General features: G+C 43.6%; 1 protein-coding gene across 1 annotated transcript; it reads left to right on the top strand.

Annotated features, from left to right (window-relative positions):
- The first annotated feature begins 34,267 nt into the window (after positions 1-34,267).
- Positions 34,268-121,008, top strand: LOC148039824 (vesicle-associated membrane protein 721-like). The gene is made up of 7 exons (XM_087694364.1): positions 34,268-34,425; positions 34,511-34,685; positions 34,797-35,032; positions 70,702-70,843; positions 70,930-71,050; positions 84,396-84,458; positions 120,447-121,008. Exons 3-7 carry the CDS (start codon positions 34,843-34,845, stop codon positions 120,591-120,593), a joined length of 663 nt encoding a protein of 220 aa, XP_087550490.1. The 5' UTR covers positions 34,268-34,425; positions 34,511-34,685; positions 34,797-34,842; the 3' UTR covers positions 120,594-121,008.
- Positions 121,009-144,179: the final 23,171 nt, after the last annotated feature.

Here is a 144,179-nt window from a genome sequence, read left to right as displayed (position 1 = left end):
AGTCCAATGGTCATGATTTAAGACATTAAAGTCAGCTCCTCATCGATCAATGCATTGAAGGTGTGTGTTTGCTTGGCGGTGACCATTATTCTCAGGTAGGCTGGTTCTACTGCTTCATCATCCTCATCATCAATCTCTGTGATAGTGGCCACTTGCACATTGACAAGGGATTCTAGCATTGGCGGCTCATGCAGTGGGTGCGTGAGAGGGTAGTACTTCTTTATGCGGCTATCATTAAAGAAGCCTATGCCCTCACCCTCTAGGGTTTTGAGTTCTACATTGCCAATTCAACAAATGGTGCAAACTCGAAAAGGCCCTAGCCCTCTAAACTTCGTTTTCTACTTATGTCCCTTGACTAAGTACAGGAGTACCAAGTCTCTCTATTCGAAATTGTGTTGCTTGACGTGCTTGTCAAACTAGCTTTTGCATCTTACCTTCTCACATATTAGCACGTGGGTGGCTAGAAGTCGCATTTTCAATAGGCATTCTAGCTCAACTAGGTGCTCAGTCCTTGCCTCCTTTCCATCCATCTCTCTTGATGAGTGACTCTCAAGCTGGGAACAAAGAACTCTACAGGTAGAATTGCTTCAATCTCGTAGGTCAACCTGAAGGGGGTCTGTCGTCCCACAGTCATTTTATAAGCTATGCAATAGGCCCATAAGGCTGCCATGAGTTTGTTATCCCAGTCGTCGCTACGTGAAGCAAAGACTACCTTAGCCAATATGTTTACTAGAATTTTATTCTTAGACTCAACCTAGCCACCATTAGCATTTTCGATGGATGATTAGAAAGGTGCATAGGAGATGAGCGATCACTTCACTGATGAAGTGTGTGCCTTGGTTGCTTTAGCGAGTTTGATGGATTAGTAAAATCTTGAGATCACCTACTCCCAAAGAAACTTGGTAGTGGTTTTAGCGTCATTCTTTCTCGTAGCTCATGCTTCCACCCACTTTGTGAGATAATTTGTGGCAACAATGATGTATTTCTCTTGTGAGTATTGTGTTGCAGGATTGATTGGCCCAATGAAGTCAATTTTCCATTTCTTGAATGATTGCCTTGCAATGATTGGAATCAACTCCATTTTGTCCTTGTGAACTGGTACCTTTGGTCCTTTGGCACTCATCACAGTGCTTTACAAATCGTGTTGCATCCCAAAAAAGTGTAGGCCACCATACTTGAGAGTGCAACATGACTATTGTGCCTCCATTGAAATGCCCTCCTGCTATTTCGTCGTGTGCATCGCAAGTATATTGTGCATTTCATGCTCGCACACATATCTATGCAACAATCTGTCTTACCCTGGCCAATAGAGTTGGCATGCTATCAACTAATAAGGTTGGACTTTGAGAATGAGTCGCCTAAGTCGAGCTTTTTCTATTGGTCGTTCAAGGAGTCTGTGCTCAAGTACTTAAACTATGTCATCTGCCCAATAAGGCATCAAATTAGCTCTAAACAAATCTTGTTTGTTGGATAGACTAAATAGATGGGTGTCAAGTAGTTTGTCTACGATACCTTGTCGAGCAACTTTTCCCATGGGGATGCAAGACATGTGGTCAACCATATAATGTTGCTTTCCTTTACAACAACCATGAAGAAGTTGAATTTCTAAAAGCAAAAGTAACTATCAAGCTATGCGTCTTGTAGCACACGGTTTATTAACAAGGTAAAGCAAGGCTTGATGGTCAACAAAGAAGGTAAAGGGCATAGCCAAAAGATAATGTCGAAACTTCTTTATAGTAAACACCATGGCTAAACCCTCTCTCTTCATTTTTAAGTAATTCATTTCCATATCTGTGAGCTATTTGCTAGCAAAGCTCATAGGAAAGTCTAAGTTGTGTTCACCAGACTGGCACAACACAGCTCCTATAGCAAATTTAGAAGCGTCAATGTGAATATGAAAAGTGATTGTCCAGTCTGGGGCTAGTAAAATTGGTGCAGTGGCTAGAGCCTCTTTCAACTCCTCATATGTGTGTTGGCATTTCTCGTTCCACTCAAATATAATCAGGAGCTTGTACAGAGGTCTAGCAATCAATACATAGTTCAACACAAATTGTTGATAATACCCTGTATGGTCTAGCAAGCACTGAACTCCCTTATAATCAATTGGTGGTGCAAGATACTCGACAATGACCCTGACTTTTGAGAAGTCAGTGGCAATGCCATTCTTTGACACCACATGTCCTAGGATGCATCCGTGCTTCACCCAAAACTGTCACTTTAAGGGGTTTAATGAGAGACAATATAATCGACACCATTCAAAGACAACTCGGAGTTTGTCTAAGTGTTCCTTAGAGTGAAAACATAGATCATTGATGAAAACCTCTAACTCTTTCCTAATCATATCCTTGAATATAGTAAATGAGCCTTTGGAATGTAGCTGGCACATTAGTCAACCCGAAGGGAATGAGTATGTAGGCAAAGACTCCCCACTCAATGAGGCAAAGGCAATCTTGTGCCAATCTTCAGGGTGCACTTGCACCTGATTGTACCCCCAGAAGCTGTTAAGAAAACTATAGGCCTCTTTATCAGCCACTCTCTTGAGCATGTGCTCAGTGTACAGAAATGGATAATTATCTCTCTTCATAGTGGCATTTATCTTTTGTAGTTGACGCACACACCGATCTTCCCATTCTTCTTCAATACAATGACTATGAGTGAAACCCAGTCCGTGTGCTCAATCTCATAGATGAATCCTACTCTCATTATCTTATCAATTTCTTCCTTGACAACATGAGCATGCTTTGGATTCATGGGATACAGTCGCTACTTGACTAGCATTGCATCAGGTATCATGGGTATATTGTGAGTTACTACACTCGAATCTACCCCTTTGAGTTCCTCAATGGACCAAGAAAATACGTCTATATACTCTCACAAGAGAGCAATGAGACTTGCTTCCTCTTTCCCACTTAGGTCATCAGCTATAAAGACAAGTCGGGTTGTCTCCCCCTCCTTGACTAAATTGACCTCCTTGACCTTGACGGTTCCTTCTATTGGTTTGTTTGCTTGCCCTTTGCATTTGGCTCCTAGCAAAATCACTACCCTATCAACTTTTTTGAGCTTAGTGAATCTCTTTGGTAGGTCTTGTAGTATTCTTTGTTCCTTTGCCTGTGCATCCTTAGGTTGTTTCCTTCTTTCCTCCTTTAACCTTCAGCGCCTTAGGTGAGCGAGTAAGTCCCCTTTTCGGAATTGAACTCTCTGTCTTCGCTGGAAGAGGGAGTCTCTCTCGGTGGTCATAGCTTTGATGGTGAATCCATCCTAAGCAATGCCGTGGCACTTGGTTGGGCTAGCCCTGCTCGCTCAAAGTCTATTGTACCTATGTCCTCCAACCAAGTGCAATCACAACCCATGCGCATGACTCCTCTTTAGAATTGAAAGGCATTTTCCTTATGTGGTTTGGAGTCTACTCATATTTTCTCTATCATCTATCCCTCAATGTCTTATTTTATCATGTTAATTTCCCCTTCACTCTCGTCATTGAAGGGACAACAATCCTCATATTCGTTCTTAGAGCTATCTTCATCTGACTACTCGTCATCTCCTAAGTTGTGATATGTCTTGTCCTTCTCATCGGTAATTAAGGCCCAATTGTACATCAAGTTTAAGTCATGCACTTTGGTCCATCGCCACTTAGGTTTATTCAAGAGATCTTTGAGTGGTTTAAGGTTTGCTTATAGGTTACCAGCTAACTTGTCAGTCAAGTGCCCCAAGATCTTATGGAGCTCTCACTTGTTGTTAGGTACTTGGAATAGGACTGGATCGGGTCTGTGCACTCCTAACCATCATGCAGATTGTTACTGAGAGCTCCCCTCTTGCCAGCAGACTTAGCAGCTTGCTCGTATTCATCATTGTTTGAGAATGACAGGTCGATTGTAGCAAGGACATATATCCAATCTCACTCGTCCTCAAGGCAAGGGATATACTTGGTCATTGGCTTGTAATATTTTGTATTGTGGCTATCACCCTTCAACATAGTGGAGATGGCATCTAGACTAGTGTGGTCTTCCAAGTGTCCATCTCTACTCTTATGTCTTCCATTTGATTGCCTAGGAAGATCATACCATTTCCCCAATCTTCTATGACTCGCGCATTATGCATTTAGGGTCGGCCTAGCAAGATATCATAGTCCACTCCCTTCATGACTATAAAATCAACCAAGAATTGGACTCCTGCGATCTTGACTGGCCAATTCTTTAATACGCCAAATGGCTTCACTTTCATCCCGTTAGACAGTGTAACGTTAAACCTGGCCGTCTCGACCGGTGGGTTATCCAGGTTTGGATCATTGCATGGCTCCAACACACTGACTCCCGCTCCCGTGTCTACAATTCCTTTCCTTGTGGTATTGCCTAGAGCTAAGACTAGCAAGACAACATGCATTTCAGTGCCCTCCCAAAAAGCATTAATGTGTAAGGATTTTGGCATTGAGTGTAGTGTCAGACTTGGTATCTGTGTCTCTGCATCATGTTCATGCAAGTAAGTGGTAGCTTGCACCATTGACCCTTCACCCACTGCTTCAACTCTTGCCACAGTGTTGGATAGTGCCTAAGCAGTTCTCCTAGGCTTAATGTCATGAGGTTGGTCAATAGTGTATTGAGGAGGTTGTTAACTGCTCGTCACTCTCCTATCCCTATGTTTCCTGGCCAATGGCCTTGACTGATTTGCTGGCCCATAGCGTTTAGACTTTGCCTAAGCAGCACTGCTTGTGGTATAGTTATGTCTCTCAATTTTGGTCGTGGAGGCGACACTGCTCATGCTTGAGAGATCATCGATCTCATCTTCTAATATGGGCTAAGTGACTTTTAGGTGTTCCTAGGCTTCTTTCACCCACTCCTTTACCTTTTTGATGGCTTCGATTTGGTGCTTTGGGTTGGGGTACTCCACGACCTTTGCACTTCCCTTCTCAGTCGTCCTTGGAGCTGCCATTTTTGCTTCTACGTCTGTCACTTTCTTTCCAGTAGACAGCATTGTAGCACTCTCTATTTTCAACGTGACCTTTGTGTTTGGTTTCTTCTTTCTTCTCATGCGACTCTTCTTTTCGATTGAGGCTGCATCTAAGTTGATGGGCCCTGGCATTGATATGCCAGCCTGCTTTGTCTGTGTGTGGGTCGTTGTTGGGGGTAAAGACACCTCTGCCTAGCCGCCCGTGTATTACTACACTGACACTACCCACCACTGCACATTGCAGGTGGCGAGCGCATGTCACCATCACTTTATTCTTTATTCTTTTAGTGAGAGTTTGAATAAAGGAAGGCTCGGTCACACATTGTGACTGTTGGAGTCCCCATTTGTGTCTATCTCTCTTCTTGCCCTTGCTCTTCGCCATAGCTCACTTCCAAGCAAGCTGCGATCCTTCTCACCTTTCAACTGGTATTAGAGTGAGGCTTTCTGACTTCCCGAGCTTGGTTCGTGGCATTCTTAGCTTCCATTCAAATACCTACAGCATTGGGTCTCCTTCCCCGCAGCCATAGCCGACCTTCTCGAGCTCTCGTCACTCCTCGGTTTCCCTAGCACCTTCCCCGCCTATTGAGGCACCCTCAGGGCATTGCTACAAAGGTATTGAATTGTTATTTTAGTGCTTTTATTTAGTTCTCAGGTTGCAGTCAATCAGGGCAGTCATAGCTCAAACCCTTGGAGCTTGTATCTTGCTCCCTCTTGCATTTCAACACTTAAGGCTTGTTGTGTGCCTCCCTAGGCACCCCCTGGAGCCTCTAACCACTACCATTGAGGCCACGTGGATGCACATTAGCAGAAGCCAATATCAAAAAATTTGTGCCATTTTTTTTGCTAATTTGGACAGCATACTATAGCAGCTTACCTACTCCTCAATGATGGCTATGTCATGCTTCTTCGAGCTTGGCAATGCACTTGGCAATGATCTCTAACATGTGTTGAAGCCTCCTTGATCATTAGCATCAGATTTGGGTCTGATCTATACATTCATTAGGACTGTTTACAATAGTCCCACAGTCATGTTATGTAGAAGTAACATTGACATCTAATGTTATGCTTGTTTGGGCACTTCTACTTAACCGATTTGATACCTATTAATGCACGATTGTTTGGGGGATGCAAGGCACATGTTATGCCATCATTTTGGATTGATTTTCTTGCTAAAAATGCTTAGTTTTGAACCCAGGGGTCCACTGGGGTTTACCGTATGGTACCACGTGAGTGTAATGGAGGGGGGTTATTTAAGGGAATGAAGGTACATTTTATAAGGTAAGGTCCCATAAATAGGGGGTAGATAAGGGGTATTTTCATATATTTCTTGCACACAGGTGATGTCTCCTTATTACTATTAGTGAATCCCCCGTGGTTTTGAATAGTAAATCACTATTGTACAACAGTGGATTGAAGCCTACTACTTCATGTTTGGTTATGCCTATTGATTTCGAGCTATGTCTTTGGGATATGCAATGAAGTATTGTCCTTCGGGGTATGACATCGAGCTTGTCTTTGATTTCAGATCTTCATTTGATCTTGAGATCAGCTTTGGAATGCATTTGATGCTCCGTCTTGGATGTACATATGGCATATATGTTACCTATGTCTGATCCATGTCAACATGCTTGGCCTATGCCACTACTGCATGCTAGTTACATTGTTTGGAGCCGATTGCTACTAGTGCCTCGTCTTGCCTTGCATCTAGCTTCCTGGAACTTACTTGGGATATTTCTTGGCTTGCCAAAGTTGTATTTGGGATATAATTGATGTCTATGGATGCTCTTTTTGGAGGCTACAGAGCCTATATGCTCATAATTTCTTATTGATGTCTGGTCTTGGATCTTTCATCATTGGTGCTCTCATATGCCTTTCTTGAGCTTCTTGTCTTGGTCCATACGGCTTTTGTGCCAGTGGGAGCATCGTTGGATATTTGACAGACATTGAGCAAGTGGTTTATGCTATTGAGCTTTAAGTCTTTAAAGATTAGGATCTTCTTCACTTGGATGTTGCATGGTTGATATGCCATGGTCCGCATACATGTACTTGGGCTGATTTGGGCTTCGCACTCCCTAAGCATATACCTCTTTGTGTCAGGTCTTGCTAGTGTTGTGTACACTTTGCCCTATTACACAGGGGGTGTGCTGGCTTACTAACAAATTTGTTTGACCTACTTGGGTGTTTGCTTGATGTCCGTATGACTATCATATGTGTTGATTTATGCCCGCTTGATACTAGTTATGCTTTGATAGTTAGTGGTTGACTTGCTGCATTGATTTTGCCTGTAGTTTGCTCTCATTGTACCTGGCTGTAATTTATTATAGCAAGTAGTTATGTATGGAATGATGTGGAATTTTCATGCTAAATCATCCTAATTTTATATACTTTTGATGGGACGACTAGGGCTACTTCAATGTTGCCTCTTGGTTTGCCTTCGTGCCATGGGCTCAAGGTGGCCATTCCTCTGGAACCGTAGTCCTCCTCTACAAATCTATGCATGGCCTCCATCATGCGTTCATCTTCCTTTCTTTTTAGCTCTTCTTCCTCCCTCTCGACTCTTCTCTTTCTCTCATCTTCAGCCCTCTTGGACTCTTTTTGGGCCTTCATCAAGTCAACCCATTTCTCCCTTGTTATCGTTTCTTTTGTCTCCTTCTGCAACTTTGATGGGGTTCCCTTTATCTGTGCCTTCGACTCCCTTTGGTCGGACTACGTCTCCTACTCTTCCTTATCACTTATAGTCCTTTCGCTTGACTACACCTGCTCACAGTGAGGCAGTCGGTGATTAGGGATTTCCCCTACTCCCTCTCCGCCTTCCTATGTGTCCTTCAAGGCCTCCTGGATGATGACCGTTAGGATCCCACCAAACCTAATGGTGGATGCTTTGGAGGAGGTCTTCTTTTGAGCTAATCTTGCTATGGAGGTTAGGGATTCTCCTCCTACTACCGTTCTACCAGTGGTCAAAGCTTTTGCTGAGCTTTCAATAGTTTTGCGCATGAAGGCGTTCCAATTTATTTCATTTGGGGATCCTGCTGTGATGCTCTCCAATAAAGGCACCCCGATTCTGTTCATAAGTGACTAGAGAAGAGAGTATGAACCATCTTTGCCTACATCTTGATCTCAGGATTTGGAATATTCACTAAACTTATCCCATCCACTGTGCATATAATAGCCTTGTTCATCACTAGCATGTTGTACACGTCCCTCTTTGGGCATCGCTTAGTCATGCTAGTTAAGACTAGGGCCTCCTCCACCACCTCAAGGCTCAATTCCACTCTACTTGGTGGGCTTCTTCCCCTTTCCTGATTGTCACCATGCCACAGTTCCTTTCGGCATTGAAGCTCCTAAGAAACTCTGCACATTTTTTGTAGTTGACCGACCTTTTCTACATACTTCTGTAGGCTGCACTAGTCCACGAGTCGTTTTATGGGTGGCTCTTTCATGATGACATCCTCTAGGTTCATGGCATGCTTAAATGTGAACTGGCTATAGCCCCTCGTTTCTACTACCAAGCCATACTTAGCTTGCTCTTCCTCCGTGAATGAAAGCTTGCTGCCTTTATCTTGCCCTGCCATTTTAGGTTCTTATCATATATCATGGTTCACCATTAGTATTCCCAATACATTTTCTTGCTAGAAAATAAACAGGAATTGATCATGATTTTTTGGCAAAAAGAACATGCTTTAAGCAACAAAAAGAATTTCTCCTTGAGCTGTTCTATTCATTTCCCAGATCCTATGACACTTTTCCTTGATTTAACCTTTCTTCACCTTTACCCCCTCCCCCCTTGGGAATGAGAAGAATCCTTCCTAGGATTGGACAGTGGAGAGGCAAGACAGTTGAGCACCATAGGGTGCTATTTACTTGGGCATCAGCCAATTATAGAAATCAAGGTTGTATTCCAATTGGGCATGACATTTGAGATTACGAGGGCTAATGCATACTTGGGTAATGTAAGTCAGGACATCGCTTAGAAAGTCACCCGGATTGATGCGGCTAGCCACATGTAGCTCTTCCTCGTAAGAATACGATCAATGTAAGGATGGGCCAAGACCTGGTCGTGTAGGTGTTTGGATCGAGTGGTGGCCAAGACACCAAATGAGGTTGGTGCTACGTAAGTCGAGTCATGCTCGGTTGTTTTGCTGGCATGTCGTTGCAGCATTAGTCATTATTTGGTAACCCCATTTCTCCCATTGGAGACGTAGGTTACCCCATTTTTGTAGGAATGAGGAGTTAGAGTCAGCGAGGCAAGTAAGTTCCTCAATCTCAATGGTTGACACAGGCCCTTGGGGCTTGTGGTAGGATGTCATTAATAGTCTGATGAATGCGTGCTCTTTTGAGATTTTACCATTATTGATCAACTCTTTTGAGACTTTAGGGGATGTTACGGTTATAAACTTGTATTCTTCCTAGGTGCAGGATAAGGAATGAACCTCAGCGGCAAGGGGTTCATCAAGTAAGACGAGGTCAAGTCTTTCGTAGTTCCTAGCGAATAAGGTGAAGGTGGTATCCAAGAGCTTGATGCAAGTTACCAAGTCATCTCCATATTCTCAGCAAGGTCCTTAGCGATTTATAGAAATGAACGTTGCTCATAGGAAGGCCTAAGGCATGTTGATGGTTGAGGTGGAAGGGATCTAGACACTAATGGTTCAAGGGGGGAATGACGTAACACTGGTGTGTCTACATGTAGTTCCTTAGCCTAGTCAGTGGGACCAGTGCTGCTTTGGGGTACTGAGGGTGGTGCTAGGGGCACGGATGGTGCTTTGCCCGCCCCATATGTAGCCATTGGAGTGCCAAGCTCTCCAACCTTAGATGATTCCGGGGTGTCACATGCCTATGTGGTTTGATAGGTTGGTTGGGGTTTTCTGACCGTAGCCATCGTGGGTTTTGTAGTCTTGGCCGCTCGGATTTTTTGGGTGTTCACTACATTAGTAGGAGCGTGGCTTCCTGAAGATAGGGGGACAAGTGATGGGCATGGTTGGATCGTGCTCCTAGCATGTTTCTTGTTGGGCACCCATTTCCAAGTGTTGCCTTCATAGTATCCTTGAGCTTGCAATAGATCTTTGGGGATCCACTGCGGCTTGACTCTACGCCTATGTCAATAGCATCGGGCCGTGTTTGCTGGCTATGGGGAGGTCGTTTTTGGTGCTTCGGTACCCATTTAAGCACAGGCTCTAGGACTTTGAGGATGGCCTTAGTTGGCGGCAGTTTTGTAGTCTGGGTGGGTTGTGGTGGCTCATGATCCTCCTCCCTAGGCTTGGTCCTAGGTAGTTTTATCAGGGGCATGATGGGCTTGAGTGGAGCCTCAGTGCCCTTGTTGAAAGTTGTCACGATTCGAACATTGCCAATGGCCACGTGAATACGATGCGGATAATAATCTATGGTGCACTGCGCCTATTTCTTAAAGGTGCATCCTGATAACGATTCTTGACGTGCATCCTTTGTGTTTGGCAATACGTGGAAGATGACGAATAGGCTCTCAGACTTGATAGATACTGTGATCTTGCATTTCCCTAGGAGTGCATATGACCTGCCTCCAAATGGGCTAAGTTTAGAGTTGGTGGGATGTAACTGTGGCTAACCAATGAGGGTCCAATGCATGTGAGTTAGGACGTTACAATCAGCTCCCTCATCAATCAAGACATCAAAAGTATGTGTGTGCCGAGCACTGACCGTGATGCATAAGTATGCTAGTGCTACTACCTCTTTATCCTCGTTCTCTAGTTCGGTGATGGTAGCTACACAGATATTGACAGGGGCATCCAGCATGGGGGGATCATGCAATTCTGGCTTGTTGCTAGGAACATGGGGAGGGATAGGTCTAGGTCGGCTGCTTGAGCTCCTGGCCATAATATAGAGTGGCAATACGTGCTCCCTCCTTGAGACACTTACGGTTTTTGTAGTCTGTTTGTATGTCTCCTCCTCGTCTGAGAATGGGAGATCGATGGTTGGTAGTACGTGTATCCAATCTCGCTCTTCGTCAGAACAAGGGATGTATTTGGTCGAGGGTCCATGAGACTTCCTTATTGGTGTGTCACCCCTGTGCATGGCAGAGACGGTATCGAGGTCGATAGGGGTTGTCTTCCAGGTTTCCATCTCAACCTTTACCGCTTCCATTCGGTTCCCTAGGAACATTAGACCATTGCCCCAATCTTCAATGACTCCAGTATTCCTCATCCAGGGTCATCCTAGCATAATGTCATAGTCTACTCCCTTCATGACAATAAAGTTCACATAGAGCTGGACACCCACGATCTTCACTGGCCAATTTTTTAAGACTCCAAATGGCCTTACTTTCATTCCGTTAGCTAGAGTGACGTTGAACTTAATGGTTTCGACGGGTGGGTTTCCCCAAGCTTGGAGCACAATATGGCTCAACACACTCACACCCTAGTATCTATGATTCCTTTTCGTATGACATCTCCTAGGGCTAAGATAGACAAGACTGTGTATGTTTTAGTGCCTTCCCAAAAGGCATTAACATGTAGTGACTTCGGCACTGAGTGCAGTGTCAAGCTGGGCATTTGCATGACTGCATCATGATCCTGCAAGTCAGCAGCAGCATGCTCCATTGGTTCTTCCATCCAGTGTTTCAATTCTTGCCATAGCGTGGGGTGTTGTCTGAGGAGGTCTCCTAAACTCAGGGTCATTGGCGTGGTCACTAATGTTGCGAGGAGGTTGTTGGTTCCTTGTCTCTCTCCTAGGTTTGTGCTCCTTGGCCACGGGTCTTGACTAACCGGCTAGCCCGTGGAGTCTAAACTTAGCTTAGGTGGCACTTCTCTGTGGCATGGGTGCATCTCTTGACCTTGGTCATGCAGGTGAGACTGGCATGCTTACACTAGAGAGGTCCTTGATCTCATCCTTTAAGACAGGTTCAGCATCCTTAAGGTGCTCCTGGGCTTTTTTTACCTACTCCTTGACTTTGACTATTGCCTTGAGTTGGTGCCTAGGATTGGGATACTTCTCTACCTTGGCACTCCCTTTCTCTTCCGTCTTTGGAGCAATAGTTTCTACCTCTACATCCATGACCTTCTTGCCGGTCACTAGCATTGTCACACCCTCAGTCTTAAGAGTGACCTTTGCGTCAATTTTTTTCCTCATTCTCGGTGGCTCTTTTTTCCTATTGAGGTTGCATCTACATTGTTGGGTCCTTGCAGTGATATTCCCGCATGCTTTATCTATGCTCTGGTCATGACATGTAGTGGGATGGGTGTGTCCTCGCTGTCAAATGTCTCAACTCTTAATAGCCCCAAGGGCACTGAGGGCACATTTGCTGGGTTAGGGGATGGCTTCCATCTAGGGCAATCAGCAAAGAGGTGAGTGATGCCACACTCGACACATCTGAGGTCGGCTTGTTCTCTCTTTGGACAACATGATGATATGTGGCATGGGTAACCGCAAGTCCAACAGCCCTGTGAATCCCCTTCCCCTACCTCTACCTAACGCCATCACTGGTACTGATCGATAGTCCATCAAAACTGGGTTGCCCTCTTCGTTGTACGAGACATGAGGGCTTACATAGGCTTCATCTTCGTTAGGCTCCTCCACGCAATGGATTGGAGCATCACTCGGTGGATGGGTCACATAGGGTCCTGGTAGCCAGGGTATGCCTATCGGGTTGATCTCTATCTTAGGGATGACGGGCTTTGCATCATTTGGTGCTGGATGCGCCAGTTGGGCTCCTCTTCCAAGAAAATTTGGTGGCATGTTCCCCAAGTACGACGGGTTGTACTGTTGGACATAGGGGAATCTCCTAGGCAACCTACAATGTATGGCATCATGGTCGAATCTACCACAGTTTGCGCAAGGCCTAGACCTAGGATCCTGGCACTCGACTAGGAGGTGGTTGCCGCCACAATGCATGCATTGGACGTGTGGTCGCATTGGTTTACGACGGGTTGTACTGTTGGACATAGGGGAATCTCCTAGGCAACCTACAGTGTATGGCATCATGGTCGAATCTACCACAGTTTGCGCAAGGCCTAGACCTAGGATCCTGGCACTCGACTAGGAGGTGGTTGCCGCCACAATGCATGCATTGGACGTGTGGTCGCATTGGTTTACTCACCAATTCTTGCAATCATGCTAACTCCATCCTTGCCTCAGCTAGCTCTTGGCCTTGGTCTGCACTTTTCCCCTTGTCCTGCATGCTAGGAGTTGATTTGTTGCTGGAGGAGGTGGTCCCCTCTGAGGTCCTCTAGCTGGAGTTATCGTAGTTTGAATTTCAAGAGCTCCTCTCTCTTAGTTGTTCATCCACCCTAATTGCTTCATCGAAGACCCTTGCCAGCACGTCTCACTACAGGCTAGAGTTACTTGCCAAAGCCTTGTACAATTCCTCACTACAAATTCCGTTCATGAACATGGTGGAGACTGCTCTTTCATTTGGTCACTCATTCGTGGGGATTCTCTTGGACATATTCTCTCATGTCCTCCTTGTCCCTTTGACTAACATTCATCAAGTCGGCCCGGACTATGAGGTTATCAGAGTATCCCACTTTCGAGAATCTCTTAATGAAGAGATCTTTTAGTCAAGCAAAGTTTGCCCACTCTGCCATGTCTAAGCTAGTGTACCATGTCCTACCCTTATCGCATAAGCAAAGTCCAAAATCTTGGGAGTGTTGTGCAAGGTTCGTGAGACTGTTGGCCTCGCAAACTTGCTCAAACTACTCAACAAAACTGTACGGATCACTACTAGACTGGTACTTATCCAGCTGCTTAGCTATCGCAGGGATTTCTTATTGGCTCTTTGCCCCCTGAGTAATTCCTAGGCCTGAGAGTAGTGAGGTCACCAATGCTGCCGCACTCTATTCAGTAGCTGTGTTGTCGATGAGGCGCTTGGTCACAAGCTCGCTCACAACATGAGGTCTGCCTCTAGTGCTTTATCTTTCTCTGCAATTGGTGGTCCTGCCTTGTCTTTGCCAGCTAAGGCTAGCACGTGTCAAGCCTCGTGCACTTCTATGTCTTGTTGCAGCTTCCTAGTTCTTTGCTCGTGGTTGTAGAGGCAACTATGCCTTGCAGTGCTCTCCCAACCGCTTTTCTCTCTTCCTCCATGCTTTCCATCACCTCCTCTACTAGCCTACCGTGGACCATTGTCCTGGTTAGCATGTTATATTCGTTAACCATGTCTTGGACTGCGACTCGGAATTCACCCAGGTCCAGCTGGTCCTCTCCCAGGTCTGTGTTTACTCCTGACATCATTCATACTTCCTGCTCCACGAGGTTGTCAATCAGTCCTAGCAGCTCTGGTAGCATTTTGCCCTCAATCTTGCTGTCATTTTGGTCCCACTGCCATTTTCCAAGGTCTTATTGATGGGGCTCCAAAGCATCCAACTATGTTATGGGGTCTCCTCTTATTGGTATGTTCCTTGAGTTATTAAGCCTGACTACATTCTTTGTTATTGAAAAGGGTCCGCAACTTATGTTTACTCAATGTTGGGTGTTCCATTGTGGACGGTGCAAAATCAGGCTTTCTGTCCTTTTCCAATACACTTTTGTGAAAGAATTCACTGTGTGGGGTGCATCGATGAAAAAATTATGCAATTCTAGCTATCCCCCCTTTGTGTTTACAACCTAGTATGGCCCTACATGCGGTCTCTAGTCGCTCCTAAGGATAGTACGGGAACTATGTTGCTCCTTCTACAATCAAGAGGTCAATCCTTGGGCTACAAACCTAGTTGGCTATGTGACTAGGCTCCTAGAGTCTACCTCTACGTGGGGTAGTCACTGTTTCTTCTAGTTCCTGGCTTTGGCGAGCTAGGCCCGATTTCCTAAGGTGTTCGGGAATGTGTCCCAATAGGTCCTGCCCTGGGAGTGGATGGTCCAACTCCTAGTTCATCTGCAACTAGTTCGATTTTCAAAATCAAACAGTCCAATGATTCTGACTTTCAAAGTCAAACAGACTGACTGGATTGGGTCCAATTCCAAAGAGTGATCCGATTGGTAGTTGGGTCCAAGTCTTATGGTTGGTCCAATTATAAAATGATCCGATTGTTGTGCTTGTTCAACTGGACAGATGGGGTGTTCGATTGGACGATTGGTCCGATTGACCCGAGGTGGAAGTCCGACTCGTGGATCCAAATGCTCCGATGCTCCCAATCAGATGATCTGACTGTCTGACTCTAGGAGTCATAGACTAGGACACAGTGGTCTGACTACAAACCCGACAGCGCAACGCGATGATTTTTGGCTGATTTCTCCTAACGCTCATCACGGCCCCTTGTCATACCTTCCAGATCACATCAATGGCATATAAAGAAGATCCTTACGTACCTGGATCAGTCGAAAACACCAAAATCAAAGCGTGTGATCTCCTCTATGATTAGTAGGTCTCTCTCTCTCTCTCTAATACGAAATGAGGTCTTCCTTGCCACTCCTAGCCTCTTATTGCCCTGCCCAAGTCTGCATTCACCTTAGCCTTGCTCCTCTTACTAGTATTTATTCCAAGGTTTCGTTTTTTGCCCTTCTTTTCCCTGTTTCAAACTATTATACAGCAGCAAAACCCTACTCTGTGCTCACACTGTTTTAATCCTATCCTACCTAATGCAATCAAAAAATCACCAGATAGCATTCATGCTTCTTTAGCCTACTCATCTACACATCCAAACCCAAAAATACTTACTTGTTTCTGACAATTAACACGCCTAAATCTCCTATCTACCTCAAGCTCTGGTTTGAGGCTAAAACCCTTACCTTGATGCTCGATTTGAAGCACACAAGTGTTCAAGCTTGAATCCGTTGGTCCTGGCAATGGAACCAAAATGTAGAGGCAAGCTCAAGCTCAACCGCCAAGACCCACGAACAGCTTATTATTCAAATGTTTTAAGTGAGTACGAATGGCTACCTCTCACATAGCCGGCACGTTGTCCCTCTGTACGAGTGTAGTGAGCTTACCTTGATGCCTGATTGAGTTGCTTCCTCTCTTAAGCACTCCAAATAGTTCCACGATTCTTGATGCAATCTCAAACATCCTCAAACCTCCACCTCCAAGATCCATCCTCCATAGCCACACATGAGACAAGAGAAGAGAAGGGAAGAGAAGAGAAGAAGAAGAGAGGAGATAGTGGAGAGCTTCAGCTCCTTGATCCCTAACCCTCACACACTCACTCCCTCACAATGTCACACTCCCTCCCTTAAGCACACACAAGCAAGCAAAGAGAAGAAAAGGAGAGAAGAAGAAGAGTCCACTTTGCCACACACCAAAGAATGATCTCTCATTCATCTTTTGAACTTTATATACAAAGCCCTAAATCCCATTTGGGTGGTCATCCCCTTTTTGCATGGCCTAGGCTCTTTTTTTCCATTCTCCTTGATTTAGGACTTTTTTGCACTTCTCGTGTTTCTATATTTTTCTTGGTGTGCCTTCGCCTTTCATTTTACTTTTGCCTTGGCCTTGTCCTCTGCTTTAGAGTTTCCTGATATTCCCCCTTGTTCGTTTGAGGATTAACAGTGCAGGGTCCGATTCTGGAAATTAGACGTTTGATTTACCAATGGTCTGATTTGGTCTAGTCCAATTCAGGTATGTTCAATTATCACAATTGGACAGGTGTTCGATTGGACAGTGTGGCTGGTTCGATTTGGGTATGTCCAATTTCTGGGATCGGACGGGTCAAGCATCCAATCGGCTAGGCAGTGAGTTGAATTCTCACCTGTTCGATTCTTGGAATCGAACAGGTTGAGGTGGTCCGAGTGGTGAGGTGGTAACATTCGATTCTAGTAGTTTGATTTTGAAAATCGGACAAGGCCTTTGGTTCGAGCATCCGATTCTGCAGAATTGGACACTAGTAAACCTGTCCAATTCCAATAGCCAGAACGCATATTTTTCGACTACGATTTGATCAAAATCTAAAAGTTCAAGCTATGATAGCTAGCAAGACTTTCCAAAAATCAAATATGAGTGTAGGACAAGTGCCTCATATACCTGTATCTCGCAAAAAACTCCAATACGCTCCAATCAATCCGGCATAATCTTGTGGCCTCTAAGTTCTCTCTCTCTCTCTCTCTCTCTCTCTCTCTCTCTCTCTCTCTCTCTCTCTCTCTCTCTCTCTCTCTCTCTCTCTCTCTCTCTCTCTCTCTCTCTCTCTCTCTCTCAAAGCTAAGATTTCGAATGAGGCTTTTGCTTGTCTCCCGGGGTCTTAAACCCTTTTTGGGCACAACCTTAATCTTCCCGATCACTCCCCTTGCGATTCTAACACATCTAAGCACTCATTTTTGGCAATTTTTCCCTATTTATACCTTGTTTGGGTCTATTTTACAGCAGCAAACCTTAAGCTTTCCACTTTGATTTCTCAATCCTAAGCTACTCTAAATGCAACAAAAATCAAAGGCAAAGTACTGAAATGATTTCTCCCATTCAATTAATCATCAAAAACCAAAAATACTTACTTGTAGCACAGATTAAAAACCCAAAATCTCCTATCTAAGTCAAGCTCTAGTTTGGGGATGAAACCCTTACTTTGATGCTTGATTTGAGGTGTGCAAGCACTCAAGCTTGAATCTGTTGGTCCCCACAACGGAACCAAAATGTAGAGGGAGCTCATGCTCAACCGCCAAGACCCATGGACTACTTATTCCTTCAAGCATTTCAAGCGAGCACCTATGGCTATCTCTCACCTAGTTGACGCACCTTCGATCCTACTGGGGTGTAGTAAGCTTACCTTGATGCCCAAATGAGTTTTCTCCTCTCTCAAGCACTTCGTAGCTCCACGATTCATGATGCAAGCTCTATCATCCTCAAGCCTCCTCCTCCAAGCTCCATTCTCCAAAGCCACACATGAGATGAAAGAAGAGAAGAGAAAAGAAGAAGAAAAGAGGAGATGATGGAGAGCTTCACCTCCAAGATCCCTCACCCTCACACACTCCCTCCCTCACTTACACTCCCTCCCTCAAGCACTCACAAGCAAGCAAAGAGAAGAGAAGGAGAGAAGAAGATGAATTCACTTTTGCCACACACCAAAGAATGAGCTCTCATTCACTTTTTGGAGTTTATATACATGCCCTAAAATCCCTTGGGTACCCATCCCTTTTTTATATGATTGGCCATTGTGGCAAGGTCCTCTTTTCCATTTCCATTCTACTTGCCCTATTCTCTAGCCTGTGCTTGCCTACCTTTTACATTTTGCATAGGAGGGAGCCTAATGCTCTTTTACAACAGTTTTTAGGGAACCTTGCATTTAAAAGTGTGATTTTTGCCTTTGACTCGAGTTTTGAGTTTGCCCTTGTGCCTTGCTTCTTCTTCATCCTGCTTCTTCCATTGCACCCATATTTTACTTGTTTTTTCTTCTATCTCGACCTGGGGTTAACATGGAGAAAAATGTGAAGTTGAGTATTGATGCTAGGGATGAGATAGAAGACCCTACTATGTTCAAGAGAATAGTAGGAAGTTTGATTTACATAACTATTAGAAGGCCAAACTTGAGCTATGTTGTTGGCCTTATTAGTTGATTTATGTAGATACCTTGAAAGCCTCACTTGGATGCAATTAGATGCATATTGAGGTATGTGAAGTTCACTTTATATTATGAACTTTTTTATGAGGTAGGTAAGAATCTATTAGTGTTTGGATACACTGATGCAAATTGGGCTAGTAGCATGTCTGATAAAAGATCTACCAATGGATTCATATTCTCCCTTGGTAGTGTAGCAGTTACATGGAGTAGCAAAAAGCAACCTATAGTTGCTTTATCTAGTACAAAGGCTGATTATAGAGTATGGTTGCAAAAGTGATTGGGTGATTTCGATATGCAGGGAGATGGTTCAATTGTTATTCACTATGACAACATGCACAACATACAACTAGCTAGGAACCTAGCGTTCCATGCTAGAACAAAACATATTGAGATGCATTACCACTTTGTGAAAGAGAAGGTACTTGCAGGAGAGATTGACTTGGTATATATCAGCACACAACATTAGATACTTGACATTTTCACAAAGGAATTGGGTGCAGAGAAGCTTCGAAAGTTTTGAAGATTACTTGGAGTTACAAAGATACAATTGAGCTTGAGAGGAAGTGTTGAGATGGCAAGCTCAACACGTGCAAACGTTGATGATAGACCACTTGGCTAGATGGGTCTGCACATCTATACTTAGCATGTCAGTGGTCATTATGATCCTCACATGGCCATTGATTTATCACTTATTATATTTAGCTTGTTGCATCTACCTATAGTTGGCATAGTTATGGCGCCCAGTCGATTAGTATAGTTAGCTATGCATTGTTTGACTTAGCGTTATATCTTATCTATACTTTGTGCACACTATATTATGTGTGGAAGGAAAAGAAAAAACCAACAAAAAAACTTTTGTTCTCCATCTCTCTTCTTGTATTCTTGAGTAAGCTTTCTTTGTGTGTATGGTTTGTGTTTGGCGTAGCAACTCAAGCAAGTCTCCCACAACAATTCTTGACACTTTCAATTAGCAAAGAGTTTAGAAAATTCTACCCTTGGGCTAGTTTGTACACCCCTTCGGAGTATTAAATAGTAAGAGATGGTCACGTCTCTATTGTCTTACTATCTCATTTGGCATCTGTCTTTTTCCTTGACTAGAATATGATATGGCAAGTTCGTACTACTCTAAGCAAACAAGTATGTAGTGAATTGAGAGTCTTTATAATTATTGGAAAAGGAATTGGAATGATAGAATGAACTTGCAAATGAAATGGGTTGAAATGAAAGTAAGTGGAATTGGGTTTTACCTCAAAGTACTTCAATGAATCATTGATAATACTTGTTGATTTACCCTTTTAAGACTTTTCCAATCAATTTAAGAAGGCATAAGAGGTAAAGATTAGATGAGATCCCATTCAAAGGCAATGAATTTGAAGATGTAGATGAATGATAGTAACTAAAGTTTAATAACTATGTGATTCAAGTTGGAACTCTACCAATATTTTTTCATGGCAACCAATACAAAATCTTGGAAAAGGAATGAATGGGAATTCTAAAAATCTCTTTCAATAATGAGTCCTAGTTCAACAAAAGGATTATAGAGAGATTTAATAGGATTTTATCAAACATACCTCAAAGAGAGTGAGCGATTGATGCTTAAGTACAATGAAACTCTATAGCTTGATCTTTTGAAGATGAAACTTATTAGAGTGCTTCTTTATGAACTTCAAGTGCTCCTCAAGAAGTATAAGTTCCTTAATAAACAAGTACAAGCTTAAATGGTAATTTCCCCCAAATTTCAACTCTCTTAATCCAACCTTGCAACAACAATCTTCATTCTTACAAAATTGATAAAATATCCATCAACATTTACTCTAAAATAATCCATAGAACCAATGTGAAAGCATGTAGAAGAATCTTTAAGCATACAAAATCTTCAATGGCTACCCTACTTTTAATAGGGGTTTTGAAGAAGAAGATGGCTCAAAATAAGAGGGAAAATGCTCAAATATAGCTCCAATGTCCAGCCATTTTATGATACAATGCCATGGGAGTGATATTAATGATGAAGAAGACTCCAATGAATTCCATGCATGCTTCCCTATTTGATATCCTACTATCTTATGAAGCTTAGGGTTTTAAAAATGATTAAAGGTATAGAAGGGATAGCTCCAACTTTACCAAAATATGCGAATGAGTAGAGTAGCGTAACCATGCCTCAATAGATTGGACTTGAATGACCATGCACTAATTTAGGAGACAAAAAATGCAATTTGTATTGAATATCTTGGCTTGAAGCACTACAAGGAAACAAAGCAATAGTGACACTGATTAGTGACGCAGAATAGCGGCGTCGCTATTAGCGTTGCAAATGCGACACAAATAGTGACGCGACGATTTGCAACGCTAATAGCGACGTCCCACAAAGAAAAAAAAGCGGGCCGAAACCCAAGCGCGTTTCATTTCGCGCATTCGTGAAACTTTTCGAGAGGGAGAGTAAGAGAGAGAGCGACCGTTTTGCATAGAGGGTAAGAGAGGGAGAGGAAGAAGGCTTGTCACCATCCCCACCGCCACCGTCGTTTGCGAAGGAGAAGAGGAGCCGCCATCGCAAAGAGGAGCCGCCAAACCCTCTTGCAAATCTTTACAATGAGTCCATTCTCTCTCTCTCTTACTTGTTTAGGGTTTAATTTGTGTATATTGAGAGAGAGAGAGAGAGAGGAAATGAGAGAGAAAGAGAAAGAGAGGGAGAGGGAGAGGGAGGAAATGAGAGAGGGAGAGGGAGGGAGAGTGCATTCTCTCTCTCTTTTACTTTTTTTTATATAATTTGTGTATATTGAGAGAGAGAGAGAGGAAATGAGAGAGAAAGAGAGGGAGAGGGAGAGGGAGGGGGAGGGAGGGAGAGAGAGAGAGAAAGAGAGGGAGAGGGAGGAAATGAGAGAGGGAGAGGGAGGAAATGGAAGAGGGAGGGGGAGGGGGAGGGGGATGAAATGAGAGAATGAGAGGGAGGGAGAGTGCATTCTCTCTCTTTTTTTTTTGTATAATTTGTGTATATTGAGAGAGGGAGAGGGAGGAAATGAGAGAGAAGGAGAGGGAGAGAGAGAAAGAGAGGGAGAGGGAGGGGGAGGAAATGAGAGAGGGAGAGGAAGAGAGAAAATGAAATGAGAGAGAGAGAGAGAGAGAGGAGAGAGAAAAATAGAGAAAAATCATTAAACCTAATGGGGAAAGAGAGAAAGAGAGGGTCAGGGTGAGGGAGGAAGAGGAAATGAGAGAGGGAGAGAAAGAGAGAAAAGGAAATGAGAGAGGGAGAGGAGAGAGAAAAAGAGAAAAAATCATTAAACCTAATAGAGAAAGAGAGGGTGAGGGTGAGAGAGGGAGAGGAAATGAGAGAGGGAAAGAAAGAGAGAAAAGGAAATGAGAGAGGGAGAGGAGAGAGAAAAAGAGAAAAAAATCTTTAAACCTAATAGAGAAAGACAGAAAGAGAGGGTGAGGGTGAGAGAGGGAGAGGAAATGAGAGATGGAGAGGAGAGAGAAAAACAAATGAGAGAGGGAGAGGAGAGAGAAAAAGAGAGAAAAATCATTAAACCTAATAGGGAAAGAGAGAAAGAGAGGGTCAAGGTGAGGGAGGGAGAGGAAATGAGAGAGGGAGAGAAAGAGAGAAAAGTAAATAGGACCTTACAATAAGCTCATCCTAGGCTCATAGGGGTTAGGCCAATCCTCAACAAACCTAAGGGATATATGGCTAGAGAGCCCTAGCATACTTGTGCCTCCTAGCATAATGTTATTCTTGCAAAGGGTCTTCTCATACATGGGGCTTGTCCTAGCCTCCACCTCGCAAATAAACAACGAAGGAAATCAGCCTATCAGTATGAAAAGCATTCATTTTTCATAATGTAATCCCAAAAATAACTTTGGATATTCCATAAAAATCAATCTCTTCTTAAAAATACAAATACAGAAAACTAAAACAGTATCATTCATATGCTTCGCAAAACTAAAACAACATCACCACAAGATCTCTTAGGAAACTCATCTTCAACTATCAATTTTAATCAATAAATATAATATAAAATCACTTGCAAGGAATGACACTCTTTTATCATTAACCCTCTTTCTTCCTTAGAATAGTCTTAGAAACAAATTTCTGCTCTAACAAGAATATATTTGAGCATAATAACTATTTTAAGGCTTATTCCATGAGTAGTAGTAGTATATATGTAACCATCAAGCTAGAGATCATGCTTTGGTATCTGTGGAGATCCCAATCTTATGCCCTCATAGAGATTGTAGTGTGCAATAGTGTGGAGAGAAGATGGGTAAGTTGTAAATAGTAAAGGAGAATTCTATTGATGATCGAGAGAAGATGAGGTGAATCGCCAATCCTATTCTTAGTGAGTGCAACCTACCCATAGTCATGATCGTCGTGGTCATGGTCGTGGTCGTGGTCGTGGTCGTGGTTGTAGTCGTAGTCATGGTCGTAGTCGTGGTCGTGGTCGTGGTCGTGGTCGTGGTCGTCATAGTCGTAGTCGTAGTCATGGTCGTGGTCGTGGTCGTGGTCGTAGTCATAGTCGTATTCGTAGTCATGGTCATGATGGTCATGGTCCTAGTCATCGTCATGGTCGTAGTCGTGGTCCTGGTTGTCGTAGTCGTAGTCGTGGTCATGGGTCGTAGTTGTGGTCGTCGTAGTCATAGTCGTGGTCGTGGTCGTGGCCGTGGTCATAGTCGTGGTCGTAGTTATAGTCGTAGTCGTAGTCGTAGTCGTGGTCATGGTGGTGGTGGCGGCAGTGGTGGTGGTGGTCGTAGTCGTAGCCGTGGTTGTGGTTGTGGTCATGGTCGTGGTCGTGGTCATGGTCGTAGTCATAGTCATGGTCGTGGTTGTGGTCGTGGTTGTAGTCGTCGTCATGGTCGTCATGGTTGTGGTGGTCGTGGTCGTAGTCGTAACGTAGAAAAAGAGAGAGAGATGGAAGGAGAGGATAACAATTTAAGAAAGAAAAGAAAAAGAGAGAGATGAAAGGAGAGGATAACAATTTAAGAAAAAAAAAGAATGATAACAAAAACAAATTGTTTGTTGTAACATAGACAAAATGGAAAACGATGAAAGTCATGTTGTTCAAGATCGCGAGGCATATCTTAATCAGCGTGTCCCATGTCCTTGCTCTCAATGCAAGCTGGCAATTAGACGAAAACGTCGATTGTCTATAGAACACGTACGAAAATTTGGCAAGTTTCAATCTGAGATCATTGATCAAGCGATTGCGGATTTTCAGCAAACGGTAAGAAAAGTTAATATCGATCATGCATTGTACTCGCAAGCTAATTGAATACCATATACAATAAGATTGGGTCTAGCTTGCAAATTTTCTATCCATGGAGGTGATGTCTCGTCCCAAGGAGGAGTGCACCCTTTGCGACCAATTAGAAGAGTTCATGGGAGTGCGATGGATGGAGTGCATGAGCCAATCCACCACTTGCAAGGCCAATCTATACCGTCAATGCCAGAGGAGACGTGCAACCTTCCAAACCTACCTATAATCTTGGAGCCCAAGATGGAGGCAATGATCGATGCATTGATTCCCATGGATGTCGAGACTTCTGATCCACTTAGAGAGGAAGTCTCCATACCATTATATGATGGGTGCGAGTATCTTGCCTAAAGACACTACTTGCACTCTTAAGTGTACAAGCAAAATACGGGTGAAGTGATGCGAGTGTGACCGAGTTGTTCATGTACCTTGTACATACGCTTCGTTGATTTTTTTTCGGCACTATTATTAAAAATATTTGTGCTTTTTCAAGGTGTTTATGATTTTTTTCAGGTTATTGAAATATCATATATTACCACTTACAAATACCATGCCTGAGTCTCGTGATGATGCATGATATGTTTTACAAAAGCTTGGCATAAACTACAACAACATCCATGCATGTATCAACGATTGCATACTGTTTCAAGGAGAATACGAGACTATGGAGACATTCCAAAGTGTGGTGCTCACAAGTATCGACAGGACTTGCGAGGGCAAACCATCCCTCAAAAAGTTCTCAAACACTTTCCGCTTATCCCCCGCATAAACCACATGTTTCGTACATCCGGCATGGCAAGCTTGACAACGTGGCATGTGCAGAATAGGTCCACGGATGGAGTTCAACGAATATCAGCAGATTCACACGCATGGAGCCACATTGACTCTACCTTCCCAGGCTTTGCCCGAGAGCTAAGGAATCTTCAACTCGGTCTTGCAATGGATGGAGTGAACCCATTCGGTCTGCACTCAACTTCTTACAGTGGGTGGCCTATAGTCCTTGTCAACTACAATATCCCTCCATGGCTTTCTACGAAGAAAGACATCTCATCCTTAGCTTACTCGTCCCCGACTGCTACAAAGTCAAAAATATGGATGTGTATCTTCGTCCATTAGTCGATGAGCTTAAGATTTTGTGGGAGAAGGGGGTCACTGTGCAAGATATGAGCAAGCGCAATGGTCGGCGGTCTGCCAATATTCGAGCCATTCTCATGTGGATGATGCATGACTTTTCGGGATTCAGAGAGTGCTCAGGTGAACAGGCCTCCATTCTCGTTGGTAAAATCTATATTTTATCTCGTTCAAGCTTATATTCACTGGGTCGTGGTGTTGGAACAGGTCTGGTTACCTCAGGTTATCATGCATGTCCATTGTGCGGGCCACAATTAGACTCCCGAAGGTCACGAACCATGAAGAAAATGGTATATCAAGGACACGCCGCTTTCTTGCCATAAGATCATGAACTCAGGGAAGGTTTTCTTGGACGACCTCCAACACGTATGAATGTTGCAAGCTAGTACGAGCTGAAAATGGTCCATGCAGAGTCACATCCAAACGGAATGCGGCGGTTCTCAGTTTTCCACGAGTTGCCATATTGGATCCACTTACAGGTCAACCACTTGTTGGATCCCATGCATATTTTCAAGAATGTGGGCAGCTTACTATGGGACCACATCACAGGAAAGAGAGACACTATAGGGGTACGAATGGATTTGAAGGAGATAGGTAAGATGGAGGCGCTTTGGCTGCAGTTGAGTGATGATGGTCGCGTGCAGCTACCTTGCGCTCCTTGGGTTTTGTCCACTAAAGAAGAGCGCATTGTGAAGCAAGTAGTCAAGTCTATCCGCACTCCGACGGGTATGATGCGTTCTCTCATGTCTGCATTTTCTAAAGATGACCAATTATCAGGGCTAAAATCCCATGACTGGCATAAGATATGTCAGGTTTGTACTACGAATGGATTGTAGTTGGCGTGCGCATTTTTCTATTTGGAGTGTAGCCATTATTCATAATGCTTTCTCATTTGTGGCAATTTGTACTACCAATCGCGATCACAAGATGTCTTACTCCAGAAATATGTGAGGTCATTTACAGGTTGTCAACTTTGGTGCAATGGATCTCACAGAAGGAGATTAAGACGTCCTCTATTGAATCCGCAAGGCGGGGAGCAGTGGAGACGGTCTGTCTCTTTGAGAAATACCTACCCACCAGCATGCTCACGATGCAAATCCACCTTCTTGTGCATCTTGTATATGAAGTGGAGATTGCTGGACCTGTCCATACGCAATGGATGTTCTTCTTGGAGCACTTCATGAAAACCCTGAAAGGCTTTGTGCAACAACGAGCTCGACCAGAAGGTAGTATGGCTGAAGGTTGGTTGGTGTCTGAGGTGCTAGTGCATATTTCACAATGGCTACCAACGGTGGATCCAGACAACGAAATGCTATGGTCGCTGAAGGACGATGATAGACTGACTGGAGATGTGGTGGTTGGAAATGGGATAGGAAAAAGAATGGATGCCTCAATGGAGGAGAAGGTGAATCACTTTTGTATGTTGCACCATGCCTCTATGGAGACATGGCTCGCCAAGTACCAGATCTCTAGGCAAGATCGAGATGAAGCGCAATTTGAATTCTGACGTAGTATGCGTCATCGACTGATTCGATATCCCGAGGGCATGAAGGAGATGCTGCGGTTCATGTCAACGTGATGGTTGCATGGAGCTTTGACCGCAATGTCTCGCGAAGGGACAGAGGTTTCAATGGAGGAGTGGAAATTCTCAAGGGGATGTAGTCCAAAGGTGATGAGGTGTTTAGGATTTGTCGTATCTATATTTTATATGCGACATATAATTTGAGTATTTTAATGTACAGTACAAAATATATAGTGCAGTGTGGTCGCGCGGACGGCATTTTGGCGTGGAGCGTATTGACAAAATGTGCTCCACAATGGATTGTGGTATCATGGTAAGGTTCGAACAAGAGAGCCGGCGATAAGCAATGGATCCAAACATGATTGTAGATTAGATGGAGTATTTTGGAAACTTGCAAAGTATTGTTACGATGGATTACCGTAGCTTCTCCATGATACTATTCGATGTGTAGTGGTTCAAAGTGATACTTGGAGGAGCTGCAGCAACAGTTCGACGAGGTCCATCTAGATTTCTCAAAATAGATTCCGAAAAAAAATGGACGAATTTGCGCAACACCTTTGTGTTGCTGGTCCATTGTGAACAAGTGCATAGACTCATTTGTTTGTTAATTGTATTATGACATGGTATATGTCACAATGGTTTAAACTCTCTTATACGTGTTTGTGAACATGTAATCTTCTATCCAAACCCCCGACAACCTCGATGGTGGTATGTTATACCTTCAACTCCCCGAAGTGCGAGAGAATATGATTAAAGCGATATTCCGAGCATGGATGAAGATAATATGCAAATAGAGGGGTCGATATTGCAAGGGGTGGAGGCCACCAAAAGCTTGGAGCCAGCATCCATCGGCTAACAATGATGGAAATACAGGAGTCCAAGAATTCTTTGAGAATGAGGTGGACTCATCCTTTTGTGGTGACATGTCTATCAACCTTCCAGTGTATACAGAGTTGTGTCAGGAGATTGACATGGGACCATAGGATGCTTCATACTTGGAGCATCCACTTACTCAATTCATTGACCAATCGCTTATAAGGGTATATAAGATATGCATTTTAAGTGAGATCATTTTTTTAGGATTTATATTACTGTGCTTTGTATGATTTAAATTGATTATTCTAACATCATTTTTTGTCTGTGCAGGTGACATTTTCAAGATGAGTCGAGGGATGAGCGATTAGGAGTTACAAGATATCTTCACGCGCATGTTTCCAGACCAGATCGCGAGATTCAGAGACATGGCAGACCAGGAGCTGTCTCAGTTTCGTCAAGGCGCTCTGCTAGATCTACTTCAACGCGATCGGATGCTTCAGCTTCGAGCAGACGAGCTCGATGCTCCAGACTTGGGCCAGAGGGAGGGAGTGCTTCAGGGTCAGGGGGATGCTGTAGAGATACGGAGGCAGTGAGCCCGCGGTCGACACGGGATACAGGTGCGACTCCTCACTCTCGTGGCGATTCTAGGGAGCATGGCTCAGGCTCAGGTGGATGTTGTGGAGACACGGACGTGATGTCTCCGTCTCATCGTTCAGCTGGAGTTGGGTCACCTCTAGGATTTGTCACACCTGTGGGGACGTCTACTCCAGTTACTCCGGCTTTTGCTCAGCCATCAACAGGTGGCACCCCTATGGGTGCCACTCTGACAGGCCCGGTCGGTACACCGGATGCACAGGGGTCTCCTAGATATGCCCAGGAGCGTGGACGCAGATGGGAGAGAACCCATCTTAGGCATATCCTAGGGGGATATGCATATCTAGTCGATGATAGGTCAAGAGCCATCATCATGAATGATGAGGGGAGGAGGGTGATGGCTCGCATGAGAGAGTTGTGCCAACAAGTTTTTCGGCACAACGTCTTAGATCATTGGAAGAACATACCAGAGGGGAGCAAGAACTACATAGTAGCATCCTTGCATGAGGAGTTTCCGGTTCCAGCCTCAGTAGATAGATATTCTATGGGCTGGATGATGGATTGCATGCATGCATATATGTCACACATACGATCCGATGCACGCAAGGCAATCAAGAGTGGGGTTGCAAAGCCTGAGTGGTTAGACGCGGACGATTGGCGCCGACTGAGGGAGGAGGCTACAGATTCTCCAGGACGTTGGAGTCAGCAACGCAAGGCGGCGAGGACACGACTCGAGGCCGAAGTGGTCCATCATCTTCGAAGTGGCGGCCACAGGACATATTTGGAGGACTTTGTAAGTTTTTCTTTTGTTTTGCTTATTTATTTTTTTACAATATCCTTTGTATTAACAATCATGTTTCTAACAGTTAGCATTTTGTTTTCTTTGCAGCACTCCATTACAAATCGCGATCCGACCGGCCTTGAGACTCGATATGCAGAGATGCACGGTCTCACTTCATTGATCGACCGATTGTATAGATGCGGCGACCTTCTAAGTCACTCATCTTTCTTGTCCGTAGTTACCATGTTTAATTAGAATGCATTATTGTATGGTGGACTGATGTGTTGTTGTTTCTTTTTTTTGCAGAGTCTGTTCAATGCTCCTTTGCGGTGGGACGAGCTTTCGAAGGGCGAGGATATATAGCTCGCCCTTGGATCCCTGGAGCTCACATACCTTTATTTTTTGGTCACCTGATCTATGTAGATATTTTCTATGTATTAGTGATATCTTGTCATGATTGTACCAATCGATTATGATGCGATCATGTATTTATTTCATGTATCAGTGTTATGATTTTAGTATACTTTGTTTTTGTTTGCACGAGCATTGTACACAGTGCAGAAACTATTTTGTATGGCTCAAATATAGCACACAGTGCTACAGCCTTGCCACAATTTTTTTTTCCCTGTTATCGTCGCTATTAGCGTCGTAAATTTACTACTCGCGTCGTTATTGGCGTCATTATTTTCGTCGCAAACCGTCGCTATCAGTCTCGGTATTAGTGTCGATATCAGTGTCGCAAACACTGATAGCGACGCTGATAGCGACTGTTCTATGGCGTTGCCAATAACGACGCTTTTTACGACGACGGGGGCAAAATTTGTTATTTACATTTTTGTTGCTTTTAACATCGGTATAAGGCCTATATCTTGTAGTGAAGCTTGATGAAAAGTACATGACATTGGATATTATTCTCTTGTATGCAATGGCTAGAATAACCTTTTGCAAGCCATATGTGCTCTAATGCAAATGGAGAAGAGATAGTAGCCAAGCTTGGAAAAGGAAGAAGAAATGCCATCTTTCAAATAGTAGAAGATGTATTAAATATCTCCAAAACTTATTGCCCTCATTTTGTCCAAAATGTCCTTCAAAATGGCTTGAACATGAGAAAATAACCATAACAAAATACTAAGAAAATGATAAAAGCCATAGCCATGCCATAGCCTTTCCTCGCAAGGCTACTTCACACGAGCCTTTCCTCACAAGGCTACTTCATAGCAACTTCCGTAAAGTGGCCTAGAGTTACACTAGTATTTACAAAGCCTAAGAATATTACTTTTGGATAATATCACCATAATCGATAGTACATAGTCTATTGGCATCCTTGTGTGTTTTAAGGGATCTTCACACATAAAGTCTAATGTCTATCTCATCGAATATGTTGCTTGCCTTTATCATTTGCTAGACAATAATTGTGAAAAAATAAGAAGTGAACAAATAATATAGGAGAAGAAAAAACCAAGAACTTGCACTGCACAAGAATGATACAATCTCCCCCCATGTATGGGTGAGCACCTCCTCCATGAATGTATTTATAATATTAGATCAAGTTTTTGTGCCCATAATATATTGAAAGAATGCTTTTTGTATTTCTTACTTTTCCTCATTTTGCATGACTTGCTTTGTGCAAATAAATCAAAACTCACTCTATTCCAATAGTTTAAAAAAATAATATTTTATATTCTATAATAATTACATCTAAGTAAATATATTATGCATGTGCACACTCAAAGTCCTTATGCTAATAAGCGCATACAAAATATAATCTTAATTTTTCCATGCTATAGAGTGCATAAATTCCTTTCATTAAATTGTACACTTCAAAATAATATTCTACTTTAACTAATTATTCTTTGAACTAGCATACACTCATATTTTTCAAAGTAATAAAAGAAGTGTAGAAAATTTAGCCTATTCAACATACTTTTCAAACTAACAAAAGAATGAATACACCCTATCTCTTAGTCCTAGTCATAATGCTCAACACAAATTTTAGAAATTATTGTTGTGTCTCAAACTCTTGAATGCAAAAACTCAACATCCATCCTAAAGGTGAATCTTTTTTTTTTCCCTTTTCTAAAAGAACTTTCAATGGTTTCTTATGTTAATAGTTTTGCTATGTATTTAAAACCAAACCTTAAATTATGTCTAAGGTTCTAATCCCTATGTTTTCTTAGCCTTGACTAATGTTTATACTTTTAGTAAAATAACAATTCTATTTAATTGCCAAGCATAATGCGACCAATATCACACGTGCACCTCATACAATAGGTCACATATCATGTAATAAATAAATAAAATCCACAATAATAAATCCTGATAAAATACCACAATAAACATAATTCCATAACATAATAGATATATGGAAAATGTTTAGCTTTTGAAAGATACAAATCACAAGCATTGATGTAAAACCTTTTTTTGGGACCATATGAAATAGTAAGGTATTCTTGTAAATAAGATGCCTATTCTAAGGGACATTGATTCCACCTAGGATTGGGTATTTAATATTAAGAGGCATATTATCACTTCAAGCAAGTATACACATTACTAAAGGATTATATCATAAGGCACTATAACTTGGTTTAAAAGTTATAGTGCACATTACCAAAGGGTTATATTAAGATACTATAACTTGGTCTAAAAGTTATCTCTGTAATAAAGAAGCCATATTGGCATTATTAAATTGGGGTTTCCATAGCGCATAGTTAGCCTATCCCTACGCTAAGAGGACATTCAGAGCAAGCTCTAAAAATAGAAAATCATATGCTTTCTCTTTTTTCCAATGAGGACTAGCTTAGAGCATGCTTAAAGCTTAGAAAAGATTATAGAGATACCATGGAAAGTAGACAATACCTTACATTTAATCTAAAAGAAACAATGGAAATTAGACAATACCTCATATTTAATGTAAAAGGAATTTGCAACTCAATATAAAGGTTATAGAGATACCACAGAAACTATACAATACATACTTTATATTTAATCTAGAAGAAACAATGCATTATTACTTGGTTGAAATGATGTAAGCCAACTTAATGCAGTATGTGTGATTAAAGAAGTGTGTTTTATGTTTTATGTTTTCCCCTTCTTTTTTGTGAATTGTTAAGTCTTTTGGCATCAATAGCAAGTCCCATGGGGTGTTATTCACATGTCCACCCCTCTAAATATGTTTGAGGCTCATCCACCCCATAGCTTCATGACTTCTCTCTCTGCAAAACAAGACTATTTAATCATATATTCAAGCTTAACTTTATTTAGGTCTTTGTCATCCTCTTATACCATCTTTTAATCATAGTATTGTTAGGTAAGTATATTTATCTTGTTAAATATAGTAGAAATAAGCCATGTCTTTAGGTGTCTTATCTTGCATCTCACACGCAGACACACAAGCATGCATGCATGCACGTGTGTGTGTGTGTGTGTGTGTGTGTGTGTGTGTGTGTGTGTGTTTGTGTGTGTGTGTGTGTGTGTGTGTGTGTGGATGCGTGCGTGCGTGCGCGTGCGCGCGTGTTTGCATGCATGTGAGCGAGTGTGCATGCACACACACGCACATGCTCATGCACGTGCGCGCGCACGCAGCACACACACACACACACACACACACACACACACACACACACACACACACACACACACACACACACACACACACACACACACACACACACACACACACACACACACACACACACACACACACACAAGCCATAGATGTACCAATGGAAGATCAAGCATGCCTCTCTCTACAAAACCCATAATCTAGAGAAGCACACAAACATGTGCATATAGTGGAGTCTCATGCATGATTGAGGATTGTCATCGAGAAAATATAAATATCATGCATGAATTTCAATGGATGGCAAGTGAATTATGAGCCAAACATGTTTTAGTAAGTCGCATGAGACTTTAGGGCCAATAGTGTACTTATGAGATGCAAGGATAGGAGTTCCACAAGTATGATATTTGATGGCAATCATAGGAGTCACTAAGCTTTATAAGCAATGAGGATCTTACATATATCACACCATTGGAAACCACTTCACGGAAGGACTTGCCCAATTATTACATAATAACACAACAACAAGTACACTCCTTGCATTGTCAAAGTAAGCAAGGCCAAGGTGCATTGGGATTATGGTGGAAGTTTGAGGGTGATAGAGTTAATGGGGGGAGAGAGTTTTTATGCTGATGGTCATGGAACCTCTTAAACAACCTTTTCCTTGTAGAATTATTTTTTAGTTCATTTAAACAAGTTGGATGCTGTTATTTTTCAAAAACCAACCTTCCACATTGAAAGAACAGTCGTGATTAATTTCCATGAATGGATTTCAATTTGGTGAAGTCTAGGTTTGTGCAAATGCATTCAAACACATGCACATCAATGAGCAAATAATGAGGGGAAAGGGCACAAAATATGTACGAAACCCCTTTTTTTTAATAGAGTTATCAAATTTCATCTCACAAAAATGCGATTTCTTAGCGATTGGATGGAAGGGGTACAATACATATGTGAAGCTGCTTGTTAATATGGTTGTTGAATCTCATCTCATGTAAACATTATTCTCAATGAAGTGAAGATTGACTATATGCTTATGCTTTCAAGTACAACACATGTAAAGTATGATTAGTGATGAGTGGAGTAAAGGGCACAATACATGCTTGATACCCATTTACAAAAAATCTTATGGTAATGCTGCATGCAATGCTTGTGATGCTTTATGGATGTATGTCAAGTGAGCTTCATGTGGAACCTTTATTAATCCTTGTACTTGCAATAAAAGAGGATAACTTTACTTACTAGTATTTAGAAAAGCCTAGTTAACATGCCTGCACAATGCCCTACCACATGTATATCAATTGACTTGCATGTTAGCAGGCAGAAGACTCTGAATACCATGTCCATGAATAAGCCATGTAAAAGAGTGCTCTATTATTGAGTGCCAAAAGGAGGAGACAAAAATAGAAGGTTCCATTACTTAGTGCCAAAAAAGTATCAGAAGAATCAAAAGTTATAACCTATTGTCATTTCCATGTTCACCAAATTGAGCATAAATAAATTAAATACCTTGATCTTTTAAGGTACCATATCAATATCTCCATCGATCAAGTTCCTTAATTTTTAGAATTTGAGTTTGAGTCCCCTTTCACACATTGATTGCCAAAATTATGTGAGCTTGCACATTTGTATTTTACTTGTGCATGTCCTTGCTATGCTACATTAGTTATCACAATTGCACTAAAAACCATCACATATGCATGCGAATTCAACTTGCACAAATCATGGCAATTGTTATTGACTTGCGTGTGGATGGATATGCTTAACTCCAAAAAAAACATAACTTCAACAATTGAGGGGGTACTACATGGAGTCCATAGATTCAATGCTATGTTGCAGGATTTCATTGGAGGTTTCAATTTGAATCTTCATTCTATCTCTGTCATGTGGCTTCCTCTCTTTGGTTGCCTTGCAAATGTGCGTGAATACACCAAAGTGTGGACTTGCATGCAGTTGCCCACTATTATAAGTCATGGCAATCCCTCGTATAGGCTTGATTGATTTCCATGGGGATGGGCTATAAGTGCATGCGTGCACTTTGACTTACATGACAGAAGTTTTATAGGCCCCATCCCGCGTGAACCGGCTTGATGGATCTCCGTGGGGATGGGCTGTAACTGCATGTCTGCACTCGGACACAAGAATTGTCAGGGCATCTCGTGTGAATAGGCTTCAATGGGGACGGAATCTGGATTGCTTAGTGTTTTGGTTTAGAGGCGTAATTAGCGATGATCCGAGCCGTCCCGCTTTTCCTTTCTTCAGTTTTGCGCATCGGGAGCTGCTTTGTCGTAGCTGACTTGTCGTCCCTCGATGACTTCGCCATTTTCTCATCGATGATTGGAGCCTTATTACATTTGTCTCTCGCTCTGTACCCGCCCCCGCCTCGCCTCACGCAGGTAACCTTCTGTATTTGCATCATGCCAATCCATTCGGTCAGCAGACTTCCCGCACACAGATACGTTTTTTTCCTCTGATTAACAGAAACAGCTGACTTTCCGCACACGTTTACGTAAGGAGAAACATAAACGGAGCTTCTCTCAGGAAAAACTGTCTTTATGGCAGCATGATGGAGCACATGTAACCGGAGTTTTTCTTTCTGCCTTCAGTACAATCAAGCATCCTAGTTTGGCTTCTCGGTTTTCTCTTTCATCTCTAGGTGGAAACTGACTTCAGCCGCACAGATATTTTGCAGTTCCTATTTGATACTGTTTGCCTTCTTTTTCCGTTAGAGCTCCCTCAGATTTCTAAAGGCTTCTTCTTACAACAGGCTTTGATAATATATTTTCCGCAATTTGGAACGATCAGGCTTCATCATGGTGCAGCAGTCCTTAATTTACTCCTTTGTTGCACGGGGCAAGATTGTGATAGCAGAATACACGGCGTTCACAGGGAATTTCAGCACGATAGCTGTGCAGTGTTTGCAGAAGCTACCGCCTGGCAATAGCAAATTTACTTACAACTGCGATCATCACACCTTCAATTATCTCGTTGAAAATGGCTTCAGTATGCACTTCTCTTGCCGAAGCTGGAAATGATATCTGTTGTTGGATTTAAGCTGTGCAGCACGGAATGCATTCGATATTTGTGGTTGTGATACTGAAAAGTTATCCTTTACAGTTGGTCCAAATTGACTAATTTTTCTTTTAATGTTATTTGGCTTTTTGATTGCCTTTTAAAGCTGTCTGTGCAACTAAGATGCATTTCACTTCAGAGAGATGGTCCTTTAACAAAATGCCAACGTTGCTAGTACATCACCAAGAGTACATTAACGAGATTCCAACCTGATTTTCATTGTCATAAACTTTGACAGCTACAGCAGCAATCACAATGCTCCATTGGAGTTCATTTTTCGGTCTTATATGTTGTTTTTAAGGAAATAGGGTCAGAAAAACGTAGATCATGTGATGACAAAATATCACGATTGTGACTGATAGGTTTGATGATCCATGTGTGAAGTGGTCCATGTAGATTCAAGCTTTTATGACAATAGAGTAGGAGGTCAATAGGGGAGTATGTGCGTGTAAGGGACAAAACGGAGTCACTAGTGGGCTTTGAGGACCAATATCATTTCAGCAGGATAGCCATGCAACGTTGGCAGAAGCTATTGCCTGGCAATATCAAGTTTACTTACACCTATGATCATCACACCTTCACTTATCTGATTGAAAATGGCTTCAGTATGCACTTCTTTTGCCAAAGCTGTAAATGATCTCTCTTGTTAGATTTAAGCTGTGCAATGTGGAGTGCATGCGGTGTTTGTTATTGTGAGGCTGAAAAGTTATTGTTTACAGGTGTTCCAAATTGACTAGTTTATCAATTAAATGTTTTTTTGACTTTTTGATTCCCCTTTAAAGCTGTCTGTGCTACTAAGGTCAAAAAGATGCATTTCACTTCAGAGAGATGGTCCTGAAAAGAGATGATAACGTTCTTGCATTATTTCATCCTGGTAAACTTTGACAGCTCTAGCAGCATATACAATGTTCCATTGGAGTTCATTTTGCGGTCTTACACATAATGTCCTGAAGGAAATAGGCTCATTAAAACGTAGATCATGATGAAACAGATTACATGCCTATTTGAAGTCAAAATACCATGATTGTCACAAATAGACTTGATGATCCATGTGTGAGGCGGTCCATGTAGACTCAAGCTGCCATTATCCAAATTTGAAGCAGAACTAACGAGTCATCTGAGCCCATTGGTGCTTCATGATTGGAGGCCAATAGGAGAGTATGTGCACATAAGAACAAAACAGAGTCACTAATGGCTTTGAGGACCAGTACCTTGTTGACAAACTTAACAGCGTGATGCGCATATGCTCATCAGAAGCAGTTTGGATTGTAAGGACAAACAAAAGTGAAAAATGGTGGCAATGAAGCCTAATCAATCAAGTCTTTGTGACCCTCTGTTGTTGGCTCTTGTCTGCATATTAGAAAGATGATATGTATTGTGGAAGCAACTTTGGTGCTCTAAGGTTTTGGTTTAAGTCAGTAGCATGAAAAATGAGGGACCTTCATGCTTGTTAAAGGTCATGGGACACCACTTTGGGTTGTAAGCCATGGCATTGGCTGCCTTACCTTGGTTTACTTCCTTTGCCAAATTCTGTTTGCTATTAAATAGAGTAACCTGAATTGTATGAACTTTTTATGACCTGTTAGAGACACATTTCTGTTTAGTACGACATTCACTCCTCCTTGTATGACAATCCTTTTGAGGTGCTGGATGGCTTTTGCAAAGGTTGGGCTAGTGGACCTCAGCATTGGCCCTGCCTGTCACTGGTGTCAACCATTGCTGCCCCACTGCCCCAGCCCCACCTGTGACTGTGCTGTCATCACTCATCTTTGCAGCTGCCTCCATGCCCCCACTTGTCACTGGGAACCGACCTGTTGCAGTCCAGGCACTGCTGCCCATCAGCCTAATGCCACCACAACAAGGGCTGCTGCCAGGTTGCCTCCAGCTGCTGCCAGCCCTGTGCTTTCTCCGTTTCCTGTGCTTATTCTTTTCTGCTGCTCCCTTCCTCTGTAGCAGCCTTTCTCCAAATGCTGCCAGCCAGCAGTTCACATAGGTGGTCTAATGAGAAATCCATGCAAAGGCAAACTTGGTCTTATGCCAGTGCAACCCACGGGTGCACCCTAGTCACATGCCTTGCGCATGGTCTTATCCGAGGAATAGCTTTAGGCAGACTCTGCCATGGAGGAGTTGGAGGAGACTGCGATCTTTGGACAAGTTGTAGGCCACTCCCCTTCCCATGCACAACTATGTGATTGGCTTCACACCTTGTGCATTGGCAGCTTGTCCATAGCGGAGGTGGTAGTGATGGGCAAAGCATCTTTGTGGTTTGGCTTACTTTTGTGGAGGTGGCATAGGACCTCATTTATAGTTTCCTTGTGCAGTCTGAAACTAGCCTTTCTCTGCAAACAGAATGGTAAGTAAGCTGATTAAGCACTAATTATAACAAGCATAAAATTCACGTAAGCTGAAAATGTACATTTTACCACTTTAATCTTGGACATTGGGCACCTTGTTGGCCCCATAATTGGTGCCCCTTGCGGTATTTCTTTATCTTATATTGCAAATGAAAGGAATATAAATGAGATCCTTTGATCTCCTCAACTAATCCAATGCCTTTTGTTATCAAAATTGACTAGCAAGCCTCCAAACCAATTCGCCCCTTGGTTTGCTTGGGGATTGGCTTTCACCCTGCACCTTGAAAGAGAAATTCAGTCCCAAATCTGATATTGGCTAGCTGGTCTCTTGAATCTCCTTGAAATTCCTCAAGTTTAGTTATTGGAATTCAAGTCCTAGGCCCTCAATTTTTGAGCATGCATCCCAAGGTGGTTGTCAAAACCCTAATTTCTATTGTAAATTAGGGTTTATAGCAGAGATTGACTGAAATCTCTTTCTTTGATGGCTCAAACTGTTGGAAAATGTTGAGATAACTTAAGAGACGGTTGGGAAATGAGAGAGAATCTTGTATAGAGAGAGAGAGATTTCAGAGTTTTATTAGAGGAAATATTGAAAAATTCTATTGTCCTGCTCAAACAGCCATGGAAGCTGTCACCTACAGCTTAGGACCACTAGAAAGATTGCTCCTCCTCTTGTATGCTGTCATGTGCACCAGAAAGAGCTCGGCCTGCTATCACCTGCTCCTAGAGGGCTCCAAAATGCCGTCACTTGTTGTAGGATTGATCCATGGTGGCTACAAATCACATCAGCAGCATCTCCTTGCTCTCTAGCAGTCTCTTCCTCTCTCACAATGGTTAGAATAAACTTCATCAACCCCTAAAATCGTTTTTTTCACTTGCATGGGCAAGTTTTGCCAAGTGGCAACCTTCTAATTCCATTTTTCAAAATTATCGAGCTTATTGAATTGATTTTTAAAATATTAATTTTAAAAATTAATTTGAAAATTATTCTAGTGCTCAAAAAATTAATTTCACCAACCAATAATTAAATTGGGTAGGCCAATTTATCTTCCAAGTATCCTTGAGTAGTTATTAATTCCTAGACCTGCATTAATCAACTAATTAATGCCTAGTCTTTAATGCCACATGTGACATTAGCCAATAAATTGGTTTAGGCCTCAATCTAACGTCGGGTACCACCTAGTACTTATCAGATATAACTTAATACAATTGTCTTTGGCACCCACTACATCCTTGGGATCCTTGGTCTATTACCATGAGATAATTGCTATGTGCATCACATGTGCTAAATAATCTTGCACATTTGATTAATATCTTAATCAAATGTAATGGGCAAGATTAGAGTATCTCAAAATTTCACCTCCTCGTGACAGAGTCCTTGAAGGGGTTCATCTATATGGCCCCATTGTATAGTGGCTTCACAATCCCTACATTCGGATCTCATCATAGGTTCTCTTGGCACCCTCTCATGCTCCTCTTCCTAGGCTTGATGGTAGAGTATTATCTACTAGTGGAGGACTTTGGTAACCTCTTTGATACTATCTTTCTGGCCTCTTTCGTAGATGCAACGACCATTGCAGAGTTGCCAAAGGTTCATGTGGTAGTGATCCTATGAAACAAGCCTTCCTTCCATGGATGGGTGGTAAATCCCTGATTACAACTTAATTACAGCAGCAAATAATTAATGCAAATCTGAAAATACAAATTTACCTACTGATCTTGGACAATGCACACCCGATTGGCCCCAAAATTGGCGCCCCTTTCGGTATTTCTTTAGCTTTATTGAAGAAAAAGTTGATTTACAATGGGATTCTCCCAATCCCCTTCGAAATCCAAACTCCCCTTGCTGTCCAAAGTGACCAACAAGTCTTCAATCTGATTTCCCCCTTGATTTGGGCAATCAATTGGCCTTCACCCGCTTTGATGGAAATGGAAAATGCCCCAAATTTAATTATTTGTTGGTCCCTCCACTTGAATAGACTAAAAACAGCTTCAGTCCTGTTTAATCCAAGTCTTGGAGCTTCCAATTTTTGGCACGATTCTCGAGGCTGCTGCTAAACCCTAATTTCTGCTGCATATTAGGATTTACAGCAGAGAAATCTAAAATTTCTCAGCCTCCAAGGATCCAAATGCTGAGATCTTCAGAGCAAGGCTATGAAATGGCTGGGAGATGAGAGGGAAAGCTATAGAGAGAAAAAATTCAGAGTTTTGTCTGTAGATGCAAAGAACTGAAGAAAATCAGTCATTTACAGCTGTTGCCCTATCTCAACAGCCTGTAGATGCTGTCTTCTATTGTTGATTGGTTTTCTTCTGCCCTTGGCAGCCTCAGAAGGTCCTTCAATGGCTGCAAATCAGAGCAGCAACCTCCCCTCCCTCTCCCTTGCAGGCTGAATTTATAGAAATGCTTCTTTCTAGCCTCTAAAGACGTTTCTCAGTCTTGTATGGCATTTTTGACAAGTGAAAGTCTTTCCAAATGGTTTTTTCAGCATTTTTTATAATTAAATATTAATTTTCAGTCTTTAAATACAGAAAATTAATCTAATAACTATTTCCGTCTATGATGAGGACATGTATTTTTGAAACCTGACTTAACATGTGGATTAATTTTTAATCACATGATTAAGTAAATGATGCACATGTGAGGTGCAACTGGGGTTAAAGTAAATTTACGAGCTCGGGACCCGAAGAAATCATGGGATGTCAAATGCAAAAGTTGCTATAACTTATGTCGCAGAGATACTTGGTGGTATCTGGTGCCAGTTGTTGGCCTAGGTCATCTATTTGGCCATAAGTGTCAGTTAGTGACACTAGAGAAGTGGCATTTAATGGTACCTAATGCCAATCTGATGGTTAAAGATGGCGCAGAGACACTCAAGAATGGAAGTTGCCTAGCCAATTTAATTATTGGTTAGTCATTATTTTTCAGGGCACTGAAAGAATTATTTGATTAATTTCAGTATTTTAAGACTGAAAATTAATATTTAATTATGAAAAATGATGGAAAAACCATTTGGGAAGGTTGTCACTTGTGAAAAATGCCCATGCAAGACTGAAAAACGTCTTTAGAGACTGGAGAGAGGCATTTCTATAAATTTAGCCTGCAAGAGAGAGGGAGGGGAGGTTGCTGGTCTGATTTGCAGCCATTGGAGGACCTTTTGAGGTAGCCAGGGGCAAAAGAAGACCAATCAATAGCAGGAGACAGCATCTACAGGCTGTTGAGGCAGGGCAGCAGTAGAAAATGACTGATTTTCTTTAGTTCTTTACATCTACATGCTGTTGTGGCAAGGCAGCAGCTGCAGTTGACTGATTTTCAGTCATTCTTCGTGACAAAACTCTGAATTTTCTCTCTCTACAGCTTTCCCTCTCATCACCCAACCATTTCACAACCTTGCTCTGAAGATGTTAGCATTTGGACCCTTAGAGCCTGAGAAATTGTAAATTTCTCTGCTGTTAACCCTAATTTACAGCAGAAATTAGGGTTTAGTAGCAGCCTTGGAAAGCGTGCCAAAAATTGGAAGCTCTGAGACTTGGATTCAAATGTGAATTTCAGCTGAATTCAGGTGGAGGACTAGCCAGCCATTGAATTTGGGGCATTTCTATCGTCTATGAAGTGGGTGAAGGCCAATTGAGTGCCCGAATCAAGGGGCAAAATAGATTGAAGGCTTGCTGATCACTTTGGACAGCAAGGGGGAGTTGAAATACCAAAAGAGATTGGGAGAATCCATTGTAAGTCAACTTTTTCTTCGATAAATCTAAAGAAATACCGAAAGGGGCGTCAATTTTGGGGCCAATCGGGCGTGCATTGTCCAAGATCAATAGATAAATTTGTATTTTCAGATTTGCATTTATTGTTTGCTGCTGTAATTAAGTTGTAATCAGGGATTTACCACCCTATCCGAGGAGGAAGTTTGGTTTCAGATAGATGTCATGAAATACCCAAAGTTTGGAGATTGTGTTAGCAAAGTGTATATCTTATGGGTGAGTCTATGAGCGATCCACACCCAGGCTTTCGCATTAGCAGGCATGATACACACAATCAACCAATGCCATGTGGAGTTTTTGCACCAATTGGAAAGAAAGAAAATTATGAGTAGAATCTTTTCCAAACAACAACATAATAGACTGGCCATTAATTAAACCAATAGCCTTTTGAAAGACATGCAAGCTCATGCTTGTTATGCCCAGCCCAACTACTCCAAACCTATAGAAGTTGTCACTTGTTGCTCAGGGCCTCTTTGGAGCTATTGTTTGGTCTTGGGCTGCTTCATGTTTGCTGGAATGGCCCCCAATGTGCTAGCTCGTGTGGGTACGACCTCTCCTCTCTTGTTCTCTCTCTCTGTGCCTCTACCTAGCTGGAACCAGCTCCCACCAGTCTCCAATAATCTTTTCTGTAGTTGCACGGGGAAGTTTTGCCAAGTGGTAGCCTTTCTACTCCATTTTTTGCAAATTTTTAGCCATTTAATTAAATTTCAAAATTATCAGAATTAGTTTCCGCCCTTATCCCCACATTTAAAAAAAAAATCCCATTCACAATTGAATTGATTAGGCTATTTTGTCACCCAAGTGGTCCCATGCATTACTTGATCCTAAAACTTGAATTAATTAAATTTTAAATTAATGTCTAGTTCTTAGTGTCACCACTGATACTTATTGGCCAAATAGATGCCCTAGGTCCAAACTGATACCAGATACCACTTAGTATCTATAGGTTGTTAAGTACAACTTATTACTACTTTTGCCTTTGGCACCAATTGATATCTTGGGGTCCTTGGCTTGACATTGTGAAATAACTAACTTGCACATATGCACCTCACATTTGCACACCTTAATCAAATACTAAGAAAAGCATCAAAATTTCATGTATTGATGATAGATGTCATCCTTGTTATGTCGTGGTTCTTTGGTAGATTATCCTCATTTTTTAAAGATCATAAATATCATGTAATCTCTTTTTAGTTTCAAACTTTGGTGGTCATTTCTCCACGATTGATGGTTGTCCACCCCTTGAGATCATCGTATCTAATGTAAATATGATATTAGCCTTGGAATTTGGCAAGTGTATTTCTCATCCATATATTATCATGCATTATTTTATTAAAAAAGTTCAATAGTCTACATTGCAATGCAACTCCCTTTCATTTTATAACAATGTTGATAACAATTTTGATGTCTCTTATATGAGTTATCTATTTGTGTTCCCGCTGTCTCCTAAAACATTAGATCATAGGATAGAGGCGTTGCTAGGTAGCCATTTGGTCTCTTGACAATTTATAGGTTTAGCTTGAAAGATAGAGCTAGGCGATTGCAAGACTATCTTGTGAAGGGATTTAATGAACCTACTAAGTCTCCATGGAGCATATTTGTGCTTTGTTGCTTAAAAGAAGGATGACACCATGCACTTTTGCGTTGACTATATAGGTCTCAATAAGATGACCATTAAAAACAAGCATTTGTTGCCTCGGATGGACAACCTTATCGATCGACTTTGTGGTGCAAGGTATTTCACTAAGATTGATCTTTAGGTCCATGTACTTGAATTAGTCTGCCATTTATAAGGTGGTGGAACTTTAAAATACACAGATATATAGCAATGTACTGTCAGAGTGCAGCGGTGCGGAAGCGTAGGACTGAGAGAGAGAGAACGCAGAGAAAGAAGGGAGAGAAAGAGACAGTGTACACTGAAGATCTGCTGTATAAAGAATGCTGAATACAAAGATATACACGGGCGCAGTGCGCTGGACTGCGTGTCTCCACCTCGACGATGCGACCTGCTGTCCACCTCGAAGTCTGCTGTAGTCTGCACTGTCTGCTGTCTGAAATCTGTGAACAGAGACAGAGATCTGCACGGCACCGGTCTGTAATCTGCGACAGAGAATAATGGCCAGACTGCTGAAAACGTCAGCAATAAATAGGCGAAAAATCACCTAGAACGGGGCGCCAAAATAGGGTGCAGCTAGGAATAAAATGGCTGCAGGCAGTCGGACTGCCACGTGGCAGTCCGACTGCTGCAGGTCCGACTGCAGCAGTTCGACTGGACTGCACCTGCCTGGCTGTGATCCTCTCTAACACCCCCTCTCAGAGCCTGGGCAGGGCAGAAGCCTGAGGGATCTGGAATGTTGCCGAAGTAGAGCCTGAGGAAGCGCCTTCGTAAACAAATCCGCAAGATTGTCCTCCGTCTTGCAATACTCCACAGTGATGGTCTCATCCAGAAGCTTTTCTCGGATGAAGTGGTACTGGATCTCAATGTGCTTCGTCCGGGCATGAAAAACAGGGTTCCTCGCCAAGGCAATGCAACTTTCATTGTCACATCGCAGCAATGTAGGACGAGTCTGGGGGCACCCAAGCTCCTCCAACAATCTCCGAAGCCACACTACCTCGTATGTGGTGGAAGATGCGGTCCGATACTCCGCCTCAGTAGACGAAAGGGCTACCGTGGGCTGCTTCTTGCTACTCCATGAAATAACACCTGCACCCAAAGTAAAGCAGTAACCTGTTGTAGACCGCCTGTGGTCCACGTCACCGGCCCAATCCGAGTCGCTCCAACCTGCAAGTACAAGATCTGACCCATCTGTCCCTGCAGGGTAATGAATCCCCAAATCAGACGTCCCCCTCAGATTCCGAAGTATCCTCTGAGCAGTCTGCCAATGCACCGTCTTAGGTTCACTCATGAACCCTGCCAAGAGCCCAACAGCAAAACATAGATCAACCCTGGTGTTGAGAAGCCAAATCAAAGACCCTATCAACTGTCGATAGCGGGAAGCATCCGCCAAAGGAGAAGCTGAGTGGGAAGTGGCCTTCCAGTTCGGATCCATAGGAGTAGAGAGGGCCCGACAATCTTTCATCTCAAAAGACACCAAGAGCTCCTGTACATATCTCTGTTGGGAGAGAAAGATCCCCCTCTGAGACTGAAAAATCTCATGTTCTAAAAAGAAATGGAGTAGCCCCAAATCCGTCATCTCGAACGTCCGATGTAAAGCTGACTTTGTCTCCTGGACCTGCTGTGCATCATCACCTGTGACAATCAAATCATCAACATATAATACAAACAGCACACAACCATCCTCGGAAGTGTGAATATACAGCTGCGGATCGGCCTTGGACCGCCGATATCCCAACTGAGTCTGGAGGAACGAATCAATCTTCTCGTTCCAAGCTCGCGGGGCCTGCTTGAGACCATACAGGGCCTTCTTCAACCTGTAGACTTTCCCATCTGAAGAACCAAAGCCAGGAGGCTGCTCAACGTAGATCTCCTCCTTCAAATCACCATTCAGGAAGGCCGACTTCACATCCAGCTGATAAACAGGCCATCTCCTATGGCCAGCCAAAGCAAGAACAGCTCTAATGGTTGCCATACGAGCTGTAGGGGCAAAGGTGTCATGACAGTCAATCCCTGGGCGCTGGGCAAAACCCTTAGCAACAAGGCGAGCCTTGTGCTTATCCAAAGTACCATCACTGAGATATTTGGTCTTGAAGACCCACTTGACTCCAATCACCTTCTTCTTCGGGGGGCGTGGCACAAGTGACCAAGTGCCATTCCTCTCAATAGCCTCCAACTCAGCTTCCATAGCTTTCTTCCATGGGGCGGACTGTAAAGCCTCCTTCACGGAGGTGGGCTCTCGATCCTGCATAACTCGGGACATCAAACAATAATTGGAGCACACAAGCTCCGAAGAATGCGCCTGGTGCCTCCGTGACCGCCGCGGACCATCCTACGGTCCCCACTCCTCAGGAACCCCCTCGATCCCTGAATCACGGAGTGTGTCACGGGCCCAGCGAGGAGGAGGCCGAACCTCCCCTCGTCGTTCTCCATCAGTAGAAGACTCTGGAATGTCCACCGGTGGTAACTCCTCAAAAGGATCCGGTGGAACAGTAGACTCTGTGTCAGAAACAGAATCATAATCAAACGGCACAGGCTCTAGTGGAACTGTAGAAGGAGCCAAACTCTCCCCTGGATCTCCAAGAACGGGATGCTCCTCACCCGTTGAAGAAGCCGGAACCTCCACAAACCGCACATCACGGCTAGTATATACATCCCGCTTGACGGGATCATACAGTCGGTAGCCTTGGGACTGGGAGCTGTAGCCAACAAATACCTGTTTTCGGGAAGCCACTTCAAATTTGTCACGGTGAGCCTTGGGAATGTGAACATAGGCATCACACCCAAAGACCCGAAAGTAAGAAACATCTGGCTTTGTCCCAAAATAAGCCTCAAATGGAGTCATCCCTTCCACGGCCGAAGTAGGGGATCGATTAAGGATGTGGACTGCAGTAGCCACAGCCTCGGCCCACAGAACCTGAGGGGTCTGTCGGTGCTCCATCATGGTGCGCGCCATCTCGATCACGCTGCGGTTCTTCCGTTCTGGAATACCATTTTCTTGAGGAGTATTGGTATTGGCAAACTCCTGGTGAATTCCTCTATCTGCACAAAACCGAGCAAATTCATTAGACACAAATTCACCTCCCTTGTCGGATCGCAAGGTCTTCGACTTCCGGCCTGATCGGTTCTCCTCAAAGAGAAGCCAATCCTTGAAGTGCGAGAAAGCTTCTGACTTTAGTGCCAAAAAGTAGGCCCATGTCATCCTGCTGTAGTCATCCACGATCAGTATGAAGTACGAGCTCCCACGCAGGGACTCATTCCTCATAGGGCCACATAGATCCGTAGATACTAGCTCCATCGGTGAAGTAGACCGACGCGAAGCTGTGTGGGGAATGGCATCCCGATGCTGCTTCCCCCGTATGCAGGAGACACATGGCTGCTGGCTCACCACTATATCCGGCAACCCTCGAACAAGCTGTCCCCGTGACGCCTTCCGAAGATAGTCATAGTTCAGGTGACCAAACCTAGCATGCCATAATTCAGACTGTGACTGTGAGGTAAGAAGAAGAGTAGAGAGGGCAGTGGAAGACTTCAGTTTGTAAATGCCGTTCTCCTCATATCCAGATGATAGAACCTTCCTCGATTCACGATCAAGGACTCGCACTGTAGAACTGTCAAACTCCACCAGAAGACCAAGGGAGCAAATCTTATGGACTGAAAGGAGATGGTACCCCAATCCTGGTACATGCAAAACCTCTGAGGTATGGGTGCCACCTCGTCCATCCGGAATAAGCTGCATCTTACCCCGACCTGCAATAGAAACAGAAGAGCTGTCTCCAATGAGAACCTGCCCACGCAAAGGTCGCAGCTGGGCAACACCATCTGATGAAGGAGTCATGTGCCGTGAGGCACCACTATCAATAATCCACTCTCGAGATTGGGAAGCCGCCATCGCAGCATCAGAAGCATTCGGTGAAGCGTCCTCAATGACAACTAAATGTAGAAATGCAGCTGATGAGGGTGCAGCCACCGCTTCAGAATCCTTGGTTTCCTTCTTCTTGGTGTCCTTCGAGTCTTTGTCAGGGCAATCCTTCTTCCAATGGCCAGTCTTTCCACAAATATGGCATGTGGAGTCTTTGTCCTTGTCCTTCTCCTTGTCCTTCTTGGACTTGTTATCCCCCTTCTTCTTCTTTTGGTCCTTCCCCTTCTTCTGAGAGGCTTGACCTGTCAACGCCTCCGTCTTGGAAGCATTCTGTCCCTTTAGCTGTTCCTCTTGGTCCAAGACTATTGGAACCAACTCTTCCCACCGAAGAGTAGACTCTTGCCCCGAAGCAATAAGGGCAAAGTAAAATGTACCGAATCGTGGCGGCAACTGGGACAAGAGTGTAATTGCCATGTCTTCGGAGGAAATTGGCTTCCCCGCATTCTGAACTTGCATCTGTAGCTGCCTTAGCTTGTTAATGTGTTCCCTTAGCGAAGAAGACTTATTGACGGACAAGGTCCGCATCTGTACCTCCAAAGAAACCCTCTTCATCAGGGTCATTCGATTGTACATTTGATCAAGCTCCAGCCATATCTCACGAGCCACCGTCAAGTGCTCGATGTGAGCGATCACGGCTGTAGTGCATGATAGAAAGAGAAAGGATCGAATCCTGGCATTCAGTTTGTCCCAATGAGACTGGGCCCTGGCCAACTCCGTACGAGCATCGGAAGAGAGTTTGGACTCATCTCTTACCGAAGGCCGGTCAATATCTTCCTGTATCAACTCCGCCAAATCATAGGACTCCAGAATGGCCAACATCATAACGCGCCAAATGCGGTAGTTGTCGCCGTCGAGCTTCTGATCTGTAGGAAGAGCCGGTAGGACAGGCACCTTCCGGTCCATAATCGCTTGGAACTCCAAGTCCATCTCTGTAGACATCTTCACCTGCAATGCCTTCTCAAACGCAAAAGCAGCCCCCTCTGACTGGGTAAACTCAGCCTGCTAAGGCTCTTCCGCGTCCCGAAGCTTCTTCACCCGCCGGAGGCGATGAAAAAGCAAAACCTGCACTTTTAGGTTGAAAACTCAAACTTTCTCCGCGTCAAACAGCAGTAAACAGCAGCAAATCCACCACCTGTATTCCTTTCCTGTGCGCCCACACTCGTTTCAGCCTTGTTCCAAGGCGCAGCCCTCCTGTCTACCCTTAAACGCAAAAAACGCAAATTTGTGTCTCGATGGAAACTCCTTTTCAGGTCGATTCTGCGCTCAGTCAGCCCTCAAACACTGCTCTGATACCATGTCAGAGTGCAGCGGTGCGGAAGCGTAGGACTGAGAGAGAGAGAACGCAGAGAAAGAAGGGAGAGAAAGAGACAGTGTACACTGAAGATCTGCTGTATAAAGAATGCTGAATACAAAGATATACACGGGCGCAGTGCGCTGGACTGCGTGTCTCCACCTCGACGATGCGACCTGCTGTCCACCTCGAAGTCTGCTGTAGTCTGCACTGTCTGCTGTCTGAAATCTGTGAACAGAGACAGAGATCTGCACGGCACCGGTCTGTAATCTGCGACAGAGAATAATGGCCAGACTGCTGAAAACGTCAGCAATAAATAGGCGAAAAATCACCTAGAACGGGGCGCCAAAATAGGGCGCAGCCAGGAATAAAATGGCTGCAGGCAGTCGGACTGCCACGTGGCAGTCCGACTGCTGCAGGTCCGACTGCAGCAGTCCGACTGGACTGCACCTGCCTGGCTGTACCTGCCTGGCTGTGATCCTCTCTAACATGTACATCAATAAGTTCATCAAATACATGACACATTGAAAAATTCAGCACCTTAGCATGTTGGGCTAGATTGCCCACCACAAGAAAATTGAGACGAGTTGACACCCAATTGGCCCTAAATTATTGGCACCCCTTCTGGCAATTCATTTCACATTAATTCCAAACACTTGTTGGACAACTAAGAATCGACTTCAATCCTTAAGAAGAATTAAGCCTTGCCTTGAATTTGAGAGGATCGTTGGAATGGTGGAACCCTAAAATACAATGGTTTATAGCAATTTGCAGCAAGTGAATAAAATTTATCATAGAAATGATAAATTGAAAAATTCAACACTTTACCACATTGGGCTAGATTTTCCACAAGAAAATTAAGATAAGTTGACACTCAATTGCACCCAAAACATTGGTGCCCCTTGTAGTATTTATTGTTACATCAATTCCAATTTCCAAACACCTTTTGTACAACTAAGAATGGACTAGAATCTTTGAGAAGATTGAGACCTTGCTTGGAATCCAAAAGATTTACTTTCCAAGGATCCAAATTCGAGAGGAACACTCTCCAAGGATCCCCACTTTCTTTGTTAACGGAGCCAATTCTCCACAATACTTGGAATACTTTGCTATCTTCTTTAATTAGCAATCACAAAATCCAAGTTGCTTGTTTATTTCACAATCAAGGAGGCCCAAATCAAATCCATTCTTGTTGGATCCAAGTCAACCGATCTATAGACGAGAATCTTATCCATTTTGTTGTCTACTTGTAGAGTTTCAAATCAACAACCTTCCTTAATTACTAAGGCATGCACACATGTATCCTAATGTTGCCATGCAAATCCTAATCCTTTCTGGATACAGACTAAGAACATCAAATTAGCAATCCACAACACATGAGGTTCAAATTAAGGCTCAAATCTTTAATTTTCATTGCTAGATTCAACATACATTTGGTATAGATGTGAGGGAATGGACAAAAGGGAGAAAAATCTGATTTCTAGCCCTTAAGAAAATGGCTAGTAGTACTTATTTTCATGAGGACGTGAAATTTTATTGCTTTGCCTAGCATTTGTTTAAAAGTTAATCAAATGTGCAAATGTGACTTGCATATTTGAGATGCAAGTTAATTATTTCATAGTGTGGGACCTAGGATCTTGAGATATTAGTTGGTATCAAAGGCAAAAGTTGTAATAAGTTATGCTTGACATATACTAGGTGGTATTTGGTGCTAGATTTGCGTCTAGACCATTTTATTGGCCACCAATGTCATTGGTGACATTAGAGACTAGGCATTAATTAATTAAATAATGCTAGTCTAAGGGTCAATAACTGCTCAAGGATACTTGGAAGACAAATTGGCCTAGCCAACTTAATTATTGGTTAGTGTAATGAATTTTTTGAGTCTTAGAATAATTGTTAAATTAATTTTTAGATATAATATTTTAAATATTAATTTAATAAGTTGGATAATGTTGGAAATGAGATTAGAAGGCTGCCACTTTGCAAAACTTTCCTATGCAAGTGAGCAAAACATTTTTGGGGTTGGTGGAAGTCTATTCTAGTCATTGTGAGAGAGGAGGAGTTTGTCAAAGAGCAAGGAGATGTTGTTGATATAATTTGCAGCCTCTAGGGATTATTTCTACAGCACGTGATAGTTGTTTGGAGCTCTCCAGAAGTAGATCATAGTGGTCCAAGGTTCTTTTGGTGCAGCTGACAGCATACAAGAGGGGGTAGTAGTCTTTCTGGCGGTCCTAAGTTGTAGATGACAACTTCTATGACTATTTGAGCAAGGCAATAATAAAATTTCAGCCTTTTTCGTGATGAAACTCTAAAATTTCTCTCTCTATAGCATTCTCTCTCATTTCCCAGCCATCTCTCAAGCTATCTTAGTAGAATCCAATCATTTGAGTTATTTGAGGTGGAGATATTGAAAAATCTCTATAGCAAACTCTAATTTACGACTAAAATTAGGGTTTGACAGCTACCTTAGGATACGTACTTAAAATTGAGAGCCTAGGACTTGAATTTCAAAAGCTAAAATCAAGGAATTTTAGGGAGATTTAAGAGGCCAGCAAGACACAGGAGATCAGAGGATCTGAGTTGTACTCCTTCCATTTTGCAATATAAGATAAAGAAATACCGCAAGGAGCGCCAGTTTTGGGGCCAACATGGTATTTAATGTTCAAGATTAAAGTAGTAAGGTGTGCATTTTCAATTTATGTGAATTTTATGCTTGCTGTAATTAGTTTTTAATCAAATTATTTACCACCCTATCCAAAGAGGAAGATTGGTTTCACTTATTTCTAAATTGCTCATTGATTACAAGCACATTCAAGCGCAAATTGGGTCTTCATATGGAAGACTAGATTCTTGGCCAACTAAACAACACTCATAGAATCTGAATGCAGTGTAGAAATAACAATGATACAAAGTTTGATCACTAGATGGCCTAACAATAAGGCCTCCTTGTAAGCCTCAATGGTTGCAATATACTTTGCCTTGGTAGTAGATAAGGCCGTGCATTTCTGCATCATGGACATCCAAGAAACAACACCTCTAGTAAAAGTGAGGACATGTCCAAAGGTAGACTTCTTACTATTTGCATGTCCTACATAGTTGGAGTTAGTGTAATCCATGACTATAGTATCTTGGCCACCATAGAAAATGCACATATCTGTGTTGCCTTTTAGGAACCTCATGATACCCTTCACGGTATCCCAATGTCGTCAGCTAGGTGTAGCCATATAGCGTGCCACAATTCCCATTGTAAATTCTATGTTAGGTTGAGTGGCTATCATGGCATACATCGAATTGCCCACTGTGGATGCATAAGGGATCTTGGCTATCTTGGCCTTTTGCTCATTTGATTGGGAACAATCGGCATGACCGACCTTCATATGGGAAGGTAAAGGACATCTACTAGGCTTAACATCTTACATATGGAATTCTTTGGTTGTCGTGTGCTAAAGATCCGCTTTCACATTATATACAAAAATAGTTTTTAATAATTGGCATTCACTTTTAGTAATAAGGTAACCAACTTGACAAGGATTTCTAAAGAGTGTTGAAAACACACAGAATTGGTTATGGAAGTATCTTTTGTATGGATGCTTGTTGTGATAGGTAAATGAGTCTCTACGAGCGATCGTGCATGATGTTATATCAAGAATATGAGTCTTGTCCCATGTCCTTAATCTCAAAGCTCTTCTTGATCTGAGTTTTCAAAGCATTCAACTCATTATGAGCTTTCCCAGTAATCAACTTATCATTGATATAAACAACCAAGATGCAATGGAGCCATGAAATTGGCCTTTCGAAGCCCAAAGGGAAGCAAACCACATTTTAGCAAACACCTAGTTCAGCTTAATAGTACATTCAGCAAGAAAACTCCACACCCAAGTGGAGCTAGAGTGCTCCTCTATCACATTGATACTTATTGGTCCCAAAGCTTGGTGTCCCCTTTTGTATTTCTTTAGATTACTAAAATATGCTTGAAATTGGTTACAAATGATTGTATTTCAACAATTTTTTGTGAAGAATACCTTAGTTTGCTAAACCTTAAAAATGACAACAAGCATTTGAACCCAATTTTATAGAGGATTTGTTGAGATAACTCTCTTGTATAGTCCCCATGCAGTCCCACATCGTTCCTCTCAAACAAGGGGGTTTTCTCGCGATAAAACTGTGAGAATGCCTCTTTCTTTGTGACAAAATTGCCCAGAAATTACTCTAGACTTGAGATCTCAAAGAACAAGAGAGGATCTTAGCCCATAGTGCTGTCGTAATCTGTTTTTCTGATATTTAGCTAAAAAACAGCAGCATACCTTGCTATATATGGAGTTATAAGGCTGCTCGTTGGAATCCTCATGCCAAGAGGAGAAAAATTGGTTGCTGTTCACACTCCATCTATATTGTATGCTCATTCCATGGTTGAAATCTGTTATTTTTTGTAACAAGAAAGAGAATAGTAGTTGTCTTGAAACTTGGGTTGCTCCAAATGAGAGAGAAAAAGCCTTAAATAGCCAAGATAAGCTTTCCAAATGAGTAATCGGTTGCTCCTTAATCATATCATAATTTTTGATTAAAGGCTAATTAATGACTTGGTCATTTATTATAAGTGAGTTGCTCATTGGGTAAAACTTTAGCTCAAGGCTTGCTCAATAACTTAAGTGCCCTAAATGAGCTGCTTACTAGACGAAACTTTTAATGTAACTCAATTCTAAGGTGTAAACTTTCAATTTAATGAAAGTTTCATGTTGCACTTTGTTCCTTTAGTCTTGTCCATGTATCACATGACCCGCACACTTGTCCACCATATGGCCTAATATCAAATCTTTCACTACCGGTGCAATGGCCATCATGCTAAGAGCTAGGGGTATCAAAATTAGAGTTCATTTTAATTAACAATCTTCATGAAGTTTAATCAAATCATTAAGTTCATTTCTCATTCCGTTGACATACTACCCTCTTGAAACATCATAAGTGACCCCGATTGCACACAATTAAGATCCAATATGACATACTAAATGACCAATACATATTTTCCAACAACCAAGCATATTGCCATTATTGCATGTTTTGTCAATGTATTGTTGTTCATACATGTTTCCAAGTAAAGTAACCAAGCACACTGTTGCTGCTCCATGTATTGCCAATGTACAATTATCCATACATGTTTCAATGCAACCAAGCACGCTGCTCTTACACCATGTTTTGGCAAAGTAGATTTTTTAAGAAAAGATGGTAGCTACTACTCTAGTATACAACCATTCACACCTATACAAATCCACAGCTATGAAAATGATACTCATTGCACTAGTAAATAACTAAACGTAACTGTAGAAACATAAGTATCTAGTAGACTGATCATAGAAATACTTGTATGGAATTTGAAAGATATCCAAACAGCCTCTAGATATGTGAGCATATTTGTACTAAGTAGAAGCACCACCGCCATCTTGAGCATCATGCAATGCTACAAATCTACGCTCTGCTGAGCCTAGTCAGCTCTACTGAGCCCAGATTGAAGTTGGCTCCAATTGAAAAGTATCGAGATAAAGTTGTAACATGCAATGCTCCAAATCTACACTCTGGTGAAGTCGGCTCTATTGAGCCTTGAAGTCAACTTCAACTGAAAAGCATCTAGATCTATGCTCTACTGAGCTTGGGATTGGAGTCGGTTCCAATTGAAAAGCATCAAGGTAAAGTTGTAACAAACGAGACAATTCTATGAAATTATCCTCCTTCATCTATTTTGCTTCAAGAGGTGCATTATTCTAAAACTTCACCAGCGATGGGAGACTTTACCCTTGACCTTTCTTTCCTTATGTGCCAATATTTGCTCAAGAATCAAGATTTCATCAAGTTTGTCAACCTCTGGCTGCATCTCATCATTGATGTCATCGGGCATATCACCATGGAAAGGCCTAAGAAGACTCACATGAAAAGCATTGTGAATCTTCCAATGATCAAGTAGGTCCATAATACCTCATGCTGAGATTAGGAAAAAGATGCTCTTTATACTTCATTTTCTTTAATCTAACATTTTCAAAGTGTAACAAGAACCAATCACCATCTATAAATGCCAAAGCTTTCCAGTCACGATCAACTTTCTTTTGTTTTGCTGGAGTCTTTTGGAGAGCTATCTTTACTTTAGCATAAGCTTCATCTAAACTCTCAACATACTTTTTGGCCTCAAAGTTTTTATCTTTTGTATGCAAAATGGGTGGGACTTTCTTCCCTCCTTACACAATCTCAAATGGTGCCTTTCTAGTGGAACTGTGCACAATGTTGTTATAAGCATATTCCACAAGAGATTTCGTTTTATGCTTAGACACATAGCATTTCAAAAGATCTAAAACAGCAGCATTTGCTTCTTCAGATTGCCCATTTGTTTGTGGATGAATAGAAGATGCGAACTTTAGGGTGGTACCCATATTCTCAAAAATGCCTCTCCAAAAGAGACTCGTCATTTGAGAATCCCTATCACTCATAATAGATTGCGGCATGGCATGATGTTTAAAGATGTTCTGCGTGAATAATCTTGCCATGTCTTTTGCAATTATCTTTTTCCTCACTGGAATGAAATGAGCTTGTTTGCTAAACCTACAAATAATGGCCATATGCCATCATTCCCTATAGGTGTCCTAGGAAGATCAAAGATAAAATCCATGGCTATGTTGTCCCACGGTCTATTAGGAATAGGTAAGGGCTGCGATAAACCCGGCTCCTTTTGCCGGTCAAACTTGACCTTTTGACATACAATGCATGTGCGCATAAAGTGATCTACATCACATCTCAAAGTTGGCCAATAAAGTAAAGTCTCAATTGCTTTCACCATAGCATCAATGCCATGATGCCTTGGATACGGAGGTGCATGACTTTCAACCACAACCTTGGCCCTTAATTGCTTTGTAACACATAATCGACCATGCATCATAAGAAAGCCCTCTCTAAGAGTATAGTGCTCATGGTGGTGACCATTTGATAACTGATCATAGACTCTAACAAAGTCCTCATCCTTTGGATATTGTTTCTTCATCTCATCTAACTCATGATGATATGCTATAGACATTGCTGAAACCAGTGGTTTCCTAGACAATGCATTGGTCACAACATTCTTTTTACACTCCATGTGCATTATTTGAAAGTGAAACATGGATAAAAAGTTGATCTTTGATGCAGGAGCTCTTTCCAACTTCATTTTCCTAGAATTTCTAACCAAGTTGGGCATTAGACATGATGAGATGGGTCCCATGGGTGAGGCTAGTTTGGCTTGTCCTAGACATGCAAAGACAGTCACCCCTATCATTGGAAAACTCCAAATTCATTTGCAATCATATGTGGATAGTGAGGACTTTCACATTATGCCATTGGAAGGCTGCGATTTCTTATTGGGTATTCCATGGTGTCATAGAGTGCATGCAGGATTGATGTATATAATAGAAAAATCACTCTCACTAATAAAGGAAGGCAACATGTTCTTAATGTAAAGTTGAAGGGAGAGTCTATTCCTTGTGTTAGCTTCAGCAATTTCTTCAACAATGAAAAATCATCTTTCCGCGTACTTAGTTTTTGCAAAAGATGTTAGCAAAGATGATGCTAAGCCTACTGTTTCAATACTGAATAATGAGCGGACAGAATTCTTACAAGAATTCCAAGATTTTTTTTTTGACTTCCTACTTAGAGAATTAACACCTAAAAGGCTAGAGGATCATTCTATTAACCTTATACCTCGTACTATGCCTCCAAACAGGCCACCCTATAGAGTGAGTGCTGCCCAACAACAGGAAATAATGAGGTAGGTTAATGAGCTGTTGATAAAAGGGTTGATTCAGCCCAGTTCATCACCGTTTTGCTCACTTGTACTTGTTGTGCAGAAAAAGAATGTTTCATGGCAAATTGTGTATTGATTACCGTGCCTTGAACAAAAACACCATTAAAAATAGATTCCCTATATCGTGGATTGATGATATTCTTAGTCAGTTAGAGGGAAGTGCAATCTTTAGCAAAATAGACCTTTAAAGTGGGTACTATTAGATACGTACAAGGCAACTTTTAGGACCATTTTTGGATTATATGAGTTCTTGATCATGCCATTTGGGCTTACAAATGCACTTGTTATGTTTAATCACACGATGGATCGAGTTTTTTGACCCTACACATCTTTCATTGGCACATTCTTTAATGACATCATAGTCTTTTGAAAGAATGTGGCAAAACATCGAATGCATTTAACTATTTGTTTAGGAAACTTAGAAAACACAAGTTGGTTACTAATGCAAAAAAGAGAGAATTCCAGCTGGCCTCATTTGAGAGCCTTGCATGATGTATGTAGCTTTTTGGGGCTGTGTTCGTACTGTAGAAGGTTCATACACCACTTTGCTGAAATTGCTTCACCCATTCATGCATTGCAAAAGAAGGGAGTTCCATTTACATTGGTTGATAAGAAAATTGCAACATTCAATAAGCTGAAAGAAAAGCTTACTTCAGATCTAGTATTGATCTTACCATATCTCTGAAAAGCTGTCATTGTTTAGTGCGATGCATGTGGGACAGCATTGGTGTAGTTCTAATGCAATAAGGTCATGTTATGGCACATAGTAGAATTGTACAGGGTGCTAAGAAAAATTTGCAGGTTTATGAGAAAGAGTTGCTTGTTGTAATTCATGCTCTTTCCACTTGGAAACACTACCTGATAGGGGCTGATTTTGTTGTACAAACAAATCATCGGACTTTGTGATACTTTCTCACTCAAACTGAGCTATCTGAGAAGTATATGCGATGGGAAACTACAGCATGCTGATCCCTCACTTTGTCCCCTGCACGCCATAGCTCTGAAGCATCCGTGTTTGGTTGCTTATCCATAAGCTCGGATACCAATCTGTAAGAGTGTAGCGATGCCGAAGCGTAGGACAAAGACTGAGAGAGAGTGAACATAGAGAGGAGAGAGAGAGAAAAGGAGACAGTGAAACACAGAAAATCTGTAGTGTAGTATGCTGTATAGGAGTGTAGAAATATACACAGGTGTAGAGAAAATATTTGCGTGTGTCTCTGCCTTGAGAACCTCGATCTCTGTCAGCCTGCGCACAGTCATTCTCAGCAGACCAACTCTATCAGATGTTAGATCAGAATGTGTGAGTGTGCCACCAATTGACTATAAATAGCCGGAAAAGAATAGTGCCCAGCACTTAGGTCGGCTGCAGTAAATGCAGCCGACTACACAAAATATAATAAAAAAACTGTCCGGTTGCAGGCTCCCAGATGGCACCTGCGTAGATTGTTGACGTGTCCTGTTGACGTGGCTCCTGCTGTCCGTATTGCTGACGTGGCCAAGGAATGACTCCGTATTGCTGATGTGACTAGGGAATGACTCTCTAACATCCCCTCTCAGATCTTGGACAGGGCAGAAGATGGAGGGATTTGGAATGTTGCCGAAGAGGAGCCTGGGGAAGTGTCTTCTTGAATAAATTTGCAAGATTATCCTCCGTCTTGCAGTACTCCACATCAATGGTCCCATCTAGAAGCTTCTCTCGAATGAAGTGATACCGGATCTGAATGTGTTTCGTCTGAGCATGGAATACAGGATTCTATACGAAGGCAATGCAACTCTCATTGTTGCACCATGGAAGAGTAGAACAAGTCCGGGGGTAGCCAAACTCCTCTAACAATCTTCGAAGCCACACAACCTCACATGTGGTGGAAGATGCGGCTTGATACTCCGCCTTAGTAGAAGAAAGGGCTACCTTGGGTTGCTTCCTGCTACTCCAAGAGATAACACTTGTACCTAAGGTAAAGCAGTAGCATGTAGTAGACTGCCAGTGGTCCATATCGCTAGCCCAATCGGAGTTGCTCCAACCTGCAAGAACAAGATCTGAAGCATCTGTACCTATTGGATAAGAAATCCCTAAGTCAGAGGTTCCTCTCAAATCCTCAAGGCAGCCTACCAATGCACCTGTTTGGGTTCACTCATGAACCCCGCCAAAACACCCACAACAAAACAAAGATCAACACGAGTGTTGAGTAAGCAAATCAAGGATCCAATCAACTGACTGTAGCGGGAAGCATCCATCAAGGGAGAATCTGAGTGTGAAGTGGCCTTCCAGTTTGGATCCATGGGAGTAGAAATGGTCGGACAAGTCTCCATCTCAAAAGTCACCAAGAGCTCCTGAATGTATCTCTGCTGAAAGATGAAGATCCCCCTCAGAGACTGATAAATCTCGTGACCCAAGAAGAAATGAAGAAGCCCCAAATCCGTCATCTTGAACGTCTGATGTAAAGTTGCCTTGGTCTCGTGGACCAACTGTGCATGATTCCCTGTTAAAATCAAATCATCAACATACAACACAAACAACACATGAACAACCTCGGAAGTGTGCACATAAAGTTGCAGATCGGCCTTGGAGCACCGATATCCCAACTTCGAGACTGAAGAAACTAGTTAATCTTCTTGTTCCATGCATACGGAGCCTGCTTGAGGCCATACAAGGCTTTCTTCAACCTGTAAACTTTCCCATCCGAGGAACCAAAGCCAGGAGGTTGCTCTACATAGATCTCCTCCTGCAAGTCACCATTGAGAAAGGCCAACTTCACATCCAACTGATAGACATGCCATCTCCTATGGCTAGCTAAGGCAAGAACAGCTCAAATAGTCGCCATACGAGCAGTGGGGGCAAAGGTATCATGGAAGTCAATGTCTGGGCGCTGAGCAAAACCTTTAGCAACAAGGCGAGCCTTGTGCTTGTCCAAAGAACCATCGCTAAGGTACTTGGTCTTGAAGACCCACTTGATGCCAATCACCTTCTTGTGAGAGGGAGGAGGCACAAGAGACCAAGTGCCATTCCTCTCAATAGCCTCCAACTCGGCTTCCATAGCGTTCCGCCAATGGTCAGACTGCAAAGCTTCCTTCACTGAAGTGGGATCTCGATCCTACATAACACGGGTCATCAAACAATAGTTAGAGCAAACAAGCTTTGTAGAATGTGCTGGGTGCGTCTTCGGGATGTGCACATAGGCGTCATTCCCAAAGATCCAGAAATAAGAGACATTAGGCTTAGTCCCAAAGTAAGCCTTAAAAGGTGTCATCTTGTCAATGGCTGAAGTGGGAGATCGATTGAGGATGTGAATTGCGGTAGCTACAGCCTCGGCCCACAGAAATTGAGGTGTCTGTCGGTGCTTCATCATGGTGCGTGTCATCTCGATCACACTTCGATTCTTCCGCTCCAAAATGGCATTCTCTTAAGGAGTGTTGGTGTTAGCAAACTCCTGGTGAATGCCTCTATTTGCATAAAAATGAGCAAACTCATTAGACATAAATTCACTACCCTTGTCTGAGCGCAAGGTCCTCAGGTGCCGGCTAGATCAGTTCTCCTCAAAGAGAAGCGAATCCTTGAAGTGGGAGAATGCCTCCGACTTCAATACCAAGAAATAGACCCAAGTCAACCTGTTGTAGTCATCTACAATCAACATGAAGTACAAGCTCCCCTTCAAGGATTCGGTCCTCATCAGGCCACAAAGATCAAGTAGATACAAGCTCCATAGGTGAAGTAGACCGTCGCAAAGCTTTGTTGGGAATCACATCTCGATGCAGTTTCCCACGAATGCAAGAGACACATGGTTGATGGCTCACCACTATGTTCGGCAAATCTCGGACAAATGAATTTCGTGACGCCTTCCGAAGGTACTTATAGTTTAGGTGGCCAAACCGAGCATGCTATAGCTCGGACTATGTTTGAGAGGTAAGAGCTGTAGAAGACTTCAATTTGTGGATGCCATTCTCCTCATAACCCGTAGAGAGAACCTTCCTCGATTCATGATCAAGGACTCCAACAGTATCACTGTCAAACTCTACCAAGAGGCCAAGAGCACAAATCTTATGGACTGAAAGTAAATGATACCCCAAACTTGGCATATGCAACACCTTGGAAGTGTGGGTATCACCACGTCCATCTGGAATCAGCTGCATCTCACCCCGCGCAGCAATAGACACAGAAGAGCTGTCTCCAATGAGAATCTGCCCATGTAAAGGTCGCCAATGGGCAACACCAACGGGAGGAGTCATGTGCCGTGAGGCACCACTGTCCACGATCCACTCTCAAGCCTAGAGAGGTGTCATCGCAACATTTGAAGTCTTCGGTGTAGAGTCCTCAATGACTGCTAAGTGTAGAAAAGCAGCTGATGAGGGGGCAACCACCGCTTCAGAATCCTTCGTATCCTTCTTCTTGGTGTCCTTGTCTTTGTCGGGGCAATCCTTCTTCCAATGACTGGTCTTACCACAAATATGGCAAGTTGAGTCCTTCTCCTTGTCCTTCTTGGATTTATTGTTCTCCTTCTTCTTCTTTTGGTCCTTCTCCTTATTCTGAGAGGCTTGATCGACCAAAGTCTTCGATTTGGAAGCATTCTGTCCCTTCAACTGTTCCTCTTGGTCCAAGACCATAGGAACCAACTCGAAGAGTTGACTCCCGCCCTGATACAATAAGAGCGGAATAAAAGGTACCAAATCGTGGAGGCAACTAGGACAATAAAGTGATTGCCATGTCTTCCGAGGAAATAGGCTTTCCTACATTTTGAACTTGGCATCTGAAGATGCCGAAGCTTGTTGATGTGTTCTCGAAGCGAAGAAGACTTATTCACGGACAAGGTCCGCATTTGCACCTCCAAAGAAACCCTCTTTATCAAAGTCATCTAGTTATATATCTGGTCGAGCTCTAGCCATATCTCTTGAGCCACCGTTAAGTGTTCGATGTGAGCTATCACGGCGGTAGTGCAAGACAGAAAAAGAAAAGAACGAATCTTGACATTCAGTTTGTCCCAATGAGACTGGGCCTTGGTCAACTCTACACGAGCATTGGATTAGAGTTTGGACTCATCTCTCATTGAAGGCCTGTTAATCTTCATCACAAGCTCCGCCAAATCATAAGACTCCAGAATGGCCAATATCATCACCCGCTAGATGCGGTAATTGTCACCATCAAGCTTCTAATTTGATGGAAGAGCCGGTAGGACATGCACCTTCTTGTCCATGATTGCCTAGAACCCCAAATCAGACTCTGTAGACATGTTCACCTGCAAAGCTTGCACAAACACAAAATCAGCTCCCTTTGACTGTGTAAATGCAGCCTGTTTGGGCTGTTTGCTCCGCTTCCTGAACCTTCTTCAGCCTCCGGAGGTGATGAAAAGGTAAAATCTGCAGTGGAAGGCCTAAAACACAGCCTTCCTCCCCTTCGAACAGCAATAACCTGCAGCAAAATCACCAGCTGGACTCCTTTCCTGCACGCCCACACTTACTTCAGCCTTGTTCCAATGCGCAGCACTCCCACTCGCCCTCGAATGCTGAAAGTGCAGTCTTGTGTCGGGCTGAAATCTCCTCTTCAGGTAGGTTCTTCAATTAGTTTGTCTGATTTCACCGCTCTATATCATGTTAGAGTGCAGTGATGCAGAAGCATAGGACAAAGATCGAGAGAGAGTGAACACAGAGAGAGGGGAGAGAGAGAAAAGGAGACAGTGAAATGCAGAAAATCTGCAGTGTAGTATGCTGTATAGGAGTGCAGAAATATACATGGGTGCAGAGAAAATATCTGTGTGTGTCTCTGCCTTGAGAACCTTGATCTCCATTAGCCCGCGCACAGTTAGTCTCAACAGACCAACTTTGTTAGATGTCAGATCAGAATGTGTGAGAGTGTGCCACCAATTGACTATAAATACCGGGAAAAGAATAGTGCCCAGCACCAGGTTGGCTGCAGTAAATGCAGCTGACTGCACAAAATATAATAAAAAAACTGTCCGACTGCAAGCTGCCACGTGGCACCTGCGTAGACTGCTGACGTGGTTTCTGACGTGTCCTGCTGACGTGGCTCCTGCTGTCCGTACTACTGACGTGGATAGGGAATGACTCTCTAACACAATCTAGTGGAAGTTTTATGCTTCTTGCCTTTTTGATCCTTATCGTCTTTTGCATGGTTTTTAGACTTATGTTTTGGGCATTCACATGCTATATGCCCCTCGTGTTCACAAACATAGCATTTGTTTGCATCATACAATACCTTTCTTTTAGTAGCTTTCTTAGCACTAGCAAATGACCTTTTGCCTTGTCTGTCTTTTTGAAAGAATGACTTTGACTGATTTTCAGCATGTTGACCCTTTTTTGAGGATTTAAACTTGCTGCCCAAAAATTCAATCTTGCTGCTGTTATTTTCAGCATTGTCCTTTGAGCATCTTTGCTGCTTGTGACATGCCCTTTTATCAATGCATAAGCTGTATTTGCATTTTGAGTCAAGGTAGGCCACAACAGTAGGTCTCTATTTGCTTAGCTATTGTGACCTCACGAAAAGAGCTAACTGATAACAAGTTACCTAGGATTTGTGTGTGCACTCTTCCAAATTACCACAATGAATTGCATCTAATTTGTGCCAAGCTGTTGTCACATCCACTTCAAAAGTGCTTGTGAGCCATTGAGAAGAGAGAACCTGTTTGAATTGCATTGAAGTTGCTAGTACCTTGCCTTGCAACAAAAGGGTTGTCCACCATTGAAGTGCATTTCCCTTTAAAAAAGTGGCTGCCTTGCGCAGTTTTGAAGGCTCAAAAAAATGGCCCGTGGAGTAGGCTGCATCAAATTGTTGAATGAAGGTCAAAGCCTTCAATCTATCTTGTGTAGCATTAAAGGTTTCAAATTTGGCTGCTGCTCCACCTTCTTTGTAGTCTTTAACTTTACCCAAAGGAGTCAAGTTATCATACACAGGTGGCTGCAAAAATGGTGGTTCTGGTGATGCTATTGCTGCATTTGCATTTAACATATGCCCAATGCTACCTCCCAGGTGACCCAACATTCCTGTTTGCATAGCTGATTGCATACCAATGTTACCATACATGCCAATGTGCATTTGGGGCTGCATTGCCCCATGATAGTTCGTGTGAACACCTAACATAGGTGGTTGAAAACCAGCTGTAGTTTGCATGGCAACATTGGCGGGTGCAGTGGCATCCATAGCTTGAAACATTGATCAACCCCCAAAATAACTTGGATGCGTAGATGGTGGTAGAATTGTTTGTTGTCAATGAGGAATATGCTGCACATTATTCCCTAATGCATGATCATACTGCTGAACTGGAGTTCCCTGCACATTCGGCATTATAGGTGTTGGTGTATGCAATACCTTTGGCTGAAAAGTTTGCCTATGAGCCTCACTTGGTTGTTTAGGATGTGAAGCAACCTTTTTCTCTTTAACATCGGGAATTTACTACATAAAATCAACAAATTGAGGTTGCTGAATTAACCGTTGCAAGTTCATAACAACACTTACTAACTATGTCATAAACATTGCATTTGCTTCTTGAGCACCTTGGACTTGTGGAACTACATGTGATTGAGCTACATGCTCACCAATCACATTTGTTGCTCGCCGTCTCTAAAGCATTTTCACCATTTGGAGACTCAAACCATGTGTTGAATGCCTTTCAAGAGGGGATTCTTGTTCCTCACTCCTACTACCACTGTTGTGTGACATCTTTTACCATTTGCCCCTTGCTGTACATTGTTCTCAGCGAGTATAAACCTTGTTGTAACTGTATTACAGCAAACCAAAAAATGCACGTGCTTGCTCCTCAAGACGACCACAAGCTCACCTCCTTTTGAAAGTTGATGTCCCGCCAATGGAACTATGAAATCGGCCTTTGGAAGCCCAAAGGGCAGTAAACCACATTTTAGCAAACACTTAATTCAGCAAGAAAACTCCACACATAACTAGAGCTAGAGTGCTCGTGCACCACACATTAACACTTCTTATATATATATATATATATATATATATATATATATATATAGAGAGAGAGAGAGAGAGAGAGAGAGAGAGAGAGAGAGAGAGAGAGAGAGAGAGAGAGAGAGAGAGAGTCAACACTTAGAATCTAGAGATATGAAGAATTGAAGCATAAACGACTTTAGTAATTTGATCACAAAATCATTGACCAGCCATATGGCATGTACACATAATTATAAATTGATATATTAAAATTCATTTTTGATATCAACCATAATTCGTGAAATTTGAGACATAATCGGCAATGGATTGTCACATTGTAATCAACAATGTTGCATAAGTCCAACAAGTGTGCATTGCAAAGACAAAATATGCGCTAAACTTTAAAGTCTAAAGATCCAAGTTAGAAGAGCTCCAAGTTCCAAGTCAATACTCTAAAGTTCCAAGAGGCTAGCCGCTAAGTGCTCTCATTTATGGAAGATGGCTCCATTGTGCTTGAATGCTCATCTTGCTGAACACCATCCTGGTCATCATTATCACCATCACCATCACCATCACTATCACCATCACCATCACCATCACCATCGTCATCTTTTTTCCAACATATAAAAGAATCAGCCTTTGCAAGTGATATACGAGCTAGCAAGTGAAGATTGAAGCTCACATAAACTAGGTCATTCGTCTTCATTGTACCAAGACGATTTCTCTTCTTTGAGTGAATGTGATTGAATGAGCTTCATAGTTGCTCTAAACAAGAAGAGCTAATTTTTTTTTGCAAGTAAAATGTGGCTGATTGTATTACTTAAAAAAACTGATTACAACAGAGTGCTCATGCTTAACAGAATAAACTGGAGCTGATGCAAAGTCACCACTGCATCATGTATACAGGCCTCTCAAGGCGGTCTAGGGGGGATGGGGGCAAGAAGCCATGGGGGAGGGGTATATCGCCAAACGGGACTGCTTGTCTGTATCACGAAGAATAGGCCCTGGCCGCCCCAGGTACGCATGAAGTGATCACGGAGCTCCTAACGAGCCCTGGACTCACCCTGCACCTGATCCCATCAGCCGCAGAGGGAGTGAATGATGGAGATCCATAGCTCTGCTAAGGTCGCAAATGCTGGAAGTCTCTCACCGCCAAAGGCCACTTGGCATCGCACCTTCCTGATATGCCATCCAGTAAGACTCCCTATGATCTCCCATATTTCTGAGTGGTCTACTGTGGGCTCCAGTATCTATCGGATGGATAAAGCCTCCAGACCAACCACTGCGCATAACCCTGCCTTGATTATGAAAATCGTGTCCTGCATCCCAGCCTCATACAGAAGGTGATGGCCCTGGCTAACTGCCTGCCAACAGAAAACTCCCCATGAAATATACCCGAGGCTGGGGGCTATACGTCGAAGGATACGGCATGCTCCTCTCCACACCAGCTGCGCCTCCTCACAAGACCAAAGGCAGTGCTTTGGGGTTTCTAGAAACTACTGTGTGCAGCACTTACAACCTCCCTCCTGCATCTGGGCAAGCCAGCTTTCCACCGCCAAACCTCCATGTGCCACCGGCCATAAAAAATATGACACCCTCCTCGGCCTCCAGCTATCCCATAGGCGGCGCCAGAAGGTTCGTCGGAAGGGCTTCGTGATGCTGTGCTTCGCCCAGTGCCTGCTGCGTGATGGCGCCCAGTCCATATCCTCCTGCAATCAGTACATGTCTGCCAATCCTGGCAGTGTATTCTAGGAACCTGGGTGGCTTTTTAGCAACCGCAGAGGCCGGCCATAGCCACTCTCCTAAATCCCACTCCAGCTCATTAAGTGGTCTACCCTCCCAGATCCAAAGGCGCCACTCCTTGAGCTCCATCCAGAAAACATAGGGGTCCAGTCGCCAAGTTTTCCCCTGAAGACCCACCACCCGAATCCTCCTCCATGAAAGGGTGGCAATCTCCTCATTCTATTGCCCTCTATCAAGGGCCAGACGTCCCCTCTCCTGAACCGTAAAGAAGGTCCCCTGGGGGGTGCCACCCACTCTACCTGCCACCTGAAGAGGGATGCTTGCTGGAGAGAACCTGGCTGCCCATACCTCCCCGGCCTCTATCGGTTCTCATATCGAGGGGGCAAGCCACTCCGGAGGTATTGCTGCGTCTCTCTCTCTTCTCCTCAACTCCACTCCTCTCGTGCACCCTGATACCCGCTGTAGCACCTTCTCGTCTGCCATCCTGTACACGTCCCGCCATGTCCTGATGGAACAAGCCGGGCCGGCCTCCCACCCAGCCCACTGGATGTGGGGGCACTCACCTATTTGTGTCCCTTCCCTATCTTTGACCTGGAGGTTTCAGATCACCGACTGACGGTCTATTTTCTCTTGGCACCCCGAGGGGCTCTGGGTTAGGGCCTTACGGAGGCCCTTGCACACGCGGAGTAGGCTCCGCAGGAAAGGTGATCTGGGCTGAAGTGAAGATCCATCTCAGGAACGGCCTCCACTCCCTACCAAGCCTCGGTTTATAGTCCTGAAGGCCCTCCTGCAGTAAGACCTTCCACGTCTGCCCGCCTGGTGTGAGACCGCGGACAACTAGCTTGCCCAAGAGGGCCATACTCTGATATTTTGGGTCTATGATCCCAAGCCCTCCCTTTGATCGATGTCATATGATGGTCACCCACGCCACCTTGACCCTGGAGTCTCTAGAACCATCAGACCCCGACCAAAGGAAATTCCGCACCAGGCGGTGAAGCTGCCCTACGCATGATGAGGAGAAACACCAACATGAGGCGATGTACCAGGCCGTCGCTAGGAGGACTTGGTTAACTACCAGGGCTCGACCGGCTAGTGAGAGGCGAACCGTGCTCCAGTAGGTCGGTTTCCTCCTAATAGAATCTAGAACAGGAAGAAACTGCTGGCCAGGAGTGATATCAAGTCCCACCTGGAACCCTAGGTATCGAACGGTCTGCCCTCTGCTCACCCATCTAAATCCCAAGTGGACTCCCCACTCCATGCTGGAGTCCGCGTCTGTGAGAAAACCAACCGACTTTCGCCAATTGATTTTGGCACCCGCTGCAACACAGAACACATCAAGAGCCAGCCTCATTCTTTCCAGCATCACCTCATTGTCCTCTATGTAGAGTCCTGTGTCGTCTGCGTACTCTGAGTCTAACAATTCAGTCTTCTCTCTCACTGGAAGTCGAAGGCCGCGTAGTCCGCTCACACGTGACCTGAGGAAGTGAGACATCGCCTTTGCGAAGAGTAGGAACAAGTATGGGGCCACGGGACAGCCTTGTCGGACCGATCTCTCCAGCCGGACCTCCTCCCCTCGCCTTCCGCCTATGAGAACCCTGCTGATGGCTGATCTATACAGGCCGGAGGCCCCGCGAATCCAAGCGCGGGGAAATCCTAGCTTCACCATGGTACCCTCTAGGAAATCCAGTCCACCCTGTCATAGGCTTTCTCGAAGTCCAAGAGTAGTACTGCTAGTCTTTGCCCACTGTGCTGAGCCCACTTTGTCGCCTTAAAGAATGTAAATACATTGTCTAGGATGCTCCTATCCTGGACAAAGCCTGTATGTGTGTCATGAATGATATCTGGAAGCACATGGCATAATCGTCTACCAATCATCTTTGCTAGAGCCTTATAGGCAATTGACAATAAGGTGATCGGTCTCCATTGGGATAGCTCCAACCGGTCTCCCCCTTTGGGGAGAAGACTGATAAGGCCTGCCGAGAGCCTCCCTGGCATCTGTCCTGAGGTGAATATCTCCTGGAAAGCCCTCAGTAGTGGATCCTTCACCACCTCCCAGTAGGTAGTGAAGAAGGCTTAGAGACGCCATCCTCCCCGGGCATTTTTTTCCATCCTGTGTATGGAAAGCCTCCTCTAGTTCCTTCTTTGTGAAGGGGACTAGGAGGGCGTGTCTTGTCTCCTCTGTGACGAGGGACGGAATGTGATCCCATACCTGCTGTCTGCATTTGTGTCCTCTAATTGAAGCTGTCTCCTCTGCTAAAAGAGGCGCGTGTAATAGTCGGTGGCAATGTCCATCACCTCATCAGGGCTAGAACGGGTCCTCCCATACTGGTCCCTAAGGCTGCGTATCTGCTCTCCCGCGGTGCGGGGCTGGTGCACCTGGAAGAACTCCCTGCACATCGTGTCTCCCTTCCGCGCCCAAAGGGCTGCTGAAGTGCGGAAAGAAAACTCCGAGCGCCTGTCCTCTAGACCAGCAATAGCTGCACGCATGCGCACCTCCTGTGCGTGGAGGATGGGGTCCCCTGGTGCCTCCTGCAACAATCTCTGCGTAGCTGCTAGGTCCCGCCGGAGTGCTCTCTCCTCCTCCCAACATTGTTGCCTGGCCTGTAGGGCTGCCTCTTGGCAAATTTTGCTTGACTCGGCTAGGACCTCTGCACCCTCCTCTGCTATCCTGTCCCTCCAGACCCACTCTTTGGTCCAGATTTGCTCTATCTGTCTCGACACCTCCTCCCTCCTATAAATCGAGTCAGGGATCCGACAGGATCGTGTATCTAGGGTGGATGCTGGGGGATCAAGTGCCAGGAGAACCGGGCAGTGATCGGATAATGTGGTGCCTGCGAACTGCTCAATCTGGCCTCCACGAGAACCTCCCCACTCTCCCACATAAAACCTATCCAACCGCTCCAGCAAGGTTCCACCTAGCTGCCTGTAACCCTAGGAAAAGTCCAACGACCTCTCCCTCCTGTGGAAGGCAGGGCCTTTCCAGGCATCCCGTGCTCCGACTGCAAGCAAAAATACCTCCCATGCCTCCTGCTCCTCCCCAGCCATGCCCTCGTAGTTTCTTCCTCTGTCCTGCTGGTCCTCCAAAGCCTCCAGATTGTTGAAATCTCCTCCAACAATCCAGGAGTCCACCTCTGGGAGGCATTCTACAATCTCCACCCAAAACCTGCTGTGTGCCCTAACCTCGGGAGGGGCATAGACATTGAGGGCTCCAATACACGAGTCCCCAATATCCATTCTGATCCATAGAGCCCTTCCTGCCACTATCGTCCCGTGGTCTCGTACACAGGTGGTGAGACTCGGGCCAATAGAGGTGCATACACCTCCGCTCCTGCCGTGGGCAGCTATGGCTTTCTCCCAATAAGTATGTGAGCTGCCCGGAAGTACCTTCCCAACCCGCTGGGCCTGGGCGAGGGTGAGCTTGTGCTCCTGCAGTAGCAAGATGTCTATCCGTCCGGCGAGGGCAGGCTGCAGCTCCTGCCAGACAATCAGCTTCCTCGAGCCACGCGCCCCACTGTAGTGGAGACTGTTCACATTTCAGGATGCAAGATGTAGGCTCATGGGGAAACCTGTGACTGACCGAACAGGCATCTGTTCGGTGTGAAAGCTGTAGATGAGGAAGAGAGACTGCGAAGCATGCAGGTACGTTTTGCCGCCGGTCTGGATGGTGAGCTCCAGTCCCCCATGGGGAAAAAATAGAATGAAGACTTGCTAGTCACTTTGGACAGCAAGGGAGTTTGGATTGCGAAGGGGATTGGGAGAATCCCATTGTAAATCGACTTTTTCTTCATTAAAGCTAAAGAAATACCGAAAGGGGCGCCAATTTTGGGGCCAATCGGTTGTGCATTGTCCAAGATTAGTAGGTAAATTTGTATTTTCAGATTTGCATTTATTGTTTGCTGCTGTAGTTAAGTTGTAATCAGGGATTTACCACCCCTTCACGGAAGGAAGGTTGGTTACATCCTGATTACAAGCCTCCCCTTAATCCTCGCAACACCACTTCCTTAGGCAGAAAAAGGACTATGTCTGAGATGGTGAGTAAGTCATATGTCTACCCTCTTTTCATAATTGAGAGGCCCCACACCAAAGCAACCAAGGCAGCAATCAATGGGTGGACGTTGGCTGCCCAAGGGCCTACGAAGACTATAGAGGTGATGGATATCCACTTTCGGATAGGCTTATTTAATGGTGTTACATTTTTCTATTCTTGTTTTTTAGTGTCTATTAATGACAGCAAGAGGGGATATTGTAGTGTCCTCTGCAAATAGAATCAATGCAAGGTAAAGCTGGGGTGAAGAGGTATAGCCAAAGAAATAGCTAACATAAGTGTTTGCTAGAGTAGATTGCCATAATGATGATGGCTTGTGAATATGGTAGATCCAAGTCAGCCACTCCTTTGACAAGGTAAAAGGGACACATGCTTAAATAGTGCATGGAGTTTTCGTCCTTGAATGCATTTTCCCCCCATCCAAAGTGCTCTATTTCACAATAACACGTGGGGTTGTGAAATTTTAACTTATTTCATTGGAATGATTAAGTTGTGCACAAATGTGGTGCATGTGTGAATAAGACAAAATATGAGTTATGGTGACAGGTCAACCCAAGCTTGGGTAGTGTGGGGTATTGGTAGAAGTTTTGGTGGATATGTGCTAATGGGTATGTGATATCACATCTTGGCCAAAGACACTAAATATGCCCTTGGAAAAAAAGACTTATCAGTTAGAGAATTAAAACATATAATGCTTGGACTAAGATTGATGAAAGTTTGAAGACTTTCAACTTCATAGGTCTTAGTCATTTAAACTGAGTCATAAGGGAAATTTTAAAGGCTTCCAAGTTCATAGGGCTTAGTCATATAAAATATTTTCCTTGGATTACACCCTGCTGATTTCTAATGCCATACATTATGGTTCTCTAAATTATAGATACCAATGTGCATTGCAATGCTTAATCTTCAGTGTGTGTTCATTATTTGTAATAGTACCATTCATATGCTGATTTTGTACCCTCTAAAGCATCTATATTTTACTATGCTTCTTTATGATTGAGACACATAGGATGTAGTTTAGAGTTTTGGTATATCAGGTAATGGGCCTAAAAACAAATGCATCTGGATGAATCTGTAGCTGTGTTTTTCCTGCAGCACCTAAATCTTAATTGTGTTGTGAAATTCTTCTTTTCTTTCTTTTGTTTTCTGCAGCATTTATGGTGGTGGCAGAAGAAGCAGTTGGCAGGCAACTGCCTTTTGAGTTCTTAGAGCGTGCCAAAGAGGATTTTAGACGACGCTTTGCTGGTGGAAAGGCTGATACAGCTGTTGCTTATAGCCTGGACAGAGAGTTTGGGTGATCTATCAAACACGCTGCAACTGAGATCTTTATGCTTTTTCTAAGTACACATTATTTTTTATTGTGGAAGTGTGCAATTTCAGGCCAAAGCTGAAAGAACACATGCAATATTGTGTCGATCATCCTGAAGAAATGGACAGGATGGCCAAAGTCAAAGCACAAGTGTCAGAGGTGAAGGGTATCATGATGGAAAACATTGAAAAGGTGCATCTCAAAATCTTTCATAATAGACAGCTTTCTAGGCATGCATGCATATCTGTGGTTGCATGTACATGCATGTGTGATATGTCTATGTATCAACTTGCAAAAGTAAGATCGTGCTTGTGCACAGCTTTACATGCATGTGCGCATGGGAGGGAAGGAGGGGTACTTATTATGAGAGGATTAATCACAATTACTACCTTGGCCTTCTACTCTAGAGATACTTGACTGCTTAGTGCTTTTTACACAAGCATTGTGTAGTATATGCTGTCATCACATAGACCAAGGTTCTGAGGGTTCATCTTCATTTTTTCCACACTCTGATCCACATCGTGTCTAGAGCAGGCTGTCCACTACCTGCACTAGTGTGCACTCTTCCATGTACACACCAGATGTACTAGCTAATTATAGAGTCATAGTAAGTCCAGTGTCTCATTTGGAACTCGCATAATTTCTTCTATATTGATCTCCCTTTGTCTTTGTTTCTTGAGTAAGTGATTCCTCTTGAGCTTCCATTGTGCATGATTTTAGAGTGGTTTTGACATGGCATCCATGCCAGTCCACAGAGTGCTACTGGTTTGTTAATGATTAACCAGAGATATTTGTGAGGCATGAAGGTAAGGAATGTTGTTGTGTAGATAAGATAGGAGGAAGCATAGAAGATGACAAGACCAGAAGAAAATCATAGAAGTGATTGATGCGTTGATAGCATATGCAAGGCAATTTCAAAACACCAATGCAGAAGACAAAACCAGATGAAGTCAACAGTACCAGGCATTAATTTCAAAAGACCAATGCAGTAGGCAAAACTGGACGAAGTCAACAGTAGCAGGCATTACTGGCAGCTGGGCATAGCTTGGCACAGCAGATTGCACCACTAAAACAACAGCTTGTAGATAGGAAGGAACAAATTTGCCTATGAATTGTTGAGCTAAAACACGCTTTACAGCTGATTAGCATCTTCAAACAGCCCTAAAACACAATTAATGAAAAACACAAATTTGGTGCGCAGTTTGAGAGAGTTTCAGTGGTCCCCCAAAACCCTAATTTTTGGGACACCCTTCAACATCTCTAAATAGACAGGCTGTCCACCATTTAGCCCCATCCTTTTGTGCAGGTTTCTCACTCTACCGTGCAGATTTCAGCCATCAGCCACCCATCTACTGTCCAGCCACAGCCCTAGGCAGCTTGTTTTCAGCCATTGCTATGCTGTTTGGAGACCTCTGTTTGTTGCATCATCATAGCACCCAATCAGCCTGCATTTTCAGCATTTAGTGCCAGGTGATAGGAAGCTCCCATCTCTCCCACTAGGTGATTGCTGTAGTACCTGCGTTTTTGTTGTTTAGCAGGCCATCTACATCAGCAAATACCTCTGCTGTTGTTGCCTCATAGTCCTTTGTCTCAGGTGACTAGTTTTCAATCGTCTCTGGGGGTACACTCATCCTTTTACGAGATTTCAGCCTTCGACTATCGTGTTTTGGTGGCCAGCTTGCTACCCTTCATTATTCAATACTCTCTTATATCTAATTGGTGGTTACAACACTCGGGATTTGTCTTTGGTGGACATCACCTTTGACATTCCATTGCTTTGCTTGTGGGCATTCTGTATATTCTTACATGCATTTATAGTATTCATTCACTTCAAAGTTTCTTCTCTTTGTGTTTGAGTTTTACGTTTTGTATTTAGGGTTTGAGTTTTGCTTATCACTGGTCTGAGTCTTTGTGTTTTAGTCTTTATCGTACATCCTGTGTTTCCTTTGTGCAAACCCTAGCATATCTTCACATGTATTAGAGGCAGCGCTCTTCTAAAGAGTATTCTGCGGTGATTGTGGAGGCCAATCTTTGTATAAGACTCACACATGACTCGATTTTCACTCATAATATCGCAGGCACCTTCTTCTATGGATCCTATGATGCTCTACGAGGCATCTCCATCATTGGAGGTTCTGAGAAGGCATTATGGTCTCAAGGAGGAGGTAGACATACCTTCACCTTTATCATCTTCTTCTCCTACTTTCAATTATCTTTTAGATGAGGAGTTTGAGGAGTACTTGCACATCATGTATAGTTAGGTTTACACACCTCCAAAGAGTGCCACTACTTTGTTTGGACTGATTGGTGAGACTGGCCACCTCTCTGATCTTGGAGGGACCATGACATTCGGTGCGTTTGGTGATTCATCTCCTTCATCTCAACCACACCCTATGTTAGGTTCATATAACCCTTTTGAGTCGTATAAGCTAAAACCCTCTCCTATTTCTTATTTTGGTGTGCAGATCCGGATAGTTTTTAGTATGTTAACTTTAATAGAGGAGGCTCTCAAAGAAGATATCCTTTATCAAGTATATCTCTACCGTCTGTTTCATTTGAGTAAGTAAATCACACTTCTCAACTCCCTTTCATTCCACTACTATCTTCTCCATATTCTAATCTACTTACATCTTCATTTCAAAACCTAGGTTTACATTCCACTTTCGCTCAAAGCACACTAGGGGTTGGATCTTCCGTTTCCACTCCTAGCACTTTGTCATTTCCCATCCCACCATCTCCCTACCTTTCATTAACTTCACCTCTTGGTGCGTTGTTAGGGGTGATGCTACCCTTTAACATTGTATCTTCCACATACCACCACTTTTCCAGATTCTTATACTCTGGGACAGTTGTGATAGGCATCCCTCTCACTATCCGCCGCGGATACTCGCAACCCCCCCACATGACCTTTTAGACGTAGGGATATCCATCCTTTGCTTATGGATTGTTGTCGCACATCCCTTGAGTCACTTCTATGCAGGGATTTTCATCTTGTGCTCCATGTGTCTCTATCCTTCCACCCTATGCTTCTTAGGTGGTTACCAAGCCCATACCTAGTCCTTCCATACCTACATTTAGATCCACTGTACACACTTCTCGTATGCATAGTGGGTACTCTGGGATTGCTTTCCAGGTATACTCCACTGGCCCATCCTGCCCCCCCTATTCACCCTATCTCCATTACACACCTTTTCCATCTTTTACCACTACCACTTTTGTTGTAACGGCCAAGATTGCCTTCATGGATAAGACACGTTTTAATGGGTTGAATTTCACCACTTCGTTGAACTTCGTGCAACAAGTGCTTGAATCTCAGGGTCTTTGGGACCTTATCGTTGGTATTGAGTTTGTGCCGGTCGGCAGATCCTCAATTATTGAACCTAATCACATCCGTTAATGGAGAGCCCCCAATGCTACGACCAATGTTGAGTAATACATGGATTGCTCCTTGAGTTCCACTATTAGTTACATCATTTTTTCCTCGCATTTTAGTGTTGGAGTCATCTCATCGAGTGCTATGTAGTACGAGATTGCACTTTTTTTTCCTAAAAAATGTGGCTGATTATATTTCTAAAAAAAAAAATGATTACAACGGAGTACTCATGCTCAACAAACCGAGTTGGAGCTGATGAAAGTCACAGATACATCATATATACAAGCCTCTCAAGGCGGTCTGGGGGGATAGGGGCAAGAAGCCATGGAGGGGGGGTGTATCGCCATCTGGGGCTGCTTGCCTGCATCACGAAGAACAGGTCCTAACTGCCCCAAGTGCGCATGAAATGACATCAAAGCTCTTGACGAGCCCTGGACTCGCCCTACACTTGATCCCATCGGCCTCGAAGGGAGCGGATGATGGAGGTCCAGAGCTCTGCTAAGGTCGTCTGTACTGAAAGTCTCTCTCCCTCGAAAGCCATCTGACACCATGCCTTCCAGATATGCCAACCGGTAAGACTCCTTATGATTTCCCATACCTCAGAGCGATCTGCTTTGGGCTCCACTACCTGGCGGATGGGTAGAGCCTCTAAACCCACCACTGCGCATGACCCTGCCTCGATAATGAATATCGTATCCTACATCCCGGCCTTATATAGAAGGTGACGGCCCTAGCTGACCGTCTGCCAACAGAAAGCTCCCGAAGAGATACATCCAAGGCTGGGTGCTATGCGGCGAAGGATGTGGCATACTCCTCTCCACACGAGCTGTGCCGCCTCACACGACCAAAGGCAGTGCTTTGGGGTTTCCATAGACTGCTGTGTGCAGCGCTTACAAACTCCCTCCTGCATCTCGGCAAGCCAACTTTCCACCACCAAGCCTCCATGTGCCACCAGCCATAAAAAATACGATACCCTCCTCGGCGTCCAGCTGTCCCATAGGCGGCGCAAGAAGGTCCGTCGGAATGGCTCTGTGATGCTGTGCTCCGCCAAGTGCCTGCTACGTGATGACGCCCAATCCATATCCTCCTGCATCAGTGTCTGTCAATCCTGGCGGTGTACTCCAGGAACCTCGCTGGCTTCTTGGCGACCACAGTGGCCAGCCAAAGCCACTCTTCTGGATCCCACTCCAGCTCATCAAGTGGCCTTCCTTTCCAGATCTAGAGATGCCACTCCTTGAGCTCCTGCCAAAAGACCAAAGGGTCCAGATGCCATGTCTTCCCCTGAAGGCCAACCACCCGGATCCTCTTCCATGAAAGGCTAGCTATCCCCTCGTCCTGCTGCCCTCTGTCAAGAGCCAGATGGCCCCCCTCCTGCACTGTGAAAAAGGTCCCAGGTGGAGCGTCACCCACTCTTCCTACCACCTGTAAGGGAATGCTTGCTGGTGAAAACCTAGTGGCCCATACCTCCCCGGGCTCTATCTGCTCTCGTGTCGGGGGAGCAAGCCACTCCTGAGGTATTGCTGCGTCTATCTCCCTTCTCCTCAGCTCCACTCTTGGCTGGCAGCCTGATACTTGTTGCAGCACCTCCTCGTCCGCCATCTTGTACACCTCCCGCCATGTCCTGATGGTACAAGCCGGGTCAGCCTCCCAACTAGCTCACTGGATATGGGGGCACTCGCCAATCTGTGCCCCTTCCCGGTCCCTGACCTGGGGGTTCCAAATCACCGGCTGACGGTCTATCTCCTCCTGGCAGCCTGGGGGGCTCTGGATTAGGGCCTTACGGAGGCTCTGCCACAGATGGAGCAAGTTGCGTAGGAAGGGTGATCTGGGGGGGGGAATGATTTGGGCTGACGTGAAGATCCATCTCAGGGATGGCCTCCACTCACCGCCAAGCCTCGGTCTACAGTTCCGAAGACCCTCCTACAATAGGACCTTCGAGGTTTGCCCTCCCGGTGTGAGGCTGCATATAGCTAGCTTGCCGAGGAGGGCCATACTCTGATACTTTGAGTCTATGATCCCAAGCCCTCCCTCTGACCAATGTCGTATGATGGTCGCCCACACTACCTTGGCTTTGGGATCCCTAGAGCCGTCTGACCCAGACTAGAGGAAATTCTGCACTAGGCGGCGAAGTTGCATTACGTAGGAGGAGAAGTACCAACATGAGGCGATGTACCAGGTCGTCGCTAGAAGGACCTGGTTAACCTTCAGGGCTTGGCCAGCTAGTGAGAGGCGAGCCGTGCTCTAGGTCAGCTTCCTCCGAATAGAATCAAGGACTGGAAGAAACTGCTGAGCAGGAATGATGTCGAGTCCCACTTGAAACCCTAGGTACCAGACGGTCTGTCCTTTGCTCACCCATCTAAATCCCAAGTGGACGCCCCACTCCGTGCTAGAGTCCGGGTCTATGAGGAAACCAACTGGCTTTCGCCAGTTGATTTTTACTCCCGCTGCAGAACAGAACACCTCAAGAGCCAACCTCACTCTCTCTAGCATCAACTCATCGTCCTCTATGTAGAGTGCTGTATCATTTGCATACTCTGAGTCTAACAACTCGGTTTCCTCTCTTACTGGAAGTCGGAGGCCACGTAATCTGCTCACATGTGACTTGAGGAAGTGAGACATCACCTCTACAAAGAGAAGGAACAAGTACGGGGCCAGAGGCAACCCTGTCGGACCGATCTCTCCAGCCGAAACTCCTCCCCTCTCCTCCCTCCTATGAGAACCTTGCTCTTGGCCGATCTGTTAAGTGCGAAGACCCCGTGAATCCAAGCCTGGGGGGAACCCAACCTCACCATGGTGTCCTCTAGGAAATCCCAGTCCACCCTGTCATAGGCTTTCTCGAAATCCAAGAGTAGTACGACCAATCTCTGTAGTACGACCAATCTCTGCCCATTGTGTTGGGCCCACTCTGTAGCCTCAAAGAAGGTGAATACATTGTCTAGGATGCTCCTATCTTGGACAAAGCCTGTTTGTGTGTCATGGATGATGTCTGGAAGCAAGGGGTATAGTCACCTACCAATCATCTTTGCCAGCGCCTTATAGGCCACTGACAACAAGGTGATCGGTCTCCACTGGGAAAGCTCCAACCAGTCTCCCCCTTTGGGGAGAAGACTAATAAGGCCTGCTGAAAGACTCCCTGGCATCTGTCCTGAAGTGAAAATCTCTTGAAAGGCCATCAGTAGGGGATCCTTCACCACTTCCCAGAAGGTAGTGAAGAAAGCCTTAGAGATGCCATCCTCTCTCAGGCATTTCTGCCCGTCCTATGTATGGAATGCCTCCTCTAGTTCCTTCTCTGTGAAGGGGGCTAGGAGGGAGCGTCCCATCTCCTCTGTGACGACGAACGGGATGTTATCCCAGACCTGCTCTCTACATCGTTGTCCTCTAGCTGAGGCTGTCTCCTGCTGGAAGAGGCGACTATAGTAGTCGGTGGCAATCTCCATTACCTCGTTTGGGCTAGAACGGGTCCTCCCATACTGATCTCGGAGGCAGCGTATTTGCTCTTGTGAGGTGCGAGGCTCGTGCACTTGGAAAAACTCCTTGCACATCATGTCCCCCCTTCGCGCCTAGAAAGCTGCTGAGGTGCGGAAAGAGAACTCTGAGCACCTGTCCTCTAGGCTAGCAATGGCTGCTCGCGCATGCACCTCCTGTGCGTGGAGAGTGGGATCCCCTGGTGTCTCATGTAATAATCTTTGCGTGGCTGCAAGGTCCCGCCGGAGTGCTCTCTCCCTTCTCCCGGGTTTGCTACCTGGCCTGTATGGCTGCCTCTTGGCAGATTCTGCTCGACTCAGCTAGGACCTCTACAACCTCCTCTGCGATCTGGCCCCTCTTGCCCCACTCTTTGGTCCAAATCTGCTCTATCTGTCTTGTCACCTCCTTCCTCCTATAGATCGAGTCAGGGATCCAACAAGATCGTGTAGCTAGGGGAGATGCTAGGGGATCTAGTGTCAGGAGAATTGGGCAATGATCGGACAATGTGGTGTCTACCAACTGCCCAATCTGGCCTCCTCGAGAGCCTCCCCACTCTCCCACATAAAACCTGTCCAACCGCTCCAGCAGGACTCCACCTAGCCGCCTTTATTCCCAAGAGAAGTCCAGCGACCTCTCCCTCCTGTGGAAGCCAGGGTCTCTCCAGGCATCGCGTGCTCCTACTACCAGTAGAAAGACCTCCCATGTCTCTTGCTCCTCCTCGACCATGCCCTGGTAGTTTCTTCCTCTGCCCTGCTGGTCCTCCAAAGCCTCCAGGTTGTTGAAGTCTCCTCCAACAATCTAGGAGTCCACCTCTAGGAGTCCTTCTACGATCTCCACCCAGAACTTGTTGCGTGCCCTAACCTCTGTAGGGGCATAGATATCAAGGACTCCAAGGCACGAGTCCCCAATATCCAATCTGATCCATAGCACCCTCTCTGCCACTATCGTCCCGTGGTCTCGTACACAAGTGGTGAGACTCGGACCAATAGAGGTGCATATGCCTCCACTCTTGCCTTGGGCACCTATGGCGTGCTCCCAGTAAGTGTGCGAGCTGCCTGGGAGTATGTTCCCTACCCTCTAGACCTGGGTGGGGGTGAGCTCGTGCTCCTGTAGAAGTAAGATGTTGATCCGTCCGGCAAGGGCAGGCTGCAACTCCTGCTGAACAATCAATTTTTCTGGAACCATGTGCCCCACTGTAGTGGAGGTTGTTCACACTCTAGGATGCAAGGTGTAAGCTCATGGGGAAACTTGTGACTGATCGAACAGGCATCTGTTCTATGTGGAGGCTGTTGATGAAGAGGAGGAGCTATGAGGCATGCATGTATGCTTTGCCGCCGGTCTGGACGGCGAACTCCAATCTCCCATGGTGGCCCTCGGCCGGACCATAGGGGTGATAGAAGTTGCAGGTGGTACTATCAATGCATCTATTAGCCATGCTGAGAGTCGAGACTCTGTGCATTGGTAGAAACGGGCCACCTGTGCCAGGGGCCACTCGATCACATCCCTCGGAGCTCTCCATTGTGGAGGGGCTCGAAAGATAATGCTTAGGTGAGGGACCTCGGCACCAGCCCACTAGTTAATATCCATCATGTAACTAGGCCACTGTTGTGCAGACAATGCTAGTCCTTCTTTTCCCATCCACTGGCAGGTGTGGTCCACCACCTGACTCTTCAACTCTTCCTCTATCTATGTCGTTGTCCACTCCCCTGAGTGAGAGGGCTGAAGAAAAAGGGCGTAGTTTGGTCCATCTGGTGGTGCTAGTAGATGGACCTTGCCCCTCCTTGACTTATGAATCACGAAGATCCCCACCTCTAGAGGTAGTGGGAACTCTCCGCGCTCTGCAACCCTCAAGTAGGACCATGGACCACTGCGGAAGAACTCTTGTGGCAGCAGATGTTCCTGTCTTGGGAAAGTGTGATGAGTGGCAGGGGTGGATAAGCTGGTGGCTGTATGGGAGGGGGAGGAATGCTGGTGCGAAGAGGATGTAGGTGTGTGTGGCTCATTACCTCCTGTGGGATGAGGGGGGGGGGGGTGGGTTTGGGGGGGATTGCCTGAACCAAGTGCGGATCAGGGGGGATGCTCGGTATCGGGGGTGGTGGGGAGGAGGATGATGGAGGGATGGTGGGATGGACGGAGGTACATGGCAGGTATGGGGGGGCCCTGGTGGAGGGAGGTGGGTGTGGGGGGACATGGGATGTGGAGGGAGGTGGGTGTGGGGGCTTTGGGGACTTAGGAGAGGTAGTCTGTGGCACGGGTGGTGGATGTGGGGGGCTGCGGTCTTGCCGGGTGGGGCAGGCAGGGGGGTTGTGGAGTGCTCTGCCGCAGGGGCGTCGCACGCCCACCTGCTCCTTGCTGCCGAGGTTGGATCTGAGACGCTGGCTACGCCCCCCCTTGCCGTCTCCCTCTCTGTTGTCTCTGGACCTATGTGAAGCCCTCAATGTCCACCTGCAGGCCTGTTGGCGGAGCCACCTTGGCTCCGAAATGCGTGCAACTTGCTGCCTGATGCCCAAAGTCGTGGCAGCGCAGGCACTGCCTTGGCTGCTCCGTCACAATGACCTGCTGCCTAAAGGAGTGGCCGCCCGCCTCAATCTCTAGGAACTGTGGGATATTCTTGACCTCTTTCACTGCCATCCGTACCTTTGGGACTCTTGTAGCTGTCACTGCATCTGCGAAGGACGCGGGAAGGATAGTGCTGAAGAGCCATCCAAAGTCTTCCACCAACTGGCGATGCCGGGAAAAAGAAGGGTGACCGGGTGCCGAAGAAACCTGTTTTGGAGTGCAAATGCCTCCACCGTAAAGCCACTGTACCAAGGGACCATGTATATGACCCCCTTCGTGGACGTATATGGTGAACTGGCAAGCAACTCGCGAGCTGCGTTTGCCGAGCTGAGCTTGACTATGAAAATCCCTTGGCCTATTAGGACCGCCTCCATGATTTGCGCTGTGCTGACGCGTAGCGTGGAGTAAAGCCAGTCTCGAAGTTGGGCCCTGGTTGGGGAATGTCCTACCACCTGACCATAAATCGTTGTTTTCTTTAGCTCTAGCTCCTTAGCTCCGACGGCTAAGAGCTGCTCCTCAGAGAGGACTACGCGCAAGGCGTTTGACTGGGGGGGACTCACTGAGTGCGCCGACGTCTGACCATAGGTTTCCATTGCGCGTCCCTTCTGGGAGAACCTACCTATCACACTGTTGTGCTACAGGAGGGGGGAGTTGCTGCAGGGGGAGGGAGCAAATGGAGGGGGGGGCGGTGTCGATGGCGGGGGGGGGGGGGGTGGGGAGGAAATTGCTGTTTTTGATGCCGGTGGTGTGACAGTCTGCCAAGGGGCCAAGCCTCAAGGCGGGGGAGCGCGCGGGGGGGAGGGGGCGGGGGCGGGGGGGAGGAAAAGACAGGCAGGGGCGGCGGCTAGGGGAGAAGAAAACGGGGTTGGGGTGGGCGGGACAGGTGTAGGGGGGCAGGTGGGCGCAGGCGGGGGGGGGGGGTGGGGGGCAGGGCAGGGTAGAGCGGGCGCAGGCGGCATGAAAGCGCAGGCGGTGGCGCAGGGGGATGGCGATGGGGCCGTGACGATGGCGAGGGGGATGGGGTGCAGGCGATGGCAATGGTGATGGCCCTGGCGAGGGGGATGGCGATGGGGCCCTGGCGCTGGCAATGGCGATAATCTGGCAGGACGCGATGATCAGACGGGGGCGGGGATAGCGTGTGTGACGTGACGGGGATTCGAGCTCGTGCAAAGGACAAGAGAGGGAGCAAGCTCTACCTCCGTACATGAGTCTGAGATTGCACTTGATGTATCAATCTTGATTTTGAGCTTCAGGAGTTTTCCATTAAGGTAGGGATGATCTGAAAGTCAAGTTGATTGAACATTGATGGCTACTCATCAAGTTTGCTACTACTAGCTCCGTGAAGTTAGATGATGATCAAGTTACGTTGTTCTTGAGCAAGTTGCTGAAAAAATACTTTCATTTTGTCCAGTACATTATCTCATTACCTAGATTACGGACCTTCTACGAGTTTGTTAGTTCTTGCGTTACGCAGTGTTGTACGATTAAGTCCACACATATCCATTCAGAGGGGTGCAGGTTAGTTGCTTCTTCTTTGGCATGGAAAACCACCAATGGCAAGAACTCGCAAGATGCGAAGGGAAGCCAAAACAAGGGTGACACCCATTCCTTTGAGGGAACCAAAGAACGATGATCCCTTTGGTAGCAAATTCCTAAGAAAATAGGTTATGCACACATTGTTGGAGGTCGGGCCATGTGGACAAGAAGTGTCGTACCAAGGCCCAAGGACTTCCACTTAGAAAACCATAGTAAACTGCTGTGTCTATCTCCACTCCGACTGGCCAGTCCGGTGGGGCTACACCTTCCACTGTTGCATCACCTAGTCCATTTGCTCGAGTGGCTACAAGACATGTTGCATGTGGATAGTTTAGCAGTCTATATCCTTTACTGCTCTTGAAGAGTTAGCTGATTGGCTTGTTAGTGGCTCCCCTATTGCACTTTACGTATCCATTCCTAGGGCATCCTGTGCACCTTCTAGGACCACTTTCCACCTTGTTATATGCGTTGGTGGCCACTCACTTAGCCTTTTCCTTTTTAGACTTCTGCTGCATACTTACATACTCACTGCATTGCACTTAGCTTTGCTTTCCTTTACTTTCAATGTTGTTTTTTGGAGCATCTCACTACTCACCTTTGTGCTTGTAGATTTTGATCTCTTTTGCAAGGTTTTATATTTTAATGTAGGGCTAACATGGAGGTTTGCATCAATCCTTCTTGAGTTGGAGATAGGAGTTGTGCGCTGTTTCCTTTCATGGTTCCATCTACTAGGAGTTTTGCTCTTCTACTAGCATGGAGGCTTCCCCTTTTGTGGTGGATCGTGCAACATTCCTCTTGATACTATCATGGTGGTGACTTTTATCCTTGCTCTTCTAATAGGAATGCTTCATCATCTTCATTCACATGGTTCTTGGCACCACACAAAGACCAACACTGTTGCAGTACTTGTGTTTTTGTTGTCCACCAGGCCGTCTACATTAGTAAACACCTCTCCTATTGTCGCTTGACAGTTCTCTACCTCAAGTGACAAGTTCTCAGCCTTCTTTGGTGGTATAGTATTACGCTTACAAGATTTCAGCCTCCAGCTGTTATGTTTTGGTGATTAGCCTGCTGTCCTTCATTATTTAGCACTCTGTCATCTCTGACTGGTGGTTACAGCACTCCAGATCCATCTTTGATTGATGTCACTATATGACACTCCATAGCTTTGCCCTTGGGCATTTTGTACATTTACATTCATTTACAGCATTCATTCACTTAAATTTCTTCTTTGTGTTTGAGTTTTGCGTTTTGTGTTTAGGGTTTGAGTTTTGCTTGTCACTGTTTGAGTCTTTGTGTTTCAGTCTTGGTCGTATATGCTATGTTTCCTTAGTGTAAACCCTAGCATATCTTCACATGAGTTTGTCATTGAAGGGTTTATATTTCTCCCTGTTAATCTATATGCTTGGCAATGATGCATCATTGCAACATAGTATTATCTTGTGTTAAGGACTATATATATGGTACAATACTCTACATGCTTGGAATCATTGATGACTATATAGGACATAGCACCATCTTGTATTTAGAATATCAACGGTTAATGGTTGGTTTTTGCATGTATTTTTAATAGCTTTGCAAGAGGAGTCTTTTATTTGTCTTTTTGCTCTAGTTCCATAATAGTTAGCGAGTAACAGGCCAACATAAATCTGCTATGCTCATGACTGTTTTCAAACATAAAATACTATGTATGTTTTAGCTATCTTACTCAAGGTTTGGAGGATCTAAGTTTTGTTAGGGAAAACCAGATGAAGTCAACAGTAGCAGGCATTAATTTCAAAACACCAATACAGTAGGGAAAACCAGATGGAGTCAACAGTAGCGGGCATTAATGGCAGAGGGGAGTAGCTTGGCACAGCAGATTGCAGCACTGTAACGACAGCTTGTAGATAGGCAGGAACAAATTTGCCTATGAATTTGTCATGGAAGGGCTTATATGTCTCCATGTTAATCTATATGCTTGATATCATTGATGACTATATAGGACATAGTACTATCTTGTATTTAGGACTATATATGGTATAGTACTCTGTATGCTTGGCATCATTGATGACTATATAAGACATAGTGCCATTGTATTTAGAGCATCGATGGTTAATGGTTGGTTTTTGCATGCATTTAATAGCTTTGCAAGAGGAGTCTTTCATTAGTCTTTTTGCTCCAGTCCATAATAGTTAGTGAGTAACAGGCCAACATAATTCTGCTATGCTCGTGACTGTTTTAAAACATGAAGTACTATGTATGTTTTAAAACGTAATTCTGCTACGCTCATGACTGTTTTAAAACATAAAGTACTATGTATGTTTTAGCTATCCTACTCAAGGTTTGGAGGATCTAAGTTTGACAGGGATAAGTACTTCTAACTAGAATTCATCAAAAAGTTATCTGTAACTTTTCAGCTATATGTTCTGCTCATTCAAATGCTTCATTCATTCAAAAGTTTTCAGAATTCCTGATTTTGGACTTGGCTTCTGCATTGTAGCTCCACAATAATATTTTTATGAAATGCCATAGCTGTCAAAGGAATAAATGATTCTTTTGGCAAAGTAAACACATTTTTTTTGCCAGGCTTTGCCACTCACAAGCATCAGATTGCTTGTGCAGGTTCTTGACCGACAAGACAAGATTGAGTTGCTTGTGATTAAATCAGAGACTCTCCAAAATCAGGTTCAAATTTGCACCTTTATCACACTTGTTTCTTCTTATGACTTGGACATATTGCATTTTACATGGGTGCTATGAAAATACAGTTTTGGATACCTGTGCCGAAGAAAATCACTTATAGGCAAGGAGCAAAGAGGGATCTTATATCTACTCTGCCCTATTGTAGGACCTTCAATGTCTCCTCCACAGCTCTATCATGTTGTGCCTAAATTAGAGCAATCTGTGCCTGATGTGGATGTGGTTGTGTCTAGGTAGTCTCTTGGCCCTAATTTTCAAGGGTTTGTGTATGGTATGCCTCCCCGCTGTGAAGTGGATGCCATGGGAGGAGGACGGGGATGTTTTTTGCTAGTGGACACAAAGAAGTTGGTGATTTGTGGCTGGGATTTCTAGCATTGTGTGCATGTGTGTATATGTGTAGATAAATAGAGGTAGGAAGGGAGGGAGGGAGGGAGTCATATATCATGTTAGTGCTTGGAAGGGCCCAAAGTGTTGAGTAGCTCTCCTACCATATATGAGATCAAACATAAAACTATGCTGGAGGGATATCAGATCCTTTAGGATGGAGTTTGAAGAAGCGAATATCCCTTGAGAGTTTCAGCTATCCTTACAAATCTTGTGGATGCTGCCTTTGGCTTGAGGATAGGACCTCATAGGTTTTCATAGGTCTGTGGCTTTTGTCTATGTCAACTTGCATAGTCCTCTATAGGGTGAAGTTAGTACTAGCAGCCCAGTTGATCATGTGTTGGTGATGTTGTGATCCTGAAGAAGTTCATAAGTGTTAGATGTCTCATGTCTCGTATAACCATAGCCATTGTTACTCAGGCGTGGGTCACTATCTGTGAATCTATGGAAGGTAAAGTCCCAAGAAGTTCTGATTAGAGAAGTAATAACCTGAAGTATTACGTCTCCACTGTGAGGATACATAGAGGGTTTGCAGAGAGGTAATATGTCTCCACTGGGAGGATACACGGGGGTTTGCAGAGAAGTATTGTGTCTTCACTGTGAGGCTTGGGTCACTATCTGTGAATCTCTGGAAGGTAAAGTCCCAAGCAGCTCTGATTAGAGAACTAATGACTTGAAGTATTGTGTCTCTGGAAGGTCAAGTCCCAAGCAGTTTTGATTAGAGAAGTAGTAACTTGAAGTATTGTGTTTACAGAATTAATGGCAGAGATGTGTAGTCATATGGGCTGAAAGCACTTAATGAGAGCTTCATTTGGAGCTATAGCATGTCTAATTTGGATCATCCAATCCAAAGTTATTACAGATTTAGTACAGCACGGTTTGCAAAGGACAACACAGAGTCTCCATCTAGGAGGAGCTCTTAATGGTAACCTTTTGGTCTAAGATTTCGTTTTCATATTTCCCAATGGTTGTCAACGCTTTGTACTTGATTCTCAGCCCTCTAGTTGTACTTATTTTGTGAATCCTTGAAGATTAGGCCATTTTATTTTGGTCCATGCAGAGTACCCTGCCCCTTTCCACCACGTGGCAATTTGTAAGAAGTTCTATTTTTTTTTTTAGGACAAAAACATCCGAGTAGGGATGGAATGTAAAGAACAGAATTAAGGGCATATGAAAGGGCAAAGGCCACATGTACAGGTAATCAGTTTTCACACAATAATACATCTTTGTCTTTCATCTCTCTCTAACTTCTCCTGTCCTTTCATGGCTTCCAGCCATCTCTCTTCTTCTTTCCTTTATTTCTTGTTGGGTATTTCACTCACGCCTCACCTATGTCTACGCTCACGTAGGAGTGTCGGTGATCAGTAGGACACTGGGAAACTTTTTACTGTCGGTAGGAGAGGTTTTTTCCCCCAGACTTATGGTATTATTTCGTATGTGCTTATGACACACACTTATGGGCACTTACCGTGTTCGGGTGTGAACACCCCCCTACAACCCTAAGGTTTAAGGGTTGTACCTTGTACTTTGAGTTAAGACTTTTCAGTCTATTGCATTGGGTGTCGTGTTTCACTCTCTATTGTCTATTGGTTTTCTGTGCTGAGCTTTGATCCTGTCCTCCCTCACATTTGGTATCAGAGCATTGGCTCTATTCAGCTTAGGTTCTGTTCAGCTGAAGCTCAGGTTCTTCTCAGCTCCGCTCAGCCTCCGGGGAGCTTCTTGCTCAGTCCTGACACAGACCTTCAGGTTTGCCACATTAGCCACTAGTCCGTCAGTAGGTAGCCTTGCACCTGCCAGGCCTCTTAAACGGCAGCTGCAACGACAGCTCTGCCAGCTGCGATACGCAGCCTCTGCATGAGTCGCCCCTGTCCTGGTTGCGCCGCCTGTCAGTCACGCTACCTACGATGTCCAACATATCTCTTGAAGCTCCTATTCTCCAGCGACAGTGCTGCCCACTGTTGCCGTCCGTCTATACTCCCGCCACCCCTCACCAGCGACACCCGCCTCGCCTGTTGGTCTGAAGCGCCGCCTTTGACGTCGCCAGCTCTTGAAGTGCCTAATTGAAACACCGCTAGTCAACTCGTCTTCGTGCAAAATTTTTGGTTTTTTTTTAAATTTTAATATTTTGCAATTCCTGGAAGCGAGGTTTCCACGCCACAGACACAGAAGTTAGCAAACGTGTTTGAGACACATTCACACCTATATATCCAAGGAGGACAGATTGGATAGAAATAACTATTCACTTTGGTCATTCATGATAAAGAATGTACTTGTGGCAAAAAATCTTTGGGATTATGTCAGTGGAGAAGAAGCTCAACTTGGAGTTGTGGCTCTAGCTACTCCTCCCCCAAGAGGACGTGCACCACGGGCATCTTAGCATGCTCCACTTCAGTCACTTCCCCAAAGAACAACAGCTCAAATAGCTTGGGATACACGGGATGCACAGGCTTTGTCGCTGATTACATTGACAGTTTAGCGATCAATCATCCCCCACATTCGTTCAGCAGCTTCTTCACGAGAAGCTTAGCTAACTTTGGAGCAGATGTTTGCAGGCAAGAATGAGACTCACATCTCTTTCTTAAAGAAAGAGCTAGAGACATTGAAAATGGATGAAGGTGATTCTATTCAGGATCACTTGAACAAAATTCAGGACTTGTGAGAGCAACTCATGAATGTTGATGAGTACTATTCGGATGCATAGATGATATCTACCACTTTGAACTCATTACCTCCTTCTTACTTGGCTTTTCATATGGCCTTAAACCTCACCATGAGGATTGCTGCGCAGCCAGTCACTTTTCTTCAGTTAGTCAGTTTGCTTGTAGAGGAGGAGCAAATACGGAGGAATAGTAGTGTAGATGCTATAGCCTTTGAGCAGGCTTTTATAGCTAGAGACAGAAAGGCAAAGGTAGCCAAGTGAAGAATGCTCCGTAGAGTTCTGGGACTTTTAGCACATCACAGGCAAACAAAAAACAAGGGGGCATGCAAGCCAAAAAGGGAAAATGCTATTATTGCAAGAAGCCAGGCTACTACATCATTGAGTGCATAAAACGCATTGCCAAAGAGAAGAAAAAGTAGTCAAAAATTTCTGTTTCTCATGCTTCTTCCATTGCTACCGAGTCCGCGTCCTTTGTTGTAGACAGGGACTATTGTTTTTACACATGCAGTTATGACACCTCTTGGGCAGATCGAGCATTCAGCTCTACTGAGGATGCATGAACTTGGTTTTTTGACAGTGGTGCTTCTAGGCATATATTACATCTCGCAGAGATTTATTTGCATCTATTCATGCAGCTCTAGTTGGTAAGTCTGTACAGTGTGCCAACAATGCATTATACCCTGCTAGAGGTATTGGAGAAATTATGCTCACAGCCATTGACGGCTCTATTCTCTATCTACAAGATGTTTTATTTGTGCCAGACATAAAGAAGAATTTTCTCTCTATCTTTTCTTTGGTACGTTGTGGATTGCAGGTCACATTTGATGATGACCGATGCATGGTGAGAGACAAAGAACACATGACTTTGGTCTTGATAGGCACTTTATGTCATGGGTTATACGAGTTGGATGCTCTTTTAGTTGATTAGTCAGCGTATTTGACATCCATTCTTACTCCTGCTATGATATAGACAGAGTTATGGCATGCTAGGATGGGGCATGTGAACTTTGGTAACTTGATGCTCTTACAGCATACGCGGATGCTAGATGGATTACCTCTACTGGAGAGACCTTCTAAGAACTTGTGCGAAGGATGTATTTTGGGGAAAATGCATCGTTTTCGTTTCCTCGTGATGTTGCTTTTCGAGCAACAATCAGGTTGCAGTTAGTGCATTTAGATGTATGTGGACCTATGTAGACAAAGTCATTGGGAGGATGTTACTATTTTGTGACTTTTATTGATGACATTACTTGATTTTGCTGGGTCTACTCTTTGGTTAAAAAGTCAGAAGTGTATGATGCATTCTTAGTTTTTATTGCACTTCTTGAAAACCAGTCTGGTTGTAAAATTAAGACTCTCTGTTCGGACTGAGGGGGGGAGTACATGTCCTCTATGCTGAATTCCTTTTTGAAGCAGAAGGGCATTGTCCATTAGTACACTATTGCTTATACTCCACAATAGAATGGGGTTGCAGAGAGAGAATCCGTCACTCATGGAGATGGCCAGATGTATGCTGAAGGCAAAGAGCTTGCCTCAGTTTCTGGATGGAAGCCGTTATGTGTGCTTGCCATGTTTTGAACAGATACCCCACCGAATCTTTGAAGAAAATTACACCTTTTGAGGCTTGGAACAGCCGAAAACCTTCTGTTGGACACTTTCGTATCCTTGGGTGCCTTGCATATGCACATATTCCAAAGGTACTCAGGAAAAATTTGGATATCAAGGCTGTTAAATGCATTTTTATGGGATATAGCAGTGAGAGCAAAGGCTACAGACTCTATGATCTTGTTTCGAAAAAGGTGTTTGTCAGTAGGGATGTAGTATTTGATGAAAAATCAGAATTGTCCCTGGCTGGTTTAGACACATATCAGGTTGCCCGTGATGTATTTGAAGGGTTGCTGCCCATTACATTTGGTGATTCAGTTGGAGTTTCAGCAAGTGAACTCAATGTTCAGCCAGCTACTCCTTTGGAAAATGCAGAAAATCAGCCATTGGCTGATCTGAATATTCAGCAAAGTGCTGAAATTGAAATTCAGCAAGAGCTTATGCACAGTTAGGAGGCAAGACAAATGCCTAGATGGTATTTATAGACTATGAAAGATAGTCATCTGGATGCACCCATGGCTGGTCGTACTAGAAGGCAAGCTTGTATACATGATACTACACATACCATGGAGTTTGTTATGGTGCAAGCACCTTTGTTATGGCGCAAGCACCCTTGATGAAGAAGAGTCTGAATGTTTTGAGGATGCACAACAGTGTGTGCATTGGATGGCAGCAATGAAAGCTGAATTGGATTCTATCACTAAGAATCAAACATGGGATTTGGTGTCTTTGCCATTTGGGAAAAAAGCCATTGGAACAAAATGGGTCTACAAGCTGTATGACGACCATCAGGCCTATGGTTGCTTTCGCTGCTCATTATGGATGGATTGTGCATTAGTTGGATATTAAAACTACATTTTTACATGGGGAACTTCACGAGGAAATATATATACAACAGCCCATTGGTTTTGCAGTTGAGGGCTTGGAACACTTGGTTTGCAAGCTGAAAAAAGCTTTGTATGGTTTGAAACAAGTTTCTAGAGTTTGGTACACAAAGATAGATGCTTTCTTGCTTAGCCAAGGGTTCATAAACACCTCATTTGAGTCTACCCTTTACGTATGTCAAGAGAGGGGATCCATGCTGATCATTTGTCTTTATGTTGATGATCTCTTGCTTACAGGGACACATGCTGATAAGATTTCAGCATTTAAACAAAATTTGCAGCAAACTTTTGATATGTTAGACTTGGGGTCTTTGTATTATTACTTGGGCATTTAGTTTATACATGATGCTAGAGGTATTGGGTTATCACAGTCAAGATACATTGGTAAACTTCTTGAGAAGTTTGGCTTACAAAACTGCAAGCTAGTTTGTATGCCAATGGAACCTGGACTTAAACTGTGTAAGGATGGTGATAGGATCGAAATGCAGCTGAGAGTGCAGTAGACAGTGTGAGAGTGAGAGAGACAGAGTGAAGCACGACACCCAAACCAATTGACTGAAAGAGTGTGACAAGAAAGTACAAAGTACAACCCTTAAACCTTAGGGTTGTAAGAGGTGTTCACACCCGACACACGGTAAGTGTCCATAAGTGTGTAACATAAGCACATAAGCACATACGAAAATAAGACTATAAGTCCTGGGGAAAAAACCTCTCCTACCGAGAGTAAAAAGTGCCCCAGTGTCCTACTGATCACCGACACTCCCATATGAACGTCGGCGTAAGTGAGGCGTGAGTCAAATACCCAACAAACCCCCCTGGAGTGAAGAGTGATCAAGAGTACAAGGATCATCCGCCACCAAAGGATATCAAATTTAAAGCATCGCGAAATGCTTGAAATTTGTCACGAGGAAGAGCTTTGGTGAAGATGTCTGCCACATTACTGGTGGTAGGACAATAGACAAGGCTGATATCACCTACATGTAGCCTCTCTCTGACAAAGTGATAATGGATCTCAATGTGTTTCGTGCGGGCATGAAACACTGGGTTCCGTGCCACTGCAATGGCACTCTGACTGTCAGTGAACAAAGGAGTAGGCTCCGTAACAGATACATCCAGATCAGCTAGCAAGCATCTAAGCCATACGCATTCGACTGTGGTAGTGAAAGCTGCCTTGTATTCAGCTTCACATGACTATGTGGCAACAGTGGATTGTTTCTTGCTAAGCCAAGAAATGCAAGAAGAGCCAAGGAAGAAACAATTGCCACTAGTGGAGTGACGTGTATCATAATCACTAGTCCAATCAGAATCACTGTAAGCATGTAACTGCAGTGGTCCCCTCTTGGCATAAAGCAACCCAAGAGATCGAGTATCCTGCAAGTAACGAAAAACACGCTTGACAGCTTGCCAATGTGACATACGTGGCTGATGCATATACCTGCTCAAAGCTGAAACTGCAAACTGTATGTCCGGCTTAGTGTTGCATAGGTAGATAAGACATCCAACTGCAGGAGCATATGTATGTATATCAAACAAATCACTATCATCATGTAATGACAGTTTCAGTCCAGGTTCCATGGGGGTACAAACTGGCTTGCAATCCTGTAAGCCAAACTTCTCAAGAAGCTGCCCAATATACCTTGACTATGATAGCCCAATACCTCGAGCATCATGTATGAATTGGATGCCCAAGTAGTAATGCCAAACTCCCAAGTCAGACATGTCAAAAGTTTGCTGCAAATTTTGTTTGAATGCTGAAATCTGATCAGCATGTGTTCCAGTGAGCAAAAGGTCATCAACATAAAGACATATAATCAGCATAGATCCCCCTTCTTTACATACGTAAAGGGTAGACTCAGATGAGCTGTTTAGAAACCCCTGACCAAGCAAGAAAGCATCTATTTTTGCATACCAAGCTCTAGGAGTTTGTTTCAAACCATATAGTGCCTTTTTGAGCTTGCATACCAAATGTTCTGAGCCTTTAACTGCAAAACCAATGGGCTGCTGTACATAAACTTCCTCCTGAAGTTCCCCATGTAAAAATGCAGTTTTGATATCTAGCTGATGCACTGTCCAACCATAATGTGCAGCCACAGCAATCATAGACCTGATGGTCGTCATACGGGAAGTAGGAGCAAATGTCCCCTCATAGTCAATGCCCTTTTTCTATGCGTAGCCTTTAGCTACAAGCCGTGCCTTGTATTTATCAATGGATCCATCTGCTTTCCTTTTCAGTTTGTAGACCCATTTCGTTCCAGTGGCTTTCTTCCCAAATGGCAAGGACACCAAATCCCAAGTTTGATTCTTAGTAATAGAATCTAATTCAGCTTGCATTGCTGCCATCCAATGCACACAGTGTTGTGCATCCTCAAAACATTCAGGCTCTTCATTATCAAAAGTACTTGCTGCCATAACAAACTCCATGGTATGTGCTGAATCATGCAAACGAGTTTGCCTTCTAGTATGACCAGCCATGGGTGCATCCAAAGGACTATCTTGCATAGTCTACAAATACCATCTAGGTAACTGTCTAGCTTCCTGACTGTGTGCAAGCTCTTGCTGAATTTCAGTTTCAGCATTATGCTGAATATTCCGATCAGCCAATGGCTGAATTTCTGCACTTTCCATAGGAGCAGCTGGCTGAACATTAGGTTCATTTTCTGAAGCTCCAGCTGAATCACCAAAAGTAATGGGCAACAGCCCTTCAAAAACATCACGGGCAGCCTGATATGTGTCCAAACCAGCCAAGGATAATTCTGATTTTTCATCAAAAACAACATCCCTGCTGACAAAAACCTTCTTTGTAACGGGATCATAGAGTCTGTAGCCTTTGCTCTCATTGCTATATCCCATAAAAATGCACTTAACAGCCTTGTTGTCCAACTTTTTTCTAAGTACTTGTGGAATATGGGCATAGGCAAGACACCCAAAGGTATGGAAGTGGCCAACAGAAGGTTTACGACTGTTCCAAGCCTCAAAAGGTGTGATGGTCTTCAAGGCTTTGGTAGGGCATCTGTTCAAAATATGGCAAGCACACATGACTGCTTCCATCCAAAAACTATGAGGCAAGCTCTTTGCCTTCAGCATATATCTGGCCATCTCCATGAGTGAGCGATTCTTCCTCTCTGCTACCCCATTCTGCTGTGGAGTATAGGCAGTAGTGTACTGATGGACTATGCCTTTCTGCTTCAAAAAAGAATTCAGCATAGAGGACATGTATTCCCCCCCTCGGTCAGAACGGAGAGTCTTAATTGTGCATCCAGATTGATTTTCAACAAGTGCACTGAAAGCCAAAAATGCATCATACACTTCTGACTTCTTTTTCAAACAGTAGACCCAACAAAAACGTGTAGAGTCATCAATGAATGTCACAAAATAGTAACAACCGCCCAATGACATTGTTTGTATAGGTCCACAAACATCTGAATGTACCAACTGCAATCTGGTTGTTGCTCTGAAAGCAATATCACGGGGAAATGAGAAACAATGCATTTTCCCCAAAATGCATCCCTCACATAAGTGCTCAGGAGGTCTCTCCAAGAGAGGTAAGCCATCCAGCATCTGAGTATGCTGCAAAAGCATCAAGCTGCCAAAGTTTACATGTCCCAAATGAGCATGCCATAACTCCGCCTGTATCATAGCAGGAGTAAGAGTGGATGTCAAGTATGCCGACTGATCTACTGAAAGAGCATCTAGCTCATATAAACCATGACACACAGATCCTGTCAAGACCAAAGTCATGCGTTCTTTATCTCTAACCATGCAACGGTCATCATCAAATGTGACCTGCAAACCACAACATGCCAAAGAAGAAATAGAAAGCAAATTCTTCTTGATTCCAGGCACAAACAAAGCATCCTGCAGGCGGAGAATAGAGCCATCAATGGCTGTGAGTTGAATCTCCCCAATACCAGGAGCAGGATATGATGCATTATTGGCACACTGTACAGATTTCCCAACGGGAGGTGCACTAACTGAAGCAAACAGATCTCTGCGAGATGTAATATGTCGAGAAGCACCACTGTCAAAGAACCAAGTGCCAGCATCCTCTGTGGAGCTAAGTGCTCTATCGGCCCAAGAGATGTCATAACTGCAAGTGTAAAAACAATAGTTGCTGTCCAGAACAAAGGACGCGGACTCACTAGCAGTGGAAGAAGTAGTAGAAACAGACATTCCTGACTCCTTCTTCTCTTTGGTAATGCGCTTCCTGCACTCAGTGATATAGTGGCCTGGCTTCTTACAATAATGACATTTTTCCTTTTTAGCTTGCGTCCCCCCTTGTGCCTGATTCTGTGATGTGCCCGAAGTGCCAGAACTCTGTGGAGCATTTTTCACCTTGCTGTTTTTGCCTTTCTGTCTTGCCACAAAAGCCTGCTCAGAGACTATAATATCCACACCACTATTTTTCCTTGTTTGCTCCTCCTCTAGAAGCAAACTAACCATCTAAATAAAAGTGAGTGGGTGCTCGGCAATCCTCATGGTGAGGTTCAACGCAGTATGAAAAGACAAGTACTAAGGAGGTAAGGAATTCAAGGTGATGGATATCAACTGTGTATCCGAAAAGTACTCATCTACATTCATGAGCTGCTCCCTCAAGTCCTGAATCTTATTCAAGTGATCCTGCATAGAATCACCCTCATTCATCTTCAAAGTCTCTAACTCTTTCTTCAAGAAAGAGATCTGAGTCTCATTCTTTCCTGCAAACATATTCTCCAAAGTCAGCCATGCATCTCGTGAAGAAGATGCTGAACGAATGTGAGGGATGATGGACCGCTGAACGGCCAATCAGCGACAAGGCTTGTGCATCACGTGTATCCCAAGCTTTTTGAGCTGCAGTTCTTGGAGGAAGTGGTTGAGGTGGAGCGGGCTGAGGTCCTCGTTGTCCACATGCCCCTTGAGGAGGAGGAGTAACGGGAGCTACAACTCCCGGTCGAGTTTCCTCTCCATTGACATAATCCCATAAATTCTTGGCCACTAATACATTCTTCATCATGAATGACCATAGCGAATAATTTTTTCCATTCAATCTGTCTTCCTTGGATACATACGTAAATACATCACCTCCCTGATTTGCCATAATGACAAATTTCCAAAGACAAATGAGCAATGTCAAAGTAGTAAGGACTGGAAATCTACAAATTTCCAGAAATTGCAGCAAGCACACTTCTGCAATTAATGTGTAAGGGCGTACTCTGTCAAAAACTGTCTTTAATGCACACTTCCCAAAGTGCAAACAGTGCTCAGCAACACTGTAATATCAAGAATCCCCAAAATTTCTGCCAAAAATTTGTTCATAACAGTCTTTCTGTGACTGTAACTGCAGTTTATATGCAAATGTCCTCAAAATACATAAAAGCCCCAAAATTTCTGATGAATGTGCCCATAAATTTACATCAGCCGTGTCCCAGACACGTATCCTGAATTCTATGCGTGCTTGCGTAGGAACCCCCTCTGCCAGAGACTTATTCTGGAATAAAAGGATAATTAAAAAAAAAAAACCTGATGTGGACAGAGCGGACGCTGGTTAGGTCGCTGGCAGGCAGGGCAGTCCTGACGTGGACAGGGCGGACGGCGCAAACTGACAGTCGGGCAGGCAGTCAGGCGGCGGGGCTGACGACGTGGAGCTGCCAGGTGACACGCGGCGCAGCAGTAGTGAGGCAGCGCCGCCCAGGTCTGGTGGCGACTGCGCCTGCAGCTGGCAGATGTGCTGGAGGCAGGCAACGCTGGAGGCAGGCGTGCTGGAGGCAGGCGGCGCCCAGGCTTGGTGGCAGACGTGTTGGAGCTGTCGAACAGGAGTAGGCAGATGAGCTGCAGGTCGAGCCTGACGAGGATGAGGCGCTGCTGGGATAGGTGGCGTACGCAGGTACAGATGGTGCCTTCAGCTACTGGCGAGAGCTGCAGAACTGACGGGGGCCGTAGACAGTGGGGGCTACAGTCTGCAGACTGCAAACTACTCTGATACCAAATGTAAGGATGGTGATAAGATCGAAATGCAGCTGAGAGTGCAGTAGACAGTGTGAGAGTGAGAGAGACAGAGTGAAGCACGACACCCAAACCAATTGACTGAAAGAGTGTGACAAGAAAGTACAAAGTACAACCCTTAAACCTTAGGGTTGTAAGGGGTGTTCACACCCGACACACGGTAAGTGCCTATAAGTGTGTAACATAAGCACATAAGCACATACGAAAATAAGACTATAAGTCTGGGGGATAAAACCTCTCCTACCGAGAGTAAAAAGTGCCCCAGTGTCCTACTGATCATCGACACTCCCATATGAGCGTAGGCGTAAGTAAGGCGTGAGTCAAATACCCAACAAACTGTCATTACATGATGACAGTGATTTGTTTGATATACACACATGCTCTAGAAGTTGGATGTCTTATTTACTTATGCAACACTAGGCCAGACATACAGTTTGCAGTTTCAGCTCTAAGCAGATATATGTATCAGCCATGCATGTCACATTGGCAAGCTGTTAAGCGTGTCTTCCGTTACTTGTAGGGTACTAGATCTCTTGGATTGCTTTATGCCAAGGGGGAACCACTACAATTACATGCTTACAATGATTCTGATTGGGTTGGTGATTATGATTCACGTTACTCCACTAGTGGCAATTGTTTCTTTCTTGGCTCGTCTTGCATATCTTGGCTTAGTAAGAAATAGTCCATTGTTGCCACATTGTCGTGTGTCGTCGTGTGAAGCTGAATACAAGGCAGCTTTCACTACCACAGTTGAATGTGTATGGATTAGACGTTTGCTTGCTGATTTGGATGTATCTGTTACGGAGTCTACTCCTTTGTTCACTGACAGTTAGAGTGCGATTGCAATGGCACGGAACCCAGTGTTTAATGCAAGATTTGATATGCAAGGGAGGCTTGTGCCTCCTAGGGATGTTTTTCGTTCACAGCAACAACAATTTTCTTCTCGTTCTTCGATTGCTGGTTTGCAAAGGACGGACCTTGTAGATGTAATCCGAAGCGAGAGGGAAAGATTCCAAGTAGCTAGAGCTATAGATGTAAAAGAGAAAGGAAAAGAGGTGGTTCAATAGTTTTCTCATTTCTGATTTATTATGAGAATTGCTTTGTGGAATGTGAAAGGTATCTCTTCGCGTAGTAAGCAGTATCGGTTGTGGAAAGTTGTGTTTGTTGGAAAGTGGGATGTATTTTGTGCGGTGGAGCATAAACAACATGCTTTGGCTGGATCTCCCTATGTTTATAAGGATTATGTTGTTTTTTTCAGTGGTTGAGCTCCATATAAATCTAGAGTTATGTTGGCTGTCAAATCCTGCCTGCAGCCATCGCTGGTTTCTGAAGATCACCCTTGAGGTCGATTTGTAATTCTGGAGATACTGTATGAGGGAGAGGTTTTGTGGTTGGTGGGTGTATATGCTCCTTCCACGGTAAGGGAGCGTCGTCAACTTTGGGATGACCTGCGCTGGCTTTCCATGGCTCGTTAAGGTTTTGTCACGGGTGACTTTTAATGCATGTCTATCTGGGGATCAGGCTACTTCTCTACACTCGGTTAGGGATGGTCCTGAGCGACAAGCTTGGGATGCCCTTGCAGCTGGATCTTTGAAGCAGGACACTGGTCTTGGATATATCCATCACAATCTGGTTATACCTATCGATCTTTGCAACATCCTAATACCTGGGCCAGACTGGATCGGATATATATTTGTCACAGTGATTCCTTTCTTCATGCAGTTATTGACATGTGGGTGGAACGACAGCATGTCTTATTAGATCACTACCCTTTGGTCTTGGAAATGACCCATAGACTTGTTCATGTATTTAAGGCTCTTCTTGCTCGATTGCCACTTCGTTTTAATCAATCTTTTCTGCAGCAGAATCAGTTTTTGGAATATGTTCAGCAACTGATCGCTTCCTTTAGCTTGAAGGTCCTATCTAGAGGCAGGGATGTATGGGCTGTTTTTAGGGACAATGCCCGACAATTATCCCGTTAGTATGGTATTCAGCAGGCTTCCTCTTTACGAGCTGAATTGCGGACTACGCCTAAAATAATGGGGGGAGCAGCCCTGTTGGATGTTAATTTGCATATGAAAGCCTTGAGGTTGGCCCTTTTGCAAGCATTATGTGCACAGAGTCATCCTTGGTCGGACATTGCAAATTTTTCATTGAAAAGACTGGTATCTCTCATGGTAATACGGTTATTTGTGCCTCGTGGTGGCATGTGCCCAACTCCTGGAGACCAATTAAGACCACCCAGTCTTTTCTCCTTTCTCATTTGATTGCATCCTGGCAGGAGATCTTACGTTTTTCAGTTTGGTGCCCTCTTGAGATACGCAAGGAGGCGAATTCACTGCAAGGAGAGGTCTTAGCCTCCTCCAGATTGTTGGATTGGTCGGACAAAGATTTACATAGACTTAAGTTTAATCGGATGGCTCGTCTGGGGTTGCAGACAATTTTTGATGGTGTTATTCCTGGACAGTCCCGTCTTTACTCTTTTCGGCGTATTCGTCAACACTTTCGGGTACCCTGTGGATATTGTGATATTTGGTCATCCATACGGGTCACACTTCAAAGGTTCTCTCCTTTACCAGTGCTACAACCATTGTATCCATGGCGTGATTGGAAGTTTGTGATTCCAAATGATTTTGAGAAGAGGTCTGCTAACCAGATATACCATCAGATGGAGGCCAAGAGATGGGTTACTACAAAGGTGAATAAATTATGGCATATTAGGGACGACAAAAAGAAGTGGCAGGAAAGATTCCTTTAGCTTTGGAAGTCTAAGGTTCCCTATTAGGGAAAAGTCTTCTTGTGGAGATTGCTGATTGGTGGTTTTCCAACTGGAGAGGTGCTGTGTGCCCGAAAGATCTCTGCTGGTCGTTGTGTATTTTGCACTACATATGATGAAACATTGCTTCATCTTTTTGCTTCTTGTCCAGTAGCGCGATAGATCTGGTGTTTTATTTCTAGCGTTTGGCTCTCGGTGACTCAGCTTTGGATAACAGCCCGGTCATGGATTATGGGAAAGCTACCCTCCGTGCCTTCTTTGCATTTTGATTATTCCTACCTATTCCAGTTCCTTAGATGGACTGCCTTATGGCATATTTGGCGAACTCGGAATGCCTTTCTTTTTGATTCGGTCTCGGGCATCCATGGTTATGTGGCCCGTATTTGAGGTTTAGTGCTATGGCAGATTTCTTCTATGATATCAGCTGACCCGGTTCTTCTTGACATTGCTGCCCATTGTTCGCTCTACACCAGCAGTGTGATTTTATCTTTGTGTCATAGTCCTAATAGTCTTTCGTCACTTTCTTTGAGGACCTGATGGTCTGATGTAATAGAATGTAAACACATAGAGAGAGAGAGAGAGAGAGAGAGAGAGAGAGAGAGAGAGAGAGAGAGAGAGTTTCTCGGATGACCTGATGGTCTGATGTAACAGAAAGTAAGAGATACAGAGAGATTGTTGACCTGATGGTCTGATGTAAATATTTACTACTTAATTCAATTATCTTCACGAAAAAAGAGAGAGAGAGAGATTAACGTCTGCAAAGGCCATTGTGGACCATGAGGAAAAATCAAAGCACATCTTTGTCTAATGTCATCTCATCATGAAAGTTAAAAAAAAAGCATCCTAGTATATGAGCTAATATGTAAAGATGAGAGAGAGAGAGAGAGAAAGAAAGAAAGAAACATATATTAATGTCCACATAAGGCCAATGTGGCCTATGAGACAAAATCTGAAGTACATCCATGTCTAATGGCATCTCATCAGTGAAGTGAAGATAACATTAAAATAAGTGGCTTATGAAACAGTGCTAATAATAACTTTACGATTGAAACATGTCAAGTGTTGTCCCATTGGTAGAAAGAAAAGAAAACCCAAATCTAGTAGAACTATATACAAAAAAATGTGGTGGAGATTGTAGGTTGTAGTTGATCTCAAGGTTTACACTGGTGTACAAATGATTGGTGGAAAGAGCTTAGGATCTGGTCTATGGCGCTCTGCACAATGAGTTTGCTACATGCTATGAAATGCTTATGCACTAGATGCCACTTGGATAGTGTCTCTCATGGGAAAATTGTTCACTTGCTGAAGTGCCCTTTACAAATGAAATCATGCAATGCAAAAGGAGAAGGTACAACAGGGGAGCAAAGACCAATGTCAACGACAAGGAGATGTTTGGCAATGTGGCTTTGTCTCTACAAGGCTATTAGTGTTAGTAGGGTTGGGTTTGTGAAAAAAGTCTTATCACTGCTCTTTGTGTGAGTCCCTCTGGGTGAGCTAGCCTCCTGTCTCACAGTAGTGCTGTGCGGTGCCTTTGGAGCTCAAGGAGGAAAAGGCCTAGACATATTTGATCCTCATACTCCACAACATGAAGAGGTCCAAACCATCACGGAAGAGACAATAGTACTATCCTCGTATATCATACTATACTATGCATTTGCATATGTAATGCTCCTTTGTCTTAGGCCCTCGACCACAAAGTTGGCAAGTCATATCCTCTGCTGGAGTATTTGTCCATCTACTTGTCTCCATCTGTAGCCTGTGAGAGGAGGTACGGATTTGTCCGATAGGAGCCTGTATGTTGTGGGAGAGATGGGTTCAATGTATGCTGGCGGAACAGTGAATCCATCATTAGAGAGATACAAGAAGTGACTCAAATAGAATTCCATCCTCGATCCTAGAGGGAGTGGTCGGTGGATCCATATCCTTGCTATCTCAATCCTCAGGATACCAGCTTTGAACACTTGGTTCAGCTCCAATTGGCTAAGAGAGAGTGTAGGGCAATCAAGGCTATAGTCAAAAGGTGGAAGGCTGTTAGTATCCAAACCATGTAGGCTCATCCGGATAGTCATCTGTGAAAACCAACAGTTCTCTCTCTCTCTCTCTCTCTCTCTCTCTCTCTCTCTCTCTATTGCTAGTTGTCTAGATGAAGTTAGTGCCAATTTGGAGTATCTATGATTTGGGGGATCCCATGATTTGAGCAAAGAGTGCCTCCGTGACTATAGATGCTGCCCCTAGCTCTGCTTTGACAATGGGATGTGGGATGGAGGGCTTACTCCTAATCATACGTGCTATCATCATGATTAGTGTCCTTTCCATGCTATCCTAGCCATCATAATAATCTCTCTTTGTTCTGGTCTGATCAGTGAGTGGACTGAGACACTTACGGTACAAGCTGCAGTGCCGTACCTTTGCTCCATGTAATAGCATAGGTGTGACTAGGGTGTCAAACAGCCATAGTCATAGACGTGTCTGAAAAAAATTGAGGTTTGTAGATGCCTGAAAAACACATTTCAGACTTGTCGTTTTTTTCTCCCAATAAAATTTTGGATTTAAAAGCACACTGGTTTCAGGTCACTTCTCCTGGTTTACTGGTGCTGAGTGCACACAGCCTGGAAATCACCTTCCCTGATTGAAAATGATTGAAAATCCATGCAGAAAGTCCATAAACTGTGGCAAACATTGCTGCTTGCCTAGAAACATTGCTGCCCCAAACTTTTTGACCACTAGGGAACTGACGAATGAGCTCGCTGATCTCTCTCTCATAATGTACTGAACAGTGAATAGTGGCGTGATGCTCTCATAATGCAGTGAATAGTGGCTTGTAATGCTGTAGTGCTTTTGTAATGGCATAATACTGTAATTCTCTGCGGTAGTAATGCTGTAATGCTCCTATAATGCTTTGCGATAGTAAGCTCTCTGGAGTAATGCGACAGTAATGATGTACCTGCAATGAACAGTAGTGGACCTTATGTTTTTGTCTCCAGTGACTGACAAGACAGTTTGTATCTGATGGGATGTACCTGCAGTGACTGACGGAATGTCTGCAGTGTGAAAGGCAAGAATACTGCCATAATACTCTGAATGCCGCAGTGATTGCTTATGTCACAGTGAAAGTTTTTGCTCCAGCCATGTTTTATGGTGCAGACACATTGACATGCTATGCTACAGTGAAAGTTTAGGTGAGATTGACAGTTTTATGCTACATTCACATTTTATGGTGCAGTCACATTGACAGTTTATGTTACACTGACAGTTTATGCTATAGTGACAGTTTATGTTATTCGTTTATTGCTCTAGTCAGACTGTAAACAGTTTATGCTACAGCATATGCTATAATCATGACAGAGAAAACTGACAATGAATGAATCACAAAACCAACCATGGAAACAATGTTTCATGCACTGCCAAAGAACCCGAGATACAAACCTATGGCCGTAAAACCTGAGGTTGGAATATCTCTCCAGGGTCAAGAAGATATGGGAAGATATCCTGCAAAATCAATGAAACACTATATGAGGAGATGTTGAATATGCTCTGTGCTGAAATGCATATCATGAGGAAGGAAATGGAAAGTGATATACAAGAGCGGGTTTGAGCTGAAATGATGGAGGAACAAAAAAAAGAGATGCACACATGGCAGAGAAAGATTCAATGATCTCTAACCTAAAAGAAGAACTAGAGGAATGCAAAAAGAAATTGGATGCACAAAAGGAATCAAAAATCACACCAAAGCTGCAAAAAGAAATGGATGTTTAAAAAAGGCTATGTACACCTATGCAAGTGTGGTGGAAGGAATCCAAACGAAAATGGAGAATTTAGAGAATGCTGTCAAAGAAAGTGCAAAATGGATAGATGTGACAAAAAATAACTGAGGAATGCATGGCAACAAAGTGGAAGTTATGAATGCCACCTTGGAAGAAGAGGCAAAAAGACGGGCATGTGCACTCTCACAAATGTACCCATCATTGGAGCTTGGCGAGTTAGGAAAGATGACACAAAAATAAAAGTTCTCATCATGAAGTTTGGAGACTTGGAAAAGAAGAGAGCCTTCCTTTCCAAGAAGTTCACTTTCAAAGGAGAAAAGATGTATCTAAATGAATACCTTAGCCTAGCTAGATAGCCCACATGAGGAAAAACATGCCATGTTCTAGAGGCATGAAAAGCAGGTAAATGGGCTGTCTACAGAGATGGAAGAGTCAACATCACAAAGAAAAGGACAGCATGATAGTGCATGGAATAGAGACCCTGAAGTTCACACTATGGAATTGCAATGGCTCCCTTAAGACAAGTGTAGGCTATTTTGAGGATACTTTCAAAGGGATAGACATTGCTATGTATACTGAGACATACCAATATAAAGACAACCGTCTACTTGATGTATTTGGATATAGACGGGAAAGTACATATCAACCTTAGTCTAGGAGACTTGGAGGGATGAGGAGATTAGGAGGTGTGACAATTCTATTTAGAGAAGAGCTCCAAGATATAGTTGAAGTGGTATATAGAGATACAAAGGTAAGATACAAGTGGATCAGGTTACATACAAATAGAACTCGAGACATATATATTGCCATATGCTACTTTTCCCTTGCATACTCTAAGTTTGCCCCTAAAGAGGCATCCCCATATACACCACTGTATGAGGACATAATGAGATTTATGATCATTGGGGATGTTTTACTAGCAGGAGACTTTAATGCACGCATAGGAAGCTGGCAATCTGCTTTATTTGACACTAATGAGATGTTGAGAGATATTGCATTAGATGAAGTGAGATTAGTCAGATCAGTGTTAAGATAGAGAGAGAACAAAATATGAAACACACCTACTGGCATTGGAAAGTGCACATGGTTTGTCCATCCTTAATGGGCTGCCATAATAGCCGGGATCTAATGGTTTCACATGTTGGAATGACAAGAAAGAGTCAAGCACCATGGACTACTTGATTGGATCACCCAACTTGCTATCTGACATAAAAAGCTTGACATCTCGGATAGACGAATTGGATTAGCAGTAGCCCATGCTACTTTAGCTTTCCCAATGCAATATGGGCATATACATGAGGCACAATCACACATACCAAAATTAGCACGCTATGATTTTGTGGAAGTGACACACATATGATTTTGTAGAAGTGACCTCACACATATACATCACTGGTGTGTCAAAATGTCAAGAAATTGTACTTGTCCCATAGCAATTTTTGCAATTATATGAAAAGCCTCAATTTTGGAGACTCGAGAGTGTAGAATTTCACAAATTTTACTCAGTTGAGGAAAATCTTCAAGCATATGTCAAAATCCCCAAATTCTAGGAGTAGATGCATGCCAAATCTTTAATATTTGTTAAGTTGTGCTTATGCACATGTCACAACTTGCTGAGCAGAAAAAAAGAAAAAACTTAGAAAAAGAAAAAAAGACATGTCAGTGGGTCAGGCAGCATGCAATTCGCACTGACTTGTCGACAGTTGCCTATTGACTGTCTGCTAGTTGTCGCCTGCTTGCATGTCACTTGCCTATGTCACCTGCTACTTGCACAGATGTGGCCTTCTTGGGAACCGTCTCTTGTTGCTTGCTTGTCGCCTACTGAAGCTTGACATGAAGACAATTGTGATCTACTTGTCTTCGACTTGCCACCTACACGTGCACCTGTGTGGTCCGCAGCTTGCACAACACTCAGGAGGCGAGCAATCTTCAACTTTGCACGGAACTTAGGAGGCGAGCAACTGTCAACTCTGATACCAGTTTGTGGTGGCCCATGCGCAGTGAAGGTTCGATATTCAGCAATGGCAATGGTGAGGAGAGAGAGAGAGAGTGAGCAATAGTAGAGAGTGAGATGCGCGATGTGTGGGTATAGAGAGTTATACCTCTCTTAGGTTTTTGTGATAGTTATATGTAAAGTACTAAAGTACAAGTGCTAAGGTTGTATTCACACCCATGGTGGCCCTTTATTCCCAACGATTGATACACAAAAAGAAGCGGGAGCTAAGGTTGTATTCACACCCATGGTGGCCCTTTATTCCCAACAAAGCATGCTCGGACACTCTTCAAACGATTGATACACAAAAAGAAGCGGGAGCTAAGGTTGTATTCACACCCATGGTGGCCCTTTATTCCCAACAAAGCATGCTCGGACACTCTTCAAACGATTGATACACAAAAAGAAGCGGGAATACTTGAGCAAACTAGAAATAGAAATGTATTCCATGTTCTTGGGACATGACATCAAGAGAGCATGGAAAAGGATGCATGAGAGCCAATCACCTATACAGATTAGTAGACTGGATGATTGGCATGAATATGCTTACACACTTTATGATGTTTCTAGCCAAGAGCCTATGCTACTCCCCTCAACCTCAAGAACAGCAAATTGCAGATTTCTCACAGAAAAGAAAGTGAGGAATGCCATATGGAAATTGAAAAATGGAAAAGCCCATGATCATGATGGTTTAATAGCAGAACTTCATGCATGCTTGTGATATATTGGCATTAGTGTTGGCTCACGTCTTAAATAGGGCAGTTTGTGAGAGATTTCCAACCAATTTGTTAGACCATGCTATTGTGCTGCTCTTTAAGAGTGGAGACACGACGCTACTTAGTAACTATCAAACCATCATGATTGTGGCCAAAATATATATCTCTATTGTGGAACAAGCATTGAGTGAATGGGCTGAGATACATGGCTTGAGATCAAAAGGCCAGGTTGGTCTTTAGAGGGGATATACAAATCTAGAGCATATCTTTATATTAAGGGCAATCATCGAAGAAGGCAAGGCATTCAAGAAAAAGATCTACTTCTGTTTTGTGGACTTTTGCAAGGGCTTTGACATAGTGCCACGTGCTAGACTCATGAGAAGAATGCACGATTTTGATGTGCTTGTAGAGATACAATGGAGTATCTATGACTTGTATGAGATAGTGATAGGCAGAGTATGGACACCTAAGGGCATCTCAAATATAGTCAATAGCACCATTGGGGTGAAACAAGGCTGCCCACTTTCGCCGACACTATTTAGGCTATACATAGAAGAAATTTCACAATATGTGGACAAAATTGGTGGGGCCAAAGCTAGCCTAGCTGGAGTGTTGATACCATTACTGCCTTATTGAGACGATATTGTATTTATATCCGACTCACTTGGGGGACTAAATAGACACTTGGATGCATTATTAACTTTTTGCAGAGATAGAGACTTTAAGGTGATGGGAGCTAAGCACTAGTTTACATTCGATGGAGAGCTAATGGAGATGGTCAGGCAGTAAGTTTATTTGGGAGTCACATAAAGGGACTACAATTCTCTTGGAGAGACATCAAAGACTCGTTTGGCAAAAGCATATGCAACCTTAGGTGCATCGGAGAGGCAGTGTGCTCACATAGAGTTTCATGAACCATGCAGGAAACTATGGTTTTTTGACACCTTGGTGACATCCACACTCCTATATGGCTCAGCTATTTGGGGTTTGAGTCTCTTCCACACGATGAGACAACTTTTGGGAGATCAAGATAGACCAGAGGAATACTATGACGGGTGGGCGCATATGGAAAGACCACTGGTCATGATGATCCCATGTATGATACGAGTGAAGAGCTCGACCCCACATGAGATTATTAGAGTTGAGTTGGGAGCATCACCTGTGGTGGTTGAGGCTTGGTCCAGGCAGTGACTTTCATACATAGACTATGGGAGCTCCCCCAAGATAGATACCCACGGTTAGGCCTGGCCTCCTTTAGACAATTAGCAGTAGATGGTGACAGACATTGTTGGTATGCTCAGATGAGTACATGGTTGAGTTTACATGGACTGTTGATTGACAGACTACACCCCCTTTGAGTGTAGCTTGGATTGCCTACACTTGGACCTAAGTCGATCAAAGCTGAACCATGTGATTAGAGTAGACATATTGAGGTTAGATACAGAGAAGACTTGGATCCGACCCCCCTCTGCCCATGGCATGAGGATGGCACACTATTAGACCCACTTACTTCAAGTATATGAGGACGGTTTCGTCACCTGACCCAATTACATGGATTTATAGCTGCCTCATGTATTGCACACAATTATTGGTTAGATCTCGACCTCATCCCACCACTTGAGGATTGAGACAGGCAAATGGGAGGGCATGTAGATAGAGGAACACATATGCCCACTATGTAATAGAGAGCCAAAGACAAAGAAACACTACATTAGTTGATGCACAATATGTTATAATATACGAGGTAGATACCACTGTCTATCTTGAGAGGGTTTTGGACCCTTGAGACAAATCATGCAGTTTGAGGATAAGAGATGGTTGGGTTTCTTCCTCTTGGATTTTCAGAGGCACAGAGAAGCTATTCTATGGAGTAGGAGGCCCCCACAATTCGGGAGTGGTCATTGACTTTTTTACTACTACATGACTGAGTATGGCACATATCACTACTATTGGCACACAACCTACGGGAGTACATCATCATTCAACCTCATATTCTATAGGTGTCCCTTTGGATAAAGCAGTGGCACTTAGCCGATCTAGGTGTCCACGTAAGGCCTAGACATCAACACCATAGACAAATTAGAGCCGTCATTGTGCACCACAGGAGACAGATGCTGTGTTGCCTCAACTATGCAAATATACATCTCCTTAGAAGGTAGACATCTCATTGATGGAGAGTTTTCTTTTTTTACTTTTACGATTAGATCATCAATATGCTTTCTTTTTATAGGACATTATTTCACTTTTCAGTCTTATAGACATGTTTTCATCTTTTCTCGTTCTATATGAGAAACACACCATCATTGTGTGTATTGCTATTATCTCATGGGCCACATTGGCCTTTTAGAGATGTTAATATACTCTCTCTCATGTTGACTTGGAAAAAATTGAGCTTCCTGCCCGTCGCGTTCCATCTACTATCCCCGCCTTACCGTTTCTCTCGTGCTAGCCCCGCCCGTTTCTGCTCAAAGCCCGCTCGTCTGCCCTCGCCTGCTCCTACCTGTAGCCTACAGCCCGCTTGCCCTCCCTCCGCCTGCTCCTTTCCACCCTGCCTGCTCCGCCTACTCCTGCCTGCCCGCGCTCCGCCTGCTCCTACCTACCCCGCCCGCTTTGCTTGCACCGACTCCTGCCCCGCCTGCTCCTGCCCACTCCGCTTGGTCTTGCTCTTGCTTGCTTGCCTACCTCGCTTGCTCCTGCCCGTCCCCATCTGTTCCCGCTCCGGCTGTTCTTGCCGAGCCCCCCTCGCGCTACTACCCCCCGCACCGGCCCCGCCTTACCCAACCCTACCTTACCCAACCCCGTCTTGTTGCTTCCCCCCCCCCCCCCCAACATCCCCCCACATACACAGACACACAATCCTTGCCTCCTTTGCCTTGTGGACTCTTGGCTCCAACCGGCAGACCCACCACCTGCGCAGTAAACAACATTTTCCCCCTCCTCGCTAGTGGCCCCTCCCCTCCCCAGCTGCTCTCTTCCTCTGCAGCAATTTGTTCCCCCCCCCCGGTAGCACAGTAGTGTGATTGGTAGGTTCTCAGTAGGAACGCGCAATGGAAACCTTTGGCCACACGTTGATGCATTTTGCGAGTGCCCCCCAATCAAACACCTTGTGCATCATCCATCCTCTTTGAGGAAGAGCTCTTAGCTGTCCGTGCCACAGAGCTGGAGGTGAAAGAAAGAACTATCTTTGGTCAGGTCGTAGGACACTCCCTATCTAGGGCCCAGCTTCGGGATTAGCTTCACTCCATGCTGCGCATTGGCATAGTGCAGATCGCGCAGGCGGTTCTCATGGATTAAGGGATCTTTATGGTACAACTTACCTCGGCAGACGTAGCCCGTGAGCTAGTGGATAGCTCGCCCTATGCTTCCACGAAGAGAGTCATCTACATGGTTCCCTGGTACAGTGGCTTGATGGTGGAGGCATTTGTGCTCCATAACATTTTTCTTAGACATCCGGTCACTCTACTCTTTCCCGGATTGGCAGTAGAGTATCGCCAGTTTAGTGGTACGCAAGTCAAGGAGCGGCAAGGTCCATCTACTAGTACCACTAGATGGACCAAACTATGCTTTCTTCCTTCAGACCTGTTATACAAGAGATTGGACGATGACACAGATAGAGGGGGTGAAGAGTCAGGTGGCCGATCACATCTTCCAGTGGATGGGAGGAGGAGGACTAGCACTCTTTTCCCAGCAGTGGCTAGGTTGCATGATGGACATCAACTGGTGGGCTGGTGCCAAGGTCCCACATTTGAGCATTATCTTTCGAGCCCCTTTGCAGTGGAGATCATAGATGGATGTAATTGAGTGGCCCCTAGCATAGGCGGCCTTTTTCTACTAGTGTACAGAGTCAGGCCTCTTAGCCTGGTTGATAGATACCCTGGTGGTACCACCAAGAGCATATATCACTCCCGTGGTCCGCCGCCCGAAGGCCACCATGGGGGAATGGATTTCACTGTCCAGGCTTGCAGCAAAGCGTATCCGCATGCCCCATAGCTCTTCTTCTTCGTCAACAGCTTCCACACCGAATAGATGCTTGTTCGGTCAGTCTTCACAGGTTTCCCTATGAGTTTACATCTTGTATCTTGGAATGTGAACAACCTCCACTCCAGTGGGGTACATGGTTCCAGGAAGTTGATTAATCGGTAGGAGTTGTAGCCTGCCCTTGCTGGATGGATCAACATCTTACTTCTGCAGGAGCACAAGCTCACTCCCGTCGAGGCCCATCAGGTAGGGAAGGTACTCCTAGGCAGTTTACACACTTATTGGGAGCATGCCATCAGTGCCCATGGCAGGAGTGGAGGCATATGCACCTTTATTGGCTTGAGCCTCACTGCTTGTGTACGTGACCACAAGATGATTGTGGCAGGGAGGGTTCTATGGATCAGATTGGATATTGGGGACTCGTGCCTTGGAGTCCTCAATATCTATGACCCTACTAAGGTTAGGGCACGTAGCAGGTTTTGGGTGGAGATCGCAGCAGGACTCCCAGAGGTGGACTCTTGGATTGTTGGAGGAGACTTCAACAACTTGGAGGCCTTAGAGGACTAGCAAGGCAGAGGCAAAGGCAGAAACTACAGGGTATGGCTGGGGAGGAGCAAGAGGCATGGGAGGTCTTCCTACTCATAGTAGGAGCACGTGATGCTTGGAGAGACCTAGCTTTCCACAGGAGGGAGAGATCGCTGGACTTCTCTTGGGGATACAGGCGGCTGGGCAGAGTTTTGCTTGAGCAGTTGGATAGTTTTTATGTGGGAGAGTGGAGATGCTCTCGCGGAGGCCAGGCAGGGTAGTTGGTTGGCACCACTCTGCTTGATCACTGCCCGGTTCTCTTGACACTTGATCCCCTAGCCTTTGCCCTAGATACACGATCTTGTCAGATCATTGACTCGATCTAGAGGTGGGAGGAGGTGAAGAGACAGAGTGAGCAGCTTTGGACTAGGGAGTGGGAAAGAAGGGACTAGATTCCAGAGGTTGCAAAGATCCTAGCCGAGTCGAGCATTATCTACCAGGAGGCAGCCCTACAGGCAAGGCTGCAGAGTAGGGAGGAGGTGAGAGCACTTCGGTGGGGCCTAGCAGCCATGCAGAGACTACTCCAGGAGGCTCCAAGGGACCCCACTCTGCACACACAAGAGGTGTCTGCATGAGCAGCCCTTGCCGGTCTAGAGGACAAGCGCTCATAGTTTTGCTTCCGCACCTCAGTAGCCTTTTGGGCATGGAAGGGGAAGGATGTGCTGGAAGTTTTTCCAGGTGCATCAGCCCCGCACCTCAGGAGAGCAAATACGTAGCCTCCGAGATCAGTATGGGGGGATTCGCTCTAGTTCAGATGAGGTGATGGAGATTGCCACTAACTATTACAGACACCTTTTCCAGCAGGAGACACCCTCAGCTAGAGGACAACGATGTAGACATTAGGCTTGGGACCACATCCCATCCCTCGTCATAGAGGAGATGGGACGCTCTCTCCTAAACCCCTTCACAGAGAAGAAACCAAAGGAGGCTTTCCATGCACAGGATGGGCAGAAATGCCCGGGAGAGGACGGTCTTTCTAAGGCCTTCTTGACTACCTACTAGGAGGTGGTGAAGGACCCCCTATGCTGGCCTTTCAGGAGATTTTCAGCTCAAGACGGATGCCAAGGAGTCAGTTGGCAGGTCTTATCAGTCTTCTCCCCAAAGGGGGAGACCCGTTGGAGCTATCCCAGTGGAGACTGATTACCTTGTTGTCAGTGGCCTATAAGGCACTGGCCAAGATAATTGGTAGGTGAGTGCACCCGGTGCTTCTAGACATCATTCACGACAACAAGTTTTGTCCAGGATAAGAGCATCCTAGACAATGTCTTCACCTTCTTTGAGGCGACAGAGTGGGCCCAGCACAGTGGTCAAGGATTGGTTGTATTACTCCTGGACTTCGAGAAAGCCGATGACAGGGTTGACTGGGACATCTTAGAGGGCACCATGGTTAGGTTGGGCTTTCTCCAAGCATGGATCTGTGGGGTCTCCACATTGTATAGATTAGCTACCAGCAGGGTTCTCATAGGTGGCAGGAGGGGGGAGGAGTTTCGGCTGGAGAGATCAGTCTGACAGGGCTGCCCTCTAGCCCTGTGTCTATTTCTACTCTATGTAGAGGCAATGTCTCACTTGCTCAGGTCACGTGTGATCGGGTTACATGGCCTTTGATTGGTGAGAGAGGAGACGGAGCTGTTAGATTCAGAGTATGCAGATGATAGAACACTCTACATAGAGGACAATGACTTGATGTTGGAGAGAGTGAGACTAGCTCTCGAGGTGTTTTGCATTGCAGCGGGAGCAAAAATCAACTGGCAAAAGTCGATTGGTTTCCTTACGGGCCCAGACTCTAGCACAGAGTGGGGCGTCCACTTGGGATTTAGATGGGTGTGGAGAGGGCAAACCGTCCGTTACCTAGGGTTCCAGGTGGGACTTGACATCACTCCTGCCTTGCAGTTTCTTTCAATCCTTGACTCTGTTCAGCGGAAGCTGACCTACTGGAGTACTGCCCGCCTTTTCCTAGCAGACCGAGCCTTGGTGCTCAACCAGATTCTCCTAGTGACGGCTTGGTACATTGCCTCATGTTGGTGCTTTTCCTTGCCTTTTGTAGTTCAGCTTCGCCGCCTAGTGCGGAATTTCCTCTGGGCCGAGTCAGACGGTTCTAGGGACTCTCGGGCTAAGGTGGTGTGGGCGACCATCATTCGGCATCGGTCAGAGGGAGGGCTTGGGATCATACACCGAAAGTACCAGAGCCTGGCCCTTTTGGGCAAGCTAGTAGTCCGCGGTCTCACACCAGGAGGGCAGACTTGGAAGGTCCTACTGCAAGAGGGTCTCCAGGAGTGTAGACCGAGGCCTGGCAGTGACTGGAGGCAGTTCTTGAGATGGATCTTCACGACAATCTAGATCACACCCCCTAGATCCTCCTTCCTCTGTAGCCTACTTTGTGTGTAGCAGGGCCTCTGTAAGGCTCTAATTCAGAGCCCCCCAGGTTGCTAGGAGGAGATAGACCGCCAGCCAATGATCAGGAACCCCCAAGTGAGAGATCGGGATGGGATACAGATTGGCAAGTGCTCCCTCATCCAGTGGGCTAGTTGGGAGGCTGGCCTTGCTCATATCATCAGGACATGGTGAGAGGTGTATAGGATGGTGGACCAAGAGTTGTTGCAGCAAGCATCAGGTTGTTAAAGAGGAGTTGAGCTGAGGAGAAGAGAGATTGACATAGCGATACCTCAAGAGTGGCTTGACTCCCCAATACGAGAGCCAGTAGAGCCTGGTGAGGTATGGGCCGCTAGATTTTCACCAACAGGTATCCTCCTACAGGTGGCAAGTAGAGTGGGCGGCGCCTCACACTGGACTTTCTTCATCGTTCAAGAGGGGGAGGTGTCTGGTTCGTGACAGAGGGCAGCAAGATGAGGGGATCATTGTCCTTCCGTGGAGGAGGATTCGTGTGGTTGGCCTTGAGGGAAAGACATGGCGTCTGGACCCTTGTGTGTTTTGGGAGGAGTTTGGGGAGTGGCACCTTTGGAAATGGGAGAGCAGGCCAATTAATGAGTTGGAGTGGGACCTTGGAGAGTGGCTATGACTGGCCGTTGCGGTCGCCAAGAAGCCGTTGAGGTTCTTGGAGTACATAGCCAAGATTGGCAGACACTTGATGTAGGAGGACATGGACTGTGGGCGCTTTTGCATAGCAGATATTGTGCGGAGCACAACATTACGGATGCCTTTTGTCGGACTTTTTGGCTCCGCCTACGGGACAGTTGGAGGCTGAGGAGGGTATCGTATTTCTTATGGCTTTTGGCACATGGAGGCTTGGCGGTGGGGAGTTGGCTAGCCCAAATTTAGAAGGATGGAGTGTGTAAACACCGCACATAGCAGTTTCTGGAAACTCCAAAGGAATGCCTTTGGTGGTGTGAGGCGGTGCAGCTTGTGTGGAGAGGAGCATGCCGCATTCTCCGCCGTCTAGCACCCAGCCTTGGATGTATTTCGTGGGGAGCTTTCTGCTGGCTGGCAGTCAGCTAGGGCCGTTAGCATTTGTATGAGGCCGGGATGTAGGACTCTATCTTTATCATTGAGACTAGGTCGTGCGCAGTGGTCGGCTTGGAGGCTCTACCTATCCGTCAGGTACTGGAGCCGGCTTCTTGCCCCCAGATGGCCTTGAGAGGCTTGTACACATGATGTATTTATGACCTTGCACCAGCTCTAGCTAGTTTGTCGAGCATAAGCATTTTGCAAAAAAAATCTCTCTCTCTCGGCCTTTGAGCAGTGCAGTGTATTCAGCCTGCATTGCCACTGTTCACAGCCTAAAGGCTGAAAGCTGAACTCTGAACTCAAAGTTTGAACATTGAAGAGAAGACCTTCTCTTTGCAAACTCTTCTTCTTCTTCTCTCTCTCTCTCTCTCTCTCTCTCTCTCTCACGGCCTTCAAAGACTAGTGTGCAGTATAATCAGCTAACATTGCTAAAGCTAAAGTCTCTCTCACTCACTATCTCATATATAAGCTGAAGCTTGAAGGCTGAAATTTTGAATTTGGAATGCAACAAGCTTTTACAGCCCAATATCTTCATCTAATATTGACGGCATAAAAATATGTTAATAAAAACAATGTCAAGTATGATTTAGGTTGAGGTCTAAATCATACTTTCATACGCGTTTGTGTTTGACGTTTGATTCATGTGTGAACAATGAAAAAACTATGGCCATAGTTTGGTGCGAGGTTCCTAGAACTTTATGTGAGCACATTGACTCTTGAGTGCCCCTCTCAACGTAAATCGAGGGCCAAATAAGGTGACTCCTAAATAGAAATATTCCCTTACATGCTCCACTATATCTCGATTCTCCTCCAAATGTGAACTGATACATAGATCCAATCGCCCATGTTGATGAAGTATCAAAGACTATGGTTTTCGTCTTTCCAAGGTTTATCATGAGGCCTTTGTCTCTACAAAAGATGTGCAAAGTATCTAGGTGGCATTGAAATCCCTTTGGTGAATCCATAATAAGGACTATGTCATTTATGAAGAAATGCTCTAAACGTAGATAACATAAAATCAATTGTAGGAAAAAATAGAAACTGATAAACACAGAACACAGTTAGAGTTAGGGTAAATCAGAGACAGTGAACACAATGAATAATGAAGTAAATGGCTAGTGAATATACAATGCTCATATAGCAAACGCACTATGCAGTGAATACTGAGCCTCGAATCCTCGTATCTCTAGGATCAAGGTAGAGGTTATGAGCTGGAGAGAGTGTCGTACTCTAAACGGATCTTGAAATGCAGCAAGGCAACCTCCGTGTGTCGAACACCAGCAAACGTAGCTAGAGAAGATTGGATTTGATGTAGACGGAAGTATGAGAGAGAATATGTAGTAAACGCAAATTGTGGACGGGAGAGAATACCTGGCGATAGTTGGAGATGGCAAACACAAACAATTTGGAGGTGGGCAATAGTGTAGATGACCTTGTAGAGGAGAGGGAAGATCAAATGCAGGTAGCTTGGTCAAGGCAATAGCACCAGGATAATGATAACAACTCTAGAGGCCCTTGATGACACTAAAGGCAGCTTGGATGATGATGCTAGCAGTTGGAGATGGATGCTTGGCAGCAAACACAAGTGTGGCAGTGATGGATTAGCACGCGGCAGCTTGATATGGGTGGTGGCTAGAATCAGGCGCTAGATTGTAGCAGACAACAAAGGAGACTTTGATCATGATGTCCTTCGTGAACAGGGTGTGGGCAATAGAGATATGGCTCTTGAAACGTGCACAAATGAGACTAAGGGAGAGTGGTGGACTGCATACTTATTTATAGAAAGTTTGGGGCATCCAAAGTAGGGTTTTGCATATGGGACATAGTAACTCTCAAGGATCATATTTCTTCTTAAAATAAGAAGGTTTCTTCATTAATTAACCGCCTCTTAGGTTCAAAATTGAGCCATGAGAAGTAAGTCCTTTGTGTATTTTTCTTTTATCCCAAGGGATCCCACCCCAAAGCAGCTAGGATATCACACAAAGGGTGCACATCAGTTGCCCAATGACCTACCAAGACTACAAAGACGATGGTTATCTTATCAATGGAGCCCAAGTGATCACCCTTGAGAGGCCAAGGCATCACACCAAGGGTGTGTATCGGCTGTCTTGGGGCCTACCAACTCTTACAAAGGCAGATGGAATCAACAACGGACTGTTTAAAAAAAAAAGAGCTTGACTGGAGCTTATCACAAGATTTAACATTAAATGAGGGTTTTAAAGCAATATTCGTCCCATTGAGTCACTGTGTCCCTTAGTACGAGAAAGAAGGATGGATAGCCCCACTACCTTTAAAAACAAGCAAAACAATCCCACACACTACTAAGATAAGTGTGTAGGGATTCCTAAGGGTGTGTGTGTGCTAATCATATGGAGAATATGGGGAGAGACAAGCACTATGATGGAGGAGCAAGCAAGACAAGCAAAGTCAGAATGCAAACATAGTTTTAAATAAAGTTGTTATTAGAGACTACCATGTGCAATGCCATGAGTATGGTGGATTCGGAGTCCATCGCTTCGTGTGTGACAAAGAAGGGATAAATGTGCATGGATACATGTTTACATGAACAGAATGCAATGCATGGGCAATGCAAAGGAAGATGCAAGTCTTCATGCTCATGTAGAATGCATTGCAATGGTGTTGCTTGGATAGTATCCTCGTAGAGGAATTGTTCACTTGCCGACATGCCCTTTTATAATTATATTATCTTGGTAGTGGGGATGAAGTTACAAATGTCCATGATGGTGGTGGTAATGGGGGATAAGGAAGAGGGGGTACTTGTGGATAGGCAGAAATAGATTGTTGATGTCCAATGAGTGCCGATTGCTGTGGAGGTATCGAAACGGACATAGGCCCACATGATACCATAGGTGGAGGTGGAGGCACTAAGACATGATGGCCTTGTCCAAATGTTGGGTGTGACACAACATAATGATTGGATGGTCCACTCGGCAATGCCATAGAGGTAGTGTAGTACCAAACGATCCACAGTTGAGTATGTCTTCGATGCACTCCTAGAGGGATAACGTGAAAGTGTGGAAGGTTGAGCCTCTGTCATAGGTAAAGCACCTGGAAATGGATATGTAGAGGTGCTAAAGGCTATGCCTAAATGTGTAGAATGCCTCGGTGTGGGTGTGGTGGATAATGTGGCGCACTTAATGGAAGTGAAAAGGAGGGTGTAGCGGAAGATGAGGGAGGGATGGAGGGATGGATGGGAGCTCAAATGGATTCGTAATTGTTGTTGTTGTGGGAAATATGGTTGGATCCTTTTGTTCATTAAATGCATTGGATGAAGATACACTTAAATGAAATATTTTGAAGGAAAAGGAAGGGATGGAATACTTACAAGTTCTTCTTTCAACTGTTTATCTAGTTTTGAGTTCATAAAGAAAAACCTGTTTTCCTCATTACTTAGAAAAGAAAGGTTGTTTTAAAGAGTCCCTTCTTGACGAATCCAACAGAAAATACATAATTAGTTGGCATAGAATGCGACATAATAAGATTCATACCTAGTATCGGAGAGAGGATGTATTGTGGAAGTGATGTGTAATCCGAGTCAGGTTCCACTTGCGGATGGCTAGTCCATTGTGGAGATTTTGAAGGTCTTGCAAGATCATTAGTTTTGTGCACTGAATCTAAAGGAGAAAACTAAGGCTTACCTTCAAGCTCTTGCTGAGAGCCTTATGCATAAGGATGAGATCATACTCAACATCAGAAATTTGATATGGTTTGTGGACTCCATGGTATTTTGATGATTCTTTGCTCATGTCAGATTGGGTAGAAGCAAGCTGGGAGGCATACTCTTGATCATTTCTATCCATGTTTGGATGTGGAGATTGAAGCCGTGGTGTGAATGCGTTCGAAGTCATTTGACTACTTGTTCCTATTTCTGTAGATTAGCTTTCCGATCAAAAGGCAAGGTTTCTCAATGAATATCTAGCTCTGATACCATGCGAAGAAATGCTCTAAATGTAGACAAAACCAATCGTACAACAAAGCACAAATTGATAAACACAGAACAAAGTTTACATGCTTAAATGAAACAGAAGATTTAGATATACCTTATGAATGATGCTTGCTTCAAAACCCCCTCTATTGAAGTTTACATATTGAACATCATCTAGATTTTGCACACCAAAAAGAAGAAATAGGCGAGGGCTTTGATTCATACGACTCAAGGGTTGTATGAACCTGACATTGGGCTTGGTTGACGTGAAGAAGAAGTGTCACTAGTCATCCCAAATGATATATGTCCCTCATGATCAGAGAGGTAATCAGTCTCACCAATTGGTTCAATTATAGCAGCAAAGTTGATATGAGGGGTGTCGGCTCGAATATATGTGATGCGCAAGTACTCTTCAAAATCCTCTATTAAGTGATTGAAATTAAGAACTTGAGAAGAAAAAAAAGGTGAAGGTGAAGATGGGATGTTGTCTTCCTCACCGAGTCCCTAATGCCTTCTCAAGGCTTCCTATGATGGAGAAGCTTGATAAGACATCATGGGATCCCAAGAAGGTGTTTGAGACATTATGAGTCAGATATGTGTTATTTGTGTACCTTGCACAAACCAAACCTCCACAATATCTACAAGATATTATTTACAAGAGCACAGGCCCTAATACCATGTGAAGATATGCTAGGGTTTACACTGAGAAAACACAAAAAATATAACCATGGCTGAAAGATAGAGACTCAGAGAGTGATATGCAAAACTCAAACCCTAAACGCAAAACGCAAAGCCAAACACAAATAGAGAACAAGAACAACTCTAAATTGAATCAATCAATGTTGTAAATGAAGGAAAGAATGTACAAGATGCTCAAGGGTAGAGTTGTCCAACCAGCTGGTGGTTATCATGGGAGTGGACTAAGGGATGTATCAATGGGTGTAGTCCACTGGAGTGGATCCTGAGTGCAGTAACCACTAGTCAGAGGACAGGCTGATAAAGAGAAGTGCTGAAAACAAAAAAACGACCTGATGTAGATGATGGAAGTTGATCACCAGCAGCAGTGGCAGGTTGGGCGACAACTATAGACCAGGTAGCAATAGTTGTTGCGGGATTGACAGGTGTGGCAAAAGACAGCTGATGGTTAAAACCTGCAAGACACGGATGGGGATGAATGAATGACAGCTCTTGATTGACACGCTGCATGTTGCCATCGCGCCCCGCTTCTCCTTCCACCATAGCGTCTCCCCACCCTCTGTCCTTCAACGCGCCCCCCTCCCTGGCCGCCACTGCGCCACCCTCCCACCGCCTGGTCACATCTCGCCTCCTCCCTCCTGGCAGCCACCATGCCCCCTCCTCCGTCTATCACTACATCTCTCCCCCTTCCGCCGTCTCCCAACTGGGCCCACCCCATCTTCCCTTCCCCCCCCTCCTGTCTGCTCGCCTTTGTGTCTCTCTCTCTCCACGCATGTCCGCCTGGGCCTCCCTCTTGCAGTGTGCACCCCATCATCATGACGGGCTGCCCCCCCCGGTTGACAGCCAGAAAACCCCATGTGCCCACCCGGGGGACCAGGCCACCAGTGGAGACTAGTACCTTACCCACTGCTGAAACTAGAACCACCCCCCCTCCCCCGGCGGACAACACTGCAGCGTGTTTGGTAGGTTCTTAGCAGAGACGCGCAATGGAAACCTTTGGTCAGACACTGGTGCATTCTGCGAGTGCCTCCTAGTCAAACACCTTATGTGTCCTCCTCTCTGAGGAACAGCTCTCAGCCGCTCGTGCCGTTGAGTTGGAGCTTAAAGAAACAAAAATCTTTGGTCATGTAGTAGGTCACTTACCATCTAGGGCCGCTTCGGGATTGGCTTCACTCCACGCTGTGCATCGGCACAATGTAGATACTGGAGGCAGTTCTAATGGGTCAAGGGATCTTCATGGTTCGACTCAACTCGGCCGACACATCCCATGAGTTACTGGCGGCCAGTTCACCCTATGCTTCCACGAAGGGGGTCATCCATATGGTTCCTTGGTACAATGGCTTCACAGTGGAGGCATTTGCGCTCCACAACAAGTTCCTTAGACATCCGGTTACCCTTCTCTTCCTTGGATTGGCGATAGAGTATCGCCCGTTGGTGGAAGACTTTGAATGGCTCTTTGGCACTGTCCTTCCCGCCTCTTTGGCGGACGCAATGACAGTCGCAGGAGTTCCAAAGGTATGGGTGGCAATCTCTTTTGAAAATTAGAAACATAATCACAAATGTGCAAGCAAGTCGCTTAGACTAGTGTTATTGGTTTGTGAATATAATCACTTAAGTTACAACATTCATTTTTCTTAGCTATAGATGTTCTCCACTTGTACATCCAAACAAGCATGGAACGTACATGCATTTCTTAGCTACAGGTTGAGTGACATTTCGTGTAGTCATTTATAAAGTATTCTACATTTACTTTTCATGTTGTTTATGAAGTTACTTGTGCAACCTATCATGCACTATAGGTGTCCACCACCGTACCTTTTAAGATTGCCATATATGAAGATTAGGCTGGCTAATGGACTGCGAACCTTGCTGCATCTTGCTAGTTGGCGAGATTGACTCTTTTAACACTTTCCTTCATATCCCCTACAACTTGTGTTACTTCTAAAAGATTTTTATGCTTCTGAGCGGTTTTAATTACCTGGGCTATGAGGTAGCTAGGAACTGTAGAGATCTAAATCACAATCTTTTGGTTTAGGATAGACTTCCTGTAGTACGTCTGGACAATAATGACCTTTCCAATTCAAATAAGAGTCCACAATCAACAGGAGAGGGCCTGGGAAAGAACGTGTAGCAGATTATTATTGTAAATTCAACATGTGTAATAGAGGTCAAAAGTGTACTTGCTCCTATCCTGGTCCATATGCACTATCAGAGCCATTATTGAGCTGCTAAATGGATGACATAGAAGGTACATCAAAGACAGTGTAAAGTTGCCTCTGTGCAAGGGATAATGAAATATTGTTTAGTTGTCTCCACCTTGACTATTAGAGACTGGAGTGACGTTTGAAATACATCACCTTATGAGCTTAGTGAGATTTTGTTTTGGTTGTCATCCATAATTATCATGCTTTTCTTTCTGACTAATAGGACATAGTCAGCTGTGAAGCATGCATTGTTACAATTTCTTAGGAAGCTAATCGTTTTTGTAGGAAAACCCTAAAGAATGGAGATAAAACATTCACTGCTATATAATTGTCTTTTGACAGGCTAGGACCTTCGAGGTCTCTGGAAATCGATTAAGGCGCAGAATGTGGTTGCAGAACATGAAAATCAAGCTTGTGGTGATAGGCATTGTTGTTATGCTGGTCCTGATCATTTGGCTCTCTGTATGCCGTGGTTTCAAATGCCACTAACTGAGTAGCCCTTGGAGACGTGTGTTGTAGCTGTGTATCATAATATAGGGTCCTTGTAGCCACTATTGCTATTTTTTATTGTTTGTTGGGTATGCCTTTGGTGAGGTGCGCTTATCTGTATAGCAGAAAGTGATGAGAATAAAAAAAGTTTATTGTTTGAGTGCATTCAGTAAATGTTGGGCTGATCTTCATGCGGCTGGGTAAAAAGTAGTGTGACAACATACAAGGTGATTACAGTAACCAGGGATTTTCTTGTACCAAAATGGAAACTCCTAGGAAATTTAGAGTAGTCACAAAACTAAACAGATGACCGTGAACGAGATCTGGAAGCAGTATTGGCAATGGTCTTGCCTAAATGCATTAAGCTTCTATGTAAAATATACAATAGACAAAGAGTTGTTTTATGATCTTGAGATATCATTGTTGTTTAGGACAAGTGTCACAAATTTGCTCTTGATAGAAGTAACTAATAGCTGGCTTAGACTAAAAGTAATTGTGTGGTAAAGAGTTGGCAGTTATTGAGCTATATTCATCGCAGAGATTACTGTGCTGTTATTCAAATGATGTAGTTACACGACTTACAAATTGTCAATAGTTAGCGTCCATCTCCTCAATCATCACTCATTCTAAGCATTCAATCTAACAATATGGAGCTCCTTGAGATCCATGTTCAGGGAGATGAATGGAACTCAGAATTAAAGCAATATATGCAAATGTCAGAATCATCAATATTAGGATGAATCACTTTACCTGAAAGGAAGATGATTGTGACATGTTCTAGGTCTAGAAATGAGTAGTTTGGCCATACTCAACATCTCACAGGAGAACATATCACAAACCAGAACATGGTGTAGCCCAGCCACAGTTGGCATATGTTCTACTGGAAGATCCAGTATCATGTTTCTTCTTTAAAATCCTCTTTTGCCCATGTCATCATTTAAAATCTTCAGTCTGTCTCCTGATTTTCGCACACTAAAACAGTGCAGTGTTTTGTCAATATGCTAAGCTGGGTAATCAATGATCTGCAAGACTTAAAAGTCTTGAACAGCAAGATTATTCCATATTTTTTGCACTTTTAACATAGTCATGTTGTCTTATATATCAACCAGTGCTGCACCCACAAGCATGTGTTTTGAAGTAATAACTCTCATGGCATTTTGAGCATGTATTTTGATATTTTTCTTTTCTAGCATCTTATGGCATTCAAAGTGCTGCAATCTTTCAAACTGTAAGTGGAGGCCATCACATTTGCATTACCTGTTCAAAGCACGATACCACAATCTTTCACCACTTTCCCATTATGCTCCACGTTGGGCATAACCTCTAACAATTGCAGCTTGCAAGACGAGGTTTAGAATAGGAAGTTTGTTGAATGCTCACTCTTTTACTAGGAGCTACATGTTGGCACAAATGTCAACTAGCATTACATTAGACACAAGCAATATGTTTACAAATGTGCATTTTTCATGATTTGAGCATGTGTTTCTTGGTCTTTGTCTATGTTTTCTAGTATGCAATTTGCAACTTGTTCTAAATAAGGGGGAAGGTGATTGTGTTTGGATCTAATTGCATATATCCAATATATTATAAAAGTCTGATAATTGTAGCATGTAATCAGCACTCTCTTGCAAGACAATCTTGAATAGAAAGCTTGTCAAACAGTTATTCCAATTTTACAAGGGAGCCACATTTTATAATTGGTACTAATTCTATACTCAGTAAACACATCTATTTGCAAACGAGCCTTTACTGGCCATATGAGCATGTATTTCTAATCTTTCTACTTTTTGCACACAATTTGCAGCAAATTTCAAACTGAGGTGATTGTGTTTGGATCTAGTTGCATATGCTCAAAACACATAAGTGCTTCATTGCTTTCTTCATGTTGGCATGACCTAAATTTGTGCATTCCATAAAACTTCTCAAACTTGAGGTTTGTCAAACACCTTGTGGTTTTCTAAGGAAGCCACATTTGAATACATGTTTGAGAACCACTTTAGATTGTGACGTTCCAAATATTCTTTCTTGGGAATCTTGCCATCTGTTTCTTGCCCTAGTTGTGTTGCTTTTCTAGCATAAGAGATTCTCAAGCAACAAAGAATGACTAGACTAACCTTTAATTGGCTTATTATAGTAAGGAACAACTACCCTATCAACTATTGCACCATTCACTTCCATATTATCAATTAAACTATGACTATGACTAATCTATATCACTAAAGCCAACCTTGTATACCAACCTTACGCACACACGTAAAGACTTGTCGTTCTCTTACTACCTCTATCCATCCTTGACCACCACAAGGTGGAGATTATTGTAACAATGTGATTCCTATGCAAGTTTTTATTGACAACACTTGTCATGTGAAGCATGGCTTAGGGTGTGAAGTGCACTCCATTTTTATGGTCTTGCGCTTTGCGCAAGCTAGGCATGGAGCACCTAGTTTTACATTAAGTCTAGGTTCTTTGTGAACATTGGGTGTGGTGGTTGAATGGTGGGAAAGAGGAACGGAAGCCCTAGTTGCATAGTTTGGAGGGCGGACTCCCTTCGAACTGTTTTGCGAATTCTAAGCTTGGAAGTTTCAAATGCAATCTTACATTGAATGCAACAAGTAAAATCCAAGTTAGTTAGCCTTATAAAAGTAAAATGGACGCATCATGTTAGAGAGGATTTAAATCGCATAGTGTGTCGAGAATATCTTACTAAGAGGAAAACCCAAATGACAAGATGTACAAAAAAAACAAAGATTATAGAACTAAAAATGCGTCACTAGTCTACAAGTGAGTCTACAGGCGAGACCACAAGATCTAGAGTACTAACAAACCATATTGTCTTATTCATACTTAAGGTAAGATGTGTCTTCCTTAATAGGGAGAATCGAAACCTCCATTCCCTTGCTTGAGCTCATTAGTCTCATTGAAGCCTTAGTTAACTAGGACAAGCTCAGATTAATGTTAGGCTTGAGTTCAAATTTAAAAAACCTAGATTTTGATCCAACCCAAATTCTCGTTAGACAACAATTGATCACACAATATTATCAATACACTAGGGTAAGTCATGCAAGGAAGCCAATGGAGGAAATATTGGAGGATATAAGAGTAGAGGGAAACTAGGTAGAGACTTGTTAATATAAGTGGCTAGATTCATAGGGTCTCGACAAATGAATAGATGTAAGGAGGTGGCGTAATGAAAAACGTCCAACAAATACTAGATTTGGCTAGAGGAACCAAAATCAAAGATGGGAAGGAGGTTGGGCCATCAAATGCAAATTGAAGAAGATATAGAGGTTGGGCCATGAAACACAAGCATCACTCGTTTCGAAATCTTAATCAAATGATTGCTAGATACATCTAGCAAAAAACGATAATGTTGCATTAATGGCCTCAATTCTAATGGGATTGGGAGTAACACACAGATCTAGGAATGAGTCAGAGATACTAATCATCACGAAGCTAGTATACAAGTATAGACGAAGTCATGATCCATATAGCTTTGTCAAATCGTTCGAGAAAGTTTGCAATGCAAATAATTTCCTAGATACAGATAAAGCATGCACAAGCCTTTGGGTTGTGCTTGGGCAAGAAAAATTTCAAAAGCATGTGTGTTGAAGTCTTACTATATATTTTTGGGCATACTGTTACTACAAAGGATTGGCAAAGTCTATGAAGCATATTGTATTGGAAAGAAATCAAGGACTAGATTCTCAAGGAGCACAAATCGGCCAAAAGGATTCAATGATCTTATTCATGTAGATGTATGTGAATTAACCCATACACCTTCAATAGGTGGATATATATATGATATCAACTTTACTAATGATTTTTCTAGGTATACTTAGGTATTCTCCATGAGATCCAAGGCTTAAGTATTTGACATCTTCAAGAACTTTCATATTATGGTTGTTGAGCTTATGAGAGGTAGAAGAGTCAAGGTTAGATAATGGAGGAGAATTCTTAGTTATACTTAGGTATTCTCCATGAGATCCAAGGCTTAAGTATTTGACATCTTTAAGAACTTTCATATTATGGTTGTTGAGCTTATGAGAGGTAGAAGAATCAATGTTAGATAATGGAAGAGAATTCTTATCCACATGTAGCCAAAGTTAAGTAGAAATTTAATAAGAAATTACAATCACCATTGTCATCGATTTACCTTTGCTATCTCAAATTGCCATAATCCAACAATAAGGAGAGAGAGAGAGAGAGAGAGAGAGAGAGAGAGAGAGAGAGAGAGAGAGAGAGAGAGAGAGAGAGAGAGAGAGAGAGAGAGAGAGAGAGAGAGAGAGAGAGAGAGAGAGAGAGAGAGAGAGAGAGAGAGAGAGAGCAAATAGGGTTTGTTTTGTTCTTTTTTTTTGGGTCGGGAGGGGGGGGGGGGGGGGGGGGGGAGGAGAGGGATGTTCAAAAGCCAACCACAAGAAATTGAATCGTTGAAAGTGTCCTTAAGATGTATACCGAGAACGGCAATAATTGAGGAGTAGCATAGTGAGCAAAGCAATAAGAAACTTATGAAAATGAGAGTGTTGAGGATGATTGCTAGAATACTTTAAATTGATGGCTCAAAAAGCATAATTAAATTCTTTGGCATTTCATTTTAAGTTGGTAGGACATTGTAATATGATGTCAATATGTGTATTACACGAAGATGATAGATATTTAACCTTTTTTCTCACTATGGAAAACTACAATTCACATGCACATGCACATGTAGATACACACAAAGTCCATACAAGCCTTTCCTTTTGATTATGTTGAAATAGCTTTGGTTACTTTCAAGCCCTCATCCATTAGAATATTGTGTTCCAAGGTTTATTTATCTTTGTTTGTTCTCTTTATCAAAAGATATAATCTCACATAATATTGAAAATTTTGCTATTCAAAATTTGCAAAGGAATGCATATCAAAGCATCAAGTCTCACCATCATTGTAGAAAAGAAATATAAAATGTGTAAACAAGAACTATCATTCGATAGAATCTTAGCTTGTGGTGGTAGGCACTTTTCTAATAATGTGCTTATTTTCTTATGCATCAAAGATGGAGGTCTTGAAACTTGGAGGGCCTTATTCAATGTGAATGACTAGAATTTTTTTAAAAGTATAATGTTGTCAAATTATTTACATAAATTATTACTTCTCCAAACAAAAAAATAGAGATTTCTAGAAGAATATAGCTTATTGTAACCAATTTCTAATAATGTATAACAATAACTGAAAGGTATGGTATGTACTTGTTTCATTGTGCTAACATACAAGTTGTGATCATGATATTTATTACTTAAGTTTTTGGCAAATGACATGACTATAGATAGACATTGTCAACGGTTATATAGCTTTGCAAAGCACATGGGGTCAATGTATATATGAGTGCCATAGAATATGTATGGTGGAGAATTGACACCTTTGTTGTAATAGAATGTTTCTTGCTTAATGTAGTTAGGATTAGAATTGTTGTAAAAGACTAAGCCTCGAAGTCATGTCATCATGCTTTACCTCTAACTCATATCTTAAAATTTTATTGTCCCTTGCTAAGAACTCTTGCCATGTAGTAATTACTAATTGATGGTTGACAGCTAGGACATACATTCTACCTTGGGGATGCACCTCTAGACATACAAATGTACCATGTGCGATCAACAAAATGTTATTTAATTTGAAATAATTTAAATAAATTTACAAGTTCACACTTACAAAAGGTAAGAAAAGTGGGGTCATTTTAGTATGTAACAACATATAAGTAAAAAGGTTATTTTAACACCCTTTGAATATATGTCCTATGGATGGTTTCTTGGTAGTGCATCCCCTCCTCCCCCCACTTCCCCACACCTGTACACCCTCTTAAAAATTTTACCTCCCTTCCTGAACTCTTGCCATATTGTAATTACTAGTCAATGGTTGAGAGATAGAATAGACATTCTATTTGGGGGATGCACCTCAAGACATCCAAATGTATCATGTGCAATCAACAAAAGGTTTTCTATTTGAAATAATTTAGATAAATTTACAATATTAAATTTACAAAATGTAAGAAAAAGGGGGTTGTTTTAGTACATAACAAGATATAAGTCAAGAGGTTATTTTAACACCCCTTGTAGATATGTCATGTGGATAGTTTCTTGCTAGTGTCCCTCCTGGATGATCAGTATCCATGTTGCTTACTACAACAGACTACAATTCACACACACATGGACATGGAGACACATAAAATCCATACAAGCCTTTGCTTGTGATAAAAATGCCTTTGATTACTTATGAAGCCCTCATCTAATAGAATATTTTGTTCCAAAGTTTATTTATCTTTCTATTGTCCTCTCTATCAAAAGAGAATATAATCTCACATAATATTGAAAAAACCATCATTTAAAATTTACAAAGAAATGCACATCAAAGCATCATCCAAGGCTCCCCATCATTGTAGAAAAGAAAGATAAAATGTGTAAACAAGAACTATAATTGTATGGAATTTTAGCTTATGGCGGTAAGCACTATTCTAATTATGTATTTTTTTCTTGTGCATCAAAGATGAACGTGTTAGAACTTGGAGGCCTTATTTAATGTGTGAATGACTAGAGAAAAGCTAAGTTTAAGTACAATTTTTTGGAACCTTGGGCATCCAAGAAACAACATCTCGAGTAAAGGTGAAGACATAGCCAAAGGTAGACTTTCTACTATTTGAAAGTCCTACATGATCAAATTCAATGTATTCCACAACTCTTGTATCCTAGATACCATAACATATGCACATAGTTGTTATGCCTTTTAGATACCTCATGATACACTTGATGGCATCCCAATGCCATCTACCATGTGTATCCATAGAGCGTGCCACAACTCCAATTGAAAATGCTATGTGAGGACGAGTAGCTATCATAGCATACGTCAAATTGCCCAACACATATGCATAATGGATCTTGGCCATCTTGGCCTTTTGCTCATCAAACTGCAGACAATCGGCCTTTGACTAACCTTCATGTGGGAAGGTAACGGATAGCCAATAGGCTTAACATCATGCAGATGAAACCACTCAATGAATTTTTGGATGTACTTCTTCTGTGATAAGTAGAGGATCCCCTTAGAGTGATCACGTGTAATGCAGATCCCAAGAATATGTGGGGCATGCCCCATGTCCTTCATCTCAAAACTCTTCTTGAGCTGACCTTTCAAGGCATCCAACTCATCATGAGCACTCCTAGCAATCGGCATATCATCCACATAGAGGATCAAAATAATAAAGTTGTTATCAAGAGCCTTCTTCGTGTGTAAACACAGATCCATATCACAGTGGGAATATCCATGTGGATGCATAAAGGCATCAAACTTGTGGTACCATTCCCTAGATGCACACTAGGTGTTTCATGCCATGTTCTGCAAAGCCCTTAGGTTACTCCATGTAAATCTCATCATACAAGTCCCTATGAAGAAAAGATGTCTTGACATCCATCCGATAAAGATCCAAGTCAAGTTGAGTAACCAAAGCTAGTACCAAGCATAGGGTAGTCATCTTCACAATAGGAAAAAACACTTCATCAAAGTCTACACCATGTTTTTGCTTGAAGCCCTTATAACAACCAAATTGGCCTTGTATCCTCGCTTGGGGCGTCCAAGGGTACTTTTCAACTTGTACATCCACTTGCATGGCAAAGTATGCTTGTCACTAGGCAAAGAAACCAAATCCCACGTGTGATTTCTTTTGCAGTGAATCATAGTTTTGATTGTATGGTCCTCTTTCGAGTAGAGTGACTATCACCTCTGCGCATGGCCTCATCATAAGTAAGAGGCTCACCAACATGTATCACTATAACATAATCCATAGAGGGCTATTATCTATCTCTAGTAGATCCCCCTCAAGTCAGGCTTTGGGGCCTATACATCCTATGGAGCATCAAGGACGTCGGCCACTGGAGCATCAGCCATTACTGTAGGCTGTCTAGTTGGCTGCACACTTGTAAGAGGCTCCTCTTGAAATATCACCTTTTGCGTACCTCAACGACATGCTCAATCTTTGCTTATGCATTTTCTCCTCATGGAAAACAATATCATGGCTTCGGATAACCTTCAGAGGAGCTGCAGATCCCATAAGTGATAGCCCATCTCACTTGCATTCCCATAACTAAGAAATATGCATTTTCTAGACTTAGGATCCAACTTATTGTTCTTATCCTTGGGTAGTGGCAGAAAGCCTCACAACCAAAGACATACAAATGAGCATATGAGGGAGGTTTTCCATACCATACGTCCTCTGCAACGTGATAGTCAAGAGCAGTACATGGGGAGTGATTTATCAAGTGTACGATAGTAGTAACTGCCTCAGCCAAAAAATGTTGTGGTAAGCCTACGTGGGTGAGCATACTGTGACTCACTCTTGAATTGTCCTATTCATGTGCTCAGCCATACCATTCTAGGATGGGGTGTATGGAGCCATCAATTGAAGCTTATTAATACTCCTCTCGTCACACAAGACTACTCAAAGGCTTTAGAGACATACTCACTCCCATTATTTGACCTTAGGCATTTTAGCCTATACCTAGACTGGTCGTTGAAATGTGGCCAATAATTCAAATTTTTGCTTAAAAGGATATACCTAGACCTTATGTGTATAGTCATCAATTAGAATAACAAAATATTTCATGCCACCTAATGACTTAGAGGGCATAGGACCACATACATCCCAATGCACAAGAGTCAATGGCTCACCCATGCATGTCATACCATACTTTTTATGTGTATTACATGTTTGCTTGCCATATAAACAATTTTCACAAGACTCAAAGCACTTATAGTGAAGGGGTAAAATATATTGCACACAAGTAAGCATTTTTATTTCTTTCAAGGACAGGTGCCTAATGTGATGATGTCAAAGAGATACATGTAGAACTGCATCCACTACTAAAATATGGTCAACTGACTTAGATACAAGCAAGGGGTAGAGAGTATTAGACTTAGCACCATGTGCAATGACAAGATTCCCACATGTAATCTTCCATGAGGAATCACCAAAAGAAACTACATAAACTGAATTATCCAAAGTGTCAGCAGTAGAGATAAGGCTATTTGTGAGAACTAGTACATGGCATACATCATGAAGAGTAAACATGCAACTTGAACCAAACTGCAGCGGACATCACCAATACCAAGTATCTCCAATGCTAGGTCATTACCCACATGGATTGATCCACTCAAACTGTGATAGGAGTGAAACCACTCTCTATGAGGAGTCACATGAAAGAAATCCCTTGAATCTATGAGCCAGCATTGAGTATACCCTGTCAAAGCGTTAGTCGGCTGTGAAGTATTAAGAGAAGAATTTTCAAGTATGAAATCATCATCAAAATCATTCTGCACAACATTAATATCTTGAATCTTAACATTGGACTTGCTAGGGAAAATGCTACAATCATCATGTTTGTCTTGCACTTTACCCTTGCCCTTTTCTTTGCACTTATTCTCACACATCTTATGGAATTGAGGTCGATTATTCCCTACTTTCCATAGTAAAATGACAAGTTAATAAGGAATTATGGCGAGGGACTTACTGTAAGACTTTCCATGTCATTGAGAGCAAGATTGCTAGGAGTCTCTCCCACGGTGATCATTACTGCTCCTATCATTATTGCCTCTAATAAACAATGCATGAGAGGTGCAAAAAGCATTGATATTCTTTTTTTGAACCTCTTCAGTGCACCTGTTACATCCTACAATTGTAACCCATCAGTAAGTATGTTGGCACACATAGCAATACGAAATGTATCCCATGATTTAGGTAGTGTAACTAAGAGGAACAAGGGAAGAAGAGTACCCTTGATTTCAATCCCCTACGAAGATAAATGACTGATAGTGGAATGAAACTCATTTAAGTGATCTGATATAGAAGTGCCCTCTTTCACGCAAAGGTCCATGAGTTGCTTCCGCCAATAAATTTGAGAAGTGAGGCTTTGCTTGCCATAGACATTGCAAATATTTTCCCATAATTTCCATGTGGACTACCCATTAGAGACAAAATTATAGAATACCTGCTTAGAGAGGGATAATATAATGGTGGACTTACATAGCTCATCTAATTCAACCCAATCATCTACATCAATAAGTTTGAGCTTGACACCCTTATGTTTCAAGGGCCCTAACCTCCATTTTTTGCACTAAAACTTGCATATTTGGGCCTTCTAGTAGCTGTAGTTGGTGCCATCCAACTTGTTAATATTCAATATCACATTATCAATTGAGCCACTAGCCATAATAAAGGCAAAGAAGTGCACAAATTGTCAAAGCTGACTATTGTAATTACTACAAAAAACCCTAAAACAAGTGCCAAATCAAGTTGAAAACAAGGGGTACCAACGAAGTAAAGAACTATCCACAATACCGAATGCAAAGAACTATCAAATGAAGGTGATGACTCACATAAATAGTATAGTAAATTACAATTACAACATGTTGAAGATAAAGTACATTAATAAGAAATCAATGCAAAGGAGGGGCAATAACTAGTATAAGACAAACTACAACTGCAAGGGAATAACTCAAACTAGCAATGAGTGAATATGCGATTAGTATCGAGAACGATCAAAGAATCAGTGTGTCAGACCAAAGTAGATCCCATAGGTGTAACCATCATGCATAAAGTGGGTCTCATGAGTAATTGAAGAGACCAACTAAAGGCACAATGGATTGAGCAATGTAACAAAAGCTATGTACATAACCAACCAAGATTCATACATAACTGAAAATATCGTGACAGTGATAGGTGTCGGTCCAAAAGTAATGTCAGATCAGCCCACTAAGCATCAACTACATACATAAAGCATGACAAGAGCATGTACATGTCACCAAGTCCCACAGTCTCACTGTAAGATCCTCAAGCTCGACTAAATAACCAAATGTTCAATGTAAAATCCAAGTGTTAAGTAGTGTTTCCCATCATAACAAAAAAGTCATGCCAAACGAGCAAACAAAGCTCAATACATCATGTGGAAGGCATCCATACATCCAAGATCCAAGTAGCATATATCCGCGAGCACTAGATCCAAGTAACGCAAAGTGCTTTACTGGAGCATGAAACAACCATACATAATAGTGAATGACAATTAATGTCAAGGTTCAAAGCTCCACTTTCAGCTCAAAGGCAATCTGGAAGCATTAAAAAATTCAGCCCTGTTTATTTTAGTAGTAAAAACCTCTATAAAATTGAGAAAAAGTGTGCTCAAATCAGTCCCATAGCATTCCAATACATGGGCACAACATCCCCAAATGATCCGGCATTAAATAGACATCCTCGAAAGCATTTATGACCTCTAGACAATGAATGAAGTGCTATCTTGAATTGCAGGATAGCAAACTATCACAAATTGTGAATCAACGACTGATCCCAAGAGCTCTAAGTGATACCCAAACTCATACCAAATATGTTGGCAAATATTGCCAAGTGTCAGGAAGGAGTTCTAGGAGCTGGAGGATGGGGTAGATTGATCAAGGATGAGGGGTAGCAAATGGGTGCAAATCACATTGATGTTTCTTTTGTTGTGGCTACTTTTGTTGATGGTAGTAGGGCAATGGTAGTAGAGAGAGAGAGAGAGAGAGAGAGGAGAGAGAGAGGTTGTGGGAACTCCAACAATCACAATATGTGACTAGCCTTTCCTTTATTCAAATGTCATTGAAATAATAAAGAATAAAGTGATAGTGATGGGTGCTCGTCACTTGCAGTATACAAGTGTGCAGGTACTGTGTCAATGTAGTAATACACGTGTAGCTAGGTATAGACACCTTTACCCCCAACAAATTCCCACTTAAAGATGAATGTGTCCCTGGTGAGGAGAGAATAATAAAAAAGTGACAAAGTATAAATATATATAAGTACAACAAGAAATATGTCATTTCATCCAATGCCCATCACCTTCCTAAGAAAGAAAAAATGCTCCATTGAGAGACTTTTTCCGAGTAGATCTATATGATTTTGGTCAGTTGAGATCTTGACAATGTCAACAAACTTGTCTCATCCTCCGACCTCTCTTATGAAATGGTAATGCACCTCAATGTATTTTGTCTTTTCATGCAAGGCTAGATTCTTAGCTAATCGGATAACACTCATAGAATCCGAATGCAACGGATGGACCAAATCGATAATATAAAGGTCAACCTTACTAGAGTGCCTCTTTTCAAGCCCTAGTGGCCGCAATATACTTGGCCTCCATGGTGGAGAGGGCTTTATAGTTTTGCACCCCCTGGACATCCAAGAAACAATACCTCCAACAAAGGTGAAGACATAGCGAAATGTAGACTTTCTATTGTCAGCATGTCTTGCATAATCAGAGTCAATGTACCCCATAACTTCTATATCTTGGCCACCATAATATATGCACATAGGTATAGTGTCCTTCAGGTACCTCATGATACCCTTGATGACATCCCAATGCCATCTGCCAAGTGTATCCATACAGTGTGCCACAACTCCCACTACAAATGTTATGTCAGGACAAGTGGCTATCATGGCATACATCAAATTTCCCACAATGGATGCATAAGGGATCTTGGCCATCTCAGCCTTTTTCTCATTAGACTGCAAACAATCTGCTTGACTAATCTTCACATAAGAAGGTAGAGGATAGCTAATAAAGTTACCATCTTGCATATGAAACCGCTCAAGAAAATTTTGGATATAAAGGAGCCCCTTAGAGTGATTGCCCATGATGCTCATCCCAAGAATGTGTAAGACTTGTCCCATGTCATTTATCTGAAATCTCTTCTTGAGTTGAGTTTTCAAGGTATCCAGCACATCATGAGTGCTCCTAGCAATAATTATATCACCCACAAAGAGTACAAAATCATAAGGCTGTTATCACGAGTCTTCTTTGTGTATAAACTGAAAGGGAAGTGGAACCTAGGAGGAAGAAGCTTGGTGGTGAGAGTTATGGCGGATGGAGAGCAAGAGCCAAGAGAGAGAGAGAGACTCAAAAGTGGAAACTCCAACAACCACAATGTGTGGATGGGCCTTTCTTTATTCCAATTGTCACTAAAAGAATAAAGAATAAGTAATTGTGACGAGCGCTCGCCACCTGCAATGTGCAGTGGTGGGTACCGTCAGTATAGTAATACACGGGCGGCTAGGCGGAGGCACCTTTAACCCCAACAACCTCCCACTTAAAGGCGAATTTGCCCCAATGAGAGAGAAAGAAGAAAATACAGTACAACATGTACACATGTACAACAGGATGAGGAAAAAGATGTCATCTCATCCAATGCCCATCAATCTCTTGAGGAAGGCAAAGCGCTCGATAGTGAGGCTCTTTGTGAGAAAGTCTGCAGGATTTTGCTCAGTCGGAATCTTGACAAGGTCAATAGACCTGTCCTCAATGACCTCACGAATGAAGTGTTACCTCACCTCAATATTTTCGTATTTGCATGGAAGACCTGATTCTTGGCCAATTGAATGGCACTCATAGAATGCGAATGCAGTGTAGGCATAGCATCTGTTATACCAAGGTCTATAATCAAACGGCCTAACCAGATAGCCTCCTTGCAAGCCTCTGTGGTTGCAATATACTCGGCCTTTGTAGTTGAAAGAGCCGTACACTTCTGTGCCCTGGACATCCAAGAGATAGTCCCTCTAGCATAAGTGAACACATAGCCAGAAGTGGACTTTCTACTATCTACATGTCCTGCATAATCAGAGTCAGTGTACCCCACGACTCCTGTATCCTGGCTGCCATAGCAAAGGCACATATCTGTTGTGCCAGGTGTAGCCATATAACGTGCCACAACCCCAACTGCAAAAGCTATATCTAGATGGGTGGCTATGATGGCATACATAAGACTGCCCACGACTGATGCATAGGGAATCTTGGCCATCTCGGTCCTCTGTTCATCTGTCTCTGGACAATCGGCCTGTGAAACCTTCACATGAGAAGGTAATGGACAGCCAATAGGCTTAACATCCTGCATGCAGAAGCGCTCAAGGACTTTATGAATGTACTCCCTCTATGACAGATAGAGTACTCCCTGAGATCTATCGTGCATAATGCGCATACCAAGTATATGAGATGGATGTCCCAGATCTTTCATCTTAAATCTCTTCTTGAGCTAAGCCTTAAGAGCATCTAGCTCCTCATGAACTGTCCCTACTAGAAGCATGTCATCCACATAGAGTACCAAAATCAGTAAAGAACCGTCATAGGCTTTCTTCGTGTACAAGCACGGATCCATAGCACTGCGGTTGTAGCCCTGTGACTCTGCATGAATGCATCAAACTTGTGGTACCATTCCCTAGGTGCCTGCTTCAAGCCATATAGACTCTTCTTTAGCTTGCACACTAGGTGTTCCTTGCCAGGGTCTGCAAAGCCCTTAGGCTGCTTCATGTAAATCTCATCATGCAAGTCCCCATGTAAAAAATCTGTCTTGACATCCATCTGGTATAAGTCCAGGTCAAGCTGTGCAACAAAGGCCAAGACTAAGTGTAGGGTGGTCATCTTGACCACATGAGAAAAGACTTCATCAAAGTCAATACCATGCTCTTGCTTAAAACCCTTAGCAACCAATCGAGCCTTGTATGCCGGCTTGGGGTGTCCAGGGGTACTTTTCAGCTTGTACACCCACTTGCATGGCAAAGCCTTCTTACCCTGAGGCAAGGAAACCAAATCCCAAGTCTGATTCTTATGCAATGAGTCAAGCTCAGACTGCATAGCCCTCTCCCAAGTGTGATAATCACCCCTGTGCATAGCCTCATCATAAGTGAGAGGATCTCATGTATCTGTAACTAGTAAATAATCCACAGAGGGCACGAAACCGTCAGGAGGTCATCTATCTCTAGTAGAATGCCTCAACCTAGGCTCTACTGCTTGATTGACATCCATCAGCATGTCTAACATTTGGGCCATGAGCATCAGGTGATGCTGCACGCTGTCTAGCTGGCCATGGAGTGGGATGAACGGGAGAAGGTGGCTCCTCCTGAAAGATAACTCTGCGTACCTCAACCATTTTCTCAGGCTGCATATGCATTTTGTTCTCATGAAAGATGACATCATGACTGCGGATCACTTTACACGCCTGTGGATCCCATAGATGGTAACCCATCTCTCCTGCATCTCCATAGCCAATGAAAATGAATTTGACACTTTTAGGATCCAGCTTATTGCATTGGTCCTCGGGCACTCCTTGGCAGATGGCTGAATGAAAATGCATTTGACACTTTTAGGATCCATCTTATTGCATTGATCCTCGGGCACTCCTTGGGTAGATGGTTGAATGCCTCACATCCAAAGACATGTAAATGATCATAAGAGGGGGGCTTGCCTGCCCATACCTTCTTTGCAACCTGAAAGTCAATGCCATTGTTAGGTGACCTGTTAATGAGATGCATTGCAATACTAACTGCCTTAGCCCAAAAGTGTTGCGGTAAGCCAGCTTGGCTAAGCATGCTACGAACCCTTTCGTGAATGGTTCTATTCATGCATTCAACCATACCATTTTGGGGAGGGGTGTAAGGGGCGGTCAACTGATGCTTAATACCCCGCTCATCACAAAACTGCTCAAAAGCACGTGATACATACTCACCCCCATTATCTGACCTTAGGCATTTTAGCCTATTGCCAGGCTGGTTCTCTACTAATGCAAGCCAACGTTGAAATCTATCTAAGATATCAGATTTTCTCTTGGTGGGATAAGCCCAAACCTTACGTGAGTAATCATCTACGAAAGTAACAAAGTACTTTGCTTCACCAAGTGACTGACAGGAAATGGGCCCACATTCATCTGAGTGAACAAGAGCGAAGGGCTCACCCATGTGTTTCTTACTAGACTTTTTATGTGTATTTCTAGTCTGCCTGCCATACAAACAATGATCACAAGGATCAAAATGCAAAGTGTCAAAAGGTGGAAGATACTGCAAAGCACGGAGCATTTTCATTCCTTTAAGAGACATATGCCCCAAACAAGCATGCCAAAGGGATACATGGGGAATAGAATCCACAAACAAAACATGATCCAATGTAGCTACAGATACAAGTAAGGGGTAGAGGCTGCCAGACTTGGCACCTCTTGCAAGCACAAGCTTGCCACGAGTAATCTTCCATGCAAAGTCTTCAAAAAACACAAAATACCCTGCATCATCAAGCTGTCCAGCTGACATAAGGCTGCGAGTCAATGTAGGTACATGGCGTACATCATGCATAACAAAAGAAGTGCCAGAAGGAAACTGCAGCCTAACATCTCCAATGCCCACAATGTCAAGAGACCTGTTATCACCAATATGCATAGAACCAGAGATGGTACGATAGGTATGAAACCAATCTCTACAGGAGGGTGTCACATGAAAGGATGCATCCGAATCCAAGAGCCAGTACTGCGCATACATAGAATGTATCTCAGAAGCCTGTAAGGCATTGCATGAAGAAGCTGCAAGTATGTAATCATCATTTGAATCAGTGGCCTGCATGACATTAACCTCTTCTATCTTCACACTGGACTTTGCAGGTACAATACTGCACTCAAAATACTTTTCCTCCACTTTTTCTTCTCCCTTTTCCTTGCGCTTATCATTGCGCATTTTATGACATTGTGGCCTTATATGTCCTGCTTTCCCACAATAATGATAGGTAAGATCAGGTTTCCATCCATGGGACTTACTGCGACCATGTGACTTGGACCTGGACTTCTGAGAGTCCCTGCCCTTATGATCATTATCATGCCTGCCATGTCTGCCACCTCTAGCGGTCAATGCATGTGAAGAGCGGGAAGCATCATTGTTTCTCTTGTTGATTTCCTCAGTCAATAAAGCACTCTCAAGATCTTTGATTTTCAGCTCATCAAGCTTGTTCATACATATGGTCGTACGGAAGACATCCCATGATTCAGGCAAGGTACCAAGCAAAAACAACGGGTGCAAGTCGTCTTTTGAACTCAATACCTTGTGACAATAGACTATTCATGATAGCATGAAATTGATTGAAATGAGATGAAAGGGAGGTCCCCTCCTTCATGCAAAGGTCCATTAATTGCTTCAACCAATACATCCGTGACGCAGGAATCTGCTACACATAGAGCTCCTGAATCTTCTCCCATAAATCCCATACACTCTGATTCTCATCTTCAACAACATTATGATGGACCTCTCCTGAGAGTGACAAAATAATGGTAGACTTGCATAGCTCTTCAACTTCCATCCAAACATCATCATCCATATCCTCAGGTTTGACACCCTTGAAACACAAGGGTTTAATTTGCAACTTCTGCACCAAAACCTGCCATATTTGGGACTTTCAATACCCATAGTTGGTACCATTCAACTTAGCAATGTTAAAGAGAGCTGTGTCTTTCAGATGACCAGCCATACTGTCCCAAATCAATGCAAAAAAGAAAAATTGTAGGTTGATGTAATTAGCAGAAAATGCACTAAAACCACTGCTAAAAGTGACTGAAAGAGTGGATTTCAGCAAGAGAAGCACCTATCCACCAAATATGATCAAGATAACATCAAATAGTAAGCATTATCCTCATAGGAGTGCTCAAAATCTGGAGATTTCAGCTTGCTATAATAAATGACAATAGTATGTAAAGTTGTCCCAAAATGAAGTAATCACTAATACATATGTCACTGCAACTGCCAGGTAGCAAGATACATCCAACAGTGAGTGTCCAAGGGCAAGAAGGTACCAAGAACTGTCAAACCAACAACCTGTTAGGCAAGAGACATCTCATAGGTCTAGAAGTCATGCATGTAATAGATCTCGGGGTAAAAGAAGAGACCAAGCAAAGCACAATTGATAGAGCAAGAAGCTCAATACATAGCCATCCAAGATGCATACAAAACTGACAAACCTGTGACAGAGATAGGTGCCTGCCCCAATAGGCATATCAAATCAGCCCACTACAGACTAACTGCAGACATAAAGCTCTCAAGAGAGAAAATGCATGTAACTGTTCCACAAGATCAAGCTCAAGTGCAAGTAAGACTCTGTGTATATTTGAATATACCAAGAGGTTTCCACTAGAAGTAAAGTCAGATGCAGAGAGAGCAAGCAACACTTGAATACATCCAATACATAGCATCAGACATGCCAAATCCCAGTAGGGTACATTCGGAGCATAAATCCCAAGCTATCTCAGACCCGTAAAGCATAAGCTTAAAAGCATCCAAAGAGCATCTAATTGACAACCAAATGTAATGCTTAGCAGATCCAAAGTGCTCAAATACATCTGAAGACGAAGCTCCAAGTAGCTGTCAAGCATGGGCAAACCAAGTGGCATCCATATCTGACCAAAGCATAAATGCAAGAAGCCTAAATGTCAAGCAGTGAAAATAGACATAGACTGGTTCAAAGCATGCTAATTGAAGCCAAATGCTCGTGAAGAATGATCAATTTGGAGCCTAATCTAAGCTCAAAAGCATTCGCGAACCAAGAAAAAGAATTTGACAACCTCCAAATACATGGGTATGATCATTCAAACCTCCAGTAAGCACCTGGTATCCATGAACCAATGCATACACCAAGTAAATGAGCTTCAGCCCACTCTATTACAGCAAGCAATTTACTGTTAAATGAAACTCAAATGGTGCTTACATCTACTGTAAATCAGTCCCAAAGCATGGACATAGCATCCCATAACATTCGGGCATCATCTGGCATCAATAGGCATCAAACGGGGAATGCCAAGAAGCATCAAACAGTAAATGTCAAGTGCTACCCTATTTTGACAATCTTGGGACTGTGTATACAGGAAGGGCTGAAGGAGGAAGCACTCAAATTGATCACCAGGAGCCAAGCACTAATGCCGGGGAGTCCAACAATGATCGGGAAGGTTGCCAAGGGTGCCGGGAAGCCAAGGAAGAGCAGGGAAACGCTAGGAGCATGTCATCCCAGCCCCCTAAAAATTCATCAAAATTTGTGGTGGTTGTTCTTCAGGGACGGGGGGTCTTCAACAGTCCTCAAGGGCACTTGGCAGTGTCGAGGGGGCTCCAATGTAGCCCAGGAAGAAGCCGATGAAGGTCCGGAAGCTCGGGGAGGAGGCGGGAGATCAAAACATACTTGCAAATGAAGGTGCCATGGCTGCCATTGAAGCTCGGGTTGAAGCTCTTCAAATCTAAGCTGAAGAGAATGCCAAGCAAGCTCCAATGCCTTTGCTTTGATACCAGTTGAAAGGGAAGTGGAACCCAGGAGGAAGAAGCTTGGCGGTGAGAGTTATGGCGGATGGAGAGCAAGAGCCAAGAGAGAGAGAGAGACTCAAAAGTGGAAACTCCAACAACCACAATGTGTGGCTGGGCCTTCCGTTATTCAAAATGTCACTAAAAGAATAAAGAATAAGTGATTGTGACGGGTGCCTGCCACCTGCAGTGTGCAGTGGCAGGTATAGTAATACACGGGCGGCTAGGCAGAGGTGCCTTTATCCCCAACATAAACACAAATCCATCACACTATGACTATATCCCTGTGAATGCATAAAAGCATCAAACTTGTGGCCCCATTTCCTAGGTACTTGCTTAAGGCCATAAAGGCTCTTTCTCAACTTGCATACTAGGTGTTGCCTACCTTTTCATTCAACACCCTTAGGTTATTGTATATAGATCTCATCATGCAAGTCCCATGTAAAAAAATTGTATTTACATCTATTTGATAAAGGTCTAGATCTAATTGAACAATCAATGCTAGTACCAAGCATGGGCTCATTATTTTGATAGTAGGAGAAACGACTTCATTAAATTTAACCCCATATTCTTGCTTGAAACCCTTAGCTACCAATTTGGCCTTATAAGTGGGCTTGGGGCATCCAAGGATAATTTTTAGCATGTATATCCACTTGCATGGCAATGTCTTCTTGCCACTAGACAAAGGAACCAAATCCCATGTATGTTTAGTATGTAAAAATTCAAACTCCGATTGCATAGACTTGTCCCATGAGTGACTACCATCTCTATGCATGGCCTCATCATAAGAGAGAGGCTCACTTGCATCTGTCACCATAAGATAATTTATGGAGGGTGTAAAGTGCTCAAGTGGAGGTCTAGCTCTAGTAGAGTGTCTTAAAGCACGTTGATCCTACGCTTTAGGTAGGGTCTAGGCTACTGGAGCATCAGCTGCTATAGGCTATCTAGCTAGCTTTAAGGGAGCAGGAGGCTCCTCTTGAAAGATCACCTTATGTATCTCAACTATATGCTCAGACCATGTATGAAACTTTTCCTCATAGAAAACGATGTCATGGCTGCAAATAACCTTTCAAGCCTAGAAATTCCATAGGTTATAGCCCATCTCACATGCATCCCCATAACTAAGAAAGATACATTTCGTGGACTAAGGATCTACCTTATTGCACTTGTCCTTGGGAACATGGCATAATGCCTCACAACCAAAGATACACAAATGAGCATATGATGGATTTTTTTGAGTCCATACCTCCTTTGTAATCTATCAATCAATAGTAGTGCAAGGGGACATGTTAGTGAAGTCTATGACAATAGTAACTACCTCATCCCAAAAGTGTAGGGGTAAGGCGGCTTGGCTATAATGGACCCTCTTCCTGAATCATCATGTTCATGCATTCGACAATACCATTTTTGGGAGGGGTGTAGGGGGGATCAATTGACACTTAATATGTTGCTTATCACAAAACTTCTCAAAATATTTTGAGGCATACTCACCCCCATTATCTGACCATAGGCATTTCGGCCTATATCTAGACTCATTCTCAGCAAGAGCAAGCCAATGTTGAAAGGTAGACAAGACATTTCATTTTTGCTTAATAGGGAAAGCCTAGACCTTATGTGAATGTGATAAAGTACTTTGCACCACCTAGTAAGTGATAGGGCATGGAACCATATGCATCCGAATGAAGAAGAGCCAGAGGCTCATCCATGCGCTTCGTGCTAGACTTCTTATGTGTTCTATGTGTTTGCCAATCATATAAATAATGATCACAAGACTCAAAACACTTATAGTCTAGGGATGGAAGATATTGCAAACTAGTAATCATTTTTATTTCTTTAAAAGACATGTGCCCAAGGCAACAATGTCAAAGAGATATATGTGGAACTACAACCACAGCCAAAACATGGTTAATTAACCTAGATACAAGCAAAGGATAGACTATACTAGACTTAGTACAACATACAATAACAAGATTCCCACAAGAAATCTTCCATGAGGAATTACCTAAAGAGACAATATAACTTGCATCATCCAAGGTGCCAGTAGAGATAAGGCTCTTTGTGAGAGTCGGAACATGATCTACATCATGAAGAGTGAACATGCTACCTAAACCAAAATGCAATTGAACATAACCAATACCAACGATCTCAATGCCATGTCATTACCCAAACTGAAAAATTGAGTCATACTACATTAGGAGTGAAACCACTCTCTATATGAGGGGTCACATGAAAGAAAGTCCCTGAATCTATCAACCAAAACTGAGTCTATCCTAGAAAATCGTCAGTCAATTGTGAAGCATTCAAACAAGAAGATTCCAAGATAAGATCATCAGATGCATTAGGGTGCATTGCATTAATCTTCTTAATCTTGAAACTAGACTTGCTAGGCACAATGCTCTGATCATCATTCTTGTCTTGCACTTTACCCTTTCCCTTTTCCTTGCACTTGTCTTTGTGAATTTTATGGCATTGTGGCTGAATATGACCTACTTTTTCACAATAATGACAAGTAAGACTGCACTTACGGTTGTGGGACTTATTGTGCGACTGTCCATGTATCCTAGACTAAGACTTATTAGAGTCTCTACCATAGCCATTTTCATCATGTCAGCCTCTCACAGTCAATGCATGGGACATATAGGAAGTATCCAAGTTCTTTTTGTCCACCTCTTCTATCAAGAGAGCACTCTTAATATCCTACCATTTCAGCCCATCATTAGCACAGAGAGCCATACAAAAGTGTCCCATGACTCAGGTAGAGTACCAAGAAAAAATAAAGGACACAAACTATACTTGAACTCAATCTCCTATACGAAGCTAAATGGTTGATGATGGAGTGAAACTCATTCAAGTGTGTACTCATTCAAGTGTGTAGACATAGAAATCCCTTCCTTTATACGAAGATATATAAACTATTTCAGTCAATACATTTGAGATACATGAATTCACTTGTCATAGAGATTCTTAATATGTGTCCAAAGCTCGTATGCAATGTGATTTCCACTTACAACATTGTAGTGAACCTACTTAGATAGTGATAAAATGATTGTGAACTTGCATAGCTCATCCAGTTTATCCCAATCCCCATCCACAATGTTTTCGGGTTTGGCATCCCATTTTTGAGTGATCTAACATGTAATTTTTGCATTAAAACCTACCATATTTGGGTATTCCAATAGCTATAATTGGTCCCATCCAGCTTTCAATATTGAAGATATCCCTATCATGAGAATCACTAGCCATAACGAGACCAAGCAAGTGCAAAGAAGAGAAAGATGATGAGCTACTATAATACCTTGCAAGTCAGTCCCAAAACCATCACTAAATTAACTGGAAGACAAAAGGTACTACCAAAGTAATGAGCTATCCATAAGCTGTAAGTAGAAGACTATCAAGTCTAAGTGATTTCCCTCAAAATGGAATGCATAAAATTGAAATGATAGGCTGTTGTAATAAATTATAGCTGAAGTGGGAGCTCAAGCTTATCCACTACAAGACCCATGGAAAGCTTATTACTTCAAGCATTTTAAGCAAGCATAAATGGCTATCTCTCACCTAGCCAATGTGCCTTCGATCCCACAGGGGTATAGTGAGCTTACCTTGATGCCCAAATGAGTAGCCTCCTCCCTCAAGAAAACCGGTAGTAGCTCCACGATTTGAGATGCGAGCTAAAGCAACCTCAAGCCTCCACCTCCAAGCTCCATCCTCCATAGTTGCGTGAGAAGAAGAAGAAGAAGAGATGATGGAGAGCTTCTTCTCCAAGATCCCTCACCCTCACACGCTCACTCCCTCACACTCTCACACTCTGTCACTCAAGCACACACAAGCAAGCATGAAGGAGAGAAAAAGAGAAGAAGAAGAGACCACTTTACTCACACACCAAAGAATGAGCTTCTCATTCACTTTTTGAGTTTATGTAAAAGTCCTCAAACCCTTGGACACCCATCCCCTTTTTACATAACCGAGCATCTTACCAAGGTCCTCATTAGCTATTCCCTTGTAGTTGCCTTATCCCTTCACTTATGTCCGTCTAGATTTTACAATTTGCACAGGAGGGAGCTTGGTACTCTTTTAAAAAAATTTAGTAGCACCATTGCATTTTAAGATATGCATTTGTCTTCGACTTGTCCTTTGAGGTTGCCCTTGCTCTTTTGGCCTTTCTTCTCTTATTCCTTTGCCTAGCTGCCTTTTTATGCATTATTTCATATTTTTAAATTTTCTTTTTTCCATTTGGCATCGGATTTAACATTATCCCCCTCCTAGTAGATGAGGACCGTTCCCATGCACTTGTGGGTTGGGTTTAGTGATCTAAAGGGTGGTTGTGTGAGTTAATGACAATGGGGCCTCGCAGGGATTAGTCCTGGGAAGGAGCTAATCACATGATTAAGGTGGTGGAGTCCGAGAGTGGATTGAGAGGATGACGGGGACTCCAAAGTTAGTGGTTTGCAGCATTTGTATTTTCCTAA

This window comes from Lygodium microphyllum, chromosome 2, assembly GCF_053477565.2.
Source record: "Lygodium microphyllum isolate KBCC chromosome 2, Lygodium_microphyllum_v1.1.10, whole genome shotgun sequence".
Lineage (NCBI taxonomy): Eukaryota > Viridiplantae > Streptophyta > Polypodiopsida > Schizaeales > Lygodiaceae > Lygodium > Lygodium microphyllum.
Note: the sequence above shows the minus strand (reverse complement) of the source record. Positions and strands in the feature narration are given on the sequence as shown.

Excerpts from the sequence above, each read along its gene's own strand:
- LOC148039824 (XM_087694364.1), top strand. The coding sequence starts at position 34,843 with ATGGTGCAGCAGTCCTTAATTTACTCCTTTGTTGCACGGGGCAAGATT. Across the intron at positions 35,033-70,701 it reads TCTCGTTGAAAATGGCTTCA|CATTTATGGTGGTGGCAGAA; the intron begins GTATGCACTTCT and ends TGTTTTCTGCAG. Across the intron at positions 70,844-70,929 it reads AGCCTGGACAGAGAGTTTGG|GCCAAAGCTGAAAGAACACA; the intron begins GTGATCTATCAA and ends GTGCAATTTCAG.